Here is a 111317-nt window from a genome sequence, read left to right as displayed (position 1 = left end):
AACATATTCAGTACTTCATTTAACATTTAGATGCTGTAAACTACTGTTAAAATGGAGCTTTGGGCAATCTGTTATATTTTGCTAGTTTAGATAGGCAATGGCTGTTAGACGCTGTAAAACAAATTGCTTTTCCTTGGTAACATGCTTCCGGGTATCAAGAAAGTAAAGACAAATGTTTTTCATAAGAAGAGACTTATTGAATTCAGGAGAAAACATTTTGAAAATCTGCAGGTAGATGTAGGCTATTTGGTATTAAAAAAAGTTTTTAACTGAATTAAAATGAACCCATTTATGCTTCAGTCCTGCCTTTGCTACTCACTGGCTCTGGGACTTAGGGAAAGTCATTTATTTAAGCACTCCAAGATTCAATTTTCATTTCTGTTAAGTAGAAATAAAGCCCTACAGGGATACTATTGTGCATCTGAAAATGTTTGATACACTGTAAATAACTACACAAATGTGCAGTGTGTTGTCAAATACACCTCTCAGATTACATGCCAATCAGAAAGACATACTTTTGTAATGGAGAAATCTGGCTGTATCCATCTTAATTCAGTTATTCAATTTAGCATCATTAACCCTGGGACAATCAAATTTTTATGAGGTCCCTGGTGTGCTGCAGCATGAACTACACAGCATCACTTAATGAAGGTTTTTTGTTAAAATGTTTAACCTGAATCCAATCAAGCCTTTATATCTGACCTTCCCCTTACAGGGGCTAGCAGTGGTTCTCAACCTTGGCTGCACATTAGAATCACCTGGGAATCTTTTTAAAATCTTGATTTCTGGGCCTCATCCTCTGGAAATTCTGTTTCTTTGTTATGGGGTGAGGCCACAACATTAGCAACAAGAAACAAAATTTCCGGAGGATAGGGCCCAGAAATCAGGATTTTAAAAAGATTCCCAGGTGATTCTAATGTGCAGCCAAGGTTGAGAACCACTGGGCTAGAGGAACCAGTTAGACACGCTCAAAGAAACAATGGGAAACAATCAGATACATCAAGAATGCTAGGAATTCTATAAGACAACCAGTTTTATAGAAGATAAAATCACAAAGATTGAAGAAAATTGATGGCATAAAAAGAGTCAGGGTGATTGTTCTAAGTTTCCAAAAACTTAAAAGACAACCAAATACTTGAATGAAATCTGGTTCTGGGAAAATAAACAGCTTTTTAGACATGTTTGGGATATTTGGGTACATTTGAAAATTGGCTGGAATTAGATATTAGGCAATTATCACATTTGTTCAATGTAATATTGGTATAGTGGCTATGAAGGAAAGCATCTTTAAAATTTGAAGAAATGTTTAGGCATGACCATTGTTAACAGTTTGAGAATGTATATGTATATGTATATGTATATGTATATGTATATGTATATAATCATATGGATTTTAAATTTTTTTTAAAATATATTTTATTGATTTTTTACAGAGAGGAAGGGAGAGAGATAGAGAGTTAGAAACATCGATCAGCTGCCTCCTGCACATCTCCTACTGGGGATATGCCCGCAACCCAGGTACATGCCCTTGACCGGAATCGAACCTGGGACCTTTCAGTCCGCAGGCCGATGCTCTATCCAATGAGCCAAACCGGTTTCGGCTGGATTTTAAATTTTAATGAAATATTTGGACACCTATAGTTATTAGTTTGCTAGGGCTGCCATAACAAAATACCACAAGTGGGATGACTTAAACAATGGAAATTTATTTTATTACAATTCTGGGGGCTAGAAGTCTGAGATCAAGCTGTTGGCAGGGTTGGCTTTCTGGTCTCTCAACTTTTAGATGGCTGTTTTACTCTTTGTCTTCACATGGTCTCCTCTCTGTGTCTGTGTCCTAATCTGATTAGGACACCAGTCCTATTGGATTAGAGCCCACCCACACTAATGACCTTATTTTAATACCTCTTTAAAGGCCCATTCTCCAAAAACAGTCACATTCTGAAGTTCTGGGGCCTAGGGCTTCAACATGAGGTTTGAGGGACACAATTCAACCTATAAGATCCATAGGATGCATATGATATATGAAAGTTATAAAACACAATAGTAAAAGTAATACCCATTAATCCACCATTCAACATAATACAAACTAACCAGTTTCCTACATCTTTGTGCCAACACCATTCCCCTAAACACTCCCAAAGCTAAGCACTGTGTTAAGTCTATTTTCAAAAAATTTATTCTCAGTCACTACCTTTTAAAGGCTCAGTCTCCTCATCCTGTAGACCAGGAATAGTGTTGTGAGGCTCTCTACTAAGTGTCCCCTTCTCTTGTCTATTTTCATCTCCATAGGGCGAAGTGATTTTTAAAAGCATTTCTTTGATGCCTGCTAGGTGTCGTCTCTGTGCCAGGTCTTGGGTACAGCTGTGAATAAAACAGTTTCTGTGTTTGTAGTGCTCATAAATCAGAACATATGTTGTTTTGTACTTTTTCTTTAAAAACTCTGCAAAAGCTTCCCATGCAATGAGAATAGGTCCCTTCAAGACCACCATGTGGTCACCCAATCCCACTCCCTTCACTCCAGCAACACTGACCTGCCATGGCCCCTTCAACTCCTCACTCATTCTCATTTCAGGGTCTTGGCTATCTTCTTCATCTTGCTTGGGCTCTTCTGAGACCTTTGCACGGCTGTCTTCTTCTCATTATTCATATGCCTACTTAAATGTCACATGCTCAAGATATTTCCTGACCACATTGTCTGAATTACACACCCTATCACTCGATTCCATTATCCTCTTTTGTTCTCTTTTTAGCTCTTATAAGTACCGCCCTCGGAACGTAAGCTGCACCAGAGTAGGACCTTCTTTTGTCTTTGTCATCACTGTACCTGGAGTAACACTGGACATAAGTGATTTCCTTATATTATCAAATTGTTCCTGACCTAGGGGTTGCTGTGATAAAACAGTAATAGTTTTTGAATAGTAACAAAAAGTCCTTGAAAACTGAATCTTATTTTGAAATGGGCCTTGCACACACAGGCTAATTTATTATATTAAGGTCTGTCCTCTGAATAATCCTGTTTCTTCATAGCATAACTATTTAATGAACAGGCATTTGATCCCTGCTAGGTATTGTCTCTGGGTCTTGGGTACAGCTGTGAATAAGACAGTTCATGTGTTTGTAGAGCTCATGTAGTAGTGCAATGAATTAATGAATGAACCACTAACCTGTGAATGAATATAGCTAATATAAAATGCATTTTAGAACTGGAATAGAGAAAGAAGGGTGAAAGCAAGGAGCCTTACTTGTTCTTTTCAAAAATGTGTAAACGAAAAGGACCAGATGCCTCGCAAGGGCCTTCCTCTAACCCTGATCCTTACACATTGCAATTGGACTTGAACATTATAACCTGAATTGCTCCTTTTTGGATATTTCTGGGAGGCAATTTGTCCACTGAAAATGAAGGCATTAAAGTCCAATCAGAAGAGTTTGCAGATATGTCCTTAAATGCTTGTAGCTTTTCTGCTGCTCCTACATGAAACATGGATGCAAGGGCCAGGGCCTTTTTGTATCCAGGACACTAGATGTGGAGCTTAACATTACAGTTTAACCCTTACTAGCTGGATGGTCTAGCTGATCTACAGTTTCTGTACTGTACAGTTATAATTGTCCATCCTATTATTTAAAGTTATAGAGAAGACTGAATTAGAAAATGAAGAATGTTCTTTGTACACTATGAAAGAGCTGTAAGATGACATTGTGGATTTACCTTTGTTCACTGTTGGATGAACATTGACAGACAAAAAGTCCTTGAAAACTGAATCTTATTAATAAGCAGTTAAATGAATTATGGCACAATGTCACACAGTGGGACATTACATAGACATTTAAAAAAACAGGGTAGCTCTCTATATAGTGACATAGAAAAGATGCATCATGATTCTGAGAAAAAAAGTAAAAATGTCTATAATTCTAACTATGATTGCATATGCATATAGAAATTACTTGGAGGACAATACACTAAACTGTTAACTGTGTTTTGTTTTGTGTTTTTTTTTGGGCGGGGGGGAAAGGTGGAACTTGAGATCCTTTCCCTTTGCAAGTTATATGCAAATTTTTCTCTGGTTCTTTAGATTGGTACAAAATCTAAGCAATTTAAAATATTCTGCCCTACCTGGTTTGGCTCTGTGGATAGAGCGTCAGCCTGTGGACTGAAGAGTCCCGGGTTCCATTCCAGTCAAGGGCATATGCCCAAGGTTGTGGGCTCAATCCCCAGTAGTGGGTGTGCAGGAGGCAGCCAATCAATGATTCTCTCTCATCATTGATATTTTCCTCTCTCCCCCTTCCTGTCTAAAATCAATAAAATATATTAAAAAATACATTCTATTCACAACTGGTTAAGTACACACATTACTGATTCCCTAGCTCCCTTATAGATGTTTCTCAGCTTTCAGGTTTGATTTAGGTTATTATTGATCTGCTGCCTCCTGCATGCTCCCTACTGGGGATCAAGCTAGCAACCTTGAGCATGTGCCCTGACTGGGAATCAAACCATAGCCTCCTGGTTCATAGGTCAACACTGAACTACACTGGCTGGGCTCACTAGTATTATTTCTAAAAATTTTGTTAGATTGATAAGTGAAAAAAACACTTTATATCTCTGATTACTAGTGGGGTGAACTTAATATTACTTTCATTTTCATGTGTGAAAGTCATTATTCACAAGTCTGTTACCTATTACTTATCAAGGACTTTTTATTATACTAGTACTAGAGGCCCAGTGCATGAAATTCATGCACAGGAGGGGGGGGGGGAAGTCCCCTCAGCCCAGCCTGCACCCTCTCTAATCTGGGATCCCTCTCACAATCCTGGACCGCTGGCTCCTAATCACTCAACTGCCTGCCTGGTCACCCCTAACTGCTGCCCCTGCTGGCCTGGTCTACCCAACTGCCCTCTGCCACTGGCCTGGTCACCCCCAACTACCCTCCCTCCACTGGCCTGGTCGCACCCAACTGGCCCCCCCTACCCCACCAGTCTGGTCACCCCTCACTAATCCCTTGCCGGCCTGGCCGCCCCATGCAGCTTGCTGTTCAGTTGTTTGGTTGTCCCTCACTAACCCCCTAGACGGCCTGGTCATAGGCAGCCATCTTGTGAGGGCGTGAGGGTCAATTTGCATATTACCTCTTTATTTTATACTAGAGGCCCGGTGCACAAAAAATTTGTGCACTCAGCGGGGGAGGGTGGGATCCCTCAGGCCGGCCTGTGCCCTCTCGAAGTCTGGGACCCCTCGGGAGATAATGACCTGCTGGCTTAGGCCTGCTCCCGGGTGGCAGAGGGCAGGCCCAATCCCTAGGTGCAGCCCCTGGTCAGGCTCAGAGCAGGGCTGATTGGGGAGTTGGGGCGCCGCCCCCTGTCATGCACAGAGCAGGGCAGATCAGGAGGATGTGATGCCACCCTCAGTCACGCTCAGGGTAGGGCCGATTGGGGGGTTGTGGCGCCACCCCCTGTCACGCACAGAGCAAGGCCGATCAGGGGGTTGAGGAGCTCCCCCCTGTCACTCACAGAGCAGGGCAGATCAGGGGGTTGGGGTGCTGCATCCTGTCACACACAGAGCAGGGCCTGTGGGGGGCGGTTGGGGCGCCGCCCTCTATCACCCACAGAGCAGGGCTGATCAGGGGGTTGGGGCGCCGCCACTGTCACACTCAGGGCAGGGCTGATGGGGAGGTTATGGCTCTACCCCGTCACACACACAGCAGGGTCCGTGGCGGGGGTGGTTGGAGCACCGCACCGTCACACCCACAGCTGCAGGGAGATCAGGGGGTTGCGGAGCTCCCCCCTATCAGGCACAGAGCAGGGCTGATCAGGAGGTTGGGGTGCCTTCTCCTGTCATGAACAGAGCAGGGCAGATAGGGAGGTTGTGGCCTCGCCCCCTGTCACACATAGAGCTGCAGGGTGATCAGGGGGTTTGGGCGCTGCCCCCTGTCACACTGATCCCGGTGCCGGGAGGCCTCGCGGCTCTGCTGATCCCGGTGCTGGGAGGCATGTTACCCTTTTACTATATAGGATAGAGGCCTGGTGCACGGGTGGGGGCCGGCTGGTTTGCCCTGAAGGGTGTCCTGGATCAGCGTGGGGGTCCCCACTGGGGTGCCTGGCCAGCCTGGATGAGGGGATGATGGCTGTTTGTAGCTGGTCACACCCCCTTCAGGGTGGGGTTCCCCACTGGGGTGCCTGGCCAGTCTGGGTGAGGGGCTGAGGGCTGTTTTCAGGCTGGCGGGTGACTGAAGTTCCCAACCGCTCCTTTTTTTTTTTTTTTATTCTGGGCCAGCTTTAGCTTTGAGGCTTGGCTCCAGCTCTGAGGCCTCTGCTGCTGAAAGCAGGTATTTGGTTTGTTTGGTTTCTATAATCAAGACACTGTTTCAACTCCAGCTCTGAGATCCCGGCTGGCTGAAAGCAGGTTTCTGGGGTTTTGTTTAGCTTCTATATTTATAACAACGTTTCAAACTGCAAGCTCAGAGGCCGGCAGCGGCAGGCGGGGAACGTTGGAGTCCCCCGTCACTGAAGCAAGCAAGCCTCATGTTCGCTTCAAGCTGCCTGGGTGCCGGCCGCCATCTTGGCTGGCAGTTAATTTGCATATCGCCCTGATTAGCCAATGGGAAGGGTAGCGGAGGTATGGCTAATTACCATGTTTCTCTTTTATGAGATAGGATAGGTTAAGATTACATGCATTGATGTCAGTTTTTAACTGTGACACACTGTCGTAAACTATTTTAGGCCTCACCTAATTTGATTATTTTTGACATACATTAGCAGGGAGGTTAATATTGCTCTCATTAGTTAGAGTCTTAAGTGACTTTTAAAGTGCCTAGAACAAAAAATATCTTGAATATATTACATGACTCAAAATCAGTTGGTGGATATTATAAGCTAGTGTTACATTCATAAAGTAGAAGCACTTATTTAGTTAGGAGAAACATCTATTTGTTCCATTCATTCATTCAGTCATTGATTCTTATATGTGCCCTGACCAGGGACTGAACCTGCAATCTTAGTGTATTTGGAAGGCAGCTATGCTCACTACTATACCACCAATGCAATCTTAGTCTATTTGGATGACATTCTAACCAACAGAGCTACCCAGCCAGGGCCAAAGCACTTACTTCTTAAACTCGGGCTTTTTCTCACAAGAAACACTACTGCAGGCCCAATGCACGAAATTCGTGCAAGAGTAGGCCTTCCTTCCCCCAGCTGCTGACACTGGCTTCCCTCTGGCACCTGGGACCTGGGTTTTCCTGTGGCTGCCGCCAGGCACCTGGGACCCAGGCTTCCCTCCGGCTCGGTGGAAGGACTTCTGGTCTAATTAGCATATTACACTTTAGTTATTATAGATAACATTTTCTGGAGCAGGCCCAGCATTTCCCAGGCTATGAACTGTAACCTAGAGAGGAGCAGAGCATTCAAACTGGCGTTCCAGCCCAGGGACCTGAACTAGCCTCTGCCCCCTCAGCTTCAGCTCCCTGGCTGGTAGACCAACCACTAAGGTCTTCCTCACTCTGACATTCTGAATCCATGCTTTTGGGTTTCGAGGACACTCCTAGGCCAGTTCCTCTCTAACCAAACCTCACTATCTAATAAGACTTTTTCTTTAACTTAGGGTTGAGAACAGATCCACTACAAGATAGTTTTACTCCTTCACAGCAATAAGAACATCCTGCAGGAGTCCCATGCTCTGCTGCTCAGCTGTCACCTTGGGCAAACAGTTTATCTCAAGGAGCCCGTCTACTCATGAGGGGGAAAATAAGCTTCAAGTAGGTAGGCAGCCAACGTCTCCCTCCCTCTTTATAATTTTTATTTTTTTTTCTCTTTCTCTACTTGTTCGCTGAATCTTTTTTTTCAAAGTATCTCGCATTTATTATTGAACCAATCAACTAGTGCAGGAGAAACAGAAACAAAGAGAAAAATGATTGTCTCAGTAGAATATACCCAACTGTCCAGAGAGGTGATGTTCCCAGCTAGATATGGTAGAGGCTAGTGACTGTGACACAGCACAAGTATGTGTGCCATCTTACATACAATTCCTTACAGATTCACCTTGGTCTTACTCTAGTGCAGTGGTTCTCAACCTTCTGGCCTTTTAAATACAGTTCTTCATGTTGTGACCCAACCATAAAATTATTTTCGTTGCTACTTCATAATTGTAATGTTGCTACTGTTATGAATCATAATGTAAATATCTGATATGCAGGATGGTCTTAGGCGACCCCTGTGAAAGGGTTGTTCGACCGCCAAAAGGGTCGCGACCCACAGGTTGAGAACCGCTGCTCTAGTGTCTCCTCTTGGAGTTGTACCAGATTTTATTAACAGTTTTCAGCCAAATACATTGGGGAATGGGATGATTCTGCTTTTGTTTGTTGGTTAAGAATTGCCTGATTCTCAAAGTCTTGTGAGAAGATATGGCGAGGAAAAGACTTAACTGCACACACCACAATGGCAGAGAAAGGGATTAGAACCTTTTTATCTGAAATAACAAATTTACTCTAACAAATTGGAAAATTTCCCCCATCTCCTTTGAGAAGATGAATTATGAGGGCAGCTTAAGGCCAAACTGGGTTAAATGAATCTCTTAAAAATCACATGTGCCTAGAGATAGATGGCATGAAAAAGATGACCTACAGTATATCTACAATTCATAATTCCATTTTGTAGTTAAAATGGAGAGAGGAGGACAGAAAGCACTCTAGGTTTTTAAAGGAAAGTTACCATGTAAACATTACAATAACATTAAAAAAGTAAAAACATCAGGTAATATCCTTACCAATTTCCAACACCGAGACTTGCCAGTCTACCTAAGTATGTTAGAAACAAATTAAAAATCATGCTAAGAAGTAACAAGAAAGGAGAAATGCTGGCACACATTTTTTCAAGTATACAATTTGTATTTATTTACAATTCCCTATAAAAATGTAAATTTAGAAACTTTAATCTTTATTAGAACCAAACAAAAAAGCAGAGAAGAAATACTAATCAAGTATTCACTTGATCGGTTGTGAAGTGAAAAGGCAGGAAAGGTGCCCAGTGGAAATAAGTCAGTTGATAATGGCAGAGGGAAGCTAGTAATGTCACTGGGAACAGCTGGTGGAGCCTGGGGCTACAGAATGAGAAGAAATGGAGATGGAGACAAGGACAACTTGTTATAATGGAGGATTTTACTGTTGTACAATACATGTTATGTGCAAAATGTTTATTCTCTTTAAACATCACAACTTGTCTTTCCCCACTACATTCAAAAGGTGAGAACAACAAAAAGTACATTTAAAATGGATTCAGATTTTTCTTGAGGGCTATAATCACCATGGAACAAAACCTCTTATCCTGGTTGACTGCTGAATGGGAGAGGGACAAGTGAAAAGGTAACGGAAGGCTGTCCTTGCTAGGATTCATGTCTAGGTCCTGGGATGGGACCTGAGTGAGATGAAGTAGCAAGGACAGCAGTTCTGCCCATGGCATGGAGAATGAAGAACAAAGCAAGCCCAACTTAGCTTCCATGGTTACATTTGGAGGTTTCTATCCAGGACACCAAATAAAAATGGGGAAGAGAGAGGTAAAAGCATGGCTTACTGAAGTAGTCTCAGGAAGACAAAAGCTACACTGTGGAAGGAGGCTCTAAGTTAGAATCATCTTGGGCAATCTTCCACACACTTGGGAGGACAGGCTCAAGTACACTGTCGCTGTAGCAGGATAAAGGCTTAAACCGTATGCTGTTTCCATTCAGGTGAACAGAAACAAAGGAAACTCAAGTGGGGAAGAAAAAAAGGACTTCTCAGTCTAGAGCTGGGTGTCAGCCAATTGAGTTCTGATTTTATTAATATGCTGGCATATTCTGTATTTATATTAAAACAAGGGGAACTCACCAAATTAATTATAAGGACTAGAAACATATCAGCTAGTTTGTGTTTAGAGGAGGGATGTCAACTGAATATTTCTCCCTCTAAAACTCATTCTTTAAGGATCCTCTGGAGACCACAGAAACACATGTAGAGGGGTGTGTGTACACACACATGTATATTAATTTCTATTTAATTGGTTCTCCTATAGTCATATTAATATGGGGCAATGAAAAAGACTTCAATAAGATGTGGGGAGGGATCCTTTGGCAGGCTATAATCTACTCTGAAATGGAATAGTGGTGGGATAAAGGGAGAGATTATATTTGTGTCTCTAGAGCAAAGAAAATGCAAAATTGAGAAGAATTGAGTAAAAGTAGGACATGCAGAATTGTAACAGAGAAGGTAAGAAGAAACCAGCAGAAGTATCACTCAGCCGAACGTCACAGAGCAGTGGGGAAACACCTGGCATTTAGAGACAATCCTTGTGAACAGGACTCGGCCACATAAGACGCTCTGAGGAATGAGCTACCTCCCCTCCCTCATTACAAACACTCCATTGGTGATGGCAGCAGTGCAGGTGACAGCCAAAAAGAGGTACAGGACACATGTGCAGATCTTTTATCGTATCCCCTGAACTAGCCTACAGGTATAAAGAAAGAAAGGAAACTTGTTTGTATAAATGAGTTAAAACAGAAGGCAATGTTTTTCATAAAATTACATCCTTGTAAAAATTATCTTAACGAAACACCAAAGATGTCTCGTCTCTACTCTTAGCATTCAGTCAACTATGAGGGTGCTACTGCACCCAGTACAGTGTTTGATATCTAGCAGGTACTCATATATTTGATAGAAGTCTTTAATCTCTTCCACCAAATTCATATTTATGCCCACCCCGCCCCCAAACCTCCTCCTCATAACTTCTAAAGTGCCAACGTTAGTGAGATAGGAATTATCCTGTTGCTAACTTACTGCAGTTTTGTCTCCAGCAAATTCAGTTTCTGTCGGTCAACATAGCGAGAAAAGAGGGATACTAGGTTTGTGGGGATAGAGATTGGCTTGGCTAGGGCTGCTTGGGGAATCCTCAGAAGCTCTCGGGTTGCCATGAACATCACTTGCATCCTGAAAGGGAAAATCGATAATAATAATGTAAGAAAAAGAATGAAAAGATTACCTAAAAGAATTTAAAAGAAATACAGCGCAGACTAACCACTGGTTGTTTTCTGTTGATTCTGTAGCAGGGTCTGAACTCTGTAGGTCTTCCCCACGGCTGAGGACAACAAGGAGCAGTGACAGGCCAAACTACAAGAGGAGAAAGGGAATCAAGTTCAATATTGCATCTCCTCCTCTGCGCCACCACGCAGGGGAAATGGCACTAAATCAAATGACTACCGCTGTGCTCTTCAGTGAGACTGGGCAAAGATCAGACAACCATGAGGGGAGACGCTGTGCCTTTCTCCTTGCACAGCAGCAAAACACATAATCAATGGAAACAAAAGTCCCAGTGTCCTACAGTTCTCACTGCCTCTCAACCCCACCCTGTGATAAAAAGATAACTTTTCCTTGCCATGGATAAATGAATTAAAAAGGGAAGTTAAATGAAGACAAACTTTGATACCGAAAATTAAAGTTCATGGACAAAATAAAAAACATTAAAAAGAGCAAGATATTTTGAATTAAGAAAAACAGGTAGTAAAACCTGTGGGAAATGTACAAAGAAGCATAACTGAAATGATCAGGATACAAAGAAAAGATTTTCTTTTCTTTTTTTTTTAAAATATATTTTATTAATTTATTACAGAGAGGAAGGGAGAGGGATAGAGAGTTAGAAACATCGATGAGAGAGAAACATTGACCAGCTGCCTCCTGCACACTCCCTATTGGAGATGTGCCTGCAACCCAGGTACATGCCCTTGACCAGAATCGAACCTGGGACCTTTCAGTCTGCAGGCTAACGCTCTATCCACTGAGCCAAACCGGTCAGGGCAAGAAAAGATTTTCTTAAAAAAGGACACATCTATCTGGAAATATAAAGGTATAGATAGGATGCTAATAAGAGTCTAAAAAAATTAAAAGAAGTTTATATTCACCATATCTAGGATTATCACGATTTCCACAACATGCTTTAGAAATTAAAATATATAAAGATTTGTTTTACTTATGGGGTAGTGGTAAAAGCAGGAAACATGCAGTCTAAAAGGGCATAGAATGAAAATGCAATAGGGACCAGAAGTACTGGGTTAATGTCTGAGTCACAGTTATGATGGATCATAAAGAGAAGATGGGGATATTCTGAGATTCCATCCCACCTTTCTGAGTTCCCCTCATAGAGGATAACACTGCCTTTCCCCAAAAGTTCCCTTCATATATGAAAAACAACACTGGGCTATACAATCTCATCTGATCTCACAATTTTCTACTGCCTTTATCAAAATTAGTACCAGGAAACCAAATTACATGGAGGGCACATAACTGATCATGCCAGAACCCCATCTGAAGTCCCTGAGGCACTGCATCCGCTCCCTCTCCAGAGTCATGCTTTGACAGTTTTGGGGGGCAAGGAAAGAGCCTACTTTTTCACTTTAACAGATGACCCTTAATGAGTGCCTATGAATGAGGCATTACAATGAACTGTTCACAGCTGTTCTCGCATCTCAGTAATAGGAAAATCCTGAAGTGGACATCAACACTGAAGTAGACATCATCACAGACCAGGAACCTATGGCTCAGCAAAATGAAATAATCTATTCAGAGTCGCAAATCTAGACAGTGGCAGGCAAGGAATGAAAACTTGCTCTGTTTAAACGCTCATGCTCCTTCTTCTGTTTATGCTTCCCCTATGAGTCTCTGGATACTTAATTTGATGTAAATGAAATATGAAATGGGATGTTCTTCTATGTAAAGTCATGTAACAAAGGCTGCTCCTTGCCCACTGTAATATACTTTTCTCCTCCTATTTGAGAACTCTAATTTTGTGATGACAATGGTGTGAACTAAAAGATGTTTCCACCCTTTCTGCAGTTAGGTGTGGCATGTGACAAAGACTGGCCATTGAGATTTTAAGTAATTGTTGGTGAAAATTCCTGGAAAAGGTCCATAAGGAAGACAGACAGCTAATCCACATGTTTCAGCCATCTGTACCCACCTCTCTTCCTGATGCAAAGTGGAGCCTTGAATTCTACAATCATCATGGACCCAGAGGAGTCATGAGTATGGCAGCCACTACTAAGATAGCAGAGAAGGCAAACCGAATGAGCTTGCATCCCTGACCATGCATGGAGCCACTACACCAGATTTACTGACATGAGATACATAAAATCCTATTTTGTTGAAACCACTGTTAATTCTGGCTTCTGTTACTAGAAACTTAATGTAACTCCAGATGAAGGAAACATTTTTAACAAGTTGCCATACCCACAGCAGCCATTAGTGTTATCTGTAACTCAAATTTAGAAGACTTGTAAAGTTCAGGGACGAAAAAGGCAAGACCACCTTGTTCTGGAGAACAGCAGTGAGGTGAGGATTAGAAGGTGCTGGTGCAGCTGCACTCTGAGGTAGGTTCATTAGCTGTTGCAGAAGGCTGGTGACAGTCACTGACGGAAGATGATAGAGGAGGAGGGAAAAGGGACTCAATAAGCACGGCAGCACCTACAGAGAAAAAAAAAAATAAAACATTAGATCCTGGCAACTGTTACTTCAGTCACCCTCAGTGGGTGAGCCTGGATAGGTGGGTGCTTGCTCAGCTACATACTCAACTGCCTGAGGCGAGATTTAACAAATATGGGCTGACAAGTCTAGCAGATACTACTAGAATCCTAACAAAGTATTCTAAGGTATCTACTGAGAACTTTTTCAATTCAATTTGCATATGAAGTATCATGACTTGTGTGAACCCAGGGAATAAAATCACTTCTCCAACACAAAAGATTCATGATAAAACACCAGTATTTTAATTTATCTCACAAATATTTAAATTCCTACAATGTACCAAGAACACAGGCTAAGAACAAAAGTTAAAAGGACAGACAGACCCTCAGGGATCAAAAACACAGAGATGAATATTTAGGCAATTTCAATATATTGTGTCTAAGAGGGAGTACTACAGAATTACTGAGAAGTATTTTCAGACTTAATTCTATTTTGGTTTATCTTTATAAAAGCTCAAAGAGGAAACAGAGAAATTATTTAGTAATTTTATAGATTATTAGAAAAGCTAATTGACTAAGCTCAGTGGTCAGAGTTATAGAGCTAGTAGCCTGAAACAGAACCCAAGGAAGTTGAATTCTACCTTGCTAGCCATTCATTCCTTCTGGTCATTAGCCTGAACTGAAAAGTTAAAATACAGAGCTACCAACATAACTAGGTTACAACACATGAAAGGAAATCAAAAGTGCTTCCAGCACTCAATGCCCCTGGTATAAAAAAATGATGGCTGGTTTTACTTTATATAATAGCCAAGGATGGAGAGTAGGCTACTTTTTTGTGGTCCACTACTCTAAATAAACAAAGCTTTAAAAATCAAAGCAATGCCAAAACCGGTTTGGCTCAGTGGATAGAGCGTCGGCCTGCGGACTGAAAGGTCCCAGGTTCAATTCCGGTCAAGGGCATGTACCTGGGTTGCGGGCACATCCCCAGTGGGAGATGTGCAGGAGGCAGCTGATCGATGTTTCTCTCTCATCGATGTTTCTAACTCTCTATCTCTCTCCCTTCCTCTCTGTAAAAAATCAATAAAATATATTAAAAAAAAAATCAAAGCATTTAAAAATATACACAAAAGTATAAAGAGCAGTATAATGAAGTCCTTGTACCTACCCATCATGCAACTTCAATAATTAAACATTTTGCCGAATTTTATTCAATCTGTTCCTCCTTTATAATTTCATCTATAAATACTTCAGTTTGTATCTCTAACAAAACCTCTCATATTATTGCACCTAGCAAAATTTAATTCCTCAATATCATCTAATATCTACTCCAAATTAAAATTTCTCCAATTATTTCAAAAATGTCTTTTAGCAGCTGAATTATTCTAATCATAGTTCAAATAAGATCCACTCACTGACAGCACTTGGTTGGTTGGTAAGGCTTTGAAAATCTGTTAACAACAGGTCCTCTGTCACTGTCCATCTCCTCTTCCCATATCATTTATTTGTTTAAGAAACTGGGTCATTTGTTCCATATTTTGGATCTGGTTATTTGCACCTGGGTGGTATAATTTAACAGAATCTTCTATATTCCCCATATAAACTGATGGAATTAAAGGTTTGATTAGATTCAGGTTCAAAGGGGGGAGGGTGGGGAGGTTTGATGGAGGGCTGGTAGAACTATGTGCTTTCTACTGCATCATGTCAAGATGCACACGGCATCTGGTAGTTCCCTGTTAGTGTTGTGAACAGTGACCAGTGGGTTCAGGTGTTAGCTCGCTCCAACCCATGTAAAGTCCTCCATCCACCATTTACCTAATGCTTTTAGTATCAGTAATGACTGCAGTCCAGATTGACTGCATTTCCATTTGGGGGTTGTAAAATGATTTCCTAATGTTATCATATTTTTGCATTTAGTAGCTGGAATCCTATATAATAAAACCCTAATGTGCAAATCGACCAAACGGTTGAATGACCGGTTGCTATGAGGCAAACTGACCACCAGGGGGCAGATGCCCAACACAGGAGCTGCCCTCACGCAGCTCCTGCATTCTGTGTTGAGTGTCTGCCCCCTGAGAGGGAGGTGACTGGCGGCAGTGATTGGGGGGTGGGGCTGGCCGGTGGGTGGCACCAAGCCTCCGGCCAATGCCCCCGATCACCCCGCCTGCCGGTTGCCCCACAGATGGCCCTGATCACTGGCCAGGCATAGGGATCCTACCCTATGTATTGGGAACAGTCTCTTAAATTTAAAAATTAAAACCTGGCAAGGCTACTCTAACACTGAAAAAACAGGATGATGTAGTGATGAAATGCATGGACTCTAGCTTGCACATTTTGTGGTCAGCCCTGATTCTGACACTTACAACTGTGTGACAAAGTCAATTACTTCTCTCTGCTTCAGTTTTTCCACCCACAAGATAGGGAAAATGGTACTACTAACTCAGAAAGATCATGTTATATACTACTTTTTATAATCAGGGCAAAAAAATGTAGCTGCCCATATAATAGCAAGATGCCTTTGACCTGTATGAAAAGTATGGTCACTGGTGCATGCAGCGTCCAGGATTGCGAGAGAGATGTCCGACTGCCGGTTTAGGCCCGACATCCCACGGGGTTCCAGATTGTGAGAGGATACAGGTGAGGTTGAGGGACATCCCCCTTCCCGCCACAAATTTCATGCAGCAGGCCTCTAGTTCTTCTATAAAGAACTTTCTATTATAATATGGTGACTCTCTGGTTATAATGGAAAGGCAGAATGAAAGCTTCTTTTCCTTTACTTATCAGTTTTCAGAATATTAAGTTGATGGCCTAGCAATCTCTGAGGATGATTGACTTATTTCTTTGTATTATTATAAACTTATTAAATATGTCTACCTCAACCCACTTCTGTAATTTTTCTTTAAGATAAAAATAATCCCACTTTTACCAATGGGAGCCCCTTCAAGTTGGTTTCTGCTTTCCCAACTTGTTTCTATTTATGAGTTCCTCTGAGATTATGATGAATGAATGCCTGCCTCCTTGCCTATAATTTATATGCTGTAAAGTTGCGGTTACTTTTATTCTTGTCTTCTATTTTCTAGGATAAACCTCAAATCCTTAACTTCCAACCCATTTTTCATTCTTGAATTCTTTTAAAAATGTACTTGTCTTGTCTCAATTCACTTTTTCCAATGATGAGACATAAACTTCACATTCATTTCTTCTGCAGATGCTAAAATTTCAAGAAGGTATTTTTTCAACTCATTTCAAAAGGAGTAATTTTCAATTCTTTCATGTTACACCATTGATAAAGTATCTTGAAATCATGTTTCCTGGGACTATTACCAGATGGTTGTTACTTAACTTGTAGTCTATTCTAACAGGTTCACTATCATTAATTCTATTTTTCTGAAGCTCACAGTTAATAATATTAGCCCTTTGTGCTACCCTATTAATTTCTTGTTTTGAACTTCTAAGACTGTTCTAAATTCTGCTAATCTTTCAAGTGTTATGACAGGAATAAGCAGAAAATAATTCTCACCAAGAGTTAACTTGTAAACTTGATAATCATGTTTCAATATCCAACCTAGTTTAGATTGTGATAAAAGTTACTTAAAAGTACTGGCCTGATTCTTGTGGGCAGGATGCCATTCAACTCAGTCTACAGGTAAATGTCGAGCTGGTGACAACATCCCAATGAGTGCTACTTTATATCTAGCAAAGTAACCAAGACCATAAGTTTCTAAACTTTAGTAGCATCATATTCAGCTGGGACCTTGTTATAGATACAATGTCCCTGATCTTTCCTCTGTAAATTCTGATTCAGCATATTTGGGATAGGGCTAAATTATTTGCTTCCCAAGTAATTCAGATACAGATCACAGCTTTATAACTATGTTAAATAAGAAGGAATTGCTGTTTTCTTTATGTTTAGAAACATGGTACGTGGGATGAAACATGGAATTAAAAAATAGGTCTGGAGTAAAGTTTTGTTTTAAATAAGTCACACTGCCAAAGGTTAGAGAAGCAACACAAAAAGAATGGGGAGGAAAATAAATTTGGATTCTAGAAATCATACTATGAAGACCCAAAGAAAGACATCCCTCCTTTCCACATGAGGATCACCTCATCTTGTGCATCCTTCTTGATAAGGAATGGGAGGTTCCTGGCTGTTGTCATGAGAATGTCAGCTGCTTGCTCTGTGGAGAGGAAAGGGAGAATGCGGGCAACCATTCTCTTCCCTTTTCGGATACACATGATCTGTACAAAGAGGTCATCACTTGGCCTGCAGGGGAAGAAAAATGCTAACTTAGGTCAGCAAGAACAATATAAAAACCTTTTTCCCTCTTACATGTTACTAAATGAATATACTGCATTCATTTTCACTATACAATTATCTGTACTACAAAATAGTGAGAATTACTTCTCCAACTCTCAATCAAATAATAAAAAGTAATTTTTCAAGTTTCCCAAATGTAGACTATTATTTCAAAAACTGTATGTTAAAAAAATTTGGTCAAACTATATGCATTAATTTCCTGTATTAACTTTTAACTAACTATAAAATAACACAGTTAATCAGCAAAATCTGAAAATTATATAAGCAAAAAGGAAATTAAAATTCCATAATCTGAGAGGTAGTGTTAACATTTTGAAGAAATTTTTTGCTGGGTATAACACTTTTATCTTTCACAAAAAAATGGGTCCAGCCCTGGCCGGTTTGGCTCAGTGGATAGAGCATTGGCCTGCGGACTCAAGGGTCCCAGGTTCGAGTCTGGTCAAGGGCACATGCCCGGGTTGTGGGTTCTGTCCCCAGTAGGGGGCGTGCAGGAGGGAGCCGATCAATGATTCCCTCTCATCATTGATGTTTCTCTCTCTCTCTCTTCCTTCCCCTTCCTCTCTGAAATCAGTAAAAATAGATTAAGAAAAAAAAAATGTGTCCAGGCCTAGCTGGTTTGGCTCAGTGGATAGAGAGTTGGTCTGGAGACTGAAGGGTCCCAGTCAAAGGCATGTACCTCAGTTGCAGGTCCTGGTCCAGGCACGTATGGGAGGCAACCAATTGATGTGACTCTCTAACATTGATGCTTCTCTCTCCACTCCCTTCCACTCTCTCTAAAAATCAATGGAAAAATATCCTCAGATGAGGATTAACAAAAAAAATAATTAAAACTAAAATTGGGTTCATAGAATTCATATGGCTTTGTTGCTTCACTTTTCCCAACAACTTTTTGTGAACACTTTTCCACATCAATAAATATACTTCAACTACATACGTTTTAATGGCTGCATAACATTCCAATCCATGGATAAACCTACATTTATCCAACCAGTTCCCTGTCAGCCCAAACTCCAGAAAAGAAGGTGCTTATTCTTATGTTCTGTTTGGTGTATGTTCTGGCTTAGACAGTCCTCTTGCGTTCATCAAACAAATATTTGGGATTTATAAAACATTTACCATTAGCAAGATTCTGTTCCAGATACTGGGTGGGAGAGAGATGATAGAGATACAGAAAAAAAAAAAAAGATATATTAAGGAGCTCAGTCTTCACTGAAAGACTGACACGTTTCCATAGTGTATGAGTACTCTATGAAAATCCCAAGGAAGTTTAAATGTTTATACTTTTCAACTTAGTGGGAAAGAAAATACATAAAGATTAAAAGGTTGAGCATGCTAATAAGCATTAACCAAGTACAATCCATAAGCTCAAAAATAGAAACTAAATAATATTCCCCACTTTCTCTCCAGCACCCAGCAGTCCCTAGTAGATAGTAATAAGTATTTGTTAAGAGAACCAAGATGGTGGCATAGGTAAACACCGGAGAATGCTGCCTCGCACAACCACTTCAAAAATACAACTAAAAGACGGAACGGACATCACCCAGAACCACAGGAAAGCTGGCTGAGGGGAAATTCTTCAACTAGAAGGAAAGAGAACAGCATACCGAGACTCAGAGGAGGCGCAGTGCGGAAAATACAAAGGTGCGGAGGTGTGGGCGGAGCGGGCTGGTGGCTGAGGGCGGGGTTGTTGTTTTCAATCGGGAGGGAGGCTCAGGCCCTGAGCTCCAGTTCTGGGCGAGTCACTAGGGACCCAGACTCAAACGGGAGAAGCGGGACTGTCTGGCATCGGTCGGAACACGAGGGCAGCTTTCTCTCTGAGGTTTGCAGCGGTTGCTGGGACTCTGAGAGGCAGAGCCTCTGGGGACAGGGCTGCTTCCCTCCGCCCGCCCTGTTGATCCCGTGTGACCAGTGCAACCCGCCTGCCCCGCCCAAGCCCTGCACAGAGCCATTTGCCGGATAGCCTCAGGCAAAGGCTAGATTAGCACCTCCCCAGAGGACAGAAGTTTTCCCACTGCAGACACAGCTGACTCTCACAGCCAGTTGGCCTGAGGTCAAATCCCCCTAGTATTAACTACAACAATCAAGGCTTAACTACAACAAGACTCCGCACAAAGACCACTAGGGGGTGCACCAAGAAAGCATAAAAAAAATGCGGAGACAAAGAAACAGGACAAAATTGTCAATGGAAGATATAGAGTTCAGAACCACACTTTTAAGGTCTCTCAAGAACTGTCTAGAAGCCACCGATAAACTTAATGAGATCTACAAGAAATCTAATGAGACCCTCGATGTTATGATAAAGAACCAACTAGAAATTAAGCATACACTGACTGAAATAAAGAATACTATACAGACTCCCAACAGCAGACCAGAGGAGCGCAAGAATCAAGTCAAAGATTTGAAATGCGAAGAAGCAAAAAACACCCAACCGGAAAAGCAAAATGAAAAAAGAATCCGAAAATACGAAGATAGTGTAAGGAGCCTCTGGGACAGCTTCAAGTGTACCAACATCAGAATTATAGGGGTGCCAGAAGATGAGAGAGAGCAAGATATTGAAAACCTATTTGAAGAAATAATGACAGAAAACTTCCCTTACCTGTTGAAAGAAATAGACTTACAACTCCAGGAAGTGCAGAGAACCCCAAACAAAAGGAATCCAAAGAGGACCACACCAAGACACATCATAATTAAAATGCCAAGAGCAAAAGACAAAGAGAGAATCTTAAAAGCAGCAAGAGAAAGAAACTCAGTTACCTACAAGGGAATACCCATACGACTGTCAGCTGATTTCTCAACAGAAACTTTGCAGGCCAGAAGGGAGTGGCAAGAAATATTCAAAGTGATGAATGCCAAGAACCTACAACCAAGATTACTTTATCCAGCAAAGCTATCATTCAGAATTGAAGGTCAGATAAAGAGCTTCACAGATAAGGAAAAGCTAAAGGAGTTCATCACCACCAAACCAGTATTATATGAAATGCTGAAAGGCATCCTTTAAGAAGAGGAAGAAGAAGAAAAAGGTAAAGATACAAATTATGAACAACAAATATGCATCTATCGACAAGTGAATCTAAGAATCAAGTGAATAAATAATCTGATGAACAGAATGAACTGTTGATTATAATAGAATCAGGGACATAGAAAGGGAATGGACTGACTATTCTTGAGGGGGAAAGGGGTGTGGGAGATGCAGGAAGAGACTGGACAAAAATCGTGCACCTATGGATGAGGACAGTGGGTGGGGAGTGAGGGTGGAGGGTGGGGTGGGAACTGGAAGGAGGGGAGTTATGGGGGGGAAAAAAAGAGGAACAAATGTAATAATCTGAACAATAAAGATTTAATTTAAAAAAAAAGAAAAGAAAAGAAAGTAAAAAAAAAAAAAGTATTTGTTGGATAAATGAATTCAGGATAAAGAGATTTTTTTTTTTCCTGGCTGGGAAGGATTATGAAATGCTTTATATGAAGTGGCATCTCAATTAGGCCAAAAGAACAGACTTGGAGCTTACTGAGATGGTAAAGGAGAAAAGGTAGAAATGTATAAAGTTCAGTTTAGCAGAGTAGGGAGTCCAGCTAGTCTCATGTCTTCCTCAAAGTGCGCAATTCTTACCTCTCTTGTCCAGGTAATTTTCCCCTTAAGTTGTCATACATGCTGCAAATTTTGTGCTTTCTTTCATCCATCAGGGCAGGTCGCTCTTCTTCTAGACTTAGGAGGTAACGCCTTTCATAATCTTCCACATCCAGGAGCAAACTGTAGGTCTTAAGTCAGGGTCAGAGTATTAGATAAATCACCTCACAGTTTAGGACTAACAATTAAAGATACTGGAATGAAAGCTCACTGTAATAAAATTGAGAGAACAAAAGTGCTCTTTTAAATCTAGAAAAACACAGTGAAATAACTTTTAAAATTTCTTCAAACACCATTCTTCATGTTTCCTTGACCTCTAATCCAGAAGGTAATGATAGTGAAATGATTACACATTCTAAAATTTCCAACAGCAACAACAGCTCTGTAACATAAACAACCTGTATCACTGCTTCAAGTTAAGCCTTACATTGATTAAAAAAAAAAAAAAAGGTATAATCATTTTTATACTGGGTGCTGGGCACTGTTCTAAGCACTTGGCATGTAAGTACCCATTCACCGAATACTCACTACAGCCCAATCAGAAAGAGACTATCAGCATCCCCATTTTTATAGATGAAGAAACTGAGGACAGCACAGAAAGGTTAAATAACTGGCCTCAAGTCACAGACTTAATTAAAAGTGAAAAAGGCATGATTTGCAGCCTGGTTCCAGAGTCGGTGCTCTTAACCACTATGCTCTATGGCCTTGCAACGTAGTATTTACACTTCACAAAACAACTGCCGGTGTGTTACCTTGTTTTTCTTAGCACCCAACACCCAGGGAGTGCCAATATATGTAAACTGATTCAATTGATTCAACTATTTCATATATGGAACAATGTCATTTTTATTCCAATTGTCCTAGAAAGGTGACCTGCCCTAGCACTCAGCTGTGACCTGAACAAGTTTGGACAAAACCCCAGTATTTGTGATCATGAGAGACTTCCTTGAGGCCACAGGTGAGAACACCTTTCTGGTGTGCTTGGCACATAATAGGCACTCAACAAGAATATATCCATTAATTAAAATTACAGAGCGCTGATTGCTTTTCTACTTATAGTACATACATTTGACAGTTCCTTATTTGAAACCATAGCAACAAATTCTAAAACTTACTTTCTCAATTATGACAAGGGTTTTTCGTCTCTTGTCCCGAACCTGTTTTTCTTTTGTTTCCTAAAAAAAGACAAGACTATTTAATGTGGACTGTTTACCGCTATTAAAAATAAGTTTTTTAGTCTGCATATGTAAGTTCCATTTGTGAAAATACTTTGAGAAGACAATCTTGACTCCTTGAAAGTTAATATTCTAAAAACAAAGATGTGGACAAAGTTTATAAAGTTGATTGAATCAATCCACACACAAACCATTAAACTGAACTCATAGATAGGCAAAAGGTAATTGTAGAATGCAGTAGAAGATGAAGATATTATAGAAAAATCTTAAAACACATAGAAAATGATAATTTAAATACTGGAGAAAAATAGCTGATGCTATTTGCAGCCAGTTACCCAGTGAAAAGATTCCTGCCACCCCAGGTCCTGCCTGGCTGCCTTAGAGATGAAGGTGTTAGAATCTCAACACATTTGAAGAAAACCAGAATGCCATGATAGGTCAGATCAGAAGCTTCAGGTTAGACTATAAAGAACTCCATTATGCTTGATTCCATTCCACAATGACCCCAAGAGAAGTAGTGATAACCCAGAATTTCTTAAACACACAATTCTGCTGACACTTACATCATCCTCACTCCGAGATGTCACAACAGCATCAATCATTTTCCGGGGATTATTCACACTAGAGACGGTAAGCTTTCCCAAAGAGCCCTCAAACTGCACTGCAAGGACAAAACATTTCCAACAAAAACTCAGCTGTGCAGACAGACAGCTTTCTGAGATCTTTATATTTTCTGTTCTTTACTCATAGTCTAATAATTTACTATAAAAATCCAAGTATTATCTAAAGCAAGCTCTTATCAAAATTTTCCCTTTTCCATTTTTTTGTTGCAATAATAATCAAATTGAGATCTGAAATGTTCCTCCCTTATCTATTTTAGCACAATTAGGAATTTAAAAAGGCATTAAAAAGTTATGGAATCTCAAGTAGAAAAGGACCTAAAAGGTCCGTACCAAACCATTTATTCCACACTTGAACAAAGGTTGATCTCGGTATTTACTAAGGACAACAGTACCTTAATTAATCAGTTTTAAACATCTCTATCCAGTCACCTATGCAGTTACTTATATTTTATCATATCAGTAGCCTGCCAAATTTCTCTTATTACATTAAGGGGATAAGAGCTTACCTGGCTTATAGGCGTGCTCCAGTTTGGCCACCTGAGGGGTAATGAGCTTGGTGCGCTCCTTTTTAGGACCATCACCTTGTAATTCTTCAGCAGCTGACAGTTTCTCCAGTTTTTCAAAGTAATTCTGCCCCGTGACAAGAATTTCAGTTGCAACACAAGCACACAATATAGCAGCTCTTTACCATTAAATAATTATACTGGTGACTGCAACAACTTGCCTTCTGTAAATGTATTGGTCTGTAATTTTTGTTAAACTGCTATAAATTTCCTTTATAAAAAAAATCCCAGCCTTAAAAAAGGTAATCATTAATGGAAATATCTTTAAAGTTAGACTGCCAATATTCTTATTTTTTTTTCTTAAAGATTTTTAAATTGACTTTTTAGAGGGAGGGAGAGAGAGAAACATCAATGTAAGAGCAAGACATCAATTGACTGCCTCCTGCCCACCCCCTACCAGAGATTGAGCCTGCAACCTGGGCTGATGGCAAATCGAACCTGCAACCTGCATGGGATGACACCTAACCAATTGAGCCACACCAGCCAAGAAAGACTGCCAATATCCTTAATTGAAAGAACCAGATTACTGATGCCAAAGGGATTTGAAAATATTGGTTTGAGAGCCTCTATGTGTAAAAAATAGATGGCATATATGAAAACCTTTTAGTGAACAGTGAGAGGCTCTTTAGCTTGAAAAGAGAACAGAATTTAGTCATTCTTATCCACTTAAAGACTACTTCAAAAGAAAATTCTATCAATGTCCAATTCTACCAATATTTAAATGAGTGCTTTCACCAGAGGAAGGAACTAAACTATGACCCTCAAAACTAGCACAGAGTATTTACCTGATAATAAAAATCATCCAGGTAGGGATCAGTGCTTTGCAGTTGCATCATCTGGATTTTGGCGACCCAGTCCTTTTCTCGCTGCAACATGAGATTGGCATACGGATCCTTCCGGAGATGATCTTGGTGACTGCTCCGGTGACTTCCTCTATCTCCTGCACCATTGAGATTCCGATGCTGACTGAAAAACGAACACATACCACACTCACTTCAAGCGGCATTTATTATGCCTTATAATAATACAGGAATAAACAAGGCCAATTAAAAAAAGATTCCCCTTTGCTTTTGCTAAGAGAGAAGTGAAAGAGAGCTGAATCTTTACAAAATTTGAGAGGCAAGAGCTATGCAATACACAGTTAAGGAAATAAAACTAAGATCTGACTTCCTTACCAGATGCTAAGTACTTTCATCTACAGACTTTTGTATAAGCCCTACAATAACCCTATGAGGTAGTAGGTTTACTTTTCCACTTAAGACAACAAACTAAGGCCGAAAAAGATCACGTAATTTGTCCAAAGCCACACAACTAGTCAGAGTAAGAGATCTGAACACAGGCCAATTTGATTATAAGTCTATATACTTATTTTAAACTTGTTGAAAATCATGAAATAATTCAAATGTAGAGAAATACCCAGAAAATACTATAATAAACATTCATTTATCTTCCACCTAGACATAATGAAAAAAATCTATTTTTTGCCAAATTAGCCTCAGATTTTTAAAAAGTAATATTAAGCATTACATTTAAGGCTGAAGGCCCTCTTGTACTTCTCTGGATAGATCCCAGCCCAGTTTCTAGAGGAACGACTTTGGTATGTACCCTCCCTGAATTGTTTCTTTACTTTTTTCCCCTTTTTTAAATTTATTTTTTATTGTTGAAAGTATTACAGATGTTCCTCATTTCCCTTCCTTCTTTGCCTCCCTCCACACAGCCTCTTCCCCACTCCCCAGACCTTCACTGCACTATTTTCTATGTCCATGGGCTATACATATATGCACATTAGTTCTTTGGTTACTTGTGTGTACATCTTTAAATTTTATACATTAGTATTCAGTGTGCCTTTCAATTTTATATAAATGGTTCTCACTCAACACTGCTTTTCATACTTATCCATGTTGATAATATACCCAGGTATATATTAAAAATAGATCTACTAAGATGTGGTGTATTCACATTTTCAACCTTATTACTTATTGCCAAGTTCTCTCCTAAGAGGCTGTACACTCCAATCTTGCTGATAATAACAGTCAGTGATACTTCAAGTTTTGTCCATGTGGAGATGTAAAATGGTTATCTAATTTTAATCTGCAGTTTTCTGATTACAAGTGAGCTTTTTGAGATTCCATTTGTATGAGCCATGTAACATGGGAACTGCATGTTAGTGTGGTCTTTTGTTATCATGAGATCTACCCTCTTATCAAATTCTAAAGTGTACAGTCCCATAGAGTTAACAATAGGCACTAGAATTTAATATTTTAATACAGTATTTTTAAAATTAATATTTTAAGAGCCCATACAGTATTTTTCCTGCAAAAAATATTCTACAATTCCTTTGAATGTGAGAATGGATTACACATAGAAAACATTATAACCGAAGGTTGAAGAAACCTAAGTTTTGTTTAATTTTTTATTTTATGATTATAACATAAGCTCCACTAAGGCAGGGTTTTATATGCCTTGTTCTTTCAATCCCCATAGTGCCTGACATATAGCTGGGGTCACATATATCAATATGTATTTGCATTTGTTGGATGAGGATTAAAGAATTATAGCCAAGATTAAAGAGTGACTGTTGGCATTACATCAAACCCAAATATAAAGCTAACTACTATAATTCAAGATTACCTCAGAGCTGAGATGGTAGACAAAAGGTAGGTAAGAATATGGTAAGAACTTGGTAAGAGTATAAAATGTTGGCTTATAAGAAAAAATATCAGATCTAAACTGTATTTCTGATCAACAGAATTATAGTAACTTGGAAATTAGCTGACAAAATGTTATCATTTGAAGCTAGTGTATCACAAACATAAAATGACAGCTTATATGTTGACTTTACCAGTAAAATAAATTCAATACTATTTAAATTTACTTAAAAAGTAAACTAAATCAGTAGCTCCTTGCCTAGCCAGCATGGCTCAGTGGTTGAGCGTTGACCTATGAACCAGGAGGTCACGGTTCAATTCCCAGTCAGGGAACATGCCTGGGTTGCAGCTTGAGCCTCACTAGGGGGCGTGCAGGAGTCAGCTGATGAATGATTCTCTCTCATCCTTGATGTTTCTATCCCTCTCTCCCTCAAGAAAAATATATTTTAAAAAATAAACTAGTAGCACCATGTACACTGTCAAAATGAACAGCTGAATTAAAAAATTGCAAACGAGGAGGGTGAGCACTTACTTTCTATTCTGTTGCTGTCTCTGATGCAAAAGTCGACGGTGCTGTGGATGAAGATGAGTGGTGTCTGCTCTAAACATTGGGGCCTGAGATCTAAGAAAAAACAGAAAAGGTTTTTTATTTCTGATGTCCTTATGATTTGAAGTTTTCAAGAATGTTGTTAGTACAAGATAACTTCATACAGGTTCATCCAAGGGAATGTTAGAGTCTATTCTAAGGAGACTTTTTAGAAGAAAAAGATAGCCATATGTTCTTATGTCTTCTACAATGGCCAATTCTCAACTCCTGAGCAGGTGATCATAAATTTGAGTGAATTAACAGTCAAGCAGTATAATCCTTTTTCTCTTTGCTTCTGTCAAACAGAAGTCTCTAAATCAGCAGTCGCCAACTGGTGGTCTGCGGACCACTGATGGTCCATGAGGTCCAAAAGGTTGGTGACCGCTGCTTTAGATTTAATGTACTTAGTTACAACCACTTGGGAATGACACTGAAAATACAAGGTGGAGCAAAAGTAGCTTTATAGTTGTTCATATGGAAAGTAAAACAATAATTAATAAATAGTACTACAAGAATAAACTCTGTTTCACATACTCACAATTGTAAACCTGCCTTTGCTCCACCTTGTATTATGTATATATGGCACTTCTTGGTTCTGTTTCTCTAAAGAACCCTTAGTGATATATACAGGGTGGGGCAAAAGTAAGTTTACAGTTGTTCATATGGAAAATATCCTATATAATAAAAGGCTAATATGCAAATTGACCCAACAGCAGAACAACAGGTCACTATGACATGCACTGACCACAAGTGGGCAAACACTCAATGTAGGAGCTGCCCCCTGATGGTCAGTGCGCTCCCACAGGGGGAGTGCCACTCAGCCAGAAGCCAGGCTCATGACTGGTGAGCGTAGCGGTGGTGGCGGGAGCCTCTCTCGCCTCCAAGGCAGTACTAAGGATGTCCAACTGACGGCTTAGGTCCACTCCCCACAAGCAGGCCTAAGCTGTCAGTCGGACATCCCCTGAGGGCTCCTGGACTACGAGAGGGCACAATTCATGCCCAAGTGCAAGAATTTCATGCACTGGGCCTCTATTGATAATAATACAATAAACAGAATAAGCTGTGTTTTGCATACTCACAACTATTTTTGCCCCACCCTGTATAAGTATGTGTGTGTTTGTAAAACGAATCTAGAGTGAGACATAAACTTTAGAAGAAATAAAAGAGGTGATTAATTAGAAATGTGCAAATGTACACAGGAAATATGTGACTTGAGGAAAATGTGATTTATAAGAAAGCCTGCAGACTGTCAAACATTTCTCTTCTGGCAACTTGAGGATCCAGTAACATCTCAAAATTTATCACCTGCAAATATCAAGAGACTTCCATATTAAAATACTAAATGTCATTAGGAGACTCAGCCAACAATGAATAAACAAACAGTAGCATTTGTTGTGTATACCGTAAGTTTTGCACAAGAGGTCCTGGGCCAGGGGGGTGCTGCTGTGGAGGAGGTGGTGTAGCAGGAGGTGGAGCACTAAAGAAGGCACGGAAGCCTGGTGCTGGGGGAAGCATCTGCCCAACTCGCCCTTGCAGCAGCTTGGGATTCATGGCAGCAAGTGGACTACCAACAAATCCAGGGACCCGTGCAAACTGGCTGGGAGACATCCGTCCAGGCTGTAGCTACAGAGGGACAAAACCTTAAACTTAGTTAATCAGCAAGTCCCCTTGCTTTTATCCACAGAAAAGTTAATATTGTTTCCATCAGTAAGTTTGTTTGAAATGATAATGGGGAAAAAAGAGACAGTAGTGATTGATCAAAGAGAAAAAAAAAGGTATCATGTAGTGCACTTCAGGAAAGTAAGAGAGCTCTTTATGGGTTGAGCTACTGAAGGCTTACCTGTGCTCCTCCAAGAAGCTGTGCTCTCTGGAGGGGGCTAAGAACAGGAGGGACACTAGGAGGGAAAGGGTGACCCAGTAGGGAAGAGTTCTAGAATAAAAAAAAAGAAAAAGAAAAAACTTATATACTATGAAATAAGTAAATCAATATAATAAGGAAACTCAATAGAAATGCAGAATAAATTTGGATATAAAAACTCTTAAATTGCATGCATATAAGCATAACCAATGAAAAAAGACTGGTGGGTGGGGCAAGGGCATGTGCTGGGGGGTGGGAGCAACTGGGGAGAGGTCAATAGGGAGAAAGGAGACATATGTAATACTTTAAACAATAAAGAATTTAAAAACAAACAAAACAACAACAAGATGCAAAACACAGTAAAAAAAAAAAGCACACTCTTAAACTGTACAGTCAAGCTGTCCACTAATGTAAAAGAGAATAATTATGTAATTATGAAGTACTATCATAATGTAACATGAAAAAGAAAGCAGAACGAGGGACAGAGATAGAAGGAAATCAAATGATCACACCGAGTTTAGATTTTTAAAGATAAGAACTGATATAAGAAACAACTGAACATAATGAATCATGTCTTCTGATCTGGGGACCAGAAGATTCAGAAATTCAAGTATGGAGATAGAAAAAATATGTATAATTAAGAGAAGTCCATATACTTGTATAGTGATTAAATAGGTAGTTATCAGAAAATACAGATTGCATTTTCATTAGGTTGTAGAGTGACATACCGGGACATTGCAGAGCTGGTTTGGAGACATCCTCTCACCATAGGGAGCAGGATAACGTGGTGGCATTGGGGGCCGAACATGGACAGGCTTCGGACACAGAATCTATGAGGGCAAACATATAAACAACTACACTCAGTGAAGTCAGTTTTTCTTCCACCTACACTTCCTCCCTTCTAGTACTGGTAGAGACACAGAACTCAATGCAAAGCCCTACTTCTAAACCAATTGCTAAGGCTATGGGTTCATATACAGAACCTTTGGTCACTTCCTCCCACAAATATCAGTAGCTTTTAACAGAGGAAGATTTAGCTAATTCTCCAGTTATCCCCACCCTTCCATGCTATCTGAGGGAGGTACCAGCAGATATTCAAACTTGCAAATTCTCTCCAAAAGGATATATTTTGGTAGCAGTGAGGGAGAAGGAATGATAAGAAAGCTGGAGGATTAACTAAGTCCTATTCTGAAGCCCCTGTGATATGGCCGCCATGCTTAGAGCTCTTTTGTAATATACTGTGACTCCACCATTTCATGGGATACTGAGCCTAACTAGGCCATACCAACACCACCCTCCCCCCATACCTTCCAAATTGGCCTTCCTTTTCAGCTGCTCGTTTCAGGTGGAGGAAAGTCTATGGAACAGGACTGCACAGGCTCTAGGGAAAGCAGGGATATCTTAAAGGTAAAAAGGGATGTGGACAATGCTGTGTGTTCCCACTCCCCCCAGCTTTCAGTTACCTCTCTGCTAATGTTTTGGGCAGCCAGCAAAACCCTTTAAAAAGGATATATACACTAAATGTGGTTAACTACCCTTTTCTCCCCATTTAGAAAGCAGCAATAGGAGCAGCACCAGCAAGGGGCATTAAGGAATGTGTCTCTTATTGGTACTAACTTCTCCTCTAATTGGCTATTTTTCTTTCTAATCTAATGCCTACCCAAAATTTCCACCCTCCTCCCAACATCACCAATTTCCCCAATAATTTTGCCCAGATTCCCAATATCCTGGGCTGAGTGCCTGTTAATGAGAGGTACCTGTTGGTTGAAGCTGGGTACAGCCATCTGCTTAGGTGGGGTGCCTATGGGGACAGCTCTAACAGGAGGGCTGCCAATGATAGGTGAAGTTGACCGCCTTGGTAATGCACGCTCGGAAAGGTCCCGATCATCTTCTGGGCCCTGTGGGGGCTTCTGAGGCAAGGCATATTCTAATACAGATACTGTAGGCATTTCCTAATTAAGGAAGTAGCAAAAAAAAAATCCACAAAAAAACCTTAGTTTAACTTGAAATGTGTTAATAATCTCTATAAACGTCAAAATATCTCGAGAAATTTAAAATTTTATTTATTTTTATTTCTTATCCAGTAAAATTTACTCTTTGGTGTACAGTTCTCTGAAGTTTAATAAATGCAGTCATGAATCTACCATCACAATCAAGATATAGAACAATTTCATCACTCCACAAACTTCCTATGTAGTGGTTTTTTTTTTACATGCAATAAACATTAATATTTCAAGAAAAACGATTTTAAATATAATAATGTTACATGCAATAAACTTTAATATTTCAAGAAAAATGATTTTAAATATATTACATGCAATGAAAATTATTTCAAGAAAAAAGATTTTAAATATAATAATACCAAAACTGTACTAACATAGTACAATATCACAAAAGTTGTAGGAAATATTAAAAATCTGCAAATAACAGGATTACTTCTATTATATTCTAAAATATTTTTTTTCTCTGGCTCTATATTGGTTTATCAGTTTACATTGTTCATTATATTCCACAAATGAGTGAGATCATGTGATATTTATCTTTTTCAGACTGGCTTATTTTGCTCAGCATAATGCTCTCCAGGTCCATCCATGCTGTTGCAATGGTTAAGAGTTCCTTCTTTTTTACAGCAGTGTAGTATTCCATTGCATAGATGTACCAGTTTTTTAATCCACTCACCTGCTGATGGGCACTTAGGCTGTTTCCAAATCTTAGCTATTGTAATTTGTGCTGCTATGAACATAGGGGTGCATATATACTTTCTGATTGGTGTTTCAGATTTCTTGGGATATATTCCTAGAAGTGGGATTACTGGGTCAAGTGGGAGCTCCATTTTTAATTTTTTGAGGAAACTCCATACTGTTTTCCACAGTGGCCGCACCAGCCTGCATTCCCACCAGCAGTGCAAAATGGTTCCTTTTTCTCCACATACTTGTTTGTGGATTTGTTGATGACAGCTATTCTGACAGGTGTGAGATGTTACCTCATTGTCGTTTTGATTTGCATCTGTAAGATGATTTGAGCATGTTTTCATATGTCGTTTGGCCTTCTGTAGGTCTTCTTTTGAAAAGTGTCTATTTAAGTCCTTTGCCCATTTTTTGATTGGATTGTTTATATTCCTTTTGTTAAGTTGTATGAGTCGCAGAGTGGCTTTGCTGTCAACCTCTCCCACCACTCCCAACCACTGGCCAACACTGATCTATTCTCCAGTCTTATAGTTCTGCCTAGAAATGACTTTTCAAGTAACTCAAATTGTAAGGTGACAAAATTGAGTTATAATGGTCCCTTCCAACCTTTTATTTTATTTATTATTATTTTAAACTTTATTTTCTGTTCTGAATAGAATTGCAGCCTTGAGTTATTCTGGTCTTCAGAAATGCATTTCCACATATGCTTATTGCATGTAAACATTTCTTGGTCTAACCATATAATATAGATACAGGAATTAAGTCTATTGCATGTACTGTAAAAAGGCTTCACTATCAAAACCAACCAATCCAATAACCACCTTAACTTTGGTAATTTGGACTTGCTTCTGATGTCAATAAGGGTGTTACTTGGAAACAGGGGAGCCCCTCTGGAGTTGGGGGACCCCTATTTCATGCTACAAACTCAGGGCTCTCAGGAAGGTCGACCAGCCTGAATGCATTTAAATGTCTAGTTCACAGTGGGCCTTCTCTGGGAATCTCTCATCCTTGAGTCCTCTGCCTCCCCACCCCTAGGTCACCCTCCTCCCTGCTGGGCACCCCTCTCCCTGGCCCCGGTCACACTCCAGGTCATCCCCATTTCAACCTTTTCAAAGTAAAGCACAGTCAACTCAGCACTTCCACAGAGGCTGAGGAAGTGGTACAACTCTGAGTGCTGGATGGAGTAATTGACCTAAGACTGGCAAATGATATCCAACTATATGATTCTGCAAGGAAAGGATGACAACAGGAGCCAGCTTGAAATTTTCACAGATGTGGAATTGTATATAAAGAGAAAATGTTTAATACCTGAGCAAGCAATGGTCCTCGGATTCGCCTCAGAACTTCAGATCCATCCCAGATGCTGGAATTGAGACTTCCTGGTTGGGGCTAACAAAAAAGGGAAAATACAAATAGTGTGGGCTCTCTGTATGAAGTACCTGCTTTTGGTGAACAAAGCTCCAAAAGAGCCTCAACTGCTTGAGAATAAGAAATTATAGTGCTCCAGAGTATACATCATTCTCCAACTTCATCTCCAGAATTGTTATCAGGAATTACATTAACAATTTTCTACAGCATGGCATATGTAAATCTCTCATTATAGTAGATTAAAAAAAAAAAAAGAACTCAATATTTCACTTTGATTATTAGTCTGCTACTATGCTCAAACCAGAGTAACTTACTTGCAAAACTGGCCTGGTCTGCACTGCCCTCATGATGGCTGGATCTTCTAGTTCATTTTCAATCACCATCTTACTGAGCCTTTCTGCCAGATTTTCCTCATGGTCACCCAACAAGTCCATCTCATCCCTTTCTCCATTGCCTGTTTGTTCATTGACTGCTGCCGGCAGTTTCTCTTCCAATTCAGCCAGTCGCTCATGTGCCTCCTGCCAATCATCATCTATAAGGAAATCATAAAAATGACATACAGTTCATATTGGAACTAAAAAGTTTTATAAAGTTCTGTTAACCAAGTAAATAATTCCAACTCCAGAAGATAGGTGGAAAGTTAAATTTCCTGAGCAGGTATAGCTATGAAACAGCCACGTACAATTTAAAGAATGGTGCCAAGCGGGAAGGTTTGACAGTTACTCCCCCTTTGGCCTCACTACCCCCGTAGCGCCCCCTTAACTCCCTGCCCCCCACCAGCACCTCCGGGGGGTAAACCACCGCTACAGGGCTGCTGGCCAGAACCCACCCCTCAGAGTCCTGCAGAACCCATGGCGCAAAGCTTCCATAGCAACAGTCCCAGAAAACAATCATGTCCTCCTCCCTAATCAGCACCTACTACCTGCGAGGGTACCCGTGGGCAGTTGGGGACAAGCAGGATGGCAGGGGGGGCAGTTGGGGATGAGCAGGCCAGTGGGGGAAGGAGGGGGAGGCAGTTGGGAGCGACCAGGCCAGCAGGCAGAGTGGTTAGGGGCAATCAGGCAGGCAGGTGAGTGGTTAGGAGCCAGCGGTCCCGGATTGCGAGAGGGATGTCTAACTGCCGGTTTAGGCCCGATCCCACAGGGGTGCAGATTGGAGAGGGTCCCAGATTGGAGAGGGTGCAGGCCGGGCTGAGGGACACACCCCTGTGCACGAATTTCGTGCACCAGACCATTAGTCTACACTAATAAAAGAGAAACATGCAAATTGGTGTCACTCTGCTATGCCCACCAGCCAATCAGGATGACTATGCAAATCAACCCAACAAAGATGGCGGTTAATTTGCATACACAGGCGCAGAGCAGCGAAGACTGAAGGCTGAAGAGGCTTCGCTTCTCTGGTGAGGCCGGAGCGAAGGCCTGGGTCCCGGGAGCTGGAGGAAAACCGGTGCTGGCAGCCAGGAGAAGGAAGGCCTATTGCATGAATCTCTTGGTGCAACGGGCCTCTAGTATATATTTAAAAGGCTAATATGCTAAGTGTCCGACTGTCTGACTGGTCACTATGATGCACACTGACCATCAGGGGGCAGATGCTCAATACAGGAGCTGCTGTGACACACACTGGCCATTTACAGAGAAACTGCACCATGGACCTGGTGCCCACAAAGCAACACTCAGCTTCCCCCAAGTGGGACACAGGTCCCGCCACTACAGAGCGACAGCCCACCAAATTGCAGCCAACGCTGCCAAGACCCCATGGCGCAAAATACGGCCCACAGCCCAGCCCAGAAATGGTGGCTGTGGGTGCTGGGTAATGATGACATGTAGCAACGCCCAGCTTCCTCTCCCTAGCAATAGGTCATTTAACAATAAACGGCATCATGGACCTGGCACCCACAAAGCAACACTCGTCTTCACCCAAGTGGGACACAGGCCCCATCACCATCCTGGAGCGACAGCCCACCAAGTCGCAGCCAACACTGCTGAGACCCCATGGCACAAAATGAGGCCCACAGCCTAGCCCAGCCCAGAAATGATAGCTGTGGGCACCAGGTAATGATGTCATGTAGCAACGCCTGGCTTCCTCTCCCTAGTGACTAGCCTTCTTGGAATTTCTTCAGCCCAGGAATATGACTTGCTTTATAGCCAGGTGGAAACATTTTACACTTTAACCAAATGCCTGTGAAGCATTTTCCCGTGCCTCACCTCATTTGATCCTCACATAAGTCCTGGAGTAGGTAGATAGGAAACTTGGTGGAATCCTATTTTCTTTTCATTAGTCAGAAAACGGAGATTTAGAAAGGTTAGAAACTTGACCCAACTGAAAAGAAGTAAGAAATGGTGGACCTTGAAAATGACTTCAGGTTTTCTCACTGTGCACAATATAGTCAAACACTGTTGCAGTTAAATATTTTACCCTCTGTTCTCCCTGCGTGATCTACAATAATAATCTGCTTTGTGTTGATATTTACTGCTGTGTTGCTGACAATTACCTGAAAGAGAAGTTGGGGTGCTTCACTGGGCTGGGAAAAATTTAGCCAAATCAGAAAGCAGGTCTAATTAAGCAAGTTTATCTACATATATAAAGCTCTTGCTGGTGCCAATTGCACAAGTGTTTCCATCTGTCATTGTTGATTGTGAATTTGGTTGACACTTCTATTATAGAGAAAGGCAAATAGCGATATTAAAATATTTCTTCTGATTAATTTCCTTTCAATGTACACAAATTCGTGCACCGGGCCTCTAGTCCTATATAATAAAGGCCTAACTAATATGCTTAAGTGTCCAGTTGTCTGTTCAACCAGTCAAAGCGTAATATGCTAATGATATGCTAAGGCTGCTCAACTGCTCACAATGACACACACTGACCACCAGGGGGCAGTCGACTGGTTGACCAGTTGCTATGAAGTGCACTGACCACCAGGGGGCAGATGCTCATACCAGTAGGTTAGCTTGCTGATGGGGTCCAGCTGATCAGGACTGAGATGGGCCAGACACGCCCTGGAGCCCTCCCACAGTCCCTCCCCAGCTGGCCAACCTCCCGCGTCCCTCCCCAGTCCTGATCCTGCACCGTTGGGGTCCCTCGACCTGACCTGTGCCCTCTCACAATCCAGGACCCCTCGGGGGATATCAGAGAGCTGGTTTTGGCCTGATCCTACAGGCCAGGCTGAGGGACCCCACTGGTGCGCGAATTCGTGCACTGGGCCTCTAGTATTTATATAAGATTCAATTCTATTGATAAATTAAAACTAATTCAACTTATCCCCTACTGATGGAAATTTAGATTTGCAAATTCTCAATACAATGATTAATATTGTACTAAATATTATATATATCTTAATATCTTAAGCAAATATTTCTGTAGGGTAAGTACCTTTCAGGGTCAGATTATAAACACTTAAAATTTGCTATTTTTACTACATAACAAAGAAGCACATAACACTAGTGGTCCAAAAAGTGAGGGAAGTGGGACTTCCAATTTATAATCTGGCATGATTAGAACTACTGTCTAGTCTTGGGCACTGCCGTAGATTTAAATGTACTTTAAAATCCACTTTAGCCCAGCCAGCATGTGACATTAATATTTGTGTCATCTTTACCAAGGAACAGTACACTAAGAAAGTTTTTAAAGGACAAATTTTCTTTGTAATTTTACTAACCCAGCTATGCCAAAAAAATAGGAGTATAATCCCAAATAAGGAATGTTTTTATATTTATTTTCTAAATTTAAGGAGTTAATTTGTTAACAGATTGGTTCTAATGCAATCAAGTTCTAATTTATGTTGTTTTCATTCACTGTTTCCATACCTATCTTTACTAACTTTACCAGATCCTACCAAAAACGAGTAGTCTATTTGTCCTTAATAACTACATTTTTTTTCTTTCGGTAAATCCTTACCCGAGGATATTTTTCCATTGATATGTAGAGAGAGTGGAAGGGAGGGATAGAGACAGAGAGAGAGAAACATTGATGTGAGAGAGACACACCGATTGGTTGCCTTCCACATGTGCCCTGACTAGGGCCAGGGATCGAGCCTGCAACTGAGGTGCGTGCCCTTGACTGGAATCGAACCGAGGACCTTTCAGTCCAAGGGCCAATGCTCTATCCACTGATCCACACTAGCCAGGGCCTTAATAACATTTTTAAAAAACTCTGGTTAAACAGCCATATTCTGTGAGAATAACTGTTGTGAATTGCTTTTTTAAACATGCAAACAAAGAAATCTATGCCATAGATACCCTCATCATCCTTTCAGGTGTTACTTGGTTTTGTGAAAAATCACCTGAAGCAATGTCAGAGATGGAATGTCCTTACTATAAGAGGGTAGATACTTCACCCTATATACCTTTTTCAAATGACCTTAAACATAGTTACTTAGATATACCAATGCTGGACTTCAATCCACATTGGTAAAAAGGATAAACAGGAGGCAAAAGAAAAACAGAGAAATAAAGGGAAAGAGAGCTGTTTTTCTTTAACTCATTAACCTATACCAGTGATGGCGAACCTTTTGAGCTTGGCGTGTCAGCATTTTGAAAAACCCTAACTTAACTCTAGTGCCGTGTCACATATAGAAATTTTTTGATATTTGCAACCATAGTAAAGACTTTTATTTTTGATATTTATTTTATATATTTAAATGCCTTTTAACGCCCTAACTGGTTTGGTTCAGTGGATAGAGCATCGGCCTGCGGACTCAAGGGTCCTGGGTTCGATTCCGGTCAAGGGCATGTACCTTGGTTGCGGGCACATCCCCAGTGGGGAGTGTGCAGGAGGCAGCTGATCGATGTTTCTCTCTCATCGATGTTTCTAGCTCTCTATCTCCTCTCCTTTCCTCTCTATAAAAAATCAATAAAATATATTTTAAAAAAATAAAAAAAATAAATGCCATTTAACAAAGAAAAATCAACCAAAAAAATGAGTTCACGTGTCACCTCTGACACGCGTGTCATAGGTTCACCATCACTGACCTATACCCTCATGTGGGTTAGTAAATTCCTCATTGCTCCCATAAACTTATACTTGTAATAATTCTCCTGAAGTCTGTCTCAGGGATATTTTAAAATAAAAAATAAAATGATAAGGAAGTAGAGGTGATTTAAGGCAATCTCAATTCCTAAAGATTATAGTAGTTTTCAATAAAAGTAGGAAGGATGGGAGACAGGAGATTCCCAAAGATTGCTTTAACTGGTAGTTTAAACTAATTCCATTTATAGTTACTTAACCTCTCTGTCACTTTCCTCTCATTTGTTAAAATGAGTATAATAATAGCACCTACCTCACACAGTGAGGATTATATGTAAAACATTTATAATGGTGTCTAGCACATAATAAGCATCTTTTAAGTGCTAAGCATTTATTTCTAGAGATTGAATTGAGATTACTGTGGTGCATTTATGGCTCTAAGACAGCGGTTCTCAATCTGTGGGTCGCGACCCCTTTGGGGATTGAACAACCCTTTCACAGGGGTCGCCTTACACCATCGGAAAACACATATATAACTACATATTGTTTTTGTGATTAATCACTATGCTTTACTTATGTTCAATTTGTAACAATGAAATTGGGGGTCACCACAACATGAGGAACTGTATTAAAGGGTCTCGGCATTAGGAAGGTTGAGAACCACTGCTCTAAGATGATGCAAACACTTTTCCATGAGGAAGACAGTGACTAGTTTCTTAAGGAAAGGTGACATGAGAGCATTTGCAGCCAGCGACTTAAAATTAACTACTGTACTAACAGGTTTCATTCAAGCCACTCCTTGAATTAGAAACCATCACACCAAAACATATGTCAAAGGTCTGACATTTTATCTCCTGGTTTAAATTCTGTACAACAGCTGTGTATCTTCTTGTAGAGATGTAGTAAGCAAGTCACAGGTGGACTTGGGAAGCAATTTTCCTTTTAGAAATCTTTACAGTATTTAGATCAAGATGTTATGAGGCATTAAGATTTTAATTTTACAATTCAAGTATATTATACTCAATAGAAAGGGCTTGTGTTTTGAAATTTTTCTCTCTATTATAAACTTGTTAACCAAGAAATCCTTATTAATCACCCCTTATGCCTGAGGGTATGAAGTGGGCTAATCAAATGCTATTTCATTTCCCTGCCTTTGTTTTTTACTACCTATTCTTTTTGGTATAACCCCAGAAACTTTTCTTTCTTTCTATCATCATATAAAATACAGTTCTGAAACTCTAGCATCCTTTTAAGGCAATATTTCCCCCATCTTGTGAGGAACTCAGAAAACTGTCCAAGCGCTCTGGAAGTCAACGAGAAGGCAAGACTATTCCTCATCTGTTCAGGTTCAAAACTGAGTACGTATTATTATGCTGCCTCATCTTAAAATAATATCTATAAATCAACTCCATCAACTTCATTTTAATACTGAGGAATTTGCTTAAAAATGTTAAGATTCAGTACAATTAAGATACGAAGAATTATAGAAACAAGCATACAATGTTTATAGCTTCTATTATATTCTGTATGTTATTAGTAAATTAACTTCCAAATACAATTTGCAATTCAAATTGTTCCCTGCTTTTGTAATTCTATTCTATTGCTTTTGCCTGTGATCTCCATGGAGAGAGAACAGCATCTTAGATTATGTCATCTTCTTGGATGATCTCATGTCCTAAACTATGGCTATAATCCAAAAAGTCTTTGGTTCCCTTCTATAATGAGTCTATCCTTCTACCTTAAACACTTGTTTTACTGTTCCTAGTGGTGGCAGTTTTGAGCTCTCTACTCATTTTTGTAAACCCTGGTTGATAATACTATACTCTTGCATTTTTGACAATTCATTCTACTCAGTCTAAGCTTTAATAAATTTAAGCTGTTTAGGTCACTGTGAAACCAGTAACCATTATTACACTTTTAAGACCTCTTTTTTGTTTTTTATATTCAAAATCTTGGGATTACCCATTACAGTTAAATTTCCTCTTCTTATTACTTAACTTTGAATATTTGTTGCATAGACAGAGTGCTTGATACCAAAGAAATCATAAGTATTTACACATTCCAGAAAAAACAGTTGTTGCCATTTTCAATATCAATACTCAGAGCAAAAATATTTCCACTGAGCCTTACCTTTTCATTTTTTTAAACATTCAGTTTAATTTAAACTTATTAATGTAACCTGTTCTAGGATCTCTAATTCTCAAACTTTACCATATAAGCTTGCTCTCTAAATTCCCCATCTCAGTATCCACAGCTCTGCGGCCTTTAAGAATAGGTTGGCTTTTTAACTTTTTCCAACTCCTAGAATATTTATCAATATCCAAGGGTGGGAAAATTTCATCTTATTTCTAACTTATGAAGACTTTCTATCGCCAATATTCTTTGAATAAAGGGATTTTTACTTTATTGAAGATACTATTAAGACAATAGCAGGGTCATGTAATATATACTGCTGACCAACTGAATTTTAAAACCATACATATCCAAATCTGAGTTTTCTCCTAGTTCAACTAATTTTCCTTAAGTTACATGTCCCACAAATAAATTCCCCTCTTCTAGGATTATTTTAAATCTTTGGAAAAATGTCTATTTCTCTAACCACCTGAATTCCTTATAGTGTCAACCTAGAGCAAAAGATCATATAGCTGGAAGTAATAGAGCTTACAGAACACCTGGTTTTATAAGTGAGGCAAAAAGAAGTCAAGAGGAGAAGGGTAGATGCTTCTGGTCAAGCCTAGACTATTCTAAGACCAAGAATGGGATATTTTGCTAAATTAGTGACTGAGGTTACTCCTACTAAGGCCAAGCACTTATAAAGGAGAACATCTGAAACCATCAAGAGACCAAGAGGATATAAGATATCACTTACCAACTGCACCTGACCCAAATGTATCCTCATTGAATTGATCAATTTCTTCATCTTCCTCTCCCAGGCCTTGAAATGCATCCTCATCTTCATCCAGAGGACAATCCTCCAAAGACTAAAAAGAGAAAGGAGATTTAGCTATTCATGAAGTTCATAACCACATTGTAAAATGTTCTAAAAATGTTCATCTTACTTTCCCAATCAGTGTAATATCTTCATTGTGACTTTTTGTAAAGATGGCATTTTTTTCTACCCCCTAACTTCCCCAACATTGGAAAATTTCAGTATCTTCTTTTCTTTCAGTTTCTCTTTCCCATTCCTTATTTAATTTAACCTTTCCTCACAAACATTCCATTTCTCTATCAGGAATCTAATAAGAGCATTTCCTCACGGTCTGCCAACTTCCTTTACATCACTGGTTAGAATAATGACAAATGAAATGAACCCTTTGGGTTTTAGTGTATTGTTCAACAAAACTTTCACCTTCCCTATATTCATGTCAACTTTTCAACTATTTTATTATTCTCTTTTAAAGCTTTCTCTTCATTTTCAATCTTTCCCCTTTTCTGTTTCCTATTGGCCCAAACTCTGGTGATAAAACAGAAAGCTGAAATTTTCAACCACAATTAAGTAAACTCTCAAAAAGCTGTGATATCGCAAGTTCAAGTTCTGACTCTGCTCTTAAAAGCGGTGCTAACTTGGGCAAATCATTTTTTTGAAATTAATTCATTAAGTACCTCTTGAGCACCTATTATGCCACAGGCTTTGTTAGGCTCTAAGTTTCAGTTTCCTAAGAGATAATAGAGGAGCAATACCACCTACCTCATAGTTATGAGGATTAAATGAGGAAGAGATTTAGTCAAACACTGCGGATTGCTGAACAACGCTAGAGATCACCATAACAACTTAGGTAGGTTGTACTGTAAACATTTCCTCCTTACACTTTAGTTTTTAACTGGTTTTTCTAAGTTTTCTTTTCTTTAGGCAACTGCCTACACCACTGATCACCTCCCTCCATGTTTTCATAAAGTTAGTTTGGTTTTAAACCATTTCCTATCAAGTGTCACGTGTATCCACAATTTTCAAAGACTCAGAATCGGAAGGCAGGGTTGTGTTATACCTTGCCTGGCTACCTCTTGGTTTAGACCAGCGGTTCTCAACCTGTGGGTCGCGACCCCTTCGGGGGTCGAACAACCCTTTCACAGGGGTCGCCTAAGACCATCGGAAAACACATATAATTACATATTGTTTTGTGATTAATCACTATGCTTTATGCTCAATTTGTAACAATGAAATTGGGGGTCACCACAACATGAGGAACTGTATTAAAGGGTCGCGCGGGCATTAGGAAGGTTGAGAACCTCTGGTTTAGACTGTTCCCGAAGGTACGGTTAAGCCAAAGGGCCATTTCACCCATCTGAAGCCCTCACAAACGTACACAAAGCAGGTAGGCAATTGCTTCCACCTTAAAGGCAACATCCAGCAGCACTCCTCCCAAATCACAAAGATCTCCTTAATCAAATCACTGTGTGTTTTTTCAATCGGAAAGGCTTATAGGGATTATGCAAACAAGCCCCTTTCTTCTACAAACCTGGAGACTTTACGGCCAGAGATTAGTAGTCGCTCAAGGTCATACAATGAATTAGTGACAAGCTCAGGACTCTCGACTATTGCTACATTACCGGGACCGTCACCAAACCCACGTCTCCCTCCACTCGCCCAAAAGGAACTTCTGCTGGACACGCCCCCTCCCAACTCCCAGGCCTCTTCAGTCAACAGTCCGCGGACAGTCAAAGGGCAAGCCCAGGCCCCAGTGACCCGGTGGTTTCCTGTGTGTATAGGTGTGTGTAACTGGACGAAAGGTGGTTCCAGGTCCAGGGCGGGAAACGTCTCCGGGCTTTCCCGGGTGACTCTTCCTCAAGAAGAGCCACCGCATGGATGCGACGCCTCCCCTCCGCGGCTCCTCCCGGGTTGGGGCTGGCAGGTGGTCCGGTTAAGGCACTTAACGGGCCCTCCCCACCTCAAAACCGAGGCCAACTCTACCCACTGACAACTAATACGACAGTCCCGTCCCCCGAACCAGCTCACACAGCTCTAGGTTGAAACCCACGACCCCCGGTGCGACGCGCTCCTCTGAGTCCCGGGGGTCCCACCGCCCACCGCCCCCCCCTCCTCCGAAGCGCGGGACAGAAGCTCCGGGGATAAGAGAGGAAAAGGGGAGCGGGAGGGAGGGAGGGGTCACTTCCGGTCGCCACAGCTCACCTCGTAGCGGAACATTCTTGGGGAGGGGGGAGGGAGCGGGGAGGGGAATGGGGAAGGGAGGGAAGAAGAGTTGACTCCCCGGGCTCCTCCGCGCGCGGGTCCTCCACCGGCTCGCGACCCCCGGCCGCCGCCGTACGCCGGAGCGTGCGTGAGGACGTGCGCAGGCGCGCCTCAGGGAGGGCGGCCACTCCGTTCTGCGCCGGGCGGCGTCTGCGCGGGGACAGATTTGGCGTCCGGTTTCCTACACTCCGCGGCGGGAAGGAGGTCCCGTGGTGTGAGATTGCGCACGCGCAGCCGGCCGGGGGCTTCCTCGCCTGGCGACTTGCAGCTCCGCCCCGGTTTCTCTGCGCCCGCCCAACCCTCGGGTCACAGTCACGAGTTTTCCATCACTTGGGGCGGAGAAAACCCTTGTGATTGTCACAGGATATGGCTTTGAAGAGTTCCAGGCTTGGTCTGAGCTGGAAGAAAGGGAGATTCCTGGGCTATTTTTTCTAACGCCCAACACAGTCTTTGGGCTACTCGGCGGCCCTGATGATATATGCTACCCGCCAAGTGGAGGAGGAAGAAAATGGAAACATTCATGTCATCCGAAGGGGCTGAATCCGTCGCCACTTTCTGCGGCACATCACCCGCTGAGTTAACAGCAGGTCTGGGCAGTGATTTATTTATGTGTCTCAAAGTGGCGATGGCGCCTGGTTTTTAAAAAGCCGAAGGCATGTTCCGGGAGGTTCCACCAGGGCGATATTTTTAGGCGCCAGGCGCTCCAGGCACGTGGAGCGCGAGAGCCAAAAAGGGCAGCGCCGCCGGGGGCAGCAAGGTCATAGAGGCTGAGAAGCGCCAGGCTGAGTGCGTGGCCGGGTGACAGCACCTCCTTAGAGGATCAAAGCTCGAAAAGAGTATCCAGATTATGAGCCTCCGCACACTGGTTTCAGAAATCTTGGTTGTTTGTAACAGCCGATATCACCTCCCGTGCCCTTGCAGCCTTAGATCTCACGAAATTCTCTCTTTCCCCCCAACAACTAAACTTGCACCGCGAAGAGTGAGTTCTTGTGCATTTCGCAACTCTTTATCTGGGTGTCTTAAAATGCAGGCTCGCCTTGGAGTGGCATACAGTAAATTCCTTTCCTGTTAGTGTGGTTGGATTAATCAGAGCCTGTTGGAAATAAAGTTCTGGGTGTGGATCAGTGCTTTGTGTCACTGGCTATCAGTTTTGGGAAAGCTATGTAAACAAGTTTGAGCCTTAATTTCTTTGTAAACTGGTTTTAATGATACTTGCCTTACAGAGTAGTGGTTCAATGGCAGGATGATGCCAATACTGCTACTACTGATTGAAGTTTGCCTGGCTCTCTGCTCGGTGTTTTATTTTTTTATTTTTATTTTTTTACTGAAGAACAGTATCTAAATATTTATTGGTAAAGACAGGTGTTCAAAGATTACCCAACTCCTATTCTAATTGCTGTCAAAAATTAAATGCTACCTAGCTATAAATTCACTGAGAAATTTATTCTATGCAGATATAGGTAAGTTTGTGTTATCCAAATGCAAATTTAACTTGGTTTGAAATCCTAAAATTAGAACCTTGAGCTAAATAACTTTCCCCATATTTTTTCAAATTTACAAACTTAGATGATAAATAGACTCATCTGTATGAAACATAAGGCCAAATTAGAAAGTGGACAAGTGAACCCCTCGCTACCTGCTGCCTCCCCCACTGTGGGCTGCTGGGTCTGCTGGCCACTCCTTGTTGAAGAGCAGCAATCCGTTTTCCTCAGAGGCTCTTCAGTAACAGTAACACTGATGCATGAAGTTGCATCTTTAAACACATATTTCAGGGCTTGGAAGCTTCTGGGACCATAACTTTAACGCAGCCTTCCATAACAGTCTTTTCACTTTCTCTTACAAAGCATGACACAGCAATAACCGCAATGAACCGCTTCAGCCTTTGAACTTCTGCAGAAGCTACAACAACTTCTCCAACATATAAAGGGGCTGGAAAGTGAATTTCCTGGGAAATAAATACACAGCCTGGGCCTGGCATTTTGGTACCCAGGAGAGCTGAAATAAGTCCATTGATCAAAACTCCATGCACAATTGTCTTTCCAAATTTGGTGTGCTCTTCAAAATCTTCATTTAAATGCAAAGGATTAACATTCCCTGTTAGTTCTGAGAAGGCAACCACATCCCTTTGTGTGAAGGCTCTGCTGAGTTCAGCCCGGTCTCCAACTCGGATGTGCATATGCTGAAAATGCTGCCTGCTTACAACTGGTTGGTTCAGGCAGATTCTCCTCCGAAGGCTACACCACCAAAGACGATGGCTGGAAATTATGGGGAACATCTTCGGCACCCTCAAATTCCATCAACAGCAGGGCTGAGCCTGTTTCAGTCATCATGCATTATGCTGGCACCAAAAGATAGTTTTGAGAGCAGAGGAATGTTTCTGAAATTGAAGACCATTCAATCCAATACTAGTTCCCTACTATTACCAGATAATGCAAGGAGAAATGGAGAAACCTGAATCACTCTGAAGGCACATTTCTTGCCTTTATAGGATCCTAACAGGGTCAAAGAGCTCCACAATCTGACAAAACCACTGCTACATATTCTCAATATGGCTGACAAGGTCTCCTCTTCGTAGGTTAGGATGTCCAAGGGTAAGGCAGCGTCAACCTCCCCAAATAGGTCCTTCAGGGCTGAAATAAGCAGCTGTTTGAACTGTGTAACATTCAGTCCAACCCCATGTTCTTGAAATTCTAGGCAGATTTTCATGTAGTGGTGCTCAGAGGGATTTTTGTAAACTATCCTCTCATATGTGGCAGCTGGGGCTGGCATCTTTTCCAATCCTGACTGCACCGCTCTCGCCGGGACCAGCCCAACGCCTCCCAACTCCCGTTCACTGCGAGAACCTCCCAAGCCGGGACCTCCGCCACCGAGCGGGAGCCTCTCTGCTAGGTGTTTTAGATGGACCATCTCACTGAATTTTTCCTTGTGCCAACCCTATGACGTAGGTACTCTATAGATAAGGAATCTGAGGATTAGAGATGTTAAGTGATTTGTCCCAAACCACCTAGTGGCAAGTGGCAAAACTGGCAACTGAGGTTTGTCTGATTCCAAACACCCAATCTGTTAATCCTGTGACAATTTAACAAAAGCAAATGTTTACATGTGCTGGGCCTGAACCTTAAAGAAGTGGAACAGGCCAAGGATAAGATGGTAATTAATTGGTTTGCAAGTGTGCATGGAGCGCTAGGTAACCTCAAGTCTCAAATAATTGGTGCCCTATGAACCAAGGGTTGGCAAACTATAGCCCTTGGTTGAATCTTGCCAGTTGCCTGTTTTTGTTATTGTTCTTAATCCTCACCTGAGGATGTTTTTCCATTGATTTTTAGAGAGAGTGGAAGGGAGAGGGATAGACAGAGAGAAAGAAACATTGATGTGAGAGAGACACATCAATGGGTTGCCTCCTGTACTGGCTGGACTAGGATGCACCTTGACCAGGATGAAGCCTGCAACCAAGGTATGTGCCCTTGACTGGAATGGAACTGAGACCCTTCAGTCTGAGGACCAATGCTCTATCCACTAAGCCAAACAGGCTAGGGCTCTATAGGGTTTCTTTTTTTTTGTTTTGTTTAAAATATATTTTATTGATTTTTTACAGAGAGGAAGGAAGAGAGACAGAGAGCTAGAAACATCGATGAGAGAGAAACATCGATCAGCTGCCTCCTGCACATCCCCCACTGGGGTTGTGCCCGCAACCCAGGCACATGCCCTTGACCGGAATTGAACCCAGGACCCCTCAGTCTGCAAGCTGACGCTCTATCCACTGAGCCAAACCGGTTTCGGCTCTATAGGGTTTCTTGATTGTCTTCAGGACATGGCAGCTTCTCCCAGAGTGAGGTCACAATATCTCTTATGACTGGGATTCAGAAGTCATATGTATCACTTCTTCCACATTCTATTTGTTAGAAATAAGTTATTAAGTACAGTCCATATTCAAAGGGAAGGGTATAAGGAGATCTTTATAAAGGAAGGGGTAACAAAGAATTTATGGACATATTTTAAAACCACCACAGCCTGTTTGAAAGAAGGCCTGTTTGTTTTAATCATGGCAAATTTATGGAAAAATAGATTCTAATATTATGATGTAAGTGATTATAAAATACTTGTAAATAAGGAGGTATTGGTATGGGAATATATACAGATTGACTTACAGAACAGAGTAAGCAATAAACAACTTAGCATAAAAGTTCATTTATATATGACAAAGGTGACATCTCAATTCAATAGATAAAGGAAATGTAATTTAAAAATTATGCTGAAGTAATTGATTACTTATTTGGGGCAAAAAGTTAAATCCTTATAGCATAGCTTACACCAGAATAAATTCCAGAATGTTAAGTTTTATGTAAAATTTTACACATAAAGCAAGAACAAAATGTAGGTGAATATTTTTATGATTTCAGGATAAAATTTCAGAATTTAATTGCTATGAAAATCACAAAGCAAAATTTGGATACCAAATTTCATAATGAAAAATATAATCATTGACAAACTAAAAATATTTTCTACATATATAAAGTAAAATACAGGGAGACAATCAAGATGGCAGCATAGGTAAACGCCTGTACTTGCTGCCTCTCACAACCACATCAAAACTACAACTAAAAGACAAAACAAATATCATCCAGAACCATGGGAAAGCTGGCTGAGTGGAAGTTCTACAACTAGAAGGAAAGAAAAAAACGCATGGAGACTGGTAAGAGGTGTGGAGGTGCAGAGGCACGCATGAAACTGGCTGGCAACTGGGTGTGCTGTTGTATTTTTCAATCAGGAGGGAGATACAAGATCCTGATTGCTCTGAACTCCAGTTTCAAGTGAGACTCTGGGGACCCAGACGCATACAGGGAGAAACTGGACTGTCTGGCATCAGGCTGGAACACGAGAGTGGCTTTCTCTCAGAGGTGCTCGCAGCGATCATTGTTCCTGCATGGGGCCGTGGGACACAGAGACCCAGGGACCTCTCTGGAGCAGGGCTGACTGGCAGCCATTGCTGTTTGCTCCACCCTGGTGATTCCCTGAGACCCTGCCCCACCCAATTTACAACCCCACCCAAGCTGTGCGCAGCAGCTTTTGCAGCGGCTTGTCCTTTTGCTACCTAAAACCTAACAAACTGCAGCTGGGGCAGAGAGCTCCAAAGCTTCCAAAAGAAGGCCCAAGGCCCCGCAGTAGCAGCCTGCATTACTTCACAGCTGGGCCTCATCTGGGCACTTCCAAACCCCAAGCAAAGAGGAGGAATCTGCAGATGTCTCTGTAGCGCCTGCTGGGTGGCCTCAGGCACTGGCTGACTTTGAACCCCCTTGGAGATCCAAGAGTCAGTGTACCCAGTGATCAGTGTGAGACCATACCAGATTACAACTCTTCACATCCATAAGCGACACACTCAAGGGGCAGACTCAGTGAGCACCAAAGCCCCACTGAAGAAAGTCCTGCCCCATGAGGGTGTCTCCAGCACAGCAGTTCTCCCATTGTAGATACAGCTGGTCCTCACAGCCAATTGGCCTAGAGGTCAATTCCTCTCAGTGATACCAAACAGCAGTCAAGGCTTAACTACAACAAGACTGTGCACACAGCCCACAAAGCGTTGCACCAAGAGTGTCCACCCCAGGTAATTGGGGAGACTGAACAACTGGGCCCTATAGGACAACCCACCACACAAGGCCACTCTATCAACACAGGGAAGCAGCCAAAATGCGGAGACAAAGAAACATGTCACAAATGACAGAAATGGAGGAAAGCAAACTAGTGGATATAGAGTTCAAAACCACGGTTATAAGGTTACTCAAGAATCTTCTAGAAACCTCTGAGAAATTTAGTGAGACCCTCAAGGATATGAAAAAGGACCAATCAGAAATTAAGCATACACTGACTGAAATAAAGAATAATATACAGAGCCCTAGCCGGTTTGGCTCAGTGGATAGAGCATCGGCCTGTGAACTGAAAGGTCCCAGGTTCGATTCCGGTCAAGGGCACATGCCTGGGTTGTGGGCTCGATCCCCAGTGGGGGACTTGCAGGATGCAGCCAATCCATGATTCTCTCCCATCATGGATGTTTCTATCTCTCTCTCCCTCTTCCTTGCTTTCTGAAATCAATAAAAATATATATTTTTTAAAAAGAATAATATACAGAGATCCAACAGCAGACTAGAGGATCCCAAGAATCAAGTCAATGATTTGAAATACGAAGAAGCAAAAAATACCCAACTGGAAAAGAAAAAAGAATCCAAAAATATGAAGATAGTGTAAGGAGCCTCTGGGACAATTTCAAGTGTACCAACATCCAAATTAAGGGGGTGCCAGAAGAAGAGAGAGAGCAAGATATTGAAAACCTATTTGAAGAAATAATGACAGAAAAGTTTTCCCTGGTGAAAGAAATAGACTTACAAGTCCAGGAAGCGCAGAGAACCCCAAACAAGAGGAATCCAAAGAGGACCACACCAAGACACATCATAATTAAAATGCCAAGGGTAAAAGACAAAGAGAGAATCTTAAAAGCAGCAAGAGAAAAACAGTTAGTTACCTATAAGGGAGTACCCATACAACTGTCAACTGATTTCTCAACAGAAACTATGCAGGCCAGAAGGGAGTGGCAAGAAATATTCAAAGTGATCAATACCAAGAACCTGCAACCAAGATTACTTTATCCAGCAAAGCTATCATTCAGAATTGAAGGTCAGACAAAGAGCTTCACAGATAAGAAAAAGCTAAAGGAGTTAATCACCGCCAAACCAGTATTATATGAAATGCTGAAAGGTATTCTTTAAGAAGAGGAAGAAGAAAAAGGTAAAGATAAAAATTATGAACAACAAAGGGACAACAAATACATATCTATCAACAAGTGAATCCAAAAATCAAGTGAATAAAAAATCTAACGAACAGAATAAACTGGTGAATATAATAGAATCAGAGGTATAGAAAGGGAGTGGACTGACAATTCTCAGGGGGAAGGGCAAAAATCTTACACCTATGGACAAGGACAGTGGCGGGGGGTGGGGAGGGCATGGGCTGGGGTGGGAACCGGGTGGAGGAGAGCTATGGGGGAAAAAGAGAAACAACTGTAATAATCTGAACAATAAAGATTTATTAAAAAAATAAAGTAAAGCCGTAGCCGATTTGGCTCAGTGGATAGAGCGTCGGCCTGCGGACTCAAGGGTCCCGGATTCGATTGTGGTCAAGGGCATGTACCTTGGTTGCGGGCACATCCCCAGTGGGGGGGTGCGCAGGAGGCAGCTGATTGATGTTTCTCTCTCATCGATGTTTCTAACTCTCTATCCCTCTCCCTTCCTCTCTGTAAAAAATCAATAAAATATATTTTTTTAAAAAATAAAGTAAAATACAAAGACTTTAAATTCTTTAAGCATTTTAGAAAAACCCATAAAATTTAAATGGCTATAAAACATATAAAACCCCAATTTTTATTTTTTTAATTTATTGATTCTTTTGTTGTTAATCCTCCCTCAAGGATTTTTTTTCCATTGATTTTTTTTTTAGAGAGAGTGGAAGGGAGGGGGAGAGACATACAGAGAGAAACATCAATATGAGAGATACACATTGTCAGGGAGTGACAATACATGGGAGTTATTTGAAAGCCATTCTGAGTCTGGACTCCCTCCTCTTTGTAATAAAAAGCCAACTGAGGAGTTTTAATCAGAAGAGAAAACGGAGTCGTCTTACAAGAACATTCAGTTAATAAGTTTAGTACACATATACGAAGTGTCTGGTACATTTCTGGTCTTAAGTTTAGGTCTGGGTCCACATCAATGAGGAGAAGAGACAAGGCTGCTGCCTGCACAGAGCTTGCAGAAGGGGCAGGAGGCAGACCATGCCCTTGTAATTGGTGTGGTGGAGGCTATGATGGAGAAGCCTAGGGTATCATAGAGGCAGCTCAAGGGCCACTTAACTCAGTCCTGGTGGGTGAGGATCTCGGAGCCCTGAAGAATGGGTCCATAGTTGTCCAAGTCAGATATGGGGGAGGGCAGAGCTCTGCAAAGGTGAAATAGCATAACTTTGGCATTAATTGGGATTTGAACTGTGTATCAGGCTCCTGGTCTTCATTCTCTTGATTGGGGGTTGAGCCTAGTGACTCACTTCTAATGAACAGAATATGGCAAAATCGATGGGATATCACATCTAAGATTAGGTAAAAACACGTTGGCTTCCATCCATCTCTTTCTCTTTTTCTCATTCTCTATCTCTTTTTCTCTTGCCTGCTCACTCTGATAGAAGGCAGCTGCCATTTTGTGGGTTGCCTTATGGAGAGGCCCACATAGCAAGGAGGGTGGCCTCCAGTGAGCAAAGAACCAAGGCCCTCTGCCCAACAGCCCTTGAGGATTGAATCCTGCCAACAGCCATGTGAGTAACCTTAGAAACAGACCCTTTTCCAGTCAGGCATGAAATAGGACTGCAGCCCCAGCCAACACCTTCCCTGCAGTCTTGTGAGAGATCTTGACACAGAGGCACTCAGCTGAGCTGCACCTGGATTCCTGAATCACAGAAGTTTTAGGACAACTTGTTATGCAGCCATAGAGAACATACAAACTGTAAGGGGGCAAAACTACAAGTCAGAGATTTTATTCTCCATCCTGGTTATTGTCTATCCTTCCTGCCATGGGGAGCAATAGCTGTGGAGGACAGAAAGACTCTTCCCTTTAATTCTCTAGCTTCCCTTATCTTTTTTTGATGTTGACAGTATTACAGATGTCTTCTAATTTCCCCCCTTTTACCCTCCTCCTCCCAGCCCCTGCCCCACCACAGGCCTTCACCACACTATTGTCTGTGTTCACTAGTTATGCATATCTATACTAATAAAAGGCCTGTGGCCATGACGCTGTAATGCCGTCATGACCAAACGAGAAGCGCTCTCGCAGCGGGTGGGGTGGCCAGCTAAGGCGAGCAGAAGTGGAAGTGAGCTACTCGCACAATTTTGTGCGTGCTGGGCCTCTAGTATGTATGTAGGTTCTTTGGTTAATCTCTTCCCATCTTCCCCCCTCTTCCCCTCTGAGATATGTCAGTACTGAACACCACACTCTGGAGATACTGCCTCAAGGTACACCAACCAGAAAGTGGTCTCACCTGTTTCACAGCAGGCTCTGGCGGTCTAGATGGGGTGAGGTTCAGTTCTTTTCTCCACTGGGAAAGAAATAGGCTTACAGGGTGGAGAGAGAAGGCAGTGAAACCCCAAGTCCCAGGAGTTGTCTTTGGTTTGTTTGTAAAGGTGAAATTAAGTGTTGGCTGATATATTTATAACCAAAATGCAAACACTTGAATGAATCCTGACTGTTTTATGGGAAAATAGCTACACTAAGACCTAGTGGGTGTAAAATCAAGTACCACTGTGTGGCATAAATATGAAAATACATCAGCGAGAACACTGAGCCTGGATCCTTAAGTCACTGTTCACCTACGTGGAGACCCTAGAATTCACTTGGCCTCAATATCAGGGTTTTCCATACCAGTCCACTAGCTCAGGTCCCATGCCTTGCAGTTACTTTACTTTCTTCAGGTTTTTGTGCACAACTAGCAGGTGGAATCCAGACTTCTTCCTGTCAGGAAAGAGCAAATATTAATGTTAAGATAAAATTGACTAAGTAGAGTTCATACCTACTAGGAGGTTTAAAGAAGGCTTGAAATATATAACTACCTTCCAATGGAATGTGTGTGTGTGTGTATTCCTAATATGCAAATAGGCCAAATAGGGGAACAACCAAACAACCAGTCACTATGATGTGTGCTGACCACCAGGGGGTGCACACGGAACATGGCAGGTGTTGGCTGTGGTGGGATGGTGGAGCAGGTGAGTGGGGACACCAGACCAAGGTGGGGCACTGGTTGCTGTCATCAAGGTGAGCTTCTGGCGGTTACTGAAAATTATTTGCTCTTGTACGCCGAGGTCCCACTTGGTACTCACACCTGCTGCCAGCTCCTGGTACCAGCCCCGATTGCCCCTCAGGTCTTCTCCACCTCCCCCTGCTCCTGAGAGGTGATCAGGGCAGCACCTGCTGCTGGTGCTGGCCCCAATCGCTCTGTGCCATCAGCGGGTACAAGTGGGGCCAGTGCCATCAGTGCATGGGAGCAGCGGCAGTGGGAGTGGGGCTGCTGGCAGACAGGGGATGGGGGGGGGGGCACAGTGGGAGGGGCCGGGCAGGGGCGTGGAGGATGGGCTGAGACCCGTCCCTGTGCCCACCGCAGCCTCGCAGCCTACAGTTCCTTTTAAGGTGCATGAATTCGTGCACTGGGTCCCTAGTGTGATCATAAAAGAATTGCTGATGTTTCCCTTCCTGAGTCCCTGAACTCCACTTGTTCTTTTTTAAAAAATATATTTTATTGAGAGGAAGGGAGAGGGATAGAGGGGAAGGGAGAGGGATAGAAGGGAAGGGAAAGGGATAGAGGGGAAGGGAGAGGGATAGAAGGGAAGGGAGAGGGATAGAGGGGAAGGGAGAGGGATAGAGAGTTAGAAACATTCATGAGAGAGAAACATCCATCAGCTGCCTCCTGCACATCCCCTACTGGGGATGTGCCCACAACCAAAGTACATGCCCTTGACCGGAATCAAACCTGGGACTCTTCAGTCCACAGGTCGACGCTCTAGCCACTGAACCAAACTGGTCAGGGCACTCCACTTGTTCTTAAGAGGACTCTTTGAACACAGTTTTCAGTGTTTTAAGAAGTAAGGAGCCGAGACCGGTTTGGCTCAGTGGATAGAGCGTCGGCCTGCGGACTGAAAGGTCCCGGGTTCGATTCCGGTCAAGGGCATGTGCCTGGGTTGTGGGCACTTCCCCAGTGGGGGACGTGCGGGAGGCGGCTGATCGATGTTCCTCTCTCATCGATGTTTCTAGCTCTCTGTCTCTCTCTCTTCCTCTCTGTAAAAAATCAATAAAAAAAAAAAAAAAAGAAGTAAGGAAAATCATATAGTTATCTCTGTATGGCCACACAGGCTAACCAAAAGGTCTTTTTTTTTTCTTCTTCATGGAAACATCCTCTCATAGGAAATCAAATCCCACCCACTCAATTTTATGGAGCAATAATTGACATAATAGTTTAAAGCATGTAACAATGGTTTGATATATACATATATTGCAAAATGGTTACCGCAAATTTAGTTAACAGCTATCATCTCACATAGTTACAATATTTTTTCTTATGATGGAAACTTGTTCTCTTAGCATCTTTCAAATATACAATGTAGTATTGATAACTATAGTCACCATGCTATACATCCCCAGAACTAACTTATCTAATAATTGAAAGTTTGTACCCTTGATCACTTTTACCCATTTTGCTCCTTTTTTCCCAACCACAAGTCTATGTTCTGTATCTGAGTTTGAGGAAATAAAATTTGTTATTACATAGTACGAATATTTTAGGGATATAGCATCTTTCAAAACTACAAATGAAAATAAAGAATACATTATATTTTTTACCTTGAAGAATAGGAATCATTAGTTTTGATCATCTCTCTTACTTGAAAGATGAGAAAATAGATTGTGTGATGTCAAGTGACAGCTGTTTTGTGGCAAAACTCTGTGTTTAGAGTCAGGAGACCCTCTTTTCCTGAGGTGTGGGGACCTAGCTATCCCAACAAAGATTAAGAGGAGATGGGATATATAGGGTGTCCCAAAAATGTATACACTCACTTTGAATAATTATAACGGCAGTGTTTACATTTCATTTTCAAAAATTGATCTATCGGCTATTAAAGGGTGAGTACATTTTTGGGGGACACCCTGTATCTCTGAATTACGCTGTTTTTCTGTGCATGGCCCCCAGGGGGCGCAGACGCCTTTTGTACCGCAGATGGGAAACTCCACCTAGCTAACACCTGCATAGAAGGAAGCATTCAGGACCAAAGAGGGTTCAAACAGCATGGCCACTCACGGACTGTAAGTATCTTTATGGGAGGCGATGAAATCAGCATGGAGCACACGCTGAGATAGCAGAAGAAGGCAAAAGTCTGTTAGAATTACGAAAAATATTACAGCCCTTTAACCTGAATGCATAGAGCAGATTCTTTTCTTGACTTGAGAAATGAGTCTTCGGACTGTCAGACTGTCAGTCCCATTTATGGAGAGCCAGTCTTGCTGGGTATGTTATTCCCAAGAAGGAGGACAAATAGGGAAGAAAGAAGGGGGAGGGAGGAGAGAGAACAAAGAAGAGCGCTAGTGTGAAGACCGCACCCCTTTTCAGAAGGTATAATTCACCTGGGAATCTGCACCACGTAGGAAGCGAGAATGACTTAAGCTTCCCAATAAAAAATATTTTTTTTACCTACAACCTTGCTCTATACTTTACCAATCAATCATTCCTCCTCTGTCACAGTGGGTATTATCCCTGATTTATAGATATGGAAACAGCCCCCCCCCCCCCCATGGTGATTTCCCAGTTGTACAAATTGTCAGTGGCAGGTGTGCTGACTTCAACATTGAACTGCTTAACATGTCTGTGAAGGGTCCCGACTGCCAACATCATGAAATCCAAATTCTTCCTTCCAGCCTGACCTTTCGCGTCTCACTTCCAGTTATTGCCTCTAGGACAGCGGTTCTCAACCTGTGGGTCACGACCCCTTTGGCGGTCGAACGACCCTTTCACAGGGGTCGCCTAAGACCATCCTGCATATCAGATATTTACATTACGATTCATAACAGTAGCAACATTATAGTTATGAAGTAGCAACGAAAATAATTTTATGGTTGGGGTCACAACATGAGGAACCGTATTTAAACGGCCAGAAGGTTGAGAACCACTGCTCTAGGACCACCTTCTATCAGCTGTTCAAATTACGATATTAGAATGCCCCTCTCCCACCCATTATAGCAGGAATCACACTGGGTTAGAGTTTTTCGTCTACGATACTTTGTCCCCGCCCCGCAATGAATGAGTCTTTTGAGGGTCGGATCCTAATACAAAATGTGGCACAGGTAGCGAATGGTCGTCGAATGGAAGCGAATGGAATTGAGGTCAAATAGCCCTACTCGCTCTTCTGCGCCCAGCGGCGGGACCTACCGGCGCACGGTCCTCTTCCTAGACTTCTCCGCTCCCTAGCGGGACGGGGAGCCAGAGCAGGAGGAGTTCGGGTAGCCGAGGATGGCGTGGCGGCGGCGGGGCACGGCCCCTTTAAGGAGGAGCGCGGGGCGCGGCCCAGGTGAGGGGCGGGGCCGCGGGCGGATCAGCACTGCGAGCCGGCGCTGGCCCGGGAGCCGGATTTGGAGCGCGGCGCCGGCGGGGCCGGAGAGGGCGGCGCGGCCGAGCCTCCCGTAGCCTCGGACGCTCCTCCTAGCCGGCCGCCGCCGCCGCCCACCTCCGCCTCCCACGCCCGGCCCGGCCCGGTCGCCACTTCCGGCCGCTCTCCTGGGACGCGCTCACTGCGGACGCGCTCACCTGCCTCGGGCGCCTGGGCACCAGGATGAAGGACCGGCTGGAGCAGCTGAAGGCCGTGAGTCCCGCCGCCCCCGGGAGCCCGGCGGGCCGGGGCTGCGGAGGGTGGAGCCGCGCGGGAGAGGGACTTCCCTTCTCTCCCCGAGTCCAGGCTGGAGGGGGGCCGCGCGAGGCCTGCGCTCCGCAAGCCGCGGCCACATCCCGCGCCCATTCCCACCCCCCCTCCCTACCGGGATCATGTGCCGGTGATTCATCGCTGGACTGCGATTTTCCTGGAAGCCTGTAGCCTCCCGTCCCTCCGCTAACCCCCAAGCTGGACAGAGTTAGTCCGGAGCGAGGGTCCGCGGGGGTGCTTGGGCCTGGGCGAGCTCTCTGTGAGATCGGGGTCACCTCGTGCCCGCTGCTGCCTGGCACTACGCCCAGCACTGGCCTCCCCCTCCTCCCCTTGTTTCCCTCCTGAGGGATGCCCGGCCCACCTGCCCCCTCTCCCGGGGAGCAGCTCAGGGTTCCTGGGTGACCCCCTGAGCTGTGAGCTGGTGAGTGCGGAGATGGGTCCAGCCCCGGCGGTCTATAATTATTAATTCCCCCAGAACCCCCAGGACGGCTGTGGCGGGGGCAAAGGATCTGAAGGTAGCCCGCCTCCAGCCTTGCTGCACAAAGGCTGTAAAATCTTAGGCGACTTACTCTTTCCAGCCACTCTTTCCTTATCTGTCAAATGGGACGATCATGCCTTAGAGATTTGTTATGAGATGAAATGACATAATGAGACTATTAATATAGAGAAGTGTTAAAGCATAATAGGTTTTTGAGTCAGATATTCACAGACTCATTCGACAAATAATTATTGAGTGCAGTTTAGGCACAGGCTCTGCCTGAAGAGAATTAAAAATCTAGCTCTTGACAAAAGTAGTCCATCTGCATGGGAGCTTGTGCAGGAGCACTAGCTGTCTATCCCTTAACTTCTGAGTCCAAGTATTGTCATCTGTAAAGTGGGTGGTTGTGAGGACTAACCCCAAGAGAGCACACAGAACCCCCTTGTGTGGTGTGCGGCACATAGGGGACTAGGAAATGGTAAACATAATGCTACTAATTGTTAAGGCTCTTTGGAAAAATAGAGACCTCATACAAGTGTGAGGAACTAATAGGATGATGTCACAATTGTTTTCCTTTTCCCTCCCTTGGGTGAGATCTTCATGACCGTTCACCTGCTCTAGGTAGTAGGGCAGCAGAGGAGGCAGGTCAGTGAGGAAGCAAGAGGAGGGAAGAGACAGTTGTGGGAGTGAGTCACTCTGCATCCTACCTGCTTTCTGTGGTCTCAGCTTCATAGTGGTTACTCATAGGGCAGAATATATTGCCATTATTTTTTTAAAAAATATATTTTTATTGATTTCAGAGAGGAAGGGAGAGAGAGATAGAAACAGGGCATATGCCCTGACCAGGGATCAAACTGTGACATTCTGGTTCATAGATCACAGCGCAACCACTGAGCCACGCTGGCCGGGTGCCACTATTTTTGTAGGTGAGGAGACTAGAGCTCAACCTGAGTAGGAGGGATGCCCCAGGTCACAGAGCTGGTGATCCTGGGGCTCTTTTTCTGATGCACGCTGGTTGGGAGGCAGAAAGGGAAGAGGAGTATGGTTTTGAAGGTCTTCCCATGTCAGCACACCCAGCCATCATGAAACAGTGCAAACTGAAGAGCAGGTAGAGGCCGTTCCCTTCCCTTTCTTAGTTAGGGAGATACCCTATGGCCTCTTTCAATAGCCCATTGTCAACAAATAGCAAAGAATCTTCACCAAGCTTTGAATTCCAAGTATAAATTCAAGCTTCCTTATTGCTCCCTGGAATAGGGAGCTAATGCTGTTCCCTGCTTTACCTCTTGGGGTGGTGATGAAAGTGAGACTGTAGGCAGTGCAGCTGTTAGGGAAATGCAGTTATTATGGGATTGCAGTTCTGAAATAACAGGTGCTCTAGGGCTTTGGAGCAGGGAGAAGGGTGGGACTTGGCTATAAATTCAAAGGGCCTAGCTGTGACCCTGCCACTTAGTAACTGTGTTCCTTTGTGTCATTTTCTTTTAAAAAAACAACAACTATATTTTTATTGATTTCAGAGAGGAAGGGAGAGGGAGAGAGAGATAGAAACATCAATGATGAGAGGGAGTCATTGATCGGCTGCCTCCTGCGCACCCCTTACGGGGGATCGAGCCCGAAACCCAGGCATATGCCCTTGACTGGAATCGAACCTGGAACCCTTCAGTCTACAGGCCTACACTCTATCCACTGAGTCAAACCAGCTAGGGCCCTTTGTGTCATTTTCCCTCTCTGCTTCTCTGTTCCTCCTTTGTAAAACAAAGAATTTGGTTGATCTCCATATTAATGTTTTCCTGAAGACTGTTGTTAAGGTTATATAAATTTTGGTTTCTAGTCCAGTCCCTCTCTCCCCCTCCCCCCAGGACAGAGACAGCTCTCACTGCCACAGATAACCATCTTCTCTCTTGATTTCTTTTATCAGGGAAAGACATTTGTTAATCTGCATGAAACCAGTTTCACACTGAGCAGCCTATGCAATCTGTTTCTGAGGCATCTTTCTAAACCCTGGGGGAGGAGAGCTGATAACCGCCTCCAGAGAGCTGGAGGACAGTCATGTGCTGAAGGTTAGGTTTGCTCTGTATAGATAGATACAGGGAGAAGATGTGAAGTTGTCGGGTGGAAATTATGATTCTGCACTAAAGCATTTTTAGTGGTCAGCGCTGCCCAAGGATCAGCTAGGCTGGCTGGAGAGATTGTGGATCCTCTAGCATGGGAGGGAGGAGGCAAGAATTTGTTGGAACATTGCATGTTGTAGGGATTTGAGTATCTTTGAAGAAGGGGAGGCAAATCGGGTGGTTTAAGGCCTCCATCTACTCTGAGGATATGTGGTTGTGTATAATGTTTCATTGTGAGCCTGTGCTAAGCACCTGTTAGGCTCTGGAGTCTATAGGACTGAGATCTCAGACTTGCACCTGTAAAGTGGATCCTCATACCTTTCCCCTAGGGTCATTAGGAGGGTGAAAGGAGGTGATTCATGATAATAACCCACCCCAGGAAGTATGAATCCCTCAAACTTGCCCTGTTGGGAGCAGCATCCACACTGAAGGGCACACCCTCCTGAGGCCATGGTCACAAGAACTGACTAATCTCTTGCACTGCTCCTCCTGGTGGGCTTTCTCAGCAGTCAGCTTCTTCAGTGACTAGGACAGGCTCGCCAGGAATGTGCAATGCCTACACCTACCCTATCTCACAAGGCGATTCCTGCTGATTTCTTGCTAGCTGAACTTTGGATCTGCTGAGTCCAGATGATTGCTGTCCAGGATCCTCTTGCCTGGCCCTCTTTAATAGGTAGTTAGTTACCTATTAAACATTCAGTAAACATTTACTAAGCACCTACTGTGTGCCAGGTCCTTGGGATGGTGCTAGGGTGTAACAGTGAACACATTTTCCTGGGTCTTAAGAGTTTCCCAGACAAACAGGGAGATACCCAAGAAACAGACATATGATGTCATCTTTGTGATAAAACTGCAGGAATACCCTGTGGGAGATGGTGACAGGGCATTAGGGAGTGGGGACACTTCCCAGAAGAAGTGATGCTTAAGCTCAGGTTCCTCCTCAAGTCTTCCAAGTAAGGCAAGGATTCTGAGTTTTCTTAAACACTCTCCCATTGGTGAATGTCCCACATATATACTACGATCATTGCTCTTTGACCTCTGTGTGGTGGGCATGTTCATGCTCATTCTTTTTGACCTCATCCTGCTGGGCATCACGTTAGCCAGAATTATTACATAAAGTCCTGGTCTTAAAGAGTCAATGGCCATATAGGGAAAACAAGGGGCTGTAAGTTATGAAAAGAGAACCTCCTCCCCCATAATCAAAGGTAGATAATGATAATAGAGAAGCCAGTGATGTATGGAATCGAGGTCAAGGACTTTGGACCCTGTTGGAGATGAATCTACAGAGGAATAGAGATGACTTGGGATATATTGGCCCCTCCAAAACCAGCACCTAATGAAATCAACCACCTGAGGCTCTAAAGGCCAGCCTTACTTTTTGCTCTTTCTTTTCCGTCTTGTGTCCTAAAGGGCTTGTCCTTGGTCCCTTCCCCATTTGAAGTTCTAGTGTGTTTTTGGGATCAGAGTTGCTCAGGATAACAGTGTTAGTTCAGCCCCATGGAAACACAGACCTGAACTTCCCCTTTAAAAATTAATTCATTCTGTAAATATATATTGAGCCCCTACTATGTGCCAGGCGCTTTGGGTCATAACCAAATCTTAACGTCCTTACTTGAGAATCTCTTCAGTGAGATCTCATCCTTCAGTGATAAAACCTCTACTAGCCAGTGATTTCTTCCCCAGCTCCTCTCTCTTCCTGGGAGGGTTCCTTCCCTGGGTGAGCTGTTTGCTGTGAGCAGATGGGAAGCAGAGCTGAGATGAGTGCAACAGGGATTGGGTAGGGATTACAGACCCATCAGCCAGAGGCCAGAAGAGAAAATGCTCGGATGAAAGAAGGGGATTAGTTTTATTTATATTCCTGTGAGTGTAGAAGAGTTGCGGGCGTGGGGCCTGGGGGACTGGCAGTCACTGAGGGAGAAATGCTTGTTCATGTGTCCTCCCTTTCAGCGTTCTGTTCCTCTTTGTCAAAACCATACATGTCTGCCAAAATTCATTCATCACAGTCAGTGCTCCTTTACTGGAGCCTAGAATATTCTTCCTCCCTTCTAGCAGCCCTTATGGGCCATATATTGCTTTGCAGTGAAATACCTTTCTTCTAATAAGTCAGTGGGATTATATGTTATCATAGAGTGGACTTGAACCCATCTTCCTTTTTTTTTTTATGAGATGGACTCAGTCTTCTAGGTCTTGTCTTTAAGATCAATGGCTCTGTTACTTCTTGTCATCATCATATCAGCTGCAGTAATGACAATCATTTATTGAGCAGCTACTTACTATAGGATAGGACTTGTGTTAGGTGCCTTATATACCTTGTCTCTAATCCTCTCAACTCTGCAAGGCAAGGTGCTGTTACATCATTCTCATTTTATAGGTAAGGCGCTTGAGGCTTAGAGTAGATTGAGATCTCCAGCTCAAAAGTAGTGAGATCAAGAACAAGTATATCTTTCTTGCTTTATATGTCGCCCTATACTGTATTTGTTCATCTCCCCAACCACTGTATGCACAGGCAGTGGCAGATGGGATATCTGGGGCTCAGTACCTAGCACTCTGTATAGTAGTTAGTTACCTATTAAACATTTGTTGACTAATCAACAGCAGCTTGGCCCTTACACATGCCTTATTCATTATTATGACTTACTCTTCCCACTCCATTCCCTGTGGGTTGGTGAATCCTTACTTGCCTGAAGTTCAGCATTAACTCTGGGAACCCATACATTTGTTGATGGAGCCAGAGTCACTGGTTCCACCCTCAGGGACATGGATGGATGAGTTTCAGGGCTCCTAGCTATATCCCAACTCCCAGCCCATTACATCATGGAAGGTTGCTCTTGTTCAGAGAGAAAACGAAGGAGAAGATGTGGATACCACAGTGAAACACTGGCTGCCCCATTTCCCCCTGGCCAAATCTTAAACATCCATTAGGGTTCAGTTCTGATATCATCACTGCAGAAAAACTTTCAGGCCCTGAGCAGACAGCCTTTACTCTGCCTTCCTGGGACCTCCACAAACTATTTTTGTTGATATATAAAAGCAGCTACACAGTGTTTAATTTCAGAACCTGCCTATCCTTCGATGTCCTGCTCTCTGAGATAGCACAGACCCTGAATGCCTCATTCCCCCTGTATGTTCACTTCCCAGTCCACAGCCGGCACAGCTGTCACCCATACCATCAGTGGATGAATGGGGATGTTCTGCCAATGAACTTACCTGGAGGGGCCTGATCTTCCTATTAGGCCCCTCTGCCATTTCCTCCTCTCACCACTGTCTCCACTGTTAGGTCAGCCTGTTTTCTGGCATTGGACCCTTTCCAAGGCGACATTCCCCAGTTTCTGTCTAGAGCCTGAGTGAAATTCAACCCCCCACCTAAAGAGATCAGTGGACTGTATACAGTCTGGTATGTTTAGTTGTCTGGGTTAGGGCAGCTTGGTAGGGCATCAGATTTGCTTTTATTTTTAAAATTGACCTTTTTTAATTCTAGACTAATTTTAGCTGTACAGAAAAGTTACAGATAGTACAGAGAGTTCCTGTCCACACCTCGCCTGTTTTCCTCCATTGTTAATGCCTTAAATTATGATGGTACATTGGTTGAAAGTAAGAAAGTAAAATTGGTACATTGCTTTTCACTAACATCCAGAGTTTATTTGGATTTCACTAGTTTTTTCACAAACGTTCCTTTTTCTGTTCTAGGGTTCAGTCCAGGACACCATACTACATGTAGTTGTCATGTTTTCTTAGCTTCCCCTGGCCTGTGCCAACTTCTCAGTCTTGTGTTTCACCACCTTGCGGGGGTGGCATCTGTGTTTCGTGCTTTGGAAGTGCGTTTCCGCTGGCCAGTGATGCATGTTGCAGCTGGGGTGGGTTGCTGTTAGAAGGCACCACTCCGTGATGGTTGAGACTAGGGCCCTGCCACCAGCTGCCCAGGCTGTCCTGGCTCAGGCATGTGCCATCTGCATGATCTCAGCAGGTTACTGGTCATTTTTATGTTTAGTTTTCTAAGCTGTCAGATGGGGAGGTCCCCAGAAGGTTGCTGTGAGATGAAGTGCCTTGGTAAATATAAAGCATGTGTCTTAGAAGAACCCTTAGCACATGTGGCGTGCTCACAAATGTTATCTTTATAACATTTAAAAAAAATTAAATTCTTTATTAATTAAATTATTACATATGTCTCCTTTTCCCCCATTGACCTCTCCCAGCCGCTCTCACCCTCCCCCCCCAGCACATGCCCTCACTTCCCTACTGTCTGTGTCCATTGTTTATGCTTATATGCATGCATACAAGTCCTTTGGTTGATCTCTTACCCCCCCTCCCCTCCCCTGCCTTCCCTCTGAGGTTTGATGGTCTGTTCGATGCTTCTTTGTCTCTGGATCTATTTTTGTTTATCAGTTTATGCTGTTCATTATATTCCACAAATGAGTGAGATCATGTGATATTTATCTTTCTCCAGCTGGCTTATTTTGCTTAGCATAATGCTCTCCAGGTCTATCCATGCTGTTGCAAATGGTAAGAGTTCCTTATTTTTTACAGCAGGGTAGTATTCCATTGTGTAGATGTACCACAGTTTTTTAATCCACTCATCTGCTGATGGGCACTTAGGCTGTTTCCAAATCTTAGCTATTGTAAATTGTGCTGCTATGAACATAGGGATGCATATATCCTTTCTGATTGGTGTTTCTGATTTCTTGGGATATATTCCTAGAAGTGGAATTACTGGGTCAAATGGGAGTTCCATTTTTAATTTTTTTGAGGACTAAAAAAATTAGTCTTCAGTGGCTGCACCAGTCTGCATTCCCACCAGCAGTGCACGAAAGTTCCCTTTTCTCCACATCTTCACCAGTACTTGTCATTTGCTGATCTGTTGATGACAGCTATTCTGACAGTTGTGAGATGGTACCTCATTGTTGTTCGATTTGCATCTCTCAGATGATTAGTGACTTTGAGCATGTTTTCATATGTCTCTTGGCCTTCTGTATGTCCACTTTTGAAAAGTGTCTATTTAAGTCCTTTGCCCATTTTTTTATTGGATTGTTTATCTTTCTTTTGTTAAGTTGTATAAATGCCCTATAAATTTTGGAGATTAAACCCTAATCAGATCTAACATTGGCAAATATGTCGTCCCATGGAGTGGGGTCTCTTGTTTTGTTGATGGTTTCTTTTGCTGTGCAGAAGCTTTTTATTTTGATGTAGTCCCATTTGTTTATTTTCTCCTTAGTTTCCATTGTCCTAGGAGCTGTATCAGTAAAGATGTTGCTACGACATATGTCTGATATTTTGCTGCCTATGGAGTCTTGTAAGATTTTTATGGCTTCCCGTCTTACGTTTAAGTCCTTTTCTTTATAACTATTAATGAAGTGTTCTGGAAGGATCATGAGGATGAGGGGGCTTGTGGGGCAGGCTGAATGAAAGGAAGGGTTGCGGAGAAGGCTGAGAGTGGAATAGAGAAGACCTTATTACTTCCTTCCTCCTTCCTATATCCTTGAGAACTGGACGTTGTGGGGTTGCTGGGGGGAGGGAGTCAGAAAAGAGTGAAGAAGGCTGGAGAAGGGGAGGAAGGTTTGAAAGGGAACCAGAACTCTTTAGGGAGCAGAAGGTATTCTTTGAATCTACTTGAATGGCTCTTGGGAGCATAGAGAAAGCAGGAAAAAGGTGTACGTAGTCTTCTCACCACAGTGGCCTTCCTGAGGTTATCCTTGGGGGAATCCATTCCATCTTCAAAATTTCCCCAGGGAGTCACCTCTGCATACATCTCTAATAGGCTTCTGTCTTCCTCAGCTCTGCCTTGAATGCAGGTGAGACTGATCATCCCCTCCTCTCCTGGGTATACAATTCCTGTGTAAGTGGACTCGTAATGAATGACCTGTGTGCCTGTACCTCCCATCGGAGACAGTGAGGTCTGGAGCAGGTGGGGCTGAGTCGGGTCTGTGTGTCTCCAGTGTCTGTACTATTGCTTTGCAGATGGTAGATGTTTAATGAATACTATTGGAAAAATGAATGAATGAATGAATGACTCTATTACTCTGTGTGGGACCTTGTAGTGAGAAGGAGAAGGTTGTGGGTGTGGTGGTTGGTTATGAGACCCCACCTAGGTTAATGCACTGTGAACAATGGATTGTATGCAGCAGCCTGTCCCATCTTTGTTTCATTTTGGCTGTGATTCCCACTGAATTAACCTCTCTAACCACAGAGTGTAGATAACATCTACCTAGAGGGTGTTTTTGTTCTTTTCTCCTTTCTTTGTTTAGGTGAACTTCCATCTTCTTTCATTGCTCCTTCTCTAGACCTAGATTTTGAGAAGCAAAAGCAGATAGGAATGGACATGGCATATGGAGATGAAACCTGGATGCTTTTTACTTTCTTTTTAATATTTATTTATTTTAAACAACTAAATTTATTGGGGTGACATTGATTAATAGGGTCAAGGTTTCAGGGATGAATTTTATTTCTATGTTACAAGATCTGTATATTGTACTGTGTGCCCACCACCCAAAGTCAAATCATCTTTCATCATCAGATTTTTATTAAAATTTTTTGACATTCTTTTTAATGCTCACCTGAGGATATGTGTTGTTTTTTAACAAATATATTTTTACTGATTTTAAAAAGAGGAAAGGAGAGGGAGAGAGAGATAGAAAGAAACATCAGTGATGAGAGAGAATCATTGATTGGCTGCCTCCTGCATGCCCCACACTGGGGATCGAGCCTGAAACCCTGGGATGGAGCCTGAAACCCTGGCATGTGTCCTGACCAGGAACCAAAACATGACTTCCTGGTTCATAGGTCGATGCTCAACCACTGAGCCATGCTGGCTGGGCTATTTCTTTAAATGCATATAGTAAAGAAATGACTATTCAAATAAATAAACTAAATTTCAGCCCTAACTGGTTTGGCTCAGTGGATAGAGCGTCGGCCTGAGGACTGAAAGGTCCCAGGTTCGATTCTGGTCAAGGGCATGTACCTGGGTTGTGGGTACATCCCCAGTGGGGGGTGTGCAGGAGGCAGCTGGTCGATGTTTCACTCTCTTCGATGTTTCTAACTCTCTATCCCTCTCCCTTCCTCTCTGTAAAAAAATCAATAAAATATATATAAAAGAAAAAATAATAAAATAAATAAACTAAATTTCAGTTCATTCTAAGGGACCTGCTTTCAGCTTCTGAGAATTGGCGTTAGAGTTGCATCTTTAGCATAAACTCTCTTTAGAAAAAAAAGGCCCAATTTTTCACTTTAGATGGCCTGGTCTTGGGCATTTAATATGTACCCAGCATTGCTTCAGATATTTCATATGTATCAACGAATTTAATCCTCACAACAATTCTGTGAATAGAGTATTCATGTTATAAATGAGGAAATTGAGGAACAGGGAGGTTAAGTGACTTGCTTAAGATCACACAGCTACTAAGGGGCAGAGCTGGATTTTCAACTCAGATGTATCTCTGTGTCTCCTACATACATGCACATTCAAGGATTATATGCACCGGTATCTTTTTCACTCATGATATAGATTAATCCAATTTAGTTATATTGACATTGCAGCATCCCCTGAGGTGTGTTATCAAAACAGAGTGGGAAGGGTATCTTCAGGTGGAGTACAGAAGGTAAGAACAGGGTGCTGGGCTCCCACAGACCTGCTTTTGAGCCCTCATGTCACCATTATTAGCTGAATCACTTTGCACAGTCATTTAACCTAATTAAGTAATTACCTCATCTGTAAATGGAGAAAGTAATATCTGTCTCTCCTAGGGATGACATGAGAATCAAATAATATATTTGAAACCACAAGAGAGTCTGAAACCAAACACACACATGTTGTGTTGTAGTGTGATTGTTATGGCAGAATGCATGGGGTGGGGTCATCAGAGACTTAGGTTTTTGTCTAGTTGTCCACCAACTTGCTGGCCTTGGGCTGATTTGGTATTGAGTTTATTCCCCATTGTCTTCATCTTCCAAAGCGGGCCGGTTCTTGCTTCCAAATGTTCAACTAGAACATCTGGAAAGTAAAAGTATGAGCCTTCACCTAGGGTTCATTATCTGTATGTCTCCTCTTGATTCATCTGACAAGTGTGTTGGGGAAGATGCATTTCAGTGGAAAGAGGAAGTGGTCCCTCTGGGAGGGTTTCAGTGGATGAGAAAAAAACAGTGTAGGAGGGAGAACTGGGCATTGGAAACTGCCATCTGATTCTTTAAACGGGGAACAGAGCACTGAGTGCCTATTGAGAGTTGACAGGCTTACTCAGAATTTCTGGCTTCTTTTAATTAAAGAAGAGGGACTGGAAAAACCAGATGTTGGGCAGTGTGTTGTGTGGTGTGTGTATATGTTTGGAATTTTTGGAAGTGGTGACGTTCATCTTTGGGATTCCACAGCCCCTCATTCTGGAGGGAGGCAGGTGGGGAAAGTGGGGAGCAGGGACAAGAAAAATCATGCCGTTATCTCTTTGCATCAAATTTATTGGGAGAAAAATCTGGGTTTATAAAGAAGAGTATGTATCTTCTGAGCAAAGAGCTGTTTAAATATGGAGAGGAAGAGGAGCAAGAATTTGTGATCACCCGCTTGTGACAGGAGGGCTCCCGCCCCCGCTAGCCACATCCTTTAATACCCTGCTATGGGAAGTTAAGGACCACTGTTGTTCCTTTCCAGTGTAGATTGCTGGTCCCTTCCCCTCTGTTATTATTTCCGCCACCCCAAAACTTCCCAAGAGCTCCTGGGCCTTCTGTCTTGTGCTGGAACCCTTTGGCCTTGCTGGGTTCTGGCACCTGTGGCAGGCAGAGAATCAGGGAGCCTCTGACTGATGTCCTCTTCATTTGGGTGGCTTCCTTTTTCTTCCCTTGTCCCTTCTTTCTTTGTCCCTGTCTTGCTCTTCTGATTTGTAATGATCCTCATGGAATTGCTAATGAGTTTAACCTCTTTGCAGCTATGTATTTGTTTTCTTTATTATACTTTTATTGATTTCAGAGAGAGGAAGGGAAAGGCAAGAGAGATAGAAACATCAATGATGAGAGAGAATCATTGTTTGGCTGCCTCCTGTATGCCCTACACTGGGGATCAAGTCTGCAACCTGAGCCTGTACCCTGACTGGGAGTCGAACCATGACCTCCTGGTTCATAGTTCAACACTCAACCACTGAGCCACACCAGCTGGCCTGCAGCCGTGTTTTAACTTGGAGAGGAGTGAGGGCCCTCCCTGTTCTTTCTCTTTTCTTTAGAAGCCACCCATTCATTAACTTCAGTGGTTTTCCAGCTGGCTAGCTAAGCTTGCCTTCTTCTTTCTTTTTTCTGCCTTTCTTCCCTCTCTTAACAACAGGGAACCCCAATGTGTAAAGCAGGTAAAAGTGAAGCTATGCAGATTGATGAGGGGGAGAGGACCCACCTGCTTGACTCCCCCTCCCTTACTTCCCTGGGTGGTTTCTGAGGTGTCCTGAGGTTCCAAAAAGCCAAATTGGAAAGCTAAGTTCCTTTCCTGGTGAGAAAATCAAGGCTTAATGGAGACAAGTGCTGCAGGTCCACAGCTCCTCTCTCCCATGGGTGCTTTCTGCAGGGCTGGGCTGCTGCTCTCCTGGGCCCCTGGCTGCTTCGGTGATAGGCTGCTTAGAGCAGGGTGCAGTGGAATAAGCAAGGGCTTGGGACAGACAACGTAAGATTGAGCCCCGACTCTGAAAACCAATAGCTAGAGACCTTGAGTAACGTAGAACTTCTCTGACCTGCAGGTTCTCAGCTTCAAAATATAGGTGGCTTTTGTTGACATAGTTTATGTAAAGCAGCTAGTGTTGTGGCTATTTAGCACCTACCAGTGACTCTATGTGGCAAGTATTTTTTATTAAAGGAACTGATGAAGAGTCCGATAGACTAAGTATGGTAGAGAAGGCAGTGGAGAGAAAGGCAGTGAGTGCTGAGTGAGAGGAATCACAGGTTAAATTACTTCATATTGAGATCTGGGCCCCTGAACTCTTTCCACTTTCTATCCAGAGAGGAGGTCATAGCCCTGGCTGTCCTCACCGAATATTGGAACACATTTGAGAGGTGGGGAAGGTGATAAATCCCGGGTTCTAGCTTAGTGCTGCCTAAGTCACTGGCAATATCTCCCACCTCCTGGTGGGAGAAGCAGCAGGAGGCTGGGGTCGGGGTGTAGGGAGAGGAAGTGGGCAGTTGGGCGCATGGTTCTCACATACGTTGGTTTTTTTATACTGTGGCTAATGTTGCAGCTACTGGAGCGTTCTTATTACCACACGCCTTGATTCTTTGATAAAGATGTTGAAGTTCTCTTCTTGGCTGTGCTCAGTCATGTGGGCTGAAGATAAAGGGCACCATGTGCTTCCCTTGCCCCTGGGGTCCCTGAGGCCTCTTGGTCTGTTAGGGCATGGCTGGGTCACAAGGGAAGGAGCCCCAGCCCTGGGCTCTGCTAAGTCCCTTCTGCATAAGCTTGGTGGTAGTTCCCAGTGCCACGTGACTCTGAATAACCACATTATTCAGGTCACCTCTGAGATTGACCCTCTTCCTTGAATTTTCTGATCTGCCATTTGTTGCTCTTGTTGTTCATGTTGTTATTCTATGTTTTTGGAAGCAGCCAAACACCACAGTGGGAGGAACTGCCTGAGAAGGTGGTATTCAGGAAACCTGTGTTTTCTTCCTTGCTGTATTAGTAACTCATTATTTGGTCTTGGGCCTTAATTTGCCCATCTCTAAGTGAGAGAATTTAATGATAGAATCTGTATGGTTGCATTGAGCTCTACAAGTCTCCTTTCCTCCCCTGCCCACCTTCCTGTTTAAAGGTACTTAGATCCAGGTTAAAGCTATAGAGAAGCTGGCGAGATCTTATATACAGGTGTTTTAGTGAGTTGTTACTGTGTGCTGTTCATTGCATAAGAAACTTTAAAATTTTATCTCATTTAATCCTCACGAAAGCCCTGGTAGACACTATTGCTCCTATTTTGTAGATAAGAGAATTGAGGCTCAGAGATGTTAAACCAGTTGTTGAAGTGACCAGTATGCAATGGAGTGTGTTATGGAACCCTGGTCGTCATGACGCTGTGCAGTCAATCTTACTTATGAGCCTTTAGTGTGAGAACCTCCTGAGGAGGAGGACGTGGACGCAGTCTTTGGGCAGCAGGTCCTCACGGCTAGGTGAGAGGAAAACAGGCACTTATTAGGTGCCAGAAACTTTTCACATGTGATCTTCTCTAACCCTCCTAAGAATGATCAAGTATGTGGTATTATTACTGTTTACAGGTAAAAACCTCAGAGTCGTAATGGACTTGATGGAGGTCTCACAGCCAGCAGTGAGTAACAAGTTTTGGACCTAGGCTGTGAGTTGCCAAAGACTTCCCCTTTCCCAGTTCACATATTCTCTCACTGGAGGTGGACCAGGCTGCCCTGCTCGAGCCTGCCAACAGCCAAGAGGTGGCTGTTTGGAAGTGGGGGATCCCTGTACAAATTCCATGGGTCTCGAAAATTTACGTCATGCTGGACAATTAGGCACCTGCCTCTCCTGCTCCAGGACACAGTTGTTCCCAGCTTCCAGAAACTTCCTTCAGTCCCATCCTGGGATGGTAACCTTATTCCACTTTTTAAAAAATATACATTTTTTTAAATTGATTTCAGAGAGGAAGGGAGAAGGAGAGATAGAAACATCAATGATGAGAGAGAATCATTGATTGGCTGCCTCCTGCACGCCCCCCACTGGGAATTGAGCCAGCCACCCAGGCACATGCCCTGACCAGGAAGTGAACCATGACCTCCTGATCCGTAGCTTGACGCTCAACCACTGAGCCACACTTTTTTATCACCAGTGTCTTGAAGAAAGCTGAGTTGATACACTCATGCGTGGGGGTGTATGTATGTACACACACATCTACATGGGGTTTGTCCCCTCAGCGTGGGTCTCTAAGACCTTTGAGGACAGGAAACTCTCAACAAATGCTTCCTAGAGGAAAACTGTTTTCTAGTGAGGATCACAAAATCCTTCATGGGAGATGAGCTCTCTGGAGGCTGCTGGGAGGCCCAAGTATTGGTGATAGTTGATAAAGGGAGCATTTACAAACTTTACAAACTGCTGGGTGAATTTAGGCTGCTAGTCTATGTGGAAATTATATTCAGCTAAAATTGATAACATTGCTGTTACATATCTATTACAGGATACGTGTCCAGAATACATGTAGAATAAATTAATTAATGACAAAGTACAAGTAATTCTAATTGCAAGTGACAAAAGCTGATTCTGGCCAAACGAATTAAAAATTTTTAGAAGAATACTGTTCTGCTCATTGAAAGAACACTGGGGAAGGTCTGGAGAACCTGCTGTAAGCCAGGGGGTGTCTTGGGAAGGACAGAACGAGGGTAGCTCTGGGAATCTAGAGGAAATCTAAACTGTGCTCTGTTCCCCTCATAATTCAAATTCCTCAGGGAGTCTGGGTCATGACTGAGAACCTTCCCAGAATCATGTGGAAAGGCGAGGGCTAGCTCCACGAAGGAAGGTGTTTTGGGCAGGCACACACACTGAAGGGATCTACTGTAATAGATACATAGGGCAACCCTGACCCTGCAGAAGTTTATAGTCAGTGGGGGAAGGACAGACAAAGGGGTAATTAATGGTAGGGTGTGTTGGCTGCTTTGGGACCTTGGGGAGGTTTTAAGTTGTACATGTGGGGAAGTGTCAAGTAAGGTTGACAGGTTAAGATTGTTGGAGATTGAGTTTTAAAGGCTAAGTAAAAGTTTGCCAGCTGGACAAATGCATTTCAGGAGGAAGTCCTTATGTGACAGTTCAGCAATATGAAAGAGTGATGTGTCCAGGAAATGCAAGAGTGCCTGGTCTAGAGAGTGCATCACACAGGGAGAAATGTGGGTGGGGCCTGATCTTAAAGGGCCCCACGCTCTGTTAGGCATTGGGACTATTAGTCCTAGGAGGTGAGCTGTCATTGAATGACTTTAAGTAGCAGAAGGACATGATCAGTTCTTAGTTTTAGGAAGATAATTGTGGGGGCTGTAGCAGCTCCTCAAATTTAACTCCTTTGAATATGGCTGTTAAACTTGGGTGGCCGATGGTTCCAGTTGAGCCACAGAATGAAATGATGGGGGCAATAGTCAAAAGTGACTCCCTGAATGGCTAGAGAGCCCCAGATTTTGATGAGTAGTCCCAGTAACTCCATCTTCTGTGGTAGATCAGGGAGATGATAGCTGTTGAAGAAAAGAGCCCCCTGATGGCTCTCATTGCCTGTGGAGTTCTGAGTGTTTGCAAGTGACATGTCCTGGCTTAGAAGGCCATAGGCCACTGAAGGTTGTGAAGGAGCTGGGTAGGAGGTGTACCCCTCCCACCTTCACCCCCAACGCCCTGTTCTCGTCTGTGCTTAGAAATAGGCAGTGCAGTGCAGCAGTGGTCTGGGAAGAAAATTTGAGAGGAACCTAGCAGAAGCTCAGGCCCTTGGTGCCTGTGGGAAGGGAAGCCCTTCCTTTAGATAGCCATTCAGTGATTTTGCAGAGGAAGTTGAATGAGGTTAAGAAAGCTGGGGTCCTTGCGGGTGGCTGGGGGTAGAGCTTCCTTTTCCTTATAAACATGAACACTGACAGGGGACAACACAAAGTGCTGTTTCCTTTGCAATAGTGGTTTCAGAAAACAGGAAAATCTTCACTCCTACTGTGAGACTAGTGTTTGGAGGAATTGTGGCTGGAAACTGTTAGGGGTGCCTGGTAGGGTGGATCACACATTTGAACACTGCAGAACGGGTTGGAACATGGGATCCAAATCCAAGATGGGCTAGAATCTGCCTGTTTTCACATTTTAGCTATGTGACTTTGGTCAAGTTACTTAACCTTTCTGTTTTTGGTTCTCTGACTGGTAATGTCACACCACCAACCGCCATCACCACCAAACCTAGCGATATTGAGCACTTACAGTATGCCAGACACTGTGCAGAAGTGTTTTATATTTATCATCTCATTGTTTTCTTAAACAATGCAGTGAGTAGTGTTATTATTAACATTTCACAGATCAGGAAACTGAGACACAGCGAGGATGGTAACTTGCCCGTCTCTCCCTCCCCCACCCTGCAAAAAAAAGAAAAAAAAAAGAAAAAAAAAGAAAAATCAGTAAATGGTGGAACTAGGATTTAAATTCAGACAGGGTGACCTCGGAGTTTGACACATCCCAGAGCTGTCTGTGTTTTCAAGGAGATTATATGTGTAAAGTGCTTAAGGCGGCTATAGCTCCTGGCCCTTAGTGAGCACCTAGCACTGTGAGCAAACTCTTGTGCTTTTTGTCTCACCTGCTCCTTTGTGTCTCTCCCAGAAGCAGCTGACACAGGATGATGATGCCGATGAGGTCGAGATTGCCGTTGACAACACAGCCTTCATGGATGAGTTCTTCTCTGAGGTAGGCTAAATGTACATAAGGAAACACAGCTTCCTCAGTAAAGAATAAAACCCTCAGATCTTTCCAGGGTAGCAAAAAAAGTCAGTCTTTCCCGGGGGAGGGGTGGTACGACCAAGATGTTACAAGGAGAATCTCTCCAAGGCTTACTTGGGCGGATTAATCTATGGAGAAAGTCAGCACAAGGTAAATTATATGTGATTGAAGAGGTGCTTTTAAAGTTTTTTTGTTTTTTAATATATTTTTATTGATTTCAGAGAGGAAGAGAGAGGGAGAGAGATAGAAACATCAATGATGGAGAGAATCATTGATTGGCTGCCCCCTTCATGCCCTCTACTGGGGATCGAGCCTACAACATGGGCATGTGCCCTTGACCGGAATCGAACCTGGGACCCTTCAGTCCACAGGCTGATGCTTTATCCACTAAGCCAACCCGGCTAGGGCAAGTTTTTAAGGTACATGATAACATTATAGTGATATCTTTTTTTTTTTTTTTTTTTGCCTAAATTACATAATTTTAATACAGGATCAATCTTGGGGTCCAGCCATGAGTATAAAACACATTGCATTTTCAGGCCTGTGATTCATATAGATCAGATATGTTTCCAAAAATGTAGTTCCATTGACTTAATTCTAGTGATAACAGAGAAACCAAGAAACCACCAATTTATGTTTTTGAAGTTGAATAGGGACAAAGAGGGATTGCTCATGTCTACAGTTTCACATGCTCTTTGATTTTGAAGGTCTTTGTCGGGAAGGTGCTATAGTAAATAATGCTGGGAAGCTGTGGGGTATAGTGTGTCTTGGGGAGTCAGGTGAACTTGGGTTCAAATCTCAGCTCTGCTTCCAACCAGCTGTTGATCTTGTGAATGCTTCTTAGCATGCTTGGTTTATTTACCTGTAGATTGGGATGAGTAATGTAATTCTCTGGAGGGTTATTATCGGGATTAAATGGGATAATGTTTCTCATACATTCAGTGTAGCATCTGAGATATATGTGCTCAATAACGATACTTTATAACAACAGAACAGAACCACAGACAGTTCAGACACTGAAGTTTTTGACATCATACTATGGCTTCTTATTTTATGGCTTTTAAATTTTTTTGGAAAGAAGACAAGAGGCATCGGGTTCTTTTGCAAAGAGCAAGTGGTGCTTCCTGCCCTCTAGTTTATGGATTCAGAAAAGCCATCCTCTAGTTCTTGTCTAAATGGAGTGGAGCGAGGCTTGATGGTTCAGGTCCGTTCATGTGTGAGAGTAATAGGCAGGTGTAAGAGTGAGTGAAGGTGAGCGTGTGCTGGCCTGATTGGGAAGTTGGCTGCGAACATTCCACAGATCCCCGCCCTCCACATAGCCCAGCAGTCATAGTGAGATCGAACATTTGGGTTGTGAGTTCAGTATTGTTCCACATGTGGATCATGAAGGGAATATGTCTGTCTGTTCACTGGTGGGAGAGGACTCTAGAAGGTATTTATGTCATTGTAGCTGGTCCCTCTGATCTTGCCTTGGGAAATCAGATACATTAAATAACTTAATATAAGGGGATAATGAATAAGGAAGAAGGGATAAGGGATAAGGGATCTTATCCAATGATAGTGTTCTGCCTCTTCTCTTACACCAGAGGGGCTCTGAGAGGCAGTATTCCTTATGAGGTAGGAGATGGTAGACTTTCTTTGTCACATGGTATTCTATCATTTAGAAAAAAAAAAAAGAGCCCTGTCATATTTAGGGTGGAGAAGGGGACAGCATGGTGGGGTGGAAAGAGTATGATCTTTGAAATTAATTTCTTCTTTTTTTTAATCTTTAAATTCTTTATTAGTTAAGGAATTACAGATGTGTCCTCATCCCCCCCCCCCCCCCATTAACCCCCATGAAATTAATTTCTTATCTGCCAAGAGCTATGATCTTGGGCACATTCCTAACTTCTCTAAGCCCCAGTAAGTTTATCTGTGAAATGGGGAGAAAAATATCCACCTCAGATTTTTGGGAATTAAAGGAGCTAACACTCAGAAAGTGCTTGGTGTGGGCACAGGTAAATGTTACCTTCCTTCTTTCTCATTAGGTAAAGCACAGATAGGATAAGCGTTGGAGTGGGGCAGAGGCAAGAGCAAGCGAGTCATGGAAAGAGATCATACAGGCTCTGCCCCCTCGCAGATCCTGGTCTAAATCTCAGCTCTGCCCATCACTACCTGTTGAACTTTGGAAAAGTTGTCTAACTGCTCCAAAACCCAGTTTCTTCTAAAATAAGAATAGTGGTATTACCTACTGATTATTAGAAATATAAAATGAGCCCTGGCCAGGTAGCTCAGTTGGTTAGTGTGTCATCCCGATATGCCTACGTTGTGGGTTCAATCCCTGGTAAGGGCACATGTAAGAATTAACCAATGAATGCATAAATAAGTGGAACAACAAATCACTGTTTCTCTCTCTCTAAAAAATCAATAAAAGAAAATGAGAAAGTATGTGATGTACCTAGCATGGTGCCTAACATACATTAAGTATGTCTGCAGTAATTTTCGTGCTTATCAGCATCATGTTCCCCAATGGTTTTTGAGTAAGTAAAACACAGAGTTGATTTTATAGACTATGGCCTAGAAACACCCTTGAAAGTGAAATAAAGTACATTCCAGGTAACGGGGATTTGGCGAAAGAAGGGGGTTTCCCTTTGTGACTGGGGAATACACCCCCTACTCCCTGCAGCATCTGGCTAAGTAGGTTTCTGGGGAAGGCACTCTTGTGATAAGACCCGCCTTTTGGACTCGTTCTAGTGAGTAGGTCACGCTTGGTTATTTGCTGAGGACCGATAGTGTGAATCACAGGTGGTCAGAGTGGCATTTGCAAGGCGTGGATGAAGTCACAGGACCAGGATGGTTTCAAAATGTGCTTTGCACTGTGAAATTCCAATGGTTTCTCCAGCTTCTTGATTGTTAGATAAGAGAATTGGCCCTTGAGTTTTCAGGCCTCCTTGGCTGGGCAAGCCGGGGTCTAGTAAATGATAAACCTCAGACTTTTGTCTAATTTGCAGTTGTCTGTATTTTCCTTGGTCTGTTTACTCAGTTGGCAGAGAGAGAGAGAGCAGAGTTTCAGAGGAAACAGAACATACCTGAGAAGGCAGAAAGATGAGGGGTTTATTGTTCTATATTCATTCATCCATTCATCTAATCATGGGAAGACATGAGTACCACTGTCCTCCAGACAGTGTGCTAGGTACTGGGGATAGAACCTTCTGTGTGACAGGGGTCTTGCCTTCTGGTGGCTCCTTGTCTGGTGAGGGTGACAGAAAAATTTAAAAAGTCACATGGTAACGAGTGTCAACAGGTAGTAAAGTGGGAGCACAGAAGAGGAAGCCTCATGCTCTGTCGGGATAGAGGGGAAGGGGAGGGGACGGCAGGCCTCATTGCTTTGAAACTAGACTTGCCCATCAGAGTTGCCTGGGAGTTGTTTGCACATACACTTGACACAGAGGGCCTGGAATGCTCAGACTTCTGAAGTTCTTCCAGATGCTTCTGTTGCCTGCTGCAGCTACAAACTCCTGCGAAGTAATGGGGAGCCTTTGAACGTTTTAAACAAGAAACTAATGGGATTGAGGTGACTTTTAGAAAATTATTCTGGTGGTAGTGTGTGGAGAGGGAGAGGCCAGAAAAGGAAAGATCAGTAAGTTTCCATGCCCAGCTAATGGGAAAAAGGAGCGCCCGGCCTGAATCTGGGTCGCTGAGCAGCAGCATGGTGTATCACTTAGGGATGCCTTCATGTAACTGTGGCTTAAGCAATAAAGACATGAATGATTTCACATATGAACAAGTCTGGAGTTAGGGATGGTGCAGCGGGTTAGAGGTGTTGGGGTTCTAGGTCAATAGCTCTCTGACCCTCTTGGCTTTTCCCTTAGGATTGAGAGATGGAGTTTGTTTGGATTATTGCTGTATAGCAAATTGCTGTAACCGTTAGTGGTGTAACCAACCTTTTCGGTGATTCTGATAGAGTCTGTGGAGTAGAAATTCAGACAGGGCACAGTGGCAAACAGGGCATAGTGGAGATGGCTGAGTTTTGCCCCACAATTTCTGGAGCCTTAGTTGTGAAGAATTGAACATCCAGAGGCAGGAATCTTTATTCTAACATTGAGAGAGACTTCTGTATTCTAACACTGGTGTTTGAACTAGAGGGACTCAGGAAGGCTCAGCAGAGCCTGTCATTTGGAGTGCCTACACTTGGCCGCTTTCTGTGGCTTGGACTTCTCAGCACCACCAAGTCAGGGTGTGAGGTTGGTACACACAGACTCATGGGTGTAAGGCAAGTGTTCCAGCTATGGAAGTCACCTGTGCTATACTCTGTTGTTGAAGCAGATTCAAAAGGGCAATATACAGAATACCACCTCTCAATGGGAGGGGCATTAAAGAATGGGAGGGGCATTAAAGAATTTGTGTTGTGTTCTACAGCCACCATAGTCACAGCTGCATATGGCATTGTCCTATACCAGCCTCACAAGAAGTGAGAAAGGGGGCAGCTAGAAAAGTTCAAAGATGCTTTTATCAGGGAAGAAGATGGCACAAATCCTCCAAGTTGACTTTCCCTTGTTACCCATTGGCCAGCAATGGATCACATGGTTGTGGCCAGGCTTGGCTAGAAGGGAGGCCAGGAGGGTGACTCCTTCGTAAAGGGACAGGATTGTCAGGATGGCCATAGAACCCATCGTGATTCATCCTCTGGTGATGGCAGCATTGCTGCCCAAACAAAATCAGAATTTTGGTAACAAGAAGGGCAGGGGCTGGCATGTGGGTGTTTGGTGGGTCAGAGTGCTTGTCATGGACGGCAGTATGAGATGCAAAAAGACTTCTGGGATCAAAAATGTCTGAGAAATGCTTCCTATTCCTTCCTACCATGGAGAGGTAAAATGCACGTTAACTTATGAAAGGCTCCAAGAGGTCCTGTAATAAAGAGACCTGCTACTGGTGTAGCCACTATGGAAGACAGTATGGAGTTTCCTCAAAAAACTGAAAATGGAACTCCCATTTGACCCTGTGATCCCACTTCTAGGAATATATCCCAGGAAACCAAAAACACCAATCAGAAAGGATATATGCACCCCTATGTTCATAGCAGCACAATTCATCATAGCTAAGATCTGGAAACAGCCTAAGTGCCCATCTGTAGATGAATGGATTAGAAAACTGTGGTACATCTACACGATGGAATACTATGCTGCTGTAAAAAAGAAGGAACTCTTACCATTTGCAACAGCATGGATGGAACTGGAGAGCATTATGCTAAGTGAAATAAGCCAGTCAATGAAGGAAAAATACCACATGATCTCACTCATTTCTGGATAATAAAGACCATTATAAACTTATGAACAAAAATAGATACAGAGGCAGAGCTGCCTCGAACAGACTGTCAAACTACAGCAGGAAGGCTGGGGAGGGTGGGAGGGCAGGAGGGGGGTGGGTAAGAGATCAACCAAAAGGACTTGTATGCATGCATATAAGCATAACCAATGGACATAAGACACTGGGGGGGGGGGGGGTAGGGGAGGCCAGGGGATTGTCAAGGGCGGGGGGAAAAAAGGAGACATATGTAATACTCTTTGTAATACTTTAAGCAATAAAAAAAAAATAAATAAAAAAAAAATAAAGAGACCTGCTTTGCTTGCCTACTTTTTCACAGAAACCTTTTTGATGTGTAACGTCTTTTAACAAGGGTGAATGAATACATTTTGGAAAATGCTATTAGAAAGTTTTCTTTTCTGGCTGTGCTTTTAAAAAGTTGATGAGACAGTTCTGCAGTGGTGTATGCTTGTCTCCTGCAGTTACTTATGCCCATTTATTTATTCACTGAACAAACTTCTATGAAGTGACACCACATGTTTGGCACAATGATGGATGTCAAGTTTTCTAAGAGGAACAAGACAGTCCCAGTCCTTGAGCAGATCTGAGTCAGGACTGGGAGAAGTGAGAGTGGGTGGAGTGTGGGCAAAGTGCCATGGGGCTTTGGAGAGTGGAGCGTGTCTGGTTAGAGAACTGGGGGTGGGGGTGAGGGTGGGGTGAGCAGTCTTAAAAGCTTAGGGATTTGCTAGGTGGGCTTGAGTTTTGTTAACATTAAGAACCTCAAAGTGAATGTGACTTTGAAATCCAGGCATTAAGTCAAATATAGCAGGTTAAATACTCCTTGATTCTTTCTGTATGTAGACTGTTTGAATGACCAGGGGAGCTGGTAGGTTCTGCATTTCTGGGCTCCCCAATAGGCAGGCAGGAAGCCCTTGCCAGTCATTTGCCTATTTGCTCTCACGTCCGTTCCCCGCCCTTCCTGTACTCTGCTCTACATTGCAGGGAACTCATTTCCCAGGTTCCCTTGCCAACTGGCTTTGGTGTGTTTGACCTAGGGGAGGCACTGGCACTGGCGGAAGACTCAAGAGGAGGGAAGAGGCCATGATATTCCTCCCCAGACATGTCTCTCCCATGCCTCAGCTTTCACTCAACAGACCTTGCCTCTAGCCCGTTCTGCTGGTCAACTTCACCGTGGTCTGGCTCCCATGTTTGTCCATTCATCCTGCTGTAGTTAATTTTTAGTGTCTTACCATCCTCTTCTTGGCCCTTCCATCTCTGTGTAAAGAATACCCTGCATTCCATTACTTCAATTAAAATAACTAGATATGTTTTTGTTTTCCTGACTAAATTTTGATGATGCAAAAGCCCACATACACTGAATGATTTAAGATTATTGTCTGAGAATACTAGTTTTCACTGTTCAGTATAACTCTGAGATCGTTCATTTCTTTTCATTCATAAGAGGGAGTTCAAACACTAGTCCCAATCTTGATAAAACCCCTGAGGGATTTGACTTCTGATGCTTGGCTGATTAAGATCTCTCTCTGTTCCTTCTTGTCAATGTTTTTTGTTTTCCAAAGCCAAGAAGCCATGCTCACATATACACATATGGCTGTGTCCACCCTTCTCTCCCAATGTGTTTTCTAAACCTTTGCTTATACAACATGTACATATTTGTGTGTGGTGGTGGTGGGAGCCTCCAAATGGCCTGGTTGCAGGCTCCTCGAAGGTGTAATATATCAAATTTTCTGTCATTGTGATGTGTGTGTGTGTTTTTTAAAAGATCAATTTGATGTACATTCTCACAAACATTGGTGTTATATTAAAATAAGGCTTTCTTTTTTCTTTCTAATAAAAAAAATCTCATTTGTTTCAGTGGAAAAAAAAAAGTAAATAAAAGAGGATTTGACTGAGAACTCCTTATATGTGAACTGTTTTGGATTATACCATTTTTGGGGAAATTAATGAATTGTGAAAAGGAAGAGTTATTATGTGACCCTTCAACTCCTTTACTTTTGTCACGTTAGAGGGGTGGCACATAATACATTTTAAATAAATAAGTATGCAGGAATTAATGCCTAACTGCAGGTACAGGTACATGGGAACTTAGGGGAGCAGAGATGTTGTAGGTAGAATGGACAAAGCCTTCTCCCCTAGGCCACGACTCACTCTCCAAAGTGGCATTTCTCTGCTTTCCATTGTCTAATTAAATTCCACTGGCTAATTAGCTCCAGAGGGAAGAGGCCATCCATGCCTTGAAGATAACCCCCTCCTTTCAGTTAGATGATAGTGATTAGTATACTGTGCTAATTATAATTCCATGAGGTAGACACCCAACTTGAGGAGTGGTCGACTTGCTGTCCTTACTTGATTTCCTTGGGTGGCTCCTGACAACATCACCCAGCATTTTGTTACTGTTAGGATTGCCATGAGGATTAAATGAGGTATCCTTGTGTAGGCACAGCATGGGACCTGGCATATAATAAATGTGCAGTAATTGTTGGTTATGATTGTATTATCATCACCATCATTTATGTTTATTGAGCATATACTTTGTGTTAAGTGTTTGACTTGTATTATCTCATTTAAACCCCACAAAACCTCTAGGAAGTGGAAACTAATCCTCATTTCACCGGTGAGAGAACTGGGGCAGGGGGTGGTGGTAAGTGGTTTGTTCAAGGTCAAAAAACTGCTAAGAGATAGAGCCAAACCTTGAACTTGTTCAGTTTGATTCTAACTTGTTTTACACATTGCTGAAAAATCACTGAAAAATACATTTTAAAATGTAACATACAATAAGTAGGCATTGAAGATATGTTAGCTACAAATTTAGCATGGTGATGAGAAAAACCTGATTGGTTCCCTAGATCAGCAGTGTTTCATGAGCACCCTGGTGTAAAAAGCTCTCCATAGGGGAGCATTGGTTAGAGAACAAAGAAATGCGGCAGATGATCTCAGTGAGAGGTCACTAAGCCCCTCTCACACAACAGTGAGTCAAACATGCACTCACTGGATGATAGCATGGACCTGGGAGAGGAGGCAGAGGAGCCTCCCATACGTGGTTCTTGCACCTTCACCTGGTTCAGGAGACAGGGTTTAACAGATGCCAACATTCAAACCTTGGTTTCACCTTTCTGCAGTATGGCCTTGAGTGAGTTTCTCTACCTCTTTGAGCCACAGTGTTCTCATGCATAAAAGGGAGAAAGTGACGGTGACTTCACAGACATCCTGTGAAGGCCCTTATTTCTGATACAGGTACATGTTAAAGTGGTTTTAGTCTTTAAACATATTATTGTGCTGGGTAATGTCAACCCCAAACAAACACACAAATAGCCTTGAGCATTAGGTTCCGCGCTTGTAGATTTCCTACTAGGTTCCTGATTCCTGGGTTGAGGATGGAGCACACGGCCCTATTCTCCCGTCTGCAGGGCTGGGCAAGCCATTTCCTATCCAGTCTCCAAATGTCTGGAGCGACTCTGAGCTTGAGGCCCAGCCGTCTCATCCTAGCAGCTCCCTGTCACGTTTTTTTTTTTTTTTTTTTTTTAATATATTTTATTGGTTTTTTTACAGAGAGGAAGAGAGAGGGATAGAGAGTTAGAAACATCCATGAGAGAGAAACATCGATCAGCTGCCTCCTGCACACTCCCTACTGGGGATGTGCCCGCAACCTAGGTATATGCCCTTGACCTGGGACCCTTGAGTCTGCAGACAGACGCTCTATCCACTGATGAGCCAAACCGGTTAGGGCCCTGTCATGTTTTTTATACCATTGACCGAACTTTGGGTCATGATGTGTTGGGGTCCTGCCTCAGCAGGTCCAGGGGTTCCCAAATGTGTGGACTGAGTCGGCGAAGGAATGACACGGAGGCAGCGTTCAGTTGATCAGCATAGCGAGGTTCTCCAGCCAAGTTCTGTCTAGGTCCTCTTGCCATGTTCTCTCGCTAGGTTCTCCAGCCAGGTTCTGTCTTTTATTGTCTTGTTACATCTGTATTTTTTTTTTTTTTTTGGAATAAAAATCTTTTATTTATTTATTTATTTATTTATTTATTTATTTATTTATACCAGTTGATTTTAATCCTGTCAATTTCTATTCCAAAGGTTAGGGCGTTTCTTATCTCCATTCCAGGGAGTAAAGATTATGTAGCTTAAGGGTGATTGTTCATAGTTAAAGTGATTAACTACCCCCCTTGCACTTAGTTAAGGGGTTTTATTGCCTCCCTAACTTCAGGGAAAAAATCCCTAACTGGGGAAACAACCTTTCTCGGAGAGGTGACCTTGGTTAAAACACATAGCGCCAAGAAGGTGAGCAAACATATTAAGAACAGTATGCCATATATGCCAGGTCCCTTGAAACATATGCTGTGCAGATGTTTCTTCCCTGCAGCGACTGTGTCAAGCAGCAAGGATGGACCGGCTTCCGGCAATGATGCTCTTCAGTTTGTGAAATAAAATTCCAGAGTATATTTTCTAAAACATTCAATCCATTGAACATGCAAAAATCTAAGGCCTCTGACTAGTGAAAATATGTCAAGATCATTTATCAATGGTTAGTGCATTTTATTCTAGAAAGCCTTTATTTCTCAGTCCTGTTTATCTAATGCAATTGCTTTGGCAAGACAGTCATGTGATGGAAATGGGAATTTAGTGTGATGCAATGACATTTAATGAGTTGTTAAGAGGAGCCAGTGTCTGATGTGAGAGATAAAGGGGAAGGGAAGGAAAAGGCGACAACTTCTGGGTCACCCGAGGGCCTGATTCTGAGGTGGTTACACCCTTGAGGCTGCCAGATTTCATAGGTGATGATTTATGCCATTTTTATAGTCACAGAGACTTGGATTCTGCTAAAAGCGAAACAGTTTGGAAAAGCCAACCATCAGGTTGTAGATCTAATGGAAAAAGCATCCTAGTTGGAGTCTGGAGAACACCAACATTTAGGTTCCTCATTTGAATAAAGGTACTAATGCAGTACTGTTGATTGTTTTGCCAACCGATAAATGTTTGGATGGCTACTTACATTTGTATATATACTTTGAAGATATTACATTGAAATTTTATTTTACGTCTTTCAACTCTCCAACTGTGGCCCACCAAGGCCAATATTTATAGAAGGGAAGACCCCTGGTCCAGTAGCAAAAATACTAATTTGAGGGTTTGAGAACTCAAGTTTTATTTCTCCCATGTTCTATGCAATTTGGAGAGGTATGATTTGGTATATAATCAGTGGTCGGCAAACTCATTAGTCAACAAAGCCAAATATCAACAGTACTTCTTCAAAGTAGACTTGCCCAGGCCGAAAACCAACTTCTGCGCATGGGCCACGAAGTTTCAATCGCACTGTATGTGCACACCCGCATGTGGTATTTTGTGGAAGAGCCACACTCAAAGGGCCAAAGAGCCGCATGTGGCTTGAGAGCCGCAATTTGCCGACCACGGGGTATAATTATTTATGGAAGAAAGGGGTTCTGAAAGCCGCAAATTGAGATGTGTTTCTTTTTAAAAAATATATTTTTATTGATTTCAGGGAGGAAGGGAGAGGCGGGGAGACAGAGATAGAAACATCAATGGTGAGAGAGAATCATTGATTGGCCGCTTCCTGCTCACTCTCTACTGGGGATCGAGCCCACAATCTGGCAGTGCCCTACCACTGAGCCATCCCACTGGGTGAGCTGTATTTCTGTTGCATCTCAGATGTTCAGATTGGCCTGTATGGCATTTTACATAATTTATGTTTGTTAATGGTTGCCTCATCGATGTGCCCCTCATTTTGGGAGTGAGGCAGGTAGACGATGTGGGTTTTCAGGTCTCGGCAGCTTTCACCACATCCGAGGACAAGGGACCAGCGGGCCAGGGGGCAGGAGTGGCTCGTGCCTTTGAAGAGGGGCTGAGGATGCTCTTAATGCTCTGAGGCAGTGTCCTGTGTTGGGGTTCTCTCTGGGAATGACGTGCTGCTGGAAATACTTTAGGACACATACCCGTACGATCGGGAACCTTAGGAATGTGCAGAAGCAGTCATGGCTGGAGCTTCAGGGTCATGATCGTATGAGGGAATCAGCTATCCTATATAATAAAAGGGTAATGTGCAAATTGACCCAACGGCAGAATAACCAATCACTATGACATGCACTGACCACCAGGGGGCAGACGCTAAACTCAGGAACTGCCCCCTGGTGGTCAGTGCAGTGCTGCTCAGCCAGAAGCCAGGCTCACAGCTGGCAAGCGCTACGGCAGTGGTGGGAGCCTCTCCAGCCTCCACGGCAGTGCTAAGGATGTTCAACTGTCGGCTTAGGCCTGCTCCCCATGGGGGAGCAGGCCTAAGCCAGCAGTCGGATATCCTCTGAGGGCTCCTGGGCTGCGAGAGGGTGCAGGCTGGGCTGAGGAACCCCCCCCCCCACAAGTGCATGAATTTTGTGCACCGGGCCTCTAGTACAATATAACATAATATGTTGGAGAAAAGCTTGAGCTGCCTCTTGAGGTGGTCACACTTAGTCTCTCTCTTTCTCTGTTTCTGTCTCACTATTCCTTTCATTCTTTCCTCTTTGCTTTTTACTCTCTAAGTTGGTTCTCTCCCTTTCACTTTTTTTCTTTCCTTCTTTCTCTTTTTCCCTCTCCCATTCTCTCTCTTTTCTCACCTTTGGGGGTGGGGTGCAGGGGGCTAAAGGATCTGCCTTATCAGGTGTGTTGGCCCTTCTCTCTGATTCCTCTTCATGGGCTTTCCTGGCTCTTTTGCACTCTGGCCTGAATCCTCCCCTCTAAGGTGGGCAGATGAGTGTGAATTTCCAATGACTGCTCCGCTGAGATTAGTTTACTCACTGGGTAGCAGAAGACATTTCAGTCATATCTTCTTCCACAAACCCAGAAGGTGGGCAGCTTTCACTAGGGAGCTCTGCTCAGCTTTCATCTCAATCATGGATATAGTCTTCCTCTATGATGACCAAGGCTGTTGTCTTTCTGATTATAGATCGAGGAAACTCGGCTCAACATTGACAAGATCTCTGAGCATGTAGAGGGGGCTAAGAAACTCTACAGTATCATTCTGTCTGCACCAATTCCAGAACCAAGTGAGTGTTTATCCAGAGATGAGTCACCCATTGATGACCCTTGGCATAGGGGCTGAGCCAATCTTGTTTTTCCTTCCCTCTGTGAACAGCAGGGCAGTGTACATATGCATTATATTCCACCAGTGTACACATCATATCATCTCCCATCCTCCTTTACCCTATCTGGGCTCACCCTGCTCAACCATAGTCAGCTCTTCTCTTCATGGTCCCATGAAGTGAAACTCTTCATGGTCCCATGCAGTGAAACTCCTCTACTTCCCAACTGGTTGCTTATGACTGACAGTGACTCTTCCTGCTTCTAATGAACCTCATCTCAGCCCCACCTCTGCCCCTTTGCTTGTGCTATCTCATAAGTCTTACCAGATCAAGTCCATTATTTTTTCATGAGGCTTTACAAAATGGTTCAAATCCACATCAGTTCCTCCCATCACTAATCTCCTGTTTGTTACCAGCATGGACAAAATTTCCCCCCTAATTATTTCAAATTTTTAGAGTAGAGTTTAGGGTTATATTTTAGATTCCATAAGAACAAGGAACAAGTTTGTTACTGTTCAACTTTTTCAGTGAGTCTCTATTACCTAAAGATTAAAGTTGAAACATGTTAGTAGAGCCTATGACATGGTCTTGGCCACATTTTTGCCATCCTTCCCCATGTTACCCACACTGTAGCCAGACCAAACTTTGTTCTCCAAATGCTTCTTGTCCCCAAAGGTCTTGCACATATTGTTTTTCCTCCCGGAGACTTCAGTCTTAGTCTCGTTTCCAATCTGGTTAACTCTTAGTCCTTCTCTGAGACTCAGTCCTATTATCATCTGTCTTTAAAAGCCTCTCCAGGTCCCTCCAGCTGTGCTAGTGGGCTCTTCCTAACCATCCCATCCCATGCATGCCTTGACCAGAACTCACAGCTTAATCCACACTGCATATTAGAACTGCAATCAACGGTGTCCCTTTTGTCCCTTGTTCCCCACTAGACCCTGAACAGCTTGAAGGCAGGCTCTATATCTTTTCTCTGAAAACTTAGTTTCTATCTCAGTTCCATGCTTGTAGTAGGTGCCGTAGGGTGGTCATAGCTAATACTCATTTTGCTCCATACCTCCTAGGGCAGCATTGTGTGTCTTAAATATATGCTTGATTTTAAGTTGATGAACATGGAATTCTTTTCTCCTCAGAAGTCCCATAAAAACCCTATTCTCCCTTCTAAATGGAAGCCCTTATGGTAAACTGGATTATTTCCTCTAAAAACAAGGTTCTCAAAATTTGTGTGCTGGAGAATTACTTGGGAAGGCTTGTTAAAAAGACAGATGGTGGAGATCCAACCCTGGGGGTTTTTATTCTGTAGGTTTGGGATGGAATGCCTGGAAAATGCCTTTAAAAGTAAGTTCTCTATGATCCTAATGATGGAGAGCACACTAGAATAAATATTGCTCTGGGCATTAATCATTAGTCTTTTCTAACTGATCATACCTGCCTTTGTTTACCCAGAAACCAAAGAAGACCTAGAGCAGCTCACGACTGAAATCAAGAAAAGGGCCAACAACGTCCGGAACAAACTGAAGAGTAAGAAGGGAGTAAAGGGAACAAGCCAGCCCCCACCACTATCTGTGTCACATCCACAGGGTCCAAATCTCCTGGATCAAAACTCATCCTGGTGGAAGCAAAGCCACTTGTTCTATCTTTGCCTGTGCTTTGGGCACTCTCCCCAGAAATTTGCCTGTTCTTGATCATGACTGTGTTTGAAAGAGTGCAGAATTGAAGTTAAGAGATGGGCATTGACGTGTGCTTTCTGAGTAGTTGTGTGACTTGGCAGCTTTCACTAAGGAGCTCTGCCTTTCTCTGTTTCCCCAGCACCTATGTACATTTGAATAGTAATGGTAGAGATATATAGATGCACAATATATTATTTAGTCTATTGACATTTCTTGGGGGTGTATATCACCGGCCATTACCTTAGCCCCACCCCTCAGTTTAGAGCATTGTTCAGTGAGCAATGTCATAGATTTAATTCCTCTTGGGGCCTAGAAGGTCTCTCAGTTCAATGGCTGTGGTCTGCATCTCTGTCCAGTGTTTTTGGTGAATGTATGTTATTGGTCAGAGAGTGAAATTAGCATTGTTCAGCCCAAGTTATTTCTTTTTCCCTCAAAACAAATCACTGTACTTGTTTTCATGGGGGTAGAGGTGGTGGTCATAGTAGCAACTTCCAATAATAGCAATGATGGTGTGTCTGCCACTGAGCCAAGCACTCTGTGCGCAGTCCCATTTAATCTTCACATCAGGATTGTGAGGGAGGTGCTATATGTATTCCATTTTATAGGTGAGGGAATACTGAGAAAGGTGAAATGGCTTTCCCAAAGTCACGCAGCTAGTAAGTGGCAGGACAAGGGTTTGAGACTGAGTTTCTTGGTGACTAAGGCTCATGCTGTGCTAAGATATACCCAAAGAATACCTGGTAATGCAAGTCCTGTGGCTCACATGTGAGCTGACTTTCAGAGATTGTACCTGCCTGTTGCTCCATCTCCATGGGCTGGGTGTGTGAGAATGAGCAAGGAGATTTGTATCGACCTGTGTGTTTCTCAGAGGAGAGCAGCAGGTGTGTTGCTGGAATAATGTATCTCTTTGCTCCAGGCATGGAGAGGCACATTGAAGAAGACGAGGTCCGCTCGTCTGCAGACCTTCGTATTCGAAAATCCCAGGTAGGACTTTCTCTGGTTTAACTATCATCTAGTTTTTTTTTTTAATATATTTTATTGATTTTTTACAGAGAGGAAGGGAGAGAGACAGAGAGTCAGAAACATCGATGAGAGAGAAACATTGATCAGCTGCCTCCTGCACATCTCCCACTGGGGATGTGCCGCAACCCAGGTACATGCCCCTGACCGGAATCGAACCCGGGACCCTTCAGTCCGCAGGCCGACGCTCTATCCACTGAGCCAAACCAGTTTCGGCAACTATCATCTAGTTTAATCTCTTAATTTATGTTTTTCTTAGCTCAGGGTTTTTTGTGTGTTTTGTTTTGTTTTTAAGTACAATTCTTATTTGGAACTCAACTGGGAACTGCAAAGGAGGAGCTGTCCAGGTTAAAGTAGAGAACAGGCCTGAAGTCCAGCCCTCCTGGCCACTCTGATACTCTCCTCCAAGGAGGTCCCTGAAGAACTTCCTAGGGCTCCCAAAACATAGCTTAGGATTTTGTATGCCTCCTTGTTTTACAGGGGAGGAAATTGAAGTCTTCTCTCTAAAGATTGTTTGTCATTAGTTGTCCAGTTTGGAGTTAGGCTCTTTGGTGGACATCAGAGATAATGATCCTTGTCCTTGAAGAACTAGCATGATGTTCAGGTGGCATAAGGAACCTGTTGTGGAAGGCAGTGTAAGAATACATAATCTATTGCATGTGTTCTTAGCATTAAAAGACCTCAGGAAGAATTGGGGGTAGCCAGAGGAGGCTGGGCCTTGGGTGAGTAAGAGTGCCCACATGGACAGACAGGCTCAGGGGTAGAGGTTCAGGGTGTGTGTGTCTCTCTGTGTGTCTGTGGGTCTGCAGGTGTGTGTATCTGTGTTTGTTGGTGTATATGGTGTGTGTGTGTGTGTGTGTGTGGGTGTGTGTGTTGGTGATGGGGGTGAGGTAGGGATGAAGGACAAACATGAAGAGAGGCAGCTCATTTGCTTTCTAGGGACTCTGATTATGATCGAGTCACCTGTATGTATTTGCTTCAGGTTGAAGTCTTTTAGTTTGAAAGTTGGCTCAGAGAGGGGAAGAGGCAAGAGGAAAGTTGGCTAGGTGGGTTTTTGCAATGATTTTGTTTCTGAATTTTCACAGTGGTAGTAGGTTTGAAAAAGTATAAATATTGGTGATTTTTCAAACCAGTGGTGCTTAATGGCTATTGAGTGAATGCATTCACTTTTTTATTTAGAAGCAAAAAGAGTTGGGGAGAAGAGTTTGAGTAAGAATTCAGGACTTTGGCAGGTATGGGATGTAGAAAGGGAACCTGACAGCTTTAGAAAGCAGGCCAAGAGTTGTGCCAGAAAAATGCTCCTCGTCCATGTGGGTGCAGGGCTCAGACTCACGGAGTATCTCGTCTGGCCTCACAAGTACCACATGAGGTCAGCAGGGCAGGTAAACCTGCTGAAGACAGGCTTTGGAAAGATCAGTGGATCTCCCATTGGTGTAAAGTTAGAACACCAAAAAATTGAGTCTGATATATTAGTCTTTTGGTTCCAAGGCCAGTGCTGCTGGAGATGAAGCTATGTGGGGTGGTGTTGGGGGTGGGGGTTCTACAGCAGTTAGGGACCTCCCCCCTCCCTCACCTACTGCATTTGACATTCTTCCGACAGCACTCTGTCCTCTCCCGGAAGTTTGTGGAGGTGATGACCAAATACAATGAGGCTCAAGTGGACTTTCGTGAACGCAGCAAAGGGCGAATCCAGCGGCAGCTCGAAATCAGTGCGTGTCTGAAATTTCGTGGTGCTTCTTCACGCTTTCCTGCCACATGGTTGTCTGCCCCAGTTGTGAGATCTGGGGAGAAGGAGCAGCAACCATGCTTGGGCTTCCATCTCATATTCTGTGCCCAAGCCCGGGACACTCCCTGGATGCTGGTTCTTAGGCTGAAGGTGGCTCCGTGTTTATCAGGCCCAAGCAATTTTGTCTTTATGGAGGCCAGCATTTCCTATACGTAGAGAGGAGACACTTGCTAAACAGTGGCTCTCCTGGGGACTCAAGATGTTTTTTGCTGTCTTTTTGATAGCAAAGACCATTTATGAAATAAAAGGTGTGATGCTAGCTGCTGTGAAGAACGAGGGCATTAATGAAGCTGTGCTCTTTAAGAATTTGGTAACGTGGAACTCAGGGCCCTGTGGGGCGGTGGGGCTGGGAGCGCCCTGTAAGTGGAAGAACTGTAGGAACAAGGATGTTGTGAAAGAAACACAAGTGTATTTAGGAGTGGCAGGCTATCCAGGGTCTGGGGAAAGTGTGCATTTGGGAATAACAGTGAGAGGTTAATGGGGATGCAGGAAGGGTCCACCCAGGAACTGACTCCTTGTCCTGAGGGCCTTGGTCTCTGAGGCGTAGTGATGGGACCAGTCAATGTTCTGAGCTGGGAAGAATGTGATCAGGTATATGTTTCAGGAAGATAATTGCTGACTATGTTAACAATGAATCAGATTATGGGAGAAATCGAGGACAGATGAGTCAGGAGAACGTTGGGAGAGTGTTGTAAAGGCCATGGTCTTTATAGTGGAGTTACCATATTCCTATCTTCAGGGAACTTTTGAAATGGTGTGTTTTGACCTTATATTCGATGCTCTGCTTCTGTTATAAAGCCGGCAAGAAGACCACAGATGAGGAGCTGGAGGAGATGTTGGAGAGTGGAAACCCTGCCATCTTCACTTCTGGGGTGAGTGACTCGGGAGCTGGGGTGTATGCCCCTCCACAGAGGAGGGAGGCCACTGGGAGCTCCATTCGGGTAGCCAGGGAAGGGTGGGCTGCAGGTGCAGGGAGGCAGGGGACGTGAGGAGCTGGGCAGGAGGGGATGAAGGCTGCAGCAGGGGATGGTGGCTGATGACCTGTCATTGTGCGGCCTCTTGTAGATCATTGACTCTCAGATTTCCAAGCAAGCCCTCAGTGAAATCGAGGGACGGCACAAAGACATCGTGAGGCTGGAGAGCAGCATCAAGGAGCTCCATGACATGTTTATGGACATCGCCATGCTGGTGGAGAATCAGGTAACTGGCCATGGGTATCAGTGTGGGAGGGAAAAGAGGGAAGCTCAGGTACTTCTGAAAATGGTAAGGAAGAGAACATGAGGAGCCAGGTGAGGGAGCATCATCAGAATTTGCTTGAAGGAGAAACAGAATTCCAGTATCCCAGGGAAAGGAATACACACTTGGACCCTGACACATGGGGCAGTCCTGGCTTCTCGTTCTTTTCAGTACTTTGGGCTCACAGTCATTTCTAGTTAATACGGGGTTACAAGTATCTTTCAAGTGCCCAGTTTCCTCTGGACTCAGGTTCTATTTTTATTTGCTTTTTAAAGTTAGAGATATGGGTTCTTAATGAAGATGCCTTAAAAGTCTCCTTATATAAACTGTTTCACTGGTGAAAAGTTAGATTTAATAGAAGTTTTTATTATTTTCCATTTTTGTTTTTTATATTTGTTCTTCCAAAAATGTTGCCACCTTTGGCTCAGAAACAAGAGTAGATAACAAAGTGAATGAAGGAATAGCACAGTATTTACATAAAAACTTGAAACACAAATGGTGCTTAGCTGGACAGCTTGTTCTGTCCCTGGGCACACTTCTCAGGGATGCGAGTCTCTGTCTCCTGCATGCAATGTTAGTTTCACATAGTCAGACACAGCCCGGTGTTGTGGTGTCGTGCCGATATCACTGAACCTGTAGCTGCTTGGCCAGCTGGTCAGGACTGAGAACTGCTTCCTTTGAAGGACTGCAGAACTGAACTGTAGCCCGAGCACTGCCTGGCAGCACTGCCTGGCTGGCAGTTGACATCAGTTCCCTGCTCAGGGCTCAGTGCCATTCTTCCTCCCAGTCTGGCCTTTGAGACCATGTTGTTAGTCCTTCCATCCCCACTTTTCCTTTTTCTCCCCACACTGCCTTGCCGAGGAGCTGGTTTGAGATCCAAGTGGTGGTAAGTGCCTTTCCCTGTTGACAGACTGTTGTAAAACGATGGGTCGAGTTGAGGGAAGATGTAGGTAGGTGAGGGGAATTCCCATCCTAAGGTGCCCAGAAATTAATTGTAATGAGAGCACTTCTTGTCAGGAAGTAATAGCTGGGAAATAGGTTGGGAATCTTCTTAAGAGATCACTGTCTCTTAGCCACATAGTTTGGGTGAACCCAGTGTGTCACTTAAGGGGCCAGGGAATATCTCTGAGAAAGCACATGTTCCCACCCTCAGATATTTATGGAGTACCTACTGTGTGCCAGGCACCATTCAATGGTATTGAACAAACTTAGTTCAAGCCAAATAAACTTGATCCAGGTCTGAATGACCAGGAAGAGGCCAGGACCCTGGTAATAGGTAAATCAGGGGAAAAGGTGGGCATGTGCCCTCTGAAGGCCACACATCAGGTTTTCTGGATGCTCCCCTTGGCATTGAAGATAATGATGTGGGGATAGGACTGTCTGGGGGCGGGGGGACGGTTATTAAGTTTGACTAGTGTCTGTTCTTTGCAGGGCGAGATGTTAGATAACATAGAGCTGAATGTCATGCACACAGTGGACCACGTGGAGAAGGCACGGGATGAAACTAAAAAAGCCGTGAAATACCAGGGGCAGGCCCGGAAGGTGAGACGCCCTCCGCCTTCAGGGAAGAGTCCATGTTGTGCGCTATCTCTCGCTCTTTCTTCCCTCTCTCTGTCTCTTCTTCTGCTGCCACCACCTCTTGCATCCCGGGAAAGGGAGCCATGATTGACCGTATCGAGAACAACATGGACCAGTCAGTGGGTTTCGTGGAGCGAGCCGTTACCGATACCAAAAAAGCTGTCAAGTATCAGAGTGAAGCTCGGAGGGTGAGCGCCTTAGTCCCAGCCGGTCCTACTTGCCTCTCCTCTCTCCAGTTATCCCCACTTGTGTCCTTGAGCCTGTGCCTTCTCTCTCTGTCCTGGCCTCATCCAAACACCTGTGTCAGCCTCTCCTAGAGACTAGCCGTCCTTCCTTCCCGTGCTGTGCCTCTCATGGATCTGGCTCACAGGCTCGCACCCAAGAACCACACTGAAGGCAGTTCTGTAGGGTGGAGCGATTGCCCGGGTGTTGCTCCTGGGCAAATGTTATACTTGACTCCTCTGAAACCTTCTCTTCCACTCAAGCAGCCCAAGATTCCCCCCGCCCCTGCCCTTTCTCTACCAGGAAATCAGTGCTGTGCTGATTGTTGTGAAAAATGTCGTATCTTATGGAGCACCTATTAGTTCTATTTCATAGATGACAGGAGGGCCAGAGGCTAATTGGCTTCAGGCCACCTAGTCAGCATAGGAGCTTGGATTCAGATTCAGATCCTAATCATGCTCTTCCCACCACACCATCCTATCTCCCCACCCACTTCCTTCTGGTGCCCCGATGCTGGAGGCCTTCTGGCTTCTCTGCCCATTGACTGGTAGCCAGCTCTGTGGCTTTTGCTTGCTCTTTAGACATTTCTTTCCTGTTCCTCCTGGGCTCTAATATTTTTGTTCTTCAGTTCCTTGTTTTCTCACTTCACCTGTTGCTTGCGCAGGGATTTGGGAAGCTGGGGAGTTACTTTACATGATGAATCCAGGCTGGTTCACAACAGGACCATACTCTTGCTTTTGGATGTCCAGTCACTGGGGCTGTCAGGTGGGCGTGTGCTTTAGGGAGGAGAAGGACAGAGTTTGACATTAGGACTGTGTCAAAAATATCGTTGCACCCCCTTTGGAAAATAAAAGATGAATCACTTTATATCTTGGCCTATTGCTGCGTGGCGACTCCATGATAGTTGCGCTTATGTCTGTCCACATGGGCAGGACAGCATTGTGAGCTGAGAGCTGATAGAAACTCTGTGTTTCCATCTGGAATATATAGCTAGCCAAGAAGTAATCTGATAAGTATAAAATATCCTAATGGAATGTCTTCATATAGGCTGTAGGCTTTTTTATTTGAATTGCTAAGATGCTTTCGATGTTGAGGTGAGAGGGGTTGGGTTTTAGATGAATTATTATTGCTTTTGGCTGTGTGTAATAATGCCTTGTTTTTGTTTCTCTTATCCCTCTCCAGAAGTTGATAATTATCATTGTGGTAGTAGTTGTGTTGCTGGGCATTTTAGCGTTGGTTATTGGACTTTCCGTTGGGCTGAAATAAGGGCGGCCCAAGAGGCTGCTGCACTGAAATGTAAGTAAATGGAAGGTTCTCGGGACTCTTTTTTGACTTCCTCTTGACAAATTAGCCTGGGATTTTAAATCCCACTTCTTCCACCTTGTGATTGTCCTTGGACTTGCTAAAACTTTCAGTTGTCTGTACATTCTATCATCTCTTTAAAATTCTGTTCTTGGGTTCTGGCTGCAGTCGGTGGGTTGGTTCTCCTGGTTGTCCCTACTCTTTGCCTGTTAATGTTTCACTGCCATTCCTGGTCTCTCTGAGCACTTCATTCCCTCTCCCCTTACCCGGCAAGCATGCTCCTGTGCTGGGTACAGTCTGTGTTTTGGATCTGGGCTTTGTCTTCTGAATTCTTACTGGATTTCATGGATGTTGGGCTTTGCTTTTTCATCTTCTTTTTAGTGTAAATGAAGTTTTGAATTGGGAATGGGGTCTGTAGGGGTTTGTTTGTGGCTGACTGTTTGGATCGTGAATGATTTAGTAGTTAACATTTTTGAATGTTGAATTGTGCCAGACAATGTACTGAACACCATATATACATAACACTGACTCCTCACAACACCTTTTGAGATAGGTGCTATTATTATCCACATTTTACAGGTGAAGACACTTCGGCTTAAAGAGAAAAGCAATACAACCAAGTTTGAACATACAGCTAATAGTGGACCTATGGGAGTCCTTATTGCCATCTTAGTTTCTTTTTGTACAACAAGGTAGCTATTTATCATCGTCTACAAAGTCTAGAGAACCCTAGTTGATAGTGACTTTAAAATATAGCCTATTAATTTCTTTTAAAATCTGGTAAAAAGAATAAGGCTGACCCCTGAATCAAGGTTTCATGTATATAGTGGTAGCATGATAGGAATGATCTAGTTATTGGGACTGTTAAAACTTAAGACTCTTAAGTCAGTGACGTCTTGAATATTACTTTCCTGAATTAAATATAGTATTTTAAAAAGCATATATTCTTATTGATTTCAGAGAGGAAGGAAGAGGGAGAGAGAGATAGAAACATCAATGATGAGAGAGAATCATTGATTTGCTGCCTCCTGCATGCCCCCTTCTGGGGATCAAGCCTGCAAGCCAGGTATGTGCCCTTGACCAGAATCGAACCTGGGACCCTTCAGTCCGCAGGCTGATGCTCTCTATCCACTGAGCCAAACCAGCTAGGGCAAAATATAGTATTTTTGTTTAAAAACTATAAAATGCAGAAAAGGTGAACAGAATTAACATTTAATATTGTTGAAAGCCTTGTGGCATGTTTTCACATTCAGATATAGTTTTACATGGTTCTGACTATATTACCTATCATTTTGTACCCAGTTACAAAATTGTAAGCATCATTCCACTAATATCTATTGTAAATCTGCTTGTCAACACAAGATTGTGACTATACCAGCCGTGGGCAAACTACGGCCCGCGGGCTGGATCCGGCCCGTTTGAAATGAATAAAACTAAAAAAAAAAAAAGACCGTACCCTTTTATGTAATGATGTTTACTTGAATTTATATTAGTTCACACAAACACTCAATCCATGCTTTTGTTCCGGCCCTCCGGTCCAGTTTAAGAACCCATTGTGGCCCTCGAGTCAAAAAGTTTGCCCACCCCTGGCTATACTCTCAATTATGTTACATTTCCCCAATGTTGGAGGTTTGTTATTGTTTTGCTATTACTAACATTATGACTAACTTATGTAATAGTTTTCTCATTTCTATTTTCCCTATATTATAAATTCATAGAAGTTGGGTTCCTGAGGTAATAGAAGTATTTTTAAGACTTGATACGTACTACCATTTTGATATCCAGAGGCAATCCTTCACTTTATATTTCTTGCCTCCTCCTTGCATGTAACTAAAGGGTCTGAAAGTCAGATTGTTATAGCTCTAAACATTCGCCTTCCTCTGGAGAGAGAAGCAGCAGTGAGGTGATCAACATCTAAGTAATTAATTGACACCCCCCTACCCCCAATTTGGAGTCTAGCCATTGTTTCTGTTTGCTTTTAAAGTTCAAGTTTTGCTCTGACTCTTAACTGTATCACTGGAAAGGATGTTAAAACTAAGCAAAGGCATATCTTTCCATATCCTTGGATGAAAGATGTCTTGCAAATTCATATTGCCCCTTACCATTCCTAATTCCAGGAATTCAGAATGTAAATGAATCATTTTTAAATGAGACTAATTGATATATTGTTTTTAGTTGATATGCTAAGTTGCTTACTGCAGGGTATTCCATCCGTATTCCCTAATAAAGTCAGGACTGAGCGTTACTAAGCCTCCCCTCTGCCTCCATCTGAGGGAGAGAGTTCTCTGAACAGGAGAGAAGGAAGACATCTTACATTTCTCATTCCTAGTTGTGTGGCAGCTATTCTCCTGTCTAGGAGAAGAATGTTAACCCAATTTTCAGACAGGAAAGTTATTTGAAGCTCAATAAGTTAAGAAACTTGCCCAGGTCCACACAGCTCATAAGGCAGAGTAGCCATAAAATAAGCCCTGAGCTTTTCCATATTCTTTTCACTGTGTCTTTCTGCCCTCTAAGAGAAGTGGAGTGTAAGGAGAGTCATAAAGAAGACTGGAGTCCCAGAAAGCTTCTGAAGCATGTGTTTGAAAGGCACTGATGTTGGCTCCACAGTAGAACAGGTGTTTCCAACATGTGATTGTGCCTCCCCACTGATAAGTCCTTCCGTGGGTGTGTGACAGCCTGTGTGAAGGATTAGACAAAGGACTAGAGGTTTAAAAAACTTTCTCTCTCATCATAGGGCTTTGTTTCTTATACAGTGGGATTTTTCATTTCAGGTCCTGTGTTGGTGTGTCTATTGGATTTCTCAGGGTTAGCATTTACTTTCCCATTATTCTCCCCTTTTCAGGTATTTCTGATCTTCCCTCTCCACCTTCTAGGTTTGTGGCTGATTCTTAATGTTGCCCTTCAACATCATCCTGTGTACTGATCAGCTCCTCCTTCCCCTGCCTCCCTTAGAGCCTGATTCTACTCCAGCCTGGTGTGGCCACCTTGTCTTCAGATGGGAATGGAGTTTGAATGGCCTTCCCGAAAGAGGATGGGACCCATTTCTTTGTTTCCTGTAACCATCCTTGGACCTGACGCAGCAAACCATCTAGCCCCGGAGGAGTCTAATCTACCTGATGCAACCCTGAGTTTTCCTCAAAACCTGCAGTCTGAACCAGCCTGGCTTCCCTTTTTTCCCTCTACTGTGTCAAATTTTTGCCTTGCACCTTGGAAAGCCAATTATTCAAAATCTTTCCAAGGTGCTGTATTTCTACCTCATGGACTGTCATTCTTCTCCCAGAAATTGAATTTTATCTTTCTTAGGAGGGTTTCTTTAACAAAGCAAAGGGATTCTTTCCAACAGTAAGGTTTGGACTTGAGTCTTCTACCTGGCAGGTTCCCAGTCCTCACAGTTCGTTGTCCCTGTGTCCTGAAAATATGAGGGATTGGCAGATGTTATTTTGGTCTGAGAGCTGACTTGCTTGAAATTCAGCCTTAAATGAAGCTCTTAGTATATTTAGGTTAGTGGCCAACTTCACTATTTGTCTGTGTTGTATTCTCTCATGTTTACTGTAGGTGGCGCCAGTGTGATGCAATCATCTGAGGTTACCATTTATGTAGGCTGAGGAGATGGGATATTTGTTTTCATGGCTGAGTCTTGGAAACTGGTTGCCCATTGTTAAGGGTGATGCTTTGTGAAGCCACTGCCTTGAAGCCAAATATTTTTTACTTAAAAAAATGTTTGGCATTTAACATTGAGCCAGGAACAAGGTGCTTGAGTCTTTGGCTCTGGAAATGTTTCAGACTGGTGCCAGCACTCCGTCACTCATTTCATGTGTTCCAGGTAAATTTTTATAATTGGCTGATGCATATATCTCTTCATGTGTCTCTCATGAAGTAGGAAGCTAGAAGTGGAGAATGTAACCTCAAAAAACAAACAACACACACACACACACACACCCCACCAAAAATAAACAAAACCCAACAACCTCGAGCTAGGCCAAAAATTAGGTAAGAGACATTGCTTACCTGCAAATGAGTCATAGTAGAAGTAGGATCTTTCCATGTCATGGAGAAGCCTGCTGGTTCTGGATGATGACTGGGAGAATCATAGGTCTTTGGGGGAGGACTAAGTTGATCTCCCTTAAGTTTTTTCTGGTTAGCAGATATGTGGGAAGTTTTGAAACCTTTCACTATCTGCTGCCTAGGCTAGGCTTGCCCCAGAGCAATTTGATATCATTTGTGTGACCTCTGGAATGTCCTGTCTCCAGGGCCCAGTCTGTTGGGAGACACCAGGAACTTCCCTGGTAGCTCTTCCTTCTATCAGGTTAATAAGCTTGACAGGTGCTTTGTCTCCCATAATCTCATCAGTGAGGAAGCAATAGCTGGGAAATTTTCAAGTGTCATGACTGTGCTGGCCCAGTTTTGAGCCTCTTAGATTCCCTGCTGGTCTCTGCCATCTATCTGATTTATACTTCAGCATTGATTTTAATGCTTTCTAGGGCAGGGCGAGCACCCTCATCCAGGCACTGCCCATTGGCTTCCTTTGTAAAGCTATTTCCAGTCATCGTCCAGCACTCAGACAGAGCCAAGGGGATGCCTCTTGCCCATGGCTATGAAGTTGAAGTGGACTGGCTCTAACAGCAAGGCCAGACAAGCTCTAATCACAGGCTTTTGCTCTCCTGAGATTGAGGTCTGGGGCTTATAGTTTGGAATACAATATAAGTGAAGGTTTTTGTTGTTGTTTGTATTTTTTAAAAAGTACACATGATTATTTTATTGCTATTTAAAAATAAATGACTTTATATTGATTGTGAAACCAGTTGTCTCAATTTGCCTGCAAAATACTTAGTGATTGGGCGCCACCATGTGGTGAGTTTAGGCTTTGGAATGGGGTATAAATATTTTTTAAACATGTGCTGGGTGAGATGGATCCGAAGTTCTAATTTTTGAAAATGTTTCAACTCTCAAAGAGTGCAGTGTAATTGTATTTGAGTTTCAGAGTTGAGGTGCTCCCCCCAAAGAGTTTGGCCCACTCATTGAGCGTAGTGGCTCTAGGAGGAAATGAGGTAAATCAGTGTGATGGTACCTAACTGGCAGAACATACTAGTGAACAGCTATCCTCCAAGATAGCTGTTGACTGAATTTGGAATCTCTCACTTAGAAGGAACATTCCTACACTCTGGGTTCTGGAAGCCAGATCCATCTCCCCTTTCCTTCATATCCCCTTACATGTCCTGATCCATGTTGTCTACCTTCCATGGGAACTCTTGTCTGCACAGTGATGTTGTTTCTTATGTGCTTTTTCTCTCTTCGTCTGGATGAGCAGAAGAAGATCATGATCATGATCTGCTGTGTCATCCTTGCGATCATCTTAGCTTCTACCATTGGGGGCATATTTGCCTGAAAAAGGTGAGCCATCTGAGGGGAGGGTCAGGCCTGCTTTCACTTACCTGAAATGGGTGTGTCCTGAGGGCATTCATTGTTTGTCACCAAAGTCTGGGTGGGATTAGGTGTTAGAATATATGAAGGTTGGAGAAAGCTAATGAGAGAGATGCTTCATAGTGAGAAAAGTGAGTGAGGGATGCATTGGTAGTAGGTAGATAGGGAGACAAAGGTGGCAATCTGGTCTGGTAGAAGAATGCTTTCTCTAAGGGTGTTGGTCTACTGCAGTGGTCGGCAAACTCATTAGTCAACAGAGCCAAATATCAACAGTACAATGACTGAAATTTCTTTTGAAAGCCAAATTTTTTAAACAAACTATATAGGTAGGTACATTGTTATTAACTTAATTAAGGTACTCCTAAGCTGGCCTTTGCTAAAAATGTCCTCAATCTGATTGAGGTACGTTCGCTGAGGTCGACCCCTTCCAACTCTCCCATCCACACTCGTCTTGTAAACTTGTTTCAGATAGATGAGTGTGGATGGGAGAGTTGGAAGGGGTCGACCTCAGCGAATGGACCTCCCGCGGTCCGCGGCCCACCTGCACCGCATCTCCCGTCACGACCTGACCGACACCCCCCACTTCTTATAATGCCACTTCTTCAAAATAGACTCGCCCAGGCAGAAAACCGACTTCTGTGCATGGGCCACGAAGTTTCAATCGCACTGTACGTGTGCGCCATCACGTGGTATTTTGTGGAAGAGCCACACTCAAGGGGCCAAAGAGCCGCATGTGGCTCTCGAGCCGCGGTTTACCGACCACTGGTCTACTGCAGCAAAATGTGGGCCTTGCCATCTAGGGATGGCCAAAGGATAAAGAATCAGTTCTTGTATTAGAAGCACCCTAAACTCTTTGGAAAAGGGCCACATAGTAAACCTCATATAAATAAATTTTCTCCTTTACAAGTTTAGGACATATTAACGTAGCCTTGTGAGTAGCCCATTACCCCTGCAGAAAAGGGATTTGTGATCCTGACCTTGAACAACTTGCTGTATAATCTTTGATTTCCCCCTCCACTTTCTATTATCTCCTTCAGCCCTCACAGGTGGATCCTCGACTGGCATTTTTAATCCTCCGTCCACCTCTGTGGTGCCATCACTTCTCACTAAGGATTCCTCAACAGTGACTCCTCTTTCCATTATGAAACCTCTTATAACACAGGGCATCAGTCAAACACCTACTGAAAGTTATGCAAAGGGAGACATTATGACAGTACAGAGTTGGGCAGCGGGCAGTGGTGAAGGAACAGGGAGTACAGAAATACGTAGCTGGTTTGAAGCAACGGACTGCAGGGTAACAGGCACCTCTTCAGGAAATAAAAGCAGATATTGTAGCATACCCAGTTCATCAGGATCAGTTGATCAGGGTTGGGCACTTGTTACTTCTGTTCTTCAGGTTCTTCTAAGTCTCGCCTTTGACCAACCCTACATCTCCTTCCTTCTTCAGGGCCCTCTAGTCTTTAAAGTGAAGTGCCTAATGATAGGCACCAGGCATGTCTTGTTCACTGCTGTCCTCAGTTTTAGCACAGTGCCTGCTACTTAGAGGTGCTCCACTATCTGTTGACTTAATTACCTGTAACTAAGCTCTGCTTTCTATTCGTAAGTCTTTGGATTTCACTCTTAAACCCTTTAAGCCACCAATGGAAAATGGTTTGTTAGTATCAGAGGCTGCATAAAATGCCTGGAATGGGTTGATCTACTTATGTAAAAACAAAACAGGATCCCCCTTACAACTTATACTGTAAAGTCCTTTCCCTATGGATGGTGGAGCCATCAACAGTCTCTCACCCTGCTAAGATGGTTGGTCTCCGGATTGTGGTTTAATAACTGAACATGGATCCAAAACAAAACAGGTTTATACTTTGGTTGAACTCCTAAGTCATCAATAGTGTGCTCTATGAATCCTAAAGGAGGAGATGAAGATGTTAGTTCAGAAAGGTGAAGTGTGGCTATCACTCACTTCCTTCTTACCCAATCGACATTGCTAACTGAAACTGTACAGCAACGTGTGTACAAGAAACTGTTCCAAACACTGTCCCCAATTCAAGGTTCACATTTGTTCTATGCAATTTAGTGATATTTCAAGTGATTAACTAAAAATACATTAAAAATAGCATATACCTTTTAAGGACCATTCAACTGTTTAGATAAATTTGTACTTTTGAAAGTATATTATTTTCTTTGTGGGAGATGTTAACTTTTTAAGAAAGTGGGATAAAAATATTTGACATTTTAATCAGTGTGCTTTCTACCCACTTTCAAAAGCAAATGATTTAATGTTTCTATCAATTTGTATTTCCTTTAGCATGAAGAATGGATAGAGAATTGCTGGCTAGTCCTGAAAAACAGATTAATCTTGGCAAAGGCAAATAGGGAGCTGGAACCATGGGGTCCTCATTTATACAGCAATAACTATTCAAGTCCTGTGTGGCACACTGCACTGTACTAGAACCCACAGGGATACAAAGATAGAGCCAGATACTCTTCCTCCTTAAACAGTTTCAGACCTAGGAAAGGCCACACAATTCTAACTTTTGTTTTTCAGTTCCTTTTGCTAAAAGGCAAGAGTGTGTTCCCAATACCTGCCCCCAACCCCCAAGATTGAGAGAAGATGGGTAGCTGGGCATGAGTAAATATTTGTTGAATTAACCCATTCACTGTCATTTTATTTCTTTGCTTTTTAAAAAATGTTAGTTTGTATTTGTAATTAGTAAAAGGTCTTAGAAACTAGCTCCTGAAGTGTGTACATATAAAAGGAAGTACAGATACTAAGTCTGACTTGCATCAGAGGTGGGAGATGCAAACACCTGCTTTAGTCCTGAAGATGTTCACCACATGGCCAGGGAGGACCAGAGCTCCCAAGTCCATCAGGCCTCTTTCTTAATCATTTAAGGGATGAAGAGTGACCAATGAGAAGTTATAACCAGAGGTGATACTGAAACTTTATTTAATATAAATATAATGCACTTTCATCTATAGCACTCGTATGCGGCTCCTTGGTTATGACATCAGAGCTACCCAGACTTTCAAGGTAACTGAGGGGCACAAATATGTAGATTCCTTCTCTCTGTACATTTATTTCTCATATTCTCACTACACACGTTCAGGCAGGTAGAATTTGCCCCAGTATCGCCCCTTCTGGGTCAGGTCATATGGGCTCAGTACTTTCCGTATCCCTAGCATGTTGGCAGTGGCTATGCGCTCAAAGGTCCAGGGGTTTTGGTTGTTATGCTCTCGTTCCTCTTGATCTTTCCGCATCTTCTCTAGGGTTTCACGGCTCACAGCCTTTGCTGGGAAGGGCAATTTGTGGGCAACCTGGTTGAGGAAACCTTGTACCTCTTTGAATTCACAGCGTCCACCCATCTCTACTATGAGGCGGCCAGTCTTCACAGGAGTCACATAGTGGTCAATGGCGCCTTTGCCGCCCCCCATACGCTGTCCCATACCCTTGCGGGTGATAGGCTTGAAAGGGGCTGGTACTCGCCATAAAGCAAACATGTTCTTGGGGTCCATAGAGCGGTTGATCGTCAGGCGCATCATTTCAAAATGGCCCCAGTGGAGGTAACCACCACCCAGTGCCTAAAAGTGAATGGGAGAATTAGAAGCACATGGGGATTTAGATATCTTAGATGGGCTCTATTCTTATGTCTTCTTTTATAGCAACTGTGGCTTCAACATACAAATGAAAATAAGAGTTATAATAAGTACCATGGAAAGCCTAGGACTGAGTAAGAAATGAGAACAAGGGCCCACTTCAATGGGTAGCCAGGAAAGGCTTCTTTGAGGAGGTGACATTTAAAGCTGAGTGAGGCCAGAACAGTAAGAACTAACCAAAGGAAAAAAGACAAGTATTCCAGGCAGAGAATGGTGTAGGTCAGTGGTTGGCAAACTGCGGCTCGTGAGCCACGTGCGGCTCTTTGGCCCCTTGAGTGTGGCTCTTCCACAAAATACCACATGCGGGCGTGCATGTACAGCGCCACTGAAACTTCATGGCCCATGCACAGAAGTCGGTATTTTGTGGAAGAGACACACTCAAGGGGCCAAAGAGCCGCATGCGGCTTGCGAGCCGCAGTTTGCTGACCACTGGTGTAGGTTAAGGCTTGGAGTGTGAGAAGCCAGAGAGGCTGGAGTAGTGAGGAATGGGCAGGCGAGAGTGGACAGGAGGGTCTGAGAGGTAGTCAGGCAGGGGCTGATCTTGGGGTTGTGGGAAGAGGACTTTAAAACATCGCTTTGGCTGCCTGATGGGAAATAAAGCCTAGTTCACATCCTTTTTGCTGCTACTGACATCAAGTCTTCATGGAAACTACTCAGTAAGTAAGGAAACAGCTGTCTCACATCCTAAATAGTGGATAGTTTTATTTTTCCAGAGGCCTGCAAAGATCTCATGATTATGGGATAAATTAGGTAGCCTCTTTCCTCCCCTGCTTTTACATTATTTTCACTCTACATTAAAAAAAAGTAATAATAATTCAAATATTTACTGGGTGTTGCACATCAGTTTAAAGAACAACTGGTGGCAATTTTAATAAAACCTGTGAAGGAAGAGACTCAAAGAGTATGAGATTATGTTAATCCCTGGCTTCCACCGTAGAGCTGCTTGCCGCTGAACTCACCAAGATTGCAAAATTGCCTTCTGTGAACTCAGTATCTTCAGTTGAAGGTCCCCGTATGTCACGCAAGTTTTTAGGTTCTCTTCGCACTTTTGGCACAAGTGGCATCCTTTCAACAAATCTAAGCTTGGGCCTTTCAGGAATGGAAACATCTAAAAGGAACATGGATAATTAAGAATAAATGATAATACACATCTCAAAAGATTTTCTTCTAGAAAAATTTGAAGCAATCAGGTGAAAGTCTTAAATAAAAGTTACTTTGGAACAATAGTTCTAAAGTATGTTAGGTTTTTCTTGTGGATGCTTTTATTATTGGAATCCTTTGGCTATGACAATGATCAATGTGAATGTTGTTAAACTTCTGAAGGTAGCAAAGTTTTAGCCTTCAAACCAAAATGCATTCATTAATTGCCTATTCCAGTGATGGTGAACCTATGACACGCGTGTCAGAGGTGACGTGAACTCATTTTTTTGGTTGATTTTTCTTTGTTAAATGGCATTTAAATATATAAAATAAATATCAAAAATATAAATCTTTGTTTTACTATGGTTGCAAATATCAAAAAATTTCTATATGTGACACGGCACCAGGGTTAAGTTAGGGTTTTTCAAAATGCTGACACGCCGAGCTCAAAAGGTTTGCCATCACTGGCCTATTCTGTGCCTAACACTCTAAAAGGACCATTTGAGACAGTATAGCAGTGGTTCTCAACCTTGGCTGCACATTAGAATCACTTGGGAATCTTTTTAAAATCCTGATTTCTGGGCCTCATCCTCCGGAAATTCTGTTTCTTTGTTATGGGGTGGGGCCACAACATTAGTAACAAAGAAATAGAATTTCTGGAGGATGAGGCCCAGAAATCAGGATTTTAAAAAGATTCCCAGGTGATTCTAATGTGCAGCCAAGGTTGAGAACCACTGCAGTATAGAGATGAAAGACTCACAGAATAACACTCGCCAACATTTCTTTTCTTTCTTTCTTTTTTTTTTAACTTAGTGTTGGAATTTAGATGAATGCTTTACATCCATGTTCTTACTTAATCTTTTAAAACAACTTTATAGCCTTGGTATTTTTTAGGGCTTTCTTTTAAAATTTTTTGAACTTTTTAAGGTTTTACACATATATATCAAAGCCCCCCCCCCCCCCCCAAATGCACAGCACAGTGAATTATCACAAAAAGAATGCGTAAACACATCCAAATAAATATCACCCAGATCAAGAAACAGAACATGAGACAGGTAGTATTTTTAATCTCCGTTTTATAGAAGAGGAACTTGAGGCCTAGAGACATTTTATATTTGGTCAGGGTCATCCAGTTAAAACAGCAAAGCCAGACAGTATGACACTTAAAAAACTGAAACAAAACTACACTACCTCTCTGGATGTTAATGGGGGTAGTAGAGAGAATACTATATTGTACATGAAAATATCCAAGTTTTACTCTGCTTCATTCTTGGGGAACTTACAATCTAAGACTTCTGTGATCAATGCTCTTTCCTTTACTTAGGCAGGGGCTTTTAACGGTGAGATTTGCACATACCCTACAATATGCAACAGCTTTCTGGGTGAGGGTGGGTGTGCTGAAATGCAGGTCAACATACACTACATCTTTATCATGTCTGTCTATACATATAAAAGGCTAATATGCAAAGTGTCCCCTTGGGAGTTCGATAGCTCACTATGACGTGCGCTGACCACCAGGGGGCGGCACGGAACGAAGGAAGGACCCAGCCAGCAGCCAGAAGGCCCTGATTGGCCCTGATTGCCGGCCAGGCCTAGGGACCCTACCTGTGCATGAATTTCATGCACTGGGCCTCTAGTTAACTTGGCCCTGGTTGGTTTGAGTTCAGTGGATAGAGCGTTTTTGGACTGAAGGGTCCGAGGTTTGATTGTGGTCAAGGGGACATGCCCAGAGTTGTGGGCTCAATTCCCATAGGGGGTATGCAGGAGACAGCCAATCAATGATTCTCTCATCATTGATGTTTCTCCCCCTCCCCCTTCCTCTCTGAAATCTATAAAAATATATTTTAAAAAAAGTTAACTTGTAAGTCATTTAAAACATTTCTATAGTAAAACAAACATGGCTCTACAGTGGAGTCAAATATAAAACAGGCGACTTCAATGAAATGTCAAATTATTAACAGGCTATTCAGAGCCACAAAAACTGTCCCCTCTCCTCTACCTCCCCACCCCCAAGTTTCTATATGAAGCTACAGAGAAACAATAATGCTTTCTCTGCCCTACAAGTCCATACAGACTTCGGGAACATGCAGTAGATTAACAAAAGATAAGGCTCTCAGAGGTCCCTTTTATATTTTGAGATTTCCAATATATTTAAAAGAAATGGTAAATTAGATTTACAAAATTGTGACTCACCTTAAATATTTACATTTAACAAATGAATGCTTTTCACATAATCTTGTTAAGTGACTGCAAATATGTATAATCTTATTTGGAGAGAACAGCAAAAGTCTAAATTTGAGGCCAATTAGCCCTCGCTAAGGGGTGGGCCCTGGGAGAGCTATCCCATGATGTATTTGCTTAAAAGCAGGGACCTTTTGGGGTCTCTTGTTCTTTGATTTAGCTCTAGTATTTAGAGCACTGTTTGGCATACAGTATGCCCTCAATCTATATTTACTGAACGAGTGAATGGAGATAGCACACACTCCTTCGTCTTTGCTTACCCTCCGCTGGATTCCAGCAGAGAAAAGGCTTACAAACATGAAAACGACAAACCAGCGCTCACCCTCGTAAGTCGGCACCGGGAGCAGCGTCTTGAGGCCAGCACTGGCGGGTGGGGCTGCCCAGGAACCTACAAAGACAAATCAAAGTAAACCAGGAAGGCGACAAGGCCAGGGCCAAAGACACTCCTGACAGAGGCATCTTGAAGGGTGGGACGCGAGTTCCACCAAACGGGGCTCAGGCGCCCGAAGAGACCAGCCGGGGGTCCCTCGGCGCCAACCCCGATAGGCGGCTGGGACCCTTTTGCACGAATCTTAAGGCAGGAAGCGCGGCAGCAAAGCGCAGCCCAGACCAGCGCTTCAGCAACCACCTGCAGGGCGTTCTCTGAGTTTGAGACCCACAGGACTAGGGATGGGGCGGAAAGGGGCTGCCTGCGCGACGCAGGGGGCCTCTGACCTGATAAAGGCACTCGCAGGAGAGGCGCACTGGCGCGGGCCAGCTGACGCCACATGGCAGCGTGTGTCCAGCCGCGCCGGGCTCCCCACAGCGACCACGGGGGTTACCTTGACCCAGAGTGCGGTGCTCTACAGCCCCGCAGGGATTTGCCTTCACAGCCCAGTCGGGCAGGAAGTTGCGTTTGCGCCAGTCCCTTCCGCAGAGAGACCCCGCGGAAGCGGAAGAAACTTAAACCTCTGCGCGTGGGTTCCGGCTCCTGCTGGTCCGGAAGGGCTCCCCTGTGTCACTTTGCGGTCAGCATCCAGTCTGGGGTCTTTTCCTAGATAAGGGCGGCAGGAGGGGGTGTTTTCTCTGGGGATTACAATGCTGAGAAAACCTGGATTCATGTAGCAATTTGGTTCCGTTAACCAAAAAATAAAAAAGGGTAGGTGAGAGACAATAAGCCTTTGAGATCCAAAAAGAATTGTAATTCTGGGAAGCAGTGATGTAGGCAGAAACCCAAATGGTGTTTTATTTAATTAGGAGGTGAAGGCAAGGGGTATTTATGAGAAAGGAAAGGGGGATAATTATATGAATAGAGAAAAGGACTTTCTGTAGGTGCAGATCAAGGAACACAGTGACGCTAATTCTAAAGAATGCGTTTAAATTTCAGGCCAGTGGTTACAATCTCTGCTTTCCTGTTATCATTGTAAATACTTGTTTGGAATACAGTGCTGCTTAGGCCAGTCAAAAGGTTGTTTTGCCTGGTTTTGAGCTTCCAAAGATTTGAGGAATAAGAAGTTCAAGGCAGTTCATCTGAGATCTCAGCTCCAACTTCATTTTTAAGTGGCTTCATTCATATTATTTTTCACAGTTCCTTATGATTCACTACATTATACCACTTCTCTAGGGTGCCCCTAGGGTTTATATTTTTTCCATCTGCATAAAAGATATCTAGCACCTCAGTTTTTAATCTTTCTCATTTTAAAATAAGAGATAACAGAATCCAGTAGCCTAGTGCCAGATCTGGCCGTGGACGTAAATGGCACACACACACACACACACACACACTGGATTCCCACATAATTTTTTCTATTCCCACATTATTACTGATCTGAAATTAGTGCTACACCGTTTTTATTATTGTCTTTTTAGTATATATCTTTATATGTGTTTGGTCAAGTTCACGTTACTGTTAGGTCAGAGAGAGCACAGGATCGGATACATGCAGACATGTGATGAGACAATGGACTTCCCCTGGAATTTCTCACAGATCAACGTGCCAGACACAGATACCGGCTTCTTCCTTAACCACATACTCCCACACAGATACTGACTTCTTTCTGAATACCCCCGCCCATCCCCTGCGGCAGAGAATTCCTCAGCTTATGTCCCCGCCCCTCACCCAACCGCAGTATAAAAAAAGCGCTCCCCTCCCTGTTGGTGTGAATACACGTGCCCTGTCTTTTGGGGTACATGGGTCTCCCGGGGACGCAGAAATAAACCTTTTCCGATTCACTGGACTCTCTATTTCTTGCGCCGCCTCCTGAGCCACCTAACCTAACAGTTACAAAACCATTTTGGCTGTGCTTTGTCTTCAAGACAAAATTTTAAAACCTTTTGTTAATGCTTCATTCTCTTTTTTCCCATTTTTATTTTCCTGCCAGAATTATTCTTCTTCTTAATCACGAAGCCATTTGCAATTCAGAGGAAAATTCTTTGCTATTTCAAGGAAATATAAGGGCTAAATTGAAAAGGGCTAAGGAATCATGTATTTAGTTCCACTTCCTTATCAGTGTTATTTTCAGTTGTGTATCTGCTATATGTAATTCATCTATCTGGTTAAAGGCAAGTACAATTGAATACATTTTTTTTTTTTTTTCAATATATTGATTTCAGAGGGAGAGGGAGAGAGACAGAGATAGAAAAATCAATGATGAAAGAATCATTGATCGGCTGCCTCCTTCATGCCCCACACTGGGGATTGAGCCCGCAACCCAGGCATGTGCCCTGACAGGGAATCAAACCATAACCTCCTGGTTTGTAGTTTGAAGCTCAACTACTGAGCCACACTGGTTGGGCAGTATATAATTTTTAAATGAGCAAAAGTATTTGATAGCAATCTTCCTTCCTCTCTCCCCTGCTTCTTCACAAATTTGCATAATTGACCACGCCCCCAAAGAAAGTTTAGGCTTTACCAGCCATGGCCAGTAGAGGTCACGAAAGTATTTATAATAGTCACTGAAAAAACAATGTCTTGGACATTAAACCTTATGCAATAATGACCACAGACTACCTTTTATGAAGAAACTTATCAAGGAGGAATTACAACTTGTCATAGTAGACCCCAGGTCAATATCACTCCCCTTTCCCTCACCCCTGCAGATACAGATGAACACACAGTTAATTACTAGGCACATAGCAAAAACAAGATTTTCATACATGAAACCAACCTGTGGTTCCCTCTCTTCACTGTCCCCCATGCCACTCTTGCTTCTCCAAATTCTATCATTAGAGCAAAAGTTGGGGGCAGGTCTCTTACACCCGCACACACACATACAAACACACATATTCTTTTCATTGCCTAATTTATGGTTAAATAAGAAAAAAAATCTTTGTTTAAAATATTTTTTCTCTATTTTCCATTTGCTCAAAGATTATGTATCGAATGGAGAAAATTTATAAAACAGAAAAGCAAACAAAGTCAGTCACCAATAATTCCATCACACAGAGATAACCACATACCTCTCTGGCATGGGCGATGTTATATAATGTTATGTCCTCTTGCCATGTCAGCAAGTGTTTATCTTCATCATGAATTTTAGTGACTTAAAAAAAATAAATTTGTATTGATTTCAAAGAGGAAGGGAGAGGAGGAGAGAGAGATAGAAACATCAATGATGAAAGAGTATCATCACTGATCAGCTGCCTCCTGCACACCCCCTTCTGGGGATTGAGCCTGCAACCCAGGCATGTGCCCTTGACTGGAATCAAACCTGGAAACCTTGATGCTCTATCCTCTGAGCCAAACTGGCTAGGATAATTTTAGTGACTTAAGTACCCTTTCATAGGGCTCCATCAAGGTTTACCTATCCATTGCTTTCCTGCTGGACATACCGATTGTTTCCATATTTTCCATGTTATAAACATTATGATATGTTACGAGAGAGCACTAGTTACCACTCCCTGAGGGTTCCTTCATTGCTCTCTGGTAACAGTCCTGGCCTTTTTTGGGGGGTATAGTGACTTACCTTATAGGTATATTCGGAATGGGGACCTGGGCCTGTGTAGTTCACACCTCTCTTTCCTGGGAGCCAGACTGTTACCAGAGAGCAGGTTCTTGCTCAGAGATGCTGGGGGGCAGGGTGGAGTGTGGGAGACCTGTGACAGGGCCGTTTGTCTGGACTGGGGTTCAGCATTAAGAGGTGTATTGAGGCTGCATATCTAAGGTTCATTCTC

The 111317-nt window shown here is 43.1% G+C and overlaps 5 protein-coding genes and 1 long non-coding RNA gene across 17 annotated transcripts; 1 reads left to right on the top strand and 5 right to left on the bottom strand.

Annotated features, from left to right (window-relative positions):
* Positions 1-8852: 8852 nt before the first annotated feature.
* On the bottom strand, positions 8853-43231 carry PATL1 (PAT1 homolog 1, processing body mRNA decay factor). 5 transcript variants are annotated; one of them, XM_036325752.1, is made up of 19 exons: positions 43010-43228; positions 40751-40862; positions 33231-33448; positions 32857-32937; positions 30619-30813; positions 29590-29691; positions 28844-28933; positions 28406-28626; positions 26950-27039; positions 24555-24735; positions 23713-23836; positions 23147-23244; positions 22524-22583; positions 21391-21539; positions 17570-17729; positions 13314-13469; positions 11032-11123; positions 10794-10943; positions 8853-10464 (listed from the first exon to the last, which is right to left on the bottom strand). In XM_036325752.1, exons 1-19 carry the CDS (start codon positions 43022-43024, stop codon positions 10443-10445), a joined length of 2316 nt encoding a protein of 771 aa, XP_036181645.1. In that variant the 5' UTR covers positions 43025-43228; the 3' UTR covers positions 8853-10442. The 5 variants fall into 5 exon arrangements, 4 of the variants coding, with proteins under 4 accessions (XP_036181645.1, XP_036181646.1, XP_036181647.1 ...); XM_036325753.1 differs by lacking the exon at positions 28844-28933; XM_036325754.1 differs by lacking the exons at positions 23147-23244; positions 23713-23836.
* Positions 43232-43669: 438 nt separating this feature from the next.
* Positions 43670-45360, bottom strand: LOC118664981 (hydroxyacyl-thioester dehydratase type 2, mitochondrial-like). Its single transcript, XM_036325757.1, has one exon. It carries the CDS (start codon positions 45342-45344, stop codon positions 44838-44840), a length of 507 nt encoding a protein of 168 aa, XP_036181650.1. The 5' UTR covers positions 45345-45360; the 3' UTR covers positions 43670-44837.
* LOC118664980 (ribonuclease P protein subunit p14-like) lies at positions 45325-45996 on the bottom strand. Its single transcript, XM_036325756.1, has one exon. It carries the CDS (start codon positions 45974-45976, stop codon positions 45464-45466), a length of 513 nt encoding a protein of 170 aa, XP_036181649.1. The 5' UTR covers positions 45977-45996; the 3' UTR covers positions 45325-45463.
* A 4680-nt stretch (positions 45997-50676) lies between these two features.
* Positions 50677-56650, bottom strand: LOC118664977. Of its 4 annotated transcripts, none has more exons than XR_004970478.1 (4): positions 56438-56650; positions 52516-52605; positions 52136-52208; positions 50677-51546 (listed from the first exon to the last, which is right to left on the bottom strand). It is a non-coding gene; the product is annotated as an uncharacterized LOC118664977 (long non-coding RNA). The 4 variants fall into 4 exon arrangements; XR_004970479.1 differs by having other exon boundaries at positions 52136-52192; XR_004970476.1 differs by having other exon boundaries at positions 52136-52605.
* Positions 56268-99507, top strand: STX3 (syntaxin 3). Of its 5 annotated transcripts, none has more exons than XM_036325748.1 (11): positions 56270-56492; positions 73408-73485; positions 85760-85859; positions 87342-87416; positions 88482-88549; positions 90186-90294; positions 91170-91243; positions 91437-91571; positions 93039-93149; positions 94590-94703; positions 97662-99507. In XM_036325748.1, exons 1-10 carry the CDS (start codon positions 56463-56465, stop codon positions 94671-94673), a joined length of 864 nt encoding a protein of 287 aa, XP_036181641.1. In that variant the 5' UTR covers positions 56270-56462; the 3' UTR covers positions 94674-94703; positions 97662-99507. The 5 variants fall into 5 exon arrangements, with proteins under 5 accessions (XP_036181642.1, XP_036181641.1, XP_036181640.1 ...); XM_036325747.1 differs by having other exon boundaries at positions 73405-73485; XM_036325746.1 differs by having other exon boundaries at positions 56271-56492; positions 73402-73485.
* A 3545-nt stretch (positions 99508-103052) lies between these two features.
* MRPL16 (mitochondrial ribosomal protein L16) lies at positions 103053-108067 on the bottom strand. Its single transcript, XM_036325751.1, has 4 exons — positions 107880-108067; positions 107488-107553; positions 104744-104892; positions 103053-103709 (listed from the first exon to the last, which is right to left on the bottom strand). Exons 1-4 carry the CDS (start codon positions 107932-107934, stop codon positions 103224-103226), a joined length of 756 nt encoding a protein of 251 aa, XP_036181644.1. The 5' UTR covers positions 107935-108067; the 3' UTR covers positions 103053-103223.
* Positions 108068-111317: the final 3250 nt, after the last annotated feature.

This window comes from Myotis myotis, unplaced genomic scaffold (genome assembly GCF_014108235.1).
Source record: "Myotis myotis isolate mMyoMyo1 unplaced genomic scaffold, mMyoMyo1.p scaffold_m19_p_10, whole genome shotgun sequence".
NCBI classification, from domain to species: domain Eukaryota; kingdom Metazoa; phylum Chordata; class Mammalia; order Chiroptera; family Vespertilionidae; genus Myotis; species Myotis myotis.
This window is presented reverse-complemented; position numbering and strand designations above follow the sequence as displayed.

Bases quoted from the DNA above. Each gene is read 5' to 3' on its own strand.
- PATL1 (XM_036325752.1), bottom strand. The intron at 24,736-26,949 runs GTAAGTGCTCAC...TTCGTTTTTCAG, and splicing joins AGACAGCAACAGAATAGAAA to TCAGCATCGGAATCTCAATG. The intron at 23,837-24,554 runs GTAAATACTCTG...GTCACGGGGCAG, and splicing joins TGGATGATTTTTATTATCAG to AATTACTTTGAAAAACTGGA.
- LOC118664981 (XM_036325757.1), bottom strand. From the start codon at position 45,344: ATGTTCCCCATAATTTCCAGCCATCGTCTTTGGTGGTGTAGCCTTCGG.
- LOC118664980 (XM_036325756.1), bottom strand. From the start codon at position 45,976: ATGGTCCATCTAAAACACCTAGCAGAGAGGCTCCCGCTCGGTGGCGGA.
- STX3 (XM_036325746.1), top strand. From the start codon at position 56,463: ATGAAGGACCGGCTGGAGCAGCTGAAGGCC. The intron at 88,550-90,185 runs GTAGGACTTTCT...TTCTTCCGACAG, and splicing joins TTCGTATTCGAAAATCCCAG to CACTCTGTCCTCTCCCGGAA. The intron at 90,295-91,169 runs GTGCGTGTCTGA...TCTGTTATAAAG, and splicing joins CCAGCGGCAGCTCGAAATCA to CCGGCAAGAAGACCACAGAT.
- MRPL16 (XM_036325751.1), bottom strand. From the start codon at position 107,934: ATGTGGCGTCAGCTGGCCCGCGCCAGTGCGCCTCTCCTGCGAGTGCCT. The intron at 104,893-107,487 runs GTGAGCGCTGGT...TGTTCCTTTTAG, and splicing joins CCCGGTGCCGACTTACGAGG to ATGTTTCCATTCCTGAAAGG. The intron at 103,710-104,743 runs GTGAGTTCAGCG...ATTCACTTTTAG, and splicing joins AAGGCAATTTTGCAATCTTG to GCACTGGGTGGTGGTTACCT.